The 109844-nt window shown below is 39.9% G+C and overlaps 2 protein-coding genes across 2 annotated transcripts; both read right to left on the minus strand.

Moving 5' to 3' along the window:
- Window positions 1-9986: 9986 nt before the first annotated feature.
- Iqub (IQ motif and ubiquitin domain containing) lies at window positions 9987-73162 on the minus strand. The gene is made up of 12 exons (XM_052172446.1): window positions 72781-73162; window positions 70959-71093; window positions 67940-68101; window positions 67678-67850; window positions 66850-67005; window positions 61839-62049; window positions 38112-38287; window positions 22700-22870; window positions 19247-19423; window positions 14900-15148; window positions 14010-14195; window positions 9987-10235 (listed from the first exon to the last, which is right to left on the minus strand). The coding sequence occupies exons 1-12, from the start codon at window positions 73160-73162 to the stop codon at window positions 10050-10052; spliced, it is 2364 nt and encodes a 787-aa protein (XP_052028406.1). The 3' UTR covers window positions 9987-10049.
- A 13036-nt stretch (window positions 73163-86198) lies between these two features.
- Window positions 86199-95383, minus strand: Ndufa5 (NADH:ubiquinone oxidoreductase subunit A5). Its single transcript, XM_052173308.1, has 5 exons — window positions 95297-95383; window positions 94984-95028; window positions 90339-90455; window positions 86754-86819; window positions 86199-86402 (listed from the first exon to the last, which is right to left on the minus strand). The coding sequence occupies exons 1-5, from the start codon at window positions 95315-95317 to the stop codon at window positions 86301-86303; spliced, it is 351 nt and encodes a 116-aa protein (XP_052029268.1). The 5' UTR covers window positions 95318-95383; the 3' UTR covers window positions 86199-86300.
- Window positions 95384-109844: the final 14461 nt, after the last annotated feature.

The raw sequence follows: 109844 nt of genomic DNA on the forward strand, positions 1-109844 counted from the left end.
ACAGGCCTATATCCCCTAAAAAAAAAATAGAAGTCATTAAAAAAACCCCAACCAAAAAAATTCCAGGAACAGTTGGGTTTAGTGCAGAATTCTACCAGACCTTCAAAGAAGACATAATACCAATATTCCTCAAACTATTCCATGAAATAGAAACAGAAGGAACACTACCCTAATTCATTCTGTGAAGCCACAATTACTCTGATACCTAAACCACACAAGGGCCCAACCAAAAAAGAGAATTTCAGACCAATCTCACTTAGGAATATCAATGCAAAAATATCCAATAAAATTCTTGCAACCTGAATTCAAGAACACATAGAAACCATCATTCACCACAGTCAAGTAGGCTTCATCCCAGAGATGCAAGGTTGGTTCAATATATATATTAAAATCTATTAACATAATCCACTATATAAACAAACTCAAAGGAAAAAATCACATGATTATCTGCTTAGATACAGAAAAAGCATTTGACAAAGTACAATACCCCTTCATGTTAAAATATTAGAGAGATCAGGAATTCAAGGCCCATACCTAAACATAATAAAAGCAATATACCACAAACCAACAGACAATATAAAATTAAATGGAGAGATACTTGAAGCAATCCCACTAAAATCAGGGACAAGGATGCCCACTCTCCCAATATCTATTAAATATAGTACTCAAAGTGCTAGCTAGAACAATAAGACAACAAAAAGAGATCAAGGCGATACAAATTGGCAAAGAAGAAATAAAGGTATCACTATTAGTATGTGATATGATAGTATACATAAGCAACTCCAAAAATTCTACCAGAGAACTTCTCAACCTGATAAATAACTTCAGCAAAATGGCCAGATATAAAATTTACTTAGAGGTGAGGAGGACACAACATCTGTCCCAACACTGGGAGTAACTGGAAGCAGCTGAACTCAGGCACTCAGGAACTCTGCCAGACCAGTGGTTCACGTTCCTTCCTGTCTGTCTTGGCTGGTGCCCTGAGCTGACCTTGGGTACAAACTCCACAGCCAGTCCCACATCTCTCAGAGGAAGCTCCACTCCCAGGCACTTTTATGCACCCACTATCCCAGGATCCCAGGAGCTCAGACACACCCAGGATCTCAGGATCACAGGATCACAGAATCACAGGATCACAGAGACAGCTTGACTCTGAAAATTTCTGACAGAACCAGTATTAACAGTAAGGAAAGGTTCCAGTCAGATATATAGAAGGTAGGCAGCACTAGCGATAACCAGGTGGCAGGAGGCAAGCATAAGAACCTAAGTAACAGAAACCAAGGTCACATGGCGTCATCAGAACCCAATTCTTCCACCATAGCAAGTCCTGGATACACCATTACACCAGAAAAGCAAGATTCAGTTCTAAAATCACTTCTCATGAAGATAATAGAGGACTTTAAGAAAGACATAAACACCTCTCTTAAAGAAATACAAGAGAACACAGGTAAACATCTAGAAGCCCTTAAAGAGGAAACACAAATCCTCTAAAGAATTACAGGAAAACACAATCAAACAGGCAAAGGAAATGAACAAAAACATTCAGAATCTAAAATTGGAACTAGAAACAAAGAAATCACAAAGAGAGACAACCCTGGAGCTAGAAAACCTAGGAAAGAGATTAGGAATCATAGATGCAAGCATCACCAACAGAATAAAAGAGATAGAAGAGAGAATCTCAGGTGCAAAAGATACCATAGAAAACATTGACACAACAGTCAAGGAAAACACAAAAAGCAAAAAGCCCATAACCCAAAACATCCAAGAAATCCAGGCCACAAAGAGAAGGTCAAACCTAAAGATTATAGGTATAGAAGAGAGTGAAGGTTCCCAACTTAAATGGCCAGTAGTATCTTCAACAAAATTATAGAAGAAAACTTTCCTAACCTAAAGAAAGAGATGCCCATGAACATACAAGAAGCCTTCAGAACTCCAAACAGACTGGACCAGACCAGAAAGTTCTCCCAGTACATAATAATCAAAACACCAAATGCACTAAACAAAGAAAGAATATTAAAAGCAGTAAGGGGAAAAGGTCAAGTAACATATAAAGGCAGACCTATCAGAATTACACCACATTTCTCACCAGAAACTATGAAAGCTAGAAGATCCTGGGCAGATGTCATACAGACCCTAAAAGAACATAAATGCCAGTCCAGGCTACTATATCCAGCAAAACTCTCTATTACCATAGATGGAGAAACCAAGATATTCCATGATAAAACCAAATTTATACAATATCTTTCCACAAATCCAGCCCTACAAAGGATAATGATGGCAAACACCAACCCAAGGAGAGAAACTACACCCTAGAAAAAGCAAGAAAGTAATCTTTCAACAAGTCCTCACAAACATATTTCCACTTCTACCAACAAAAATAATAGGAATTAGCAATCACTTTTCCTTAACATCTCTTAATATAAAAATTAATATTACCAATAAATCCTAATTAATTGAAATTCAAAAATATGAGGAATTAGAAATTTGTTGACTGTCATTCAGTGGTCTCTCTAATTTGGTAATTGGAGAGATATGTCCAATATTGGACAATCCATATACACTGTTTGTTTCTATGAAGAGAGTGAAGATTCCCAACTTAAATGGCCAGTAGTATCTTCAACAAAATTATAGAAGAAATGTGTACCACAGTGTCTTACTGTGTACCACATAATGATCTTGAAATCATGCCTCTCCTATCTCGGCCTCTCTATAAGTAGGATTGTTTATTTGATGTTTTTACACTATATCATGATTTTCAGAACAGCTTACATATTTCAATTATTTATAGAGCCAAAAGAAATGTAGACAATTAACTTAGGAGGTGTCTTATAAGAGAACAACAAAGAGTGAGACTGGATGTTTTGCTTGATATTTATAATTATTGTATCAACTTTGAAGATGACTTTATAAGTTACTCTTTTCTCAGATGAATGCTTTTCAAAATCATCACAGCCAATGAACCAGAATCTTACCCTCACCTATTGCCTGTAGTACCCTCTAAGCAGAGCCCTTGTTCATTTAAATAGTTGATGAATGACTTCATGGATAGACCATCTTAATGCACACACCATTTCTTAAATAAATGTCTCCTGTTCCCTGTGGGCTGAGAATGATGACAGTCACTCAAGTCAAATAGCTTTGACCATAGCAGGAAATCTGTATCCAAATAATGGTGCGTACAATTCATTCTTCGGCACAGCAGAATTCTCAACTCTTAGCTTAGCTACTATGGAGGTAAAATCCTTCGTGATGTGAGGAAGCCTTATTACAATGAACTCCAATGTCTAAAACTTGTTCTTATTTTGGAACACAGTAAGAGCCAAGATTTTAAGCTCTACTAAAAACAAAACAAACAAACAAAAAATAGACTTTATCTTTTCATGTTCATTTAATAATATGTCCATTATTTTTATGATTTATATAAATATATATTGTTGAATATAATAAAAAATTAAAAAATTAAATTAAATTAACTCAAATAAATCAGTGGCCTTCTTTTATACAAATGATAAGCAGTCTGAGAAAGAAATTAGGGAAACATCTCCCTTCACAATAGCTGCAAATATTATAAAATATATTGGGGTAACTCTAACCAAACAAATAAAAGACTTGTATTACAATAACTTCGAGTCTCTCAAGAAAGAAATTGAAGAAGATCTCAGAAAATGGCAAGATCTCCCATACTCATATATTGGCAGAATTAACATAGTAAAAATGGCTATCCTACCAAAGGCAATCTACAGATTCAATGCAATCCCCATCACAATCCCAACACAATTCTTCAAAGACATGGAAAGAGCAATCCTCAAATTCATCTGGAAAGGCAACAAAAGCATAATAGCAAAAACAATACTTAACAATAAATGAATGGCTGGGGGAATTGCCATCCCTGACCTCAAGCTTTACCACAGAGCAACAGTGATAAAAACTGCATGGTATTGGTACAGAGATAGACACGTTGCTCAATAGAATAGAATTGAAGATCCAGAAATAAAAGCACAGTATGGATTCCAGAAGAGGCCAGAGGTTGAGTGTAGCAGTGGAGAGCTTGCCTAGATCCACAAATCCCGAAACTTGATTTCTAGTTTCTCAAAAGTAATACAAGATTCAAGAGAGCTTGCAATTCTGTAGACATCCCTAAAACTTCTGAACTCTGAAAAGGAAAGAAAATATGTTTCTGTTCTTTCAATCTACCAAATTGATGGCAGTTAGCCATGATAACCCTGAGAAACCAATATAGCTACTCAGTTTAATCCTTAGGGTTCTGATTACCAGTGTTCAAATAACCAATCATTGTTATAATTTTCAACAGAGCCAAATCATTCTGTCTCTAGGACCTCTTTTTTCATTTTGTTTTTGGTACAATTAGATCTCAACCCAACTTTAGTTATATAATATTGTATTAATACTTATAAGGACACTGTGATATAGCTGATATACTCGTGGATTCTGATATAAAGAATCATTATTTCCATTAAACCAGATTATCAGTTTCTCTTCCTATTACCTCAAGAAAATGGGAACCAAAAATCCCATTTTCAATTATACTGAAAAATCTATTAACCAAGTCTATCCTCCTTCTCTTCCTTTCTTCTTCCCTTCTTCCTTTCATGAAAGGGATCCACAATGAAGCCTACCATGCCTTAGAATTTGCTATATCATTCACACTGAAATTGAGCTTACCAGCTGCTAGCCTCTGTACCTCAGTGCTCAGATAACATTTTTCTTAAGAATCCATTTGGAGGAGTATCTAAAGTTCACAAATATAGGTTCACTCTAACCCACCCATCTTTGGTAGAGGCCATATTTAATATAGGATTCAGTTAAATATATCTCGTCATATTCCCAGCCTCACTATACTACATTAAATCCTGAATCCTAGGCAAGAACGTAAGTTTAGCTTGTATATTAGGGTTTTACTGCTGTGAACAGACATCACGATCAAGGCAAGTCTTATAAAGGACAACATTCAATTGGGGCTGATTTACAGGTTCAGAGGTTCAGTCCATTATCATCAAGAGATGAGAGCATGGCAGAGCCCAGACAGGCATGGTACAGGAGGAGCTGAGAGTTCTACATCTTGTTCTGAAGGCAAACAGAAGACTGACTTCCAAGCAGCTAGGACAAGAATCTTAAAGACCACCCCAACAGTGATACACTTCCTCCAACAAGGCCACACCTAAACAAGGCCAAACCTCCAAATAGTGCCACTCCTTGGGTCAAACATATTCAAATCACCACAGCTTGATTCATCTTTAACTTCATATTTTACTGTATACATCATTATAAAACATACTATTATGTATACTCTTCTCATACCTAAATTTTTAAAATGTTACATTTCTGCAATTCCTCCTGTGTACTTGCTAATTCCCAAGAGACCACACCTTGATTTTCCTTCCCAAGATCCTGACCTTACCCTCAAATCTACCATGCATTTACATTTAATTGGCATGGTTCCCTGTAAACTTTACAATAACACCCCAGGTTTAATCTTTAGTCACATATTCCCTGCATAGACAAAAGGTAAGGTATCTCTTTACTGTTGCCTTCTCAGTTTTTGACAGGGTCACTTTGAATTATTTTTCTATGAATACTCTCTAACTTGTGAGATACATTATGCCATTCTTTGTCATCAAGTGGCTACTATGGTTTAAATTGAAATGCCTTTGTAACTAGTTGATGGAGTAGTTTGGGTAGTGACTGGTCTAACATAATTAGACAAGTGATAGGGTAGTGAGTGGTCTAACATAATTAGTGCAGTAATACATTGGTGAATTCACAATATGAAGGCATTATTAGAAGGAATCTAGGAAGTGGGATTTGGCTGAAAAAGTAGTGCCTTGAAATTCTCTTAATAGGCTTATATTTTTTTAAAACCTACTGTAATAAAGGTTCTTAAATGCTTTAATGTCCCTTCTAGCCCACTACCCACCAGAGGTAGTTGAAGGGAAATGTTAGTAGGGCAAAGGAGAATGTGGACCTGTTTAGAAAATAGTTCTTTGGGGCAATTTTAATCTTCGTTATCAGGAGACCAGCAGTTCAATCAGCAGTGGTTGCTTGTGATTGATCTAGAAGAAACCATAAGTCTCTGCCAATCAGCCAGAGTCTGCACAGAAGTGGCAAGAAGCCACTCTCATGAGAAGTTCTTTGGTGTGTTTCTCTCTGTGAAGTCAGCAAAGAAGGCAAGGTGAACCAATGCCACAGTATCGTCAGCAAAGACCAACATCAGCAAAGCCCAACAAAGACCAGCAAGAGCAGCAAGACGAACCAATACCCACAGCATTATCTACTGTCTATTGGATTCTATTTATACCCTTTCCAAAAACATGGAAATACATGTTCTCTCGAGTATCCACTCTACCAAAATATCACACATCCCTTTTCCAGGTCGCTTCCAGAAAACCACCACATGTCTATTCTCAGCAAAGCATCCTTTCATAAGATGGTTTCCAGAAAAACATCACATGATACAACTGAGTCTCCCATAAGAACCAGAAATTTCTACTTCAACTCTGTCGCTCTCTGTGTCTCTGTCTCTGTCTCTGTCTCTGTATCTCTCTCTCTCTCTATCTCTCTCTCTCTCTCTCTCTGTCTCTCTCTTTCTCTCTCTGTCTGTCTCTCTCTCTCACATACACACACACACTCACAGAGAGAGAGAGACAGACAGACAGACAGACAGACAGACAGACAGAGACAGAGAGAAACACATACTGGAATTAGGTAAGCAGCAGCACACATATCGCATTTCCTCTTCCATGATGTTCTGTCTCCCTGCAATCCTATAGTAACAGTGCCAAGCAAGCACTTCCTCACACTTGTGAAAACATGAGCTCAAAGAAACCTTTCCTGATCAGATTTTGTTTTTCCAAAGTACTTTGTAACAATGATGGGAAAGAATGGAGCTGAACCCTGTGTTCAAGGAGATAAACAGATTAATGATATTAAATGGAATGAAGGGAGTGGAATCAAAGGGAACTGGGGTAAGATTCCACCTAGCTAAGTTTCTGTCTTGTAAAGAGGATACTCCTCAAAGGACATTGACACCCATCCTAAATTTACAATTCATTTGCAGTTGTACAGTGATAGTTATATGTTAGGTGGTATTATGACCTGGTTATTGTTTTCATGTGGATATATGGAGATAAGGTTTTGTGTTAAGGTGACAAGGGGTGGATTGTGATGGTTATTTTCAATTGTCATCTTACCTATATTTGGAATGAACTACAATTTAGAAATGAAGGGAACACCTGATTTGGATCTTGAGGCAGAAAGAAAATATGCCTTTGATTGGTATCTTGAGGCTAGAAGACACAGGATTTTGATCTAGAGCTTGAGGTGAGATGATGAATACTTTTGATTTGGATCAACATGGTATTAATCCAGATTTGAGGCATAGTTGTCATGGTTATAAAGATCTATAATGAAAAACAAATCAAAGAAAATCTTGGGTCTAAGTATGATACGTTACAGGCCTTTAAACCCAGCATTTAGTAGACAGAGGCTTGCAGATCTCTGAGTTCAAGTCCAGCCTCTCCTGCAGAGCAAGTTCTATGACAGCCAAACTTAGGTAACCACTGAAAACATCAAGCTGGTGAAGATGTGACTGAACAAGGGGGCCGTGTTTCAGCCCAAGCAAGCAGCAGGACTTGGCAGCTTCAGCCATGTAGTTCTGGTTTTGGAGTCAAGAATCTGCCTCTAAGTCTAAGGAAAGTTGCTGAGGCCAAGTGTGTGTCAGAGGAATCCCTGCCTGGAGGACCAGAAAGTCCATTGTGTGAAAGTGGTTATGGAATCTCCCCCCACCCAAAGACTAAAGGAAGCTGCTGAGGACAGGCATGGGGCAGGGGTGTCCCTGCATGGAGGTCCAGAGAAGCCATTGTGTGAAGTTGTGAAGGGCAAGCCTGAATTGCCATAGATATCCCAAGAAATGCTAGAGCCATGGGATAACTGTCACGGAAAACTGCTAATAGGGAGTAAAACTAGACCATCATAAAAAGTATATCACAGTTAAGAAAGCTGAAAGGAATTGAGATCTAAAGAGCATTTTGGCCTCAGATGTGCAGATTCAGAGTGGAGTTTATCTAGATAGTTTTGGCCTTGCTTTGATCCAGTATTTCCTCACTGTGCTCCCTTCCCTGTGTTTTGGAACAGTGATGTGTATCTTGTGCCATGATGTGTTAGATGTACAGAATCTTTTTTATTTTGATTTATAGGGGATTACAGCAAAGAGATTGCATGGCTCTCAGAAGAGAATTTGAACTTTAGACTTTTAAACATTGTTCAGACTGTGATAGAGTATGGGGACTTTAAAGTTGTATTTTGCATTATGTTATAGCTCATGGAGTAGAATGTGATTGTCCAAATAGGTATGGTACCATAGACTCATGTATTTGAATGCTTGGCCACAGGGAGAGGCATTATTAGGAGGCGTGGCCTAGTTGGAGAAGGTGTAGCCTGGTTGGAGGAGGCGTGGCCTGGTTGGAGGAGGCGTGGCCTAGTTGGAGGAGGTGTGGCCTAGTTGGAGGAGGTGTGGCCTTTTAGACCAAGCATATCACTGTGTAGGTGGAGCTTTGTGGTCTTAAATGTTTAAGCTATACCCAGTGTGAAATAAACCCAGTCTCCTCCTTGCTGCCTTCAGATCAAGATGAAAAACTCTTGGCTCCCCCAGCACCAGATCTGCCTGTGCACTGCCATGATTCCTGCCTTGAGGATAATGGACTGAATCTCGGAAACTGTAGCCCCAATTAAATGTTGTCCTTTACAAGAGTTGCCTTGATCATGGTGTCTGTTCACAGCAATGAGACCCAAATTAAGACAGCTATATAAGGAAATTTTGTAGATATGCTAATTATGTGTTGCTAAAATATCAAATATTTATATGGAACAAATATTTATAATGAATTTATTAATCACTAGACTTGAAAGAACAACATCATTTACATAGAATTAGAATAAAATGTGTTTTCTATAGTTCTATAACATGAGATTTTACTAATTTGAATTATATCCTCACTTTCAGTTGTTTTGCTTTCCCAATGCTTTCTGTTTAGCCCTCCATATCTGTTCAAACATTAACTCCCCTTCTCTTCCCTCTAAAACCATGTAAACTTTGATGCTTTTCCTCTGTTTCCAAACAGAGAAGGCAATTGGAGCAAAACAGGGGTCATCATAGGTTGGTCGTTCTTTTGCAGGCTGGTTACCAGTCCTCTCAGTGATTTACTCATCCTTCCCATTCTCTCTGGGTTCCCTGGCTTCTCCATCAGATTTTGCATATCTAAAACATGACCCTGGGTTCCTTCTGTCTCCCTGTATCTTGTACATCTTCGAGCAGGGCCCTTTTTTAAATAAGGTTTTCTTGAATTGTGCTATTTTGGGTGTGCCACCTTTGGATACATCATCATCATCACACATTTCAGACAGGTATGGAGTCAGGGACATTGCTTAGTTTATTGAGAAGCAGTGGACAGTTGATTTGATCAAGTTTATGCTTCTTACAGATTCTCAATACAACCCCGTAGGGAGCATTTAACATAACATTCCCACTGTTTGCCCTGTGTCATGGCATGCAACGCAGATTTTTCTTTGTTTACTATAGTTTCTTTTCTTGTATTATGCAGTTAGAAGGTAAAAATAGACAATAAAAGTAAAATATTCAAATACTTATATCAAAATACAGGCTTATGTGTAGAAAATGATTATACTCATAAATTATATGTTAAATAAATAAATTACTTTCACTGAAGGTTAAGCCAAGGATTTGTTTCACTGATGTATTTTGACTATAAAGCATCTTTTCTTAAATTAGCATGAAAATAGATAAAAAATAAAATGTTCTCTTTAACTATTAATGTTAGTATCAAATTTATATATTACTAACCACCTAACAAGGGTTGGTGCATACAGATATTTTTCTATTCATATAGCAAAATACTAAGTAAAGCAAATAATACAAATAGAAATATATAGGTGATTTTCCATGTCACATGACCTCTGTATTACTTTCTTCGTAGAGAACAAAACCGCTCATCATCAAATTGATATTCTTGGATCTACTGAGGTTCAATCCCACGGGGTATTATGATTTTAGGTGGACTATCTGTGGAGTATTTACTCCTGATAGCTTCTACTTCATCATCCTTAAGAATAAGTGAAGCCAAGGTTGGGATCTGTGAAAAATAGTTTTTAGCCAGGATATGTTTGTGCTTGATCTTGTGAATAAAAAGGCGTCCATACCCCTGCAAATAAAGGAAAATAAAGTTTTATAGAAATCTATACATATATATTTTGCCAGATAATACGTGACCACGTCTCAGTATCTTTGCTTAACTGTTTATTCAACCTAGGATTCTTTTCTTCTCACTTTGTCTCTTATCTTTCAGAGCTTAGTACCTATGATGCTTTAGTTTCACGTTTACCAGGGCTCTGTGTTTCTCTGTGTGTCTTCTCTGTCTCTGTCTGACTGTCTCTGTCTCTCTCTGTCTCTCTCTGTCTCTGTTTCTGTCTCTCTCTGTCTCTCTGTTTCTGTCTCTCTCTGTCTCTCTCTCTGTCTCTCTGTCTCTCTCTGTGTCTCTCTCTGTCTCTGTCTCTCTGGCTCTCTGGCTCTCTCTCTCTCTCTCTCTCTCTCTCTCTCAGTCCAAACTACTGTTGTTATTAGCTTTCTTTATTCTTTGTCTCCTCCATGTGTATTTATAGTAATTACCTGGTATGGGGTAGGATGTACCCAGGTTTCTGTTTTATTCCGGTGGCATGTAACAAGCAACAATTTTATACATGCCTATACATACATACATACATACATACATACATTCATACATTGGACAGAAAGCATTTTAAGACGAGTTCTCAAAAAGATTCCTGCTCCAAGGAGGGTCTGAGAGACCCATGGAGGCTCTGAAGGGCGATGAGTCAGTCAGCAGAGATGCGCAACAGCTCCGGAACAACTAAGGGTGGGGGTTGGGGGTGGGAAGGTAAGTTTTATGGGAAGATGCTTTTAAAAGTGGGCTCACTTGCAAAATTGCAAGGGAAGATGGGAGAACAGAGCTGCATGCAGTAGACAATGACCAGTCTGTATCTTTCTCCGCTGCATTTCTGCAAGCAGCTGCAAACACAAAGTCCCCACGAGCCTTGGAGCTATCTGCACTGACAGGGAGATGTGTAATGGATGTGAGAGATGTGGCCTTGAATTCCAGTGGGAAAGTGCAGGGCAGCATTACTGTCCTCAGCCGACGAGCACGAAAGTCCAGCCCAGCCAGCCTTGGGACATCAGACATCCAGGGCGGGAAGGTGTACAGCCGCCTGTACAGCCGCCGGGCGCTCGCACGAGCCCTGCCCCTGGACACCCTGAGCATCAGCAGTATCGCCCTGACTCTGAGCAACAGCGAGATAGCTGAGATGAGTCTTGGCAATGGTTCAGCGTTTATGATATTTCTAAAGAAGGAGAGCAGTGGTGTATACTCAGTGGAGAGAGGTGGAATGAGAGATGTGACGGCTGCGACAGGTGTGAGAGAAGGCTGTGGTGGGCAGGAAAACAGCTCATTGCTGAGAAGGGCCGACAGGGTGGTGTGTAGCAGCCTGGAGCTTGCACACACAACCACCGCCACTGCCCCACCCCAGACACACTGTCCGTCTGTACAACTGCCCTGGTTCTGAGAAATGACGGGACATTAGAGAGGAGGAACAGTTCGTTTGCTAGATTAGACCCCGTTGGAAGGTTTTGCCCATTCCACATCTTTAACCAGTCTTCTAAAATTCTGTACTGTAAAGTAAGTATGTCCCACAGGTTGATAGTGATAGACAGGAAAGAAACTGGGATGTGGTAGATGATTTTTTAGGGAATCACTGGCCCAACTTTAGCCGGTTTGCGTGGACAAGAGGTTAATCGGCAGCACTCCTGTCCTCTGAGAACAGAACTCTCTCCTCTGCCAATGGATCCAGGTCGTTCTAAATTCTCTTGTTGTGTTTGTTTCTTTGCTCTGTTGTTGCTTCTGGAGGGTGGGGGGAAATGATGTCTCTGTGTTTCAAGAGAATTACGGAAATGCTTTGATTTGCTGCGCAAATTTGAACTACTCAGAACAGAATGGACAGCAACGCTTGCAGGACGGCAGGCACAAACTGGAGACCCTAGAGAGCTGCAAAGGCTTGGAGTCGGGACAAGGCTTGCAAGTCTGCTCTGCTAGTGGAAATTGAGAGTGACTGGCGTCCTGAGACGGGAGATGCACGTGGATGGAACATTTAATCTGAGAGTGCAGTGATTTGATTAGGTACACAAAGGAGTTGTGTGGATTAATTGAAGAAGAACTGGAATATCAGCCTTGGGAATGAACTTCAATTTCATTGTGGGTCCTAGATGAAATGATATTGCTAGTATTGGCTGTGCTTCCAGTGATTAAATATTTATGTGGCGGCTTAGTTTACTAAATATAACATTTAACACAGCTTCAATTTCTTTCTGCGAGTTTCTTTCCGTCCCTAGAGTGAGTTATTTCATAGCCTGGGTTCTTAGAACTCAAAAATTATTGGAATAGGCTAAAACTGTAACTAGTTTCTTCCCTTTATATCATTCCCTCGCCTTCCTTAATAAACAAATAAGCAAGCAGCAGCAGCAGCATCTTGGGACAGCGCTGTTCAAAATGGCTGTGGCTGGTCCGCAGCTTTAGTCTCCTTTAAGGGTATCTTGCATGGAGTTAAAGATACCACAATAATAAATTGAGAGAGAAGCAGGGCAGGCTCTTGGGACCTGCACTCTCTGAGTGTGCATGGAGCCCTTCCGGAATATCTCATGGGGCCCTCAGTTTTACTCATCGGAATGCTTTACAGGTTGCATCTTAAGAGTTCCTGAATTGAAGAAGTAGTCGTGCTTTGTGCTGCTGTCATGTCCCCGAGTTAGATGGACGCAAATGGAAGAATGGGATCCCATACACGTGACTCCCAGCATTGGAAGAATTTGACAACTGAGTACTTTTGTAGGCAGACTCCGGCCATTAAATCAAAGGACAAAGTCTGGGCTCCCTAATATTTATATATTAATAATAAGCATTATTTAGTATACAGATACTTATTTTGGACTTTATGTTTTTCAATTAATATGCAAAAGAATAAGTCTCATCATGGCACCTTCACAAGCACGTCCTGCCCTTCGTTAACGTTCACCCATCTCTTCTCTGCTTCCCTTACCACTGCCGACTCCTCCCCTCCCCGCAAAGACTTCCTCGGTTCCTTTTACATGGCTTTTTTTTTTTTTTTAATTTTTAGATTTCATATGTAGGAGGAAAACGCGTGCTATTCAAGTCTGACTTATTTTAACATTATGTTCTGAATAAAACTGTATTACACACAAGCAATACCAAGGCTTGTATATTCACCCATCAGTCAATCAGACCTAAGTTAATTCTATACCTTCTCTCTCTCTCTCTCTCTCTCTCTCTCTCTCTCTCTCTTTCTCTCTCTCTCTCACACACACACACACACACATACACTCACACTGTTTACAGGTCTCTCTAGGGTATTCAGACTTAGATCAGATATAAACAGCCACAGTTGCACCATAGGATAGTTCTATTACTTGCATTTAGGAACCTCTGTACTGATTTCCATAGTGGATACCCCAGTTGACACTCCACCAGATGTGCCCACACACACACATATCTTTGTCAAAATTTATTCAACCAATACTTAAGCAAACTCCTGGTCTTAAGAGGCCTTACTCTAGGTACGAAAGGGATAGAAATACATGAGTGAAACAAAGTCCTTCCCAGAACTTGCTGAAAAGGGTGAGATGATGCTAGATGATTATATATTCAAACCTTTCATCTTTACTCAATATGCCTTAGCTTCCTGTTAATCTTCACAACTTCAATATACACCATCTACATAGTTTCCTCTTATCACTCCATGTAGCCCCATATAACTGTCTGTTGATTCAGTAGAAACACTTCAGTCATTGGTATGTTAAAGGACACTCAAAAACGCCCTGCTGTAACCAACTGGCTTACTTAAAATCTCCATCTTACCTTTTCAATGCTCTCCAGCTTGAGGTGCGCTATGCCTTCGTCCTTGGTGAGAAGAATGCAGTTCCAGGGAGACCACTCCACATGTTTGTCCCACCTGACCATGACCAGGTCGTTGAGGTCATCCCAGGCACTGAGGGCCGACTGGGACGCCCAGATGTTCTCTGTCAAGTATTTAATATCCTGGAGCTACATGCCAAGAGAAGTTCAAACAATAACGTTGTTTGCTTCTAAGTCAATGCTTTAAGTATCATCATGTTAATTGGGGAAATAATTAAATCATGATGAGTAAGTTTTTTGAAGGGGAACAGCATTCATAAGACTTTAGGAGTGTGTGTGTGTGTGTGTGTGTGTGCCACAGCCCAAACTTTGTCATCTTTCAACATCGCCCACATGAAATCTGCTGTCAGACATCTCAGACATCTCATTCCCTGACTGTGAATGCTGGTCTCTTAAAGATGAGATGCTTTATCATATTTGCTGTCACTCTTGTTAAACGTCTGCCTTCTTTTCTAAGGTGTGCGTGCTATCTGGTTTACCGGTAAATTTTCAGAGTGTAGTATGGCATTTAAAGACCAAGAACACATCTCTGCCTGAATCTCAGAAATTCAACAGCTGTCTGCTTTAGGAAACCCTAATATGGTTCCCACAGCCCTTAGAGCCTCTCTGACAGATTTCAGGTGTGTGGCTGTTTTGTCTGCATGCATGGTCTTTGCAGTGACTACAGAGGCCAGAAGAGGGCATCAGATTCCTCTCAGACTTGTCAACTGCCAAGTGGGTGGTGGGAAGGGAACCCAGGTCCTTTGGAAAAGCAGCCAGCGCTCCTGACCACCGAGCCTGTCTCGAGGGTCCCCCGGCTCTATTTTGTAATTAACACCTTTGAAAGCTCATACCTGCATCAGAAAAGCAATCTGGGAGTCATCGGCATAATTAGCCTCTGAGTAGTAGAGCCGCTGAAGTAAACACTTGTACTTCAAAAACGATTCCCGCCTCTGAGTCTCATTCTCTAGGTTTGTGCAGTGCCGGCAGCGGTACACACGATGCGAGGTGGGCGAGACAGAAAACTCTACAGAAGGCAAGTACATTTGGCAACTGTGGCAAAAGTAAATCGTATCATAAAACTTGAGTGGGTCTTGAGGGACCTAAAGAGAAAGAAAAAAGAAGACGAAAAGCATGAGGACTGCTTAAATTTAATTCTAAAATCGCTCACTCTAAAAAGTCTTCTTTTTCTTACAATTATCTATTGTGTGTGAGACTTAAATTCCAAACGAGCTTTATTTTCCTGGCCAAAATATTAAAAGTCTATGCTACACACCAACCGCTAGACAGACGTTGGTAGCGTCTTTAGAAAATCAATCACCAGCTCTTTGCACATTTTTTAAAATGTATTTTTCTCATCTACTACTGAGAACAAGCGATGGCTATCTGCCCTCAGTGATCCCATTCAGTATTATATTGAAAGGTGTTTCCTGTGTGATAAGGAAGGAAAATAAATCAATTCAAGCGGAAGAGGCAGAGGGTGACGTTTATCTCGCGGTGGTTGACCTGAGAGCTTTTGCGGAGGCTGACTGGCTGTCTTTTCCCCGGGATGTTTCCAGAGAGAACTCTGCTTCCATCCTTATTTTTCATCCTTATTTTGTCCCGCTGTACACAAGCTGCTCTTTCTCCCTGGCCAGAGCTTTCGCTTGGTGTCTTTTGCTTCTTGTACGTCATGCTCTGCTGACTTCTCCTGAGCCTGTGGTTTAGTTTGTTCGATGATTCAGAAGAATGATGGCCATTATTTTAACAAAATGTTTCCTTTATCCTGCACGCTCTCATTTGAGCCTCTGACGTACACTAAGGTAACTGAACTTTTCCCAAAGTTGGTGGTGCTCACGTTGCTTTACATTCTGTCTCCCCGTGTGCTGCTGGGAACAGTTTCTACGGTGGTCTTCTAGTTCAGTGATTTCTGGTTTCTTCATCAATGTCACCAAGTCTCCACTTAATTTAATTAAGTGTGGTTTTCTGGCTCAAGTAAGACAGTTTTCTTCTTCGGAAGTTTTACGGCGTATCTTGGATGTCTTCACTTAATTTACAAACCTCTAAAATCTTATGAACTGACCAAATGTCTTCTTCAGCTAATTCCAACATTTGTCATTTGAATGATGATTTAGCTACTTGTTTTACTTATCGCATTTTGTTTATGTATCTCATCTGTTTTTGGATGCTAGACATTATGAACTTTACCTTAATTGGGGATATTTTTATTACCATCAATAGCTTTATGCATTTTTTCCCTGAAGAATAGTTAAATTACTAATAACAGTTTGATTGGTTAATGTCTTGGTTTTAAGTTTGTGGTGTTTTTTTTGTTGTTCTTGTTGGGGTTTGGGGGGTTTGGGGGGGTTTTTTCCCCCTGTTGGTAGTGTTCTTGTACTTGCCTTTCACCATCTGGTTATCTCTGGTGCTAGTTGGTATTGTTGTCTCTGGCTGGAGTTTGTTCCTCCTGTGGGCCTGAAAGCCTGTGTCCTTACTCCTCTGAGCTCAAAAGTGAAAGCACTGCTGGGAGATCTCTCTCCTGGCAGGCTATGCACAGAAGACTGTGGAGTCTCTAGCTGTGGAGTCTCTAGGCTCCCTGGTGCCAATGGCGGCAGGAAGACTCCATCCCAGCTGCTCCACTGATCTTAAGCCCTGGGTGCTCCTAGCAGGTCCCCTCCAGAGAGGAGGTGGAGATCTCACTTCTGTGCTCAGAAGCTAAAGCGCTGCTGGGAGATCACTCTCTCCTGGAAGGCTGTGCACAGAAGGCTGCAGAGTCTCCTGGCTCCCTGGCGCCAATGGCAGCCGGGAAGACTTCTGTCCCAGCTGCTCCACTGATCTTATGCCCTGTGTCTTTTTTTTTTTAAATCAGGAGTAAAGCAGTTCTCCATTTTGGGGCTAATCACTTCCCACTACCGAGTCAGTCCCCTTTGTATGCCTGCCTATTACTCCACAAACTGGAGTGTTCCAGTCTGCCTTGGGAACAGAGAAGAGGTAACTAGCTTTGTGTTAAGTGTTGCATGCGGTTACCATTTATCCTTTAAGGGGTGTCTCTCGTCACATGTTATCCCCACTTTTGGTTCTGAGGAGAACTCAGCTGAATTTGTAAGAGGGACACCATTGCCCTGTGAACTTCCATCCTATGCAATCCACTCGTGGCCCTGTGGCCCTCAAGCTTCTGTCACGTGGGTGTGAGGGACAAAGGGAGCCTCTTTCTCTCAAGCCAACTTAAGGAGCCCAGAGCCCCTTCTTTACCCTCCTGCTGGAGCACAGCACGGCTCTCCTTCACGGCCAAGTGGGATCATCAGCACAAGCTCATTTCGTTTATTTAGCTTCTTCTAGGAATCACAATCTTCCACTGCCTTCTGTCTAATGTCTTGAAAAAGTTTGTTTAACTTACATTACATCAAGGAGGTTAGGCAACTCCCATAGTGGCCAGAAACTTTTAAAAAGTGATGTTATATATGACAAAGGAGTTATGACAATTCAGTGAAGATTGACCCTTTTAAAAAAAAAATTCTGAAAACTTGACAAAGCTAAACCTTTGTAGCATAAGAAAAAACAAAACAAACAAAAAAGCAAAACTCAAAATAAGTCAAAGCCCCAGTTGCAAATCAGAGTGGCAAAAAAGAAAAGAAAAAAAAAAACCCTAGAATACAACAGAAGATGAGTGTTGTTCCCTGAAGTGAAAAGATAAAAATCAAACTCCTGAATCTTGGGATTGGATCTTGGGCTTCTGAACCATAACAAGAAACCATTGGCGCATCAAATCACAGGCAAATCTCAAATGAAATGAGTGGAAGGAAGCCTGTCTCAAAAGACTGCATGTGGTTCTGTGATAGAATTATTCCATTTATGAGACATTCTGGAATAAATAAAGTCACCAAAATAAAACATGAGTCGGCTGAGAGCTGACAGCAGGGCCGTCTGTGAGGACTAAGTTTTGTATGAACACTTAGTCTGTGTTGCTAGTTACATGACTTTCTGTGTTACTAAAACTTACTTGGAAGAGTGAAATTTTATCAAAGAAATTTCAAAACAGTAATATAACATAATAATGTAGAGGTCAAATTCTCTCATTATATTGCTGCAAATCTATATAAACAAACCAATTTAGACACTCAAAAAACTATGAGGTTATACAATGGGAAACTTTTCTCCCAGTCTTTTCAACAGCATAATCATTTTTAATTCATTAAAAAAAAAAAGAATATAAACAACAAGCACTTTTTATTTTTCTAGATTTTGTCTACATTATGAGGGCTTTGTTTTGCTAAAAATTCTAAAGATAGCCAGCTTCCTAGATTATAACTCTACAACTATAACCTTTAGTAAAACTTCCCAACTTACTAAAAGTGTGTTAAATAGCTTTGTAAGAAAACAAAGAGGTAACCAGGCGGTGGTGGCTCATGCCTGTAATCCCAGCACTTGGGAGGCAGAGGCAGGTGGATTTTGGATTTCTGAGTTCGAGGCCAGCCTGGTCTACAGAGTGAGCTCCAGGACAGCCAGGGCTACACAGAGAAAGCCTGTCTCAAAAAAAAAAAAAAAAGAAAGAAAGAAAGAAAAAAAAGAAAGAAAGAAAGAAAGAAAGAAAGAAAGAAAGAAAGAAAGAAAGAAAGAAAGAAAGAAAGAAAGAAAGAAAGAAAGAAAGAAAGAAAGAAAGAAAACAAAGAGTTCTGCACACCCCCAGACAGGAACCTAATCGTACTTGTGGGAGAGGGCAGAATGTAACTCAAACACAAACTCAGGTAGTAGTTCTTTAGGCTGGCTTCCTGGATCCAGTCACTGATACAGTTCCGTAAGTGCTAAAGACAGACAAGGCACACGGGGAGAACTGGAGAAAAGGCAAACTTCTCTGAGGCCTCACGAAAGAGAGGGATGGAGAGTTGGATTTTTGATGAGTAAGAGTTGGTAAGATCAAAAAAAGCCTAGGACTGCAGGTGGGAGCAACGCTCGCTCGCTACAGAAGCTGGGGCATGGAGAGCACAGTGCCACAACTGCGCAGTCAGTTCAGCTCTTAGAAAAGAATGTGATGCTGAAAACTCAAATGCCACAGAGGTTGCAGGGAGAGCTTAGCTTGTCAACAGAATGGTGGTCCTGGAGAGCTCAGCAGAGGGGCAGTCTTACTTAAATTTGGGATAACGCACAGAAGCAAACTTCGGCAGTCTTTCAACTAATGATATAACACCTTAGGATCTGGAAAATCAATGGAGTATGTAAAGTACCTTAAGGTATCTTGCAACTTCAGGATTAAACAGAGGCGTTTTGATGTAGTGAATAAAGAGTGTCGTGATTCTCTTTCTGAGTCCTTCGAGATTCTGAGGTTTGACTCCCCTCATCATAAGGTCAACTTCTCGGTCAACCAATTCTAGGATTTCTTGGGTCAGTTTACACTCATGTTCCTATAAACAAAACACAAAGTACTCAATATAATTATTTTAAATCACTATTTTTAAAGCTACCACCCAAACAAACTGGAATCCACATTCCAAGACATTTTAAAGGGTGACAGAAGTAAAATTCAGCACAATTAACAATTTATATTAAATAGCTAGTTTGATAATATGCAATATATAGCCCAGAAACTCTTTACATAGGTACTTCAGAGAAAAGTAGCTATAGAGACAATGTTCAATAGTAGCCAAAACTTAGAAACAACTAAAAAATTGTTAGCAAATAGTATATATGTAAATTATGGCTTATCAATATAATGGACTTTATGGAAATGAGTAAACTATATGATAACTGTAAATCTTTTTTTTCTTTTTTGTGTAAATATTTTTTTATTTATTTATATTTTTTTATTTACATTGCAAATGATTTCCCCTTTTCTGGGTCCCCACTCCCCGCAAGTCCCATAAGCCCTCTTCTGTCCCCCTATTCTTCCATCTACCCCTTCCCACTTCCCTGTTCTGGAATTCCCCTATACTCTTGCACTGAGTCTTTCCAGAACCAGGGCCCACTCCTCCATTCTTTTTGGACATCATTTAATGATAACTGTAAATCTTAATACTTACATCTTATAAAGTAAATAATCAAAATGAAGAAGGCATAAATTGGTGAATGCCGTACAATTTCACAATAGGTAAAAACTAAAAACGCTGAACCAAATTATTTATAGGCTTGTACAGAGGAATGAAAATCATTAAGAGAAACCAAGGAAAATGACTGCTCATTGGTGATTGCTTCAAGGAGACCAAAGGAAGTCTAAAATGAGGATGAAAAAGGTGGAAAATGCACAGAGTTGACGATGATGAGTTGTCCTGTCCAACACCATGAAACTTCATATTTTGCTCACATCTATCATACCATCCAATGCTTTTTAGTAAAGTACTCAACCTGGATAGTTTGAACAAGCAAACTATGTGAGAGTTAGGGGCTTAGGACAGTATTTATGAACAGTGAAATAGATCTATGTTCATCCCACTATCTGGGTTCCCCCAAGACAGATAGGGAACTGGATGGGACAGTTTGCATGGAGGAGAGTCACCCTAAGGCAATACTCTTTCATACTTTTTCATACTTGGTAATATTAATAAGTTGAAGAGTTGAAATGGACGGGGCCTCTCCCTGGAAGCATTTTAGGAGGGCCTTGGAGAAAACAGATTTTCATTAATCCTGCTTTCATGCCTAAATATCTAATGTAGCTCTCTGAAATGGTGTCTTACTTATATATTCACTTACTCATGATCTCTCTCTCCTCCCTCTCTCTCTCTCTCTCTCTCTCTCTCTCTCTCTCTCTCTCTCTCTCTCCCCTCTCTGAAACTCTAGGTGATCCTAGTGTGTACTCAAGTTTAAAATTCATTGGTCTAATTAGTATATATTTGAGTATATATTTAGTATATATATTTGAGTAGACAAATACACATATACATAAGTAGTTTATATAAGATTGTAGCAAGTCAACAGAGTCAGAATTTTAATTACATTTATACCTTTATCTTTCTTCAAAATATTGCTAAATAAATTCACATACAGATAGTTTAGGTAAACAAATTCAAACACATGCATTGTCTTTGGAGTCCATCCCTCGCCTCTTTAGTTGATCTCTCTTTCTCTCTCTCCTCTCCTCCTCTCTCTCTCTCCTCTCTCTCCTCCTCTCTCTCTCTCTCTCTCTCTCTCTCTCTCTCTCTCTCTCTCTCTCCCTCCCTCCCTCTCTCCCTCCCCCTCCCCCTGCCAATATGATGACCCTTATTTCTTGCCTCTGCACTTTTGCTCCTCTTTTGCTGTCTAAGAAGGTTTCCATCAAGGCTGTTTACACCACCACCTCGATATTTGCAAAGGCAGTCCACAGAAAAGATAGCACGTGAAACACAGATCTGTGAACCAATTACCTAATCTAACGTGTCTTAAAACCTTTGTCTATTCTTCTCAATCCAGGGTGAGGAAACATGAAAATTAGTAAAAGAAGAAGCACGGGGCCATCTTCTGTGGCCTTGGTGCCGATAAGTCCTTTGCTCATTAAGCTCACTACTATAATTTTATTCCCGGGGGTCGGGGGTGGGGGAGGCATCTGTCCAGATTATAGGAATTTATTGCAAAGCAGTAGATCAGAACAGCCATAACCAGGGTTCTGTGGCCCACCCGGAAGCTCTCACTCGCCCCCTCATGGTGAGTCATGGTAAGACAACTCTCAGCTCCACTTTGGAACACTGTTTCTGAAGACTGCCAGAGCAAACTCACACCCTCAATTCAGTGAAACAAGGCAACAGTCCTACCCCTTGCTCTGACACCCGGCAAATCCTCAAGGCACGCTATACTTCAAGATTCTGGTGAAACTAACGCAACTTTTACGGTTCTAAGAGTCCGAAATTGACCCTGGAGTTTTTTTTCTCTTCCTAGCGAAGACGGTTTTCCTATCTGCTTGCTGTACTTGAGCATGTCCCCCGGAAACTTCTGAACTCAAACTAATGTGGAAGTCAATTTCTGAAGAAAACCGGACTACATGGCATCCACTATCTTAATTTTCATTTAAAAGTAGAAAATTAATAGTATGTGAGGGGGAAAATAAACATAGTTACATCGATATGGCTTTACAACCTCTAAAAAGCAGGAGATCGGGATGACTCAGTGGGTAAGAACACTTGCAATGAAAGCATGAGATCTCACGTCCATCTACCCAACTCAGACCTGTATGTGTGCACCGTAAAGCACATATATCGACAAGTGCGCGCACGTGCACACACACACACACACACACATATACACATACACACACACATACAAGAACAATAACAATAGATAAAAATGTTAATGACTAAGAATAGCTTTTCATTGAAAACTATTCAAAATATAGATAATAATTCAATAATTGCTGTTTTTTCAAATTCTTAAACCATGTTGTGGTACATGGCTATATAAAGATGAATTTGTATTTAAACATACTATGTTTACATTTTATTATATTATCATAAAGCATTTACAAAATTATTTGCAGATTGGACCCACAACTTTACATATAACTGTCATCAACATAGCACATATTTTGAGAGCTTTTAGGTAAGTATTCATTCATCATACATATATATATATATCTCAAAACTTACCAAAATAAGTAAGCTCTTTATACAATTTAATGTATGGAAGCATTTATCAATAGTTATACAATCACTTAATGAAAGGAGACTGGTTGATTCTAGAATCCAGCGATCTTTATACTGATGGTGAACATGACATACCTTTACAGTGTGTTTAAGCGTCAGGAGTATATCCAGCCTCTCATCTTGAGACAGGTCTTTCAGCAGGATGCACTTGTAGATGCTTTGCAGCTCTCTGGCCCTTATTGTGAACTGTGTATCCATTTCAATGGTTTTGCCATCAGGTCTTCTCCAGACATTTGGAGCTGAACACTAGAAAATAGTATTATTGTTGCAATTAAGATTAATTAAAGTCTGAAAATAACTATTTTGTCCCATTCACTAGAAATCAATTTTTCAGTCATAACTAAAAAGATCACTAAGCTTTTAAAAAGATAATAAAAAGTAAAGCAGTGCTAATAGGAAAACTATAGTACTAAGTGCCTTCATAAAGAAATTGTAAAGATCCTACACTGGCAACTTAACAGCACACCCGAGAGCTCTAGAACAAAAAGAAGCAAACATGCCTAAGAGGAGTAAACTGCAGGAAATAATCACACTCAGGGCTCAAATCAACCAATTGGAAACAAAGAGAATACAAAAAAAAAAAAATATCAACAAAACCAAGAGCTGCTTCTTTGAAAAATCAACAAGATAGATAAACTAACCAAACTAACTAAAGGGCCCAGAGGTAGTATCCAAATTAACAAACTCATAAGTGAAAAAAGAGACATGACAACAGAAATGGAGGAAATTCAAAAAATCATCAGATCCTACTATAAAGGCCTATACTCAACAAAAGAAAAATCTAGATGAAATGGATGGTTTTCTAGATAGATACCACATACCAAAGTTAAATCAAGATCGGGTAAACTATCTAAATAGTCCCCAAACCCCTAAGGAGATAGAAGCAGTCAGTAAAAATCTCCCAACCAACCAACCAACCAACCAAATAAATAAATAAATAAATAGCCCAGAACCAGATGGCTTTAGTGCAGAATTCTACCAGATCTTCAAAGAAGAAATAATACCAATACTCCTCAAACTATTCCACAAAATAAAAACAGAAAGAACACTACCAAATTCATTCTATGAAACCACATTTACTCTGATACATGCTACACAAAGAAACTACAAAGAAAGAGAACTTCAGACCAATTTCGCTTATGAATATCAATGCAAAAATACTTAATAAGATTCTTGCAAACCAAATCCAAGAACACCTTAAAATGATCATTCATCACATTCAAGTAGGCTCATCCCAAGGATGCAGGGATGGTTCAATATATGGAAATACATCAACATAATCTACTATATAAACAAACTCAAAGGGAAAAAAAATCACAAGATCATTTCCTTAGATGCTGAAAAAGCCTTTGACAAAATACAACACTCCTTCATGTTAAAAATCTTAGAAAGATAAGGAATTTAAGGCCCATACTTAAACATAATAAAAGTAATATACAGCAAACAAGTAGCCAACATCAAATTAAATTGTGAGAAACTTAAAGCAATCCCACTAAAATCAAGGACTAGACAAGGCTGCCCACTCTCTCCGTATCTACTCAATATAGAATTTGAAGTTCTAGCTAGAGAAGTTAGACAACAAAAAAGGGGTCAAATGGATACAAACTGGAAAGAAAGAAGTCAAGGAAGGTATCAATATTTGTGGATGATATGATACTATACATAAGTGACCCAAAAAAATGTACCAGAGAATTCCTACAACTGATAAACAGCTTCAGCAAAGTGGCTGGATATAAAATTAACTCAAGCAAATCAGTAGCCTTCCTTTATACAAAAGATAAATGTGGTGAGAAAGAAAATAGGGAAACAACATCCTACACAATAGTCACAAATAATATAAAACATCTTGGTGTTACTCTAACCAAGCAAGTGAAAGATCTATATGACAAGAACTTCAAGTCCCTGAAGAAAGAAATCAAAAAATATCTCAGAAGATGTAAAGATTTCCCATGCTCATGAATCAGTAGGATTAACGTATTTTAAAAAATGGCCATCTTATCAAAAGAAATCTACAGATTCAATGCAATTCCCATCAATATTCCAACTCAATTCTTCACGTACATGAGAAGAGCAATTCTCGACTTCATATGGAAAAACAAAAAACATAGGATATTGAAAACAATTCTCAACCGTAAAAGATGTTCTGGGAGGATCACCATCCCTGACCTCAAGCTGTACTACAGAGCAATAGTAATACCCATAAAACAAAACAAAAACAAAAACAAAAAAATATTCACAAACCACATGGTATTGGTACAGAGACAGACAGATTGATCAATGGAATAGAATTGAAGACCCAGAAATAAACCTCACACACAACTATGGATGCTTGATCTTTGACAAAGAAGCCAAAACAATACAGTGGGGGGAAAAACCATCTTCACCAAATGGTACTGTTCTAACTAGTGGTCTGCATGTAGAAAAATGAAAATTCTTCCACACTTATCACCTTGTACAGTGCTCAAGTTTAAGTGGATTAAAGACCTCCACATAAAGTCAGATACACTGAATCTAATAGAAGAAAAAGTGAGGAAGAGACTCGAATGTATCGACAGGGGAAATTTTTCTGAACAAAACACCAATGGCTCAGGATCTAAGATCAACAATTGACAAATGGGACCTCATGAAACTGAAAAACTTCTGTAAGGCAAAGGACACCATCGATAAGACAAAATGGCAACCTACAGGTTGAGAAATGATCTTTACTAACCCTACATCTGATAGAGTGCTAATATCCAAAATATACAAAGAAATCAAGAAGTTAGACTCCAGAGAACCAAATAGCCCAATTTTAAAAACAGGGTACAGAGCTAAACAGAGAATTCTCAGCTGAGGAATCTCAAATGGCAGAGAAGCATCTAAAGAAATGTTTAAAGCCCTTTCTCATCAGGAAAATGCAAATCAAAACAAGCCTGAGATTTCATGTCACACCAATCAGAATGGCTAAGATCAAAAACTCAGGAGACAGCAGATGCTGGCAAGGATGTGGAGAAAGAGAAACACGCCCTCCATTGCCAGTGGGATTGCAAACTGGTACAACCACTGTGGAAATCAATCTGGTGGTTCTTTAGAAAATTGAAAATAGTTCTATCTGAAGACCCAGCTATACCACTCCTGGGCATATACCCAAAAGGTGCTTCACCATATTACAAGGACACATGCTCCACTATGTTCATAGCAGCATTATTTGTAATAGCCAGAAGCTGAAAACAACTTAGATGTCTCTCAACAGGAGAATGGATACAAATGTACAAATGTGGTTCATTTACACAATGGGATAACTACTCAGCTATTAAAACTTAATGAATTTTACAGGCAAATGTATGGAATGAAAAAAATATCATCCTGACTGAGGTAACCTAGACCAAGAGGACACACATGATATGTACACACTGATAAGTAGATATTAGCCAAAAAGTCCAAAATACCCGTGGTACAAGTCACAGACCACATGAAGCTTGACAAGAAGGGAGGCCCAAGTGTGGATACTTCAATTCCCACTTCAAAGGGGGAACTAAATAATCTTGGGAGGTGGAGGGAAGGAAGGACTTGGGTGGGAATGGGGAGCAGGAGGGAAAATGGGAGCAGAATCAGGTATGGGGGAGACAGGAGAGAATTCCAGAGTGCCAGAAGTATAAATAGAAATATGCAGCAATATGCCGTGGGGCCCAGAGGAATCTCTAGGAAAGTCTCAGACAGCAAGGATGTGAGAGGCTTCCAGCACCGATGGGGATGACCTTAACTTAAATACCAGACAGTGGGGAGATGGAATCTAAAGAGACCACCTTCAATAGATAGATATGACCCCCTTTTGAGGCATGGGGCCACCCACCCATCTGCAAAATTTTTGATCCAGAATTGTTCCTTTCTAAAGGAAATGCCGGGACAAAACTGGAGCAGAGATAGAAGGAAAGACCAGTCAGAGACTGGCCCAACTCGGGAGCCATCCCATGCTCAGGCACCAAACCCCAACATTATAACTGATGCCATGTTGTGCTTGCAGACAGGAGCCTAGCACTGCTCTCCTCTGAGAGGCTCTACCAGTAGCTGACTAAGATATGCAGACACTTACAGCCATCCATTGGACTGAGCCCAGGGACCCCTACAGAAGAGTTACTGAGGGAGCTAAAGGGGATGGCAACCCCATAGAGCTCAGACTCTAAGATCAGCAATTGATAAATGTGACGTCTTGAAACTCAAATGCTTTTGTAAGGCAAAGCACACCACCAATAGGACAAAATGGCAGATACAGCATAGAAAATATCTTCACCAACCCTACATCCAACAAAGGGCTAAAATCTAAAATATATAAAGAACTAGAGGAGTTAGACATCAACGCACCAAATAACGCAATTAAAAAGCATGGTACAGAGCTAATCAGAGAATTTTCTACAGAGAAATCTTGAAAGGCCATGAAACACTTAAAGAAATGTTCAACAGTCTTCATCATCTGGGAAATGCAAATCAAAACATCTCTGAGATTCTATCTTATACCAATCAGAATGGCTAAAATAAAAAAAAAAAAAAACTCAAGCACATGCTGGCTAGGATTTAGACACGACATCCCAGCTTGGGGAAAGGGATTCAAATGAGGCAGTGGAGTCACAGGCAGGCCCTGCTCCACTTGCCGTGGGCCCCACATGAAGACCTAGCTGCATATATGCCACATATTTTCAGAGAGCCTAGATCTATCCTGTGCGTGCTCCTTGGTTGGAGGCTCAGTCTCTGTGAGCCCCTCCAGGCCCCAGTTAGTTGATTCTGTAGGTTTTCTTATGGTGTCCTTGACCTCTCGGTCTCCCTAATACTTCCCTCTCCTCTTCCACAAGACTGCCTGAGCTCTACCCAGCACTTATCTGTGGGTCTCTACATCTGCCTGCATCAGCTGTTGGGTGAAGCCTCCCAGAGGATAGTTATGCTAAAGGTCCTGTCTACAAGCATAGCAGAATATCTTTAATAGTGTCCGGGGTTGGTTTGCTGTTGATTGCTGTCAGTCTCGGTTTGTTAAGTAGTTGTACACAAAGAAGAAACAACTAGAAGAATTAGAGATCCAGACCATGAAGATCAAACTTGCCCCGAAGGAACGTGATGCCCCTAATCAGCAAGACTGTAGTCTAAAGATGTCACCCTTTCCCCTCGATCCTTTCTTCTCTCCTTTCTAGTGTTAGGGGATTGAAAGGGTGGAAAAAAGGTAGAGAAGTCGGGGGTGGGAGGGGAAAGAACCCACAAAGTGCTAGCCCAAGTCCAGCTACAGTGTCCGCCTGAGCATGATGTCACATGTTGATAATCCCAACATTTGGGAGGTGGACACAGGAGTAACAAGAGTTCATGGCTGGTTTCTACATAGTGAACTGGAGACCAGCCTATGCTACATGAAGATTCTCTCAAAACCACAAGAACCGTATCTGGGCGCAGCATACATAGACCATTTTGGGGTTTGTCACTACTCAGTAAACAAGTCAGTACAACAAAAAATTATTTGCACAGTATTTATAATGGATTTTGTGTTAGAGCTGAGGATATAGCTCAGTGGTAGAGCGCTTACCTAGAAAGCATATAGCCTTAACTTCAGTCCCCAATTATTTACAAAGAAAAAGGGAATCCGGAGATAACAAACTGCACAGGGATGTAAATACATTGGAAGCAAATATAGTATCCTTTCATACAGGACTGGAGCAACACTGGAAATGGTATCCACAGGCTCTGGGCACCAATCTGCTGCACGTAGGAAAGACAACAGTCTTAGCAGCACTGTGATCACTACTACACAAGTGTCGCCAGAAATCCTCACTTTCTATTAACAAATATGGCATACTGAACCCCAACATCCAACCCTACATCCTGAATCGAGGGGTGGGAGATGAGGCACATTCACTCAGACTCAGCTAAGAATTCCCAGGATAACAGGTCAGAAACACAGTACAGGGTCTGAGCTGTGTGATGAATGTAGAGTCAGGGTGGCTTTATTTTTTGTTTGTTTCCAATACATCCTGACCACAGCCTCCCCTCCTTCCACTTCTCCCAGTCCTCCCACCCCCACTTTCCTTCTTCCCTCTTCCTCCTCACCCTCCTCACCCTTGTCCTCATCCTCATCCTCCATTTCCCTTTAGAAAGATCAGACTTCCCGGGGATATCCACTGAACACAGCATAACAAGATACAATAAGACACGGCAGGCACAGATTGTCAAATCAAGGCTGGGCTAGGTGACCCAGTGGCCACAGACAACAACTAAGTAGGGGCTCACAAACACTGAAGCGCACGGGTCAGAGCTAGGTCCTCTGCATATGTGCTATGGTTGTTAGCTTGATATTTCTCTGGGACACTTAATGATGTGACTGTGGGCATCTCTGCTTCTTTCATCAGCTCTTGGGAGCCTTTTCTTCCAGAACGGCTTTTAAGGATGACCCGCTGTGCTTAGCACTAATCTGTCTCCTCCTATCAAGACTTTAAGAGCAGAGGATTCAGCTAGATATCCCTCAGGGATAACTGTTTTGTTTTCTTTTACTGTAGAGTAAAAAGAAGCTCCTCTATTTCTTTGCCTGATTACAGTCCATCGGAAACAAGCCTGTGTTGATCACAATTACTGGTTTTTCAGATATTGGATGGTTTTTGTGGGCTAATTAGTCATTGCTTTGGGGTCCTTGTATTCTGATTTATGTCATAATTGCAACCATTTAAATCTTAGATGTGGTTTAATTTTCAATTTAAGTGGAATTCTTTATGCATTTGAGCAAATTATTAGAAATTCGTAATGATACTACACTGCCTTTGGAGTGACAGTTTACAAAGAAGATGCTAGTTATGGCATCGACTTACCTCTGCTGTTTACATGTTAGACTGAGAAATGCAAAGTCACCCCTTACAATTTTGTCTGATACTTTCTCAAAACAACAGTATTTTAAAAGTCTTAGACAAAACAAAAGTTGCTTAGAGCTAGCAACCACCAGTACAAGTTTTAGAATCTTAAGTTTAAGTTTTTGATCTGGCAAATGCCACAGGACCAAGACTGGTTTATAATGTCAGATCAGAAACAGAACAGTAGGTAGCATTAGTTACAGAGCTGATAGGCAAGAGTTGAGCTGACTGAAGAGGATAAAAATAAAACGAGTTAGGAACTGAGTTGGGATTTTGATGGGTATTGCATTGAATCTGTAGATTACTTTTGGCAAAATGGCCATTTTAACTATATTGATTCTACAGATCCATGAGCATGGGAGGTTTTCCCATTTTTTGAGGTCTTCTTCCATTTCCTTCTTCAGAGTCTTGAAGTTCTTGTCATACAGATCTTTCACATGTTTGGTAAGAGTCACCCCAAGATACTTTATACTGTTTGTGGCTATTGTGAAGGGGGTCATTTCCCTAATTTCTTTCTCAGCTTGCTTATCCTTTGAGTATATGAAGGCCACTGATTTGCTTGAATTGATTTTATAACCTGCCACTTTGCTGAAGTTGTTTATCAGCTGTAGGAGTTCTCTAGTGGAGTTTTTTGGGTCACTTAGGTAGACTATCATGTCATCTGCAAATAATGATAGTTTGACTTCTTCCTTTCCAATTTGTATCCCTTTGACCTCCTTATGTTGTCGAATTGCCCGAGCTAGTACCTCAAGTACAATATTGAAAAGATAAGGAGAAAGGGGGCAGCCCTGTCTAGTCCCTGATTTTAGTGGGATTGCTTCAAGTTTCTCTCCATTTAGTTTGATGCTGGCTACCAGTTTGCTGTATATTGCTTTTACTATGTTTAGGTATGGGCCTTGAATTCCAACTCAATTCTTCACAGAATTAGAAAGAGCAATTATCAAATTCATCTGGAATAACAAAAAACCCAGGATAGCTAAAGCTGTTCTCAGCAACAAAAGAAAGTATGGGGGAATCAGTATCCCTGACCTCAAGCAATACTACAGAGCAATAGTGTTAAAAACTGCATGGTATTGGTACAGTGACAGGCAGGAGGATCAATGGAACAGGATTGAAGATCCAGAAATGAACCCACACACCTATGGCCACTTGATCCTCGGCAAAGGGGCTGGAAACATCCAATGGAAAAAAGATAGCCTTTTCAACAAATGGTGCTGGTTCAACTGGAGGTCAGCATGCAGAAGAATGCGAACTGATCCATCCTTGTCTCCTTGTACTAAGCTCAAATCCAAATGGATCAAGGACCTCCACATAAAGCCAGACACTCTGAAGCTAATAGAAAAGAAACTGGGGAAGACCCTTGAGGGCATCGGTACAGGGAGAGAGTTTCTGAACAGAACACCAATAGCATGTGCTCTAAGAGCAAGAATTGACAAATGGGACCTTATAAAATTACAACGTTTCTGTAAGGCAAAGGACACCATCAAGAGGACAAATCGGCAACCAACAAATTGGGAAAAGATCTTCACCAATCCTACATCAGATAGAGGGCTAATATCCAATATATACAAAGAACTCAAGAAGTTAGACCCCAGAAAACCAAATAACCCTATTAAAAATGGGGTACAGAGCTAAACAAAGAATTTTCCCCTGAAGAACTTCGGATGTCTGAGAAGCATCTTAAAAAATGCTCAACTTCATTAGTCATTAGGGAAATGCAAATCAAAACAACCCTGAGATTTCACCTTACACCAGTCAGAATGGCTAAGATTAAAAATTCAGGAGACAGCAGGTGTTGGAGAGGGTGTGGAGAAAGAGGAACACTCCTCCACTGCTGGTGGGGTTGCAAATTGGTACAACCACTCTGGAAATCAGTCTGGTGGTTCCTCCGAAAACTGGGCACCTCACTTCCAGAAGATCCTGCTATACCACTCCTGGGCATATACCCAGAGGATTCCCCACCATGTAATAAGGATACATGCTCTACTATGTTCATAGCAGCCCTATTTATAATTGCCAGATGCTGGAAAGAACCCAGGTATCCCTCAACAGAAGAGTGGATGCAAAAAATGTGGTACATCTACACAATGGAGTACTATTCAGCCATTAGAAACAATGAATTCATGAAATTCTTAGGCAAATGGATGGAGGTAGAGAACATCATACTAAGTGAGGTAACCCAGACTCAAAAGGTGAATCATGGTATACACTCACTAATAAGTGGATATTAACCTAGAAACCTGGAATACCCAAAACATAATCTACACATCAAATGAGGTACAAGAAGAAAGGAAGAGTGGTCCCTTGTTCTGGAAAGACTCAGTGAAGCAGTATTCAGCAAAACCAGAACGGGGAAGTGGGAAGGGGTGGGTGGGAGGACAGGGGGAGAGAAGGGGGCTTATGGGACTTTCTGGGAGTGAGGAGGCTAGAAAAGGGGAAATCATTTGAAATGTAAATAAAAAATATATCGAAGAAAAAAAAAGAAAAAATAAAACGGGTTAGTAATAAGATACATTAATTGTTATCACTTAGAAGTAATGCAGTTTTACAACTGAAAGAGCCTTGCATTGAGTATTTTGCTCAACTACAATGCTTGCTTCAATGCTCATTTTTAAAGATTTAAGGAATAATTGGGATAAATTTCATACAGCAATATCCTCAAGTCTAACTAATAGCTTCATCTCCATATGCTAATTTCCACAGCAGGGTTCTATAAAATACAATTTCTTTTCTACCATTTGTAAGGACAGTATCTTTAACTCTGCAGGCTGGTAACATTTCATTTGTAATAATCTTTCTAACAACACATTTCTGAAATGTCTACTTTATCTAATTTATCGGATGATGGCAATTGGTGCACTGTGTAATTCCACTTCCAAATGAGTGCTTATCACAATCGCTGGTCTTTATGGCTCTATTGAATACAAGATATGGTAGTAATGTTTTAGGCTCTTTCAAATGCGCATCCAAATCCTGCTAACATTTTAACTCTGAAGTCAACCTTTCCATTTTCCAGGAAATATTCTCTAGTACTATAGCTGGAACCCATAGCATTGCTCCCATTTGGGATCCTTTTACAGTTATAAACTCCCAAACCTGCACACAAGTGGGCACATGTGCACATGCGTCTTGTATCTGTATTTCAGTAACCTGAGGCAAAGCCAAGTTGGATCTCAATAATTTTAGGCTTTCAATTTTTATTTTCCTAAAAAGGTCATAAAGGGTACATTTCGCATGTAATTCTGTATATTCCACAGGGTCTACAGTGCTTATCCGTTCATCTAGCAAATATTTATTGTGTCTACTATACATTAGACATACTACTATACAGTGAGCCCTGCGTAAACGAAAGGCCGTCGTGATGTCAAAAGCGCTCAAGCCTCAGGGGATATGAAGGTAAGAAAATAACTAATTAAAATAGAGGCTGAGCATGCTTGATGCTTCAGACGGACAGGTAAAGATGGGCTGCCTATCAAGCACTTAACTCCTAAAAAGGAAGTTATGCCTACGATGAAACTAAGAGAATAAACAGGAGTTCGCCAGATTAAAGAGAACTGAACGATATAATCACATAATCCTACATAGGAAGTTCCAGTTTCCAAGAGCTGGCACAAAGAAGATATATATAAATCTGTTCAGCAAAGCTGTTTTTATCTTTGGCTGTCCTTCTGCCAACACTGATAACTTCATCTTCAAGTACAGGCTTCTTTGATTTCAGGCCTTAAGGGTTTTTCTTTTTTCTTTTTTCTTTCTTTTTTTTTTTCCTCCTCTGATGAGGGAAAATGTCAACTTTGCTTATTTCCCTTCCCCAGTTCCTTTTTCTTTGAATGCTTTGGCTATAATAAGAGATGTACAACAATCATGGTCTTAAATGGCTTCAGAAATAGAAGCATAATAAATTCCACTTAGCTGCCAACAAATGAGACAGCAGAGGCTGTGGAACAGAGCAACTGAAGAACAGCAGGATGGACTGGAAGGTGGGGAGATGACAAAGGCTTCCAGAGCAGCCGGCCTCCCCAGGAGGAGAGAAAATGGCTGCGCTGAGAGAATAGCTCCTTTCTTCTTCCTGAATTAATTCTCAGGTCCCCACGGGTACAAATTAAGCATAAAGTTAAGCGCCCCCCCCCCCCCCCCCCCCGCCAAAGCCACTGGGTAGTGATCAACTTTTCTTTTATATAGCAAAAGGGTTTTATTCATCCACAGTGACCCCGTTACAGGCATGGCTCAGAGAGAGAGAGGCAGATGCATTTTCTGTCCCATTAGCTGTTGGCCACCTGAGCATGGAGAAAAAGCATCTCCGTGGCACAGCTCACATAAATCGCAGGTTTCTTTAGCTTGTGACTGAGAAATGATGTATGAATAAAAGGGCGGGGAAGAACAGCCTCAACTCTAGGGATGATCTCTTGCAGAATGCAAACAATGTCTTCATATAGCTTGTTAAAATGCACCCAAAAACATTAAAACCAGAAGGCAACTGGTGACCTTTCATTTAGATGTCATGACCTGAATTCCCTTAAGTAAGTGTACCTGTCAGTACTAAATGTCTGCTAACCTGAAGGAGTCAATGTTTGAACTTGTGGCGAACTACAAGTTAATTAATGTTTTTAAAAATCCTGAGTGGACTTTCTTATATGAAGAATTAGAACTGTAGGGACCATGTGTTCAATTTCTAGATTTCACCAACAAAAGCATGTCTGTCACTATTCAAAGAAATCATATGCTCAGTATAAGATTTTTAAAGAATATTGTTTCAATAGATCCCACAGTTGTCGGAATAAATGAGTTTAAACTGAAACTAAATATAGATGTTTATTCTCCTAAGTTATTTCTAAATAATAACGAAAGTAAAATATTGCTTTAAGTATCTGTCTACAGTGCTGCTGTCTGTTTGTTTGTTACCTATAACACCTAAAATAATGTGACTGTGACCTTGGCTGTGACCTTGAGTGTGACCTCGACTGACCTCTGGCATTAACTGGAGCTTTTTCCTTTTTTTTTTTTTTCCTTATTTTTTTATTGGATATTTTCTTTATTTCCATTTCAAATGTTATCCCCTTTCCTGGTTCTCTGCCCCCTCCCAAAACCCTCCTCCCGTCCCCCTCCCCCTGCTTCTATGAGGGTGCTCCCAACTCACCCACCCGCTCCTGCCTCTCCACCCTGGCATTTCCCTACAGTGGGGAATCAAGCCTTCTCAGAACCAAGGGCCTGTCCTCCCACTGATGCCCGGCAAGGCCATCCTCTGCTACATATGCCGCTGGAGCCATGGGTCCCTCCATGTGTACTCCTTGGTTGGTGATTTAGTCCCTGGGATCTTTTGGGGGGTCTGGTTGGTTCATATTGTTGCTCCTCCTATGAGATTGCAAAGCCCCTTGAATGTGACCTTGACTGACTTAAGACGTTAACTATAAGCTGTTTTATCAGCAGTCTAAAGAGTCCTGTACAACAGTGTGTGGTTTCAACATTTAGGGAATGAATTCCAACTCCTTGAGGTTAGTGACAATGGCAGGCAAGAGGATGGACAGGATGAATAGACATGGAGAACATATCTAGCATAAGTATTTCCGACGAAAGCCTGCATAATCCACCTATTTATCTAGCTATTTAGCACAGCTTCATATACAAAAACATACTTTAGATGACCCTGTGTTAGAGTGGTGTCAAGGTTGTCAACTTGACTGGTTCAGAACACAAGAACACAAAGCCAGTTGTTGCTCTGTTTTTCTCTGACCTTACAACCTTACGTACACACACACACACACACACAGAGAGAGAGAGAGAGAGAGAGAGAGAGAGAGAGAGAGAGAGAGAGAAAGAGAAGCAAATTTGTATTTAATGTTTTATTTTTCTTATAGTAAAGTCACACGAATGCCCTCCCTGCCCTCCAGCTGTCTCCTCAGTCTACTTTCCAGGACAACATTCGAAATCTACCTCCTCTTCCTCAGCCTTCCCACTACACCCCTGTTACAGGGCAGATCTCCATACATTCTGAGTGATTAAAGGCCTTGGATTCTACTCCTTATAAAGTATTAAGAATTCAAAACAAGATCTTCTTCATAGGAACACTTTTTAACACTATTTCTCTATCTTACCTTTATTTTGGATGAGATTCATATAAGGATTTTCTTAGCATGCCATACTTCATGAGAAAGGATGATGACATCGGTTGACTCTAGAGTCAGTTTCCCCTTTGGGCTTTGACTCACTGATGGACTCTGCACATACATAACTTCAAAAACTGCTTAGAGACTTGTGAAATCACAGCTCCTAGTCAAAAAGCTGGTACAAGGTAAGCACCTTGTTGAAACTGTAAATGTAGTCCAAAATATAATTGTGAAAAATATTGCCCTAGTCATTGCTCTATTACTGTGAAGAGATACTGCGGCCAAGGTCGCTCTTATAAAAGGAAGCATTTAATTGTGGGTTTGCTTACAGTGCCAAAGGGGTTTAGTCCGTCATCATCATTGTGGGCAGTGTGGCAGTGGGCATGGAAGGCATGATGCTGGAAAAGTATCTGAGAGCTATATCCTGATCTTCAAGCAGAGAGGCAGAGGCTGGGCCTAGCATGGGCCTTATGAAACTCAAAGCCCACCCTCCTTCCCCATGACACACTTTCTCCAACAAGGTCACAACTCCTAATCCTTCTAATCCTATCAAAGAGTTCCACTTCCTGATGTCTAAACATTCAAATAGATGAGCTTATAGGGATATCTTTCATCTTAAAAATATTATGATTAGCCAGATGTGTGTGTTCCACAAGCAGAGGCAATGGGATGTCTGAGCATTTGAGGTCAGCCTGGTCTACATAATGAAGTGCAAGGCCATCCCAAGGCTACATAGTAAGACCCTGTCTTAAAAGACAAATCTTGAAACCTATTTATTAAGTAAATAAAACATTAAATACAAAACGTGTGTGTGTGTGTGTGTGTGTGTGTGTGTGTGTGTGTGTAAGATTGTAAGAGCATATTATGATACATTACATACATTAAAATTAGGCTATTAAGCAGGTTGGTAGGCAGGTGCAGAAGTCAATAATAATATGCATGTTTCTTTCTAGAGCATTGGTTCTCAACTTTCCTAAATCTGCAACACTTTAATACAGTTCCTCATGTTGTAGTGACCCCCCCCAATCCTACATGTTTTCACTGCTATTTCATAACTATAATTTTGCTATTGTTATGAATTGTAATGTAAATATCTGTGCCTTACAATGGTCTTAGGCAAGCCCTGTGAAAGGGTTGTTCAACCTTCAAAGGGGTCATGAGCACAGGTTGTGAACTGCTGATGTAGAACAAGTGAGTAGATGCGGCACTCACACAGAGAGGTTACATGAGCTCTACAGAAGAGGGCTCATCCGGGGTCCCCAATGGAGGAGTTAGGACAAGGACTGAATAAAGGGCTTTGCAACCGCATAGGAAGAGCAATAATATCAACTGACCAGACCCCAGAGCTCCCAAGGACTAAACCTCCAACCAAAGAGTACACATGGAGGGACCCCTGGCTCCAGCCACACATGTAGCATCAATAGGAGGTGAGGCCCTTGGTCCTGTGAAGGTTTGATGCCCCAGTGTAGGGGAATACTAGGACAGTGAGGTGGGAGTGGGTGTGTGGGGGAGCACCCTCATAGAAGCAAGGAGGAGAGGGAATAGGGGGTTTTCGGAGGTGAAACCAGAAATGGGTTACACTTGAAATGTAAATAAATAAAATATCCGATAATTATTTTTTAAAAAAGAACAGGGCTCATATAGAGGCTCAGGTTACCACATCACCCTGAGGGGTATGCCTGAGATCTCCAAGGGGCAGAAGACAATAGAATTAATTGGATGCATGGTTTAGAAGTTCCTAAGGATCCAGTCTGAAACTAGAATTAAAATGAAAGCCAATTATAATCTGAAGTCATGTAGAAGAGTGCCCAAATGAGATGACAGAAGGGCATTTAAAGGACTAAACCACATAGTTTTTTAAAAGGTTCTAAGATAACAAGAATCACAGAAGAGCAATTGTGACCAACAAGTGTCATGGGAAAGGGTATCCCTTTCTTCTTCTGGGTAGATGGTTGGATTAGCTTTTAGTTGTCTAGAAATATCAGGTTTATAAAAGGAAATCTGTTACTGTGGAAATGGGCTTTCAATATCAACAGGCAATTTGACCACAAAAGGGCAGTTAGTTTATTTTCCCCTTAATTTCACGTTTTCTTGCCTTTCAATAATCATATAGCCATTGGTCAGAAATGCCGAGTCAACTAGGACTGTGGTGAGCTGAAGTGTAAACACAGGTCTCCATCGAACTACCAAGGTGGTGACCACTGGGTGCCCCAGGCCCAGACATTCAGTGACTTTACTACTTTGTACACCATCGAGTGTAAAACTCTCCAAATTCAAATAATCACTCCACTTTTCCTCCCATAACCAAATCCCCTTAGTCAGGAACATGGGAATCTCATGTTCACTGTCAGTCTTTTTTTGAGGGTACAGTTCAAGTAGGCAGCTGTATTAAAAGAGCAAATATATAGGATTTAGAGAAGTATCCAAATGTTAAAGTTTTATGGAAGTTCTTATGGTATAGGTCTCTCCTTTAATTTTTTATTCCTCATGGCTAAACTCAAAATACATTCATGTTAAAATAACTTCACTAACCTTATCCAGAAAAGCTTGTATAGCTGCATCCTGCTTCTCCATACGAGCCACATATCTATGCCTCCCAATGGAAGCAATTATCTGTGTCTCTTTTTCCAGAAGTTCACACAAAGCAGCCTTCCTTTCAGCTTCGCTTGAATATTGGTCCACTTGTGTAACTTCTTCTTGCCGCCAAACTAGAGGAATAACATGAAAGGTTCTTGAGTTGTCAAAATGTGAAGCTTTTTTTTCCCAAGAGATTCATTTTTTTTTTTTAAATTATGGCTGTGTGGGGATGTGCACATGAGTATAGATGCCCTTGGAGGCTAGATGTGTCCGATCTGGAGCTGAAGTCACCAGTGACTATAAGCCACCTTATGTGATTCCTGAAAGTCAAATGCAGGTCCTTGCTCTCCAACACTTAAACTAAAATAATTTTATAAAAATTATAAATCAAGATCATTAACTATTCCTAACAGTTTTGCATCTGCCACAACCAACATTCTACCATTTACTTTTTCAGCTTCTACAAGTCTGAAGACTTCCTTTGACCTCCTCTATTCTTTCTGCCCTTTCTCTATTACCTCTTATTTCATCTTAGTATATGCCTCTCTAAGGACCCAAAATAGGAGCTTTACACAGAATAGTTTACATTACTTACCACATGTATTGTATCATGTTCTATTTCTTACAAAACCCCAAATCACGTCACTGAATTTCATAGAGTAACTACATTTACTTTGTAGTCAAACAATACCTTAAACTACGATACTCTTTAAAGTATTTTAAAGCACTGGTCACTATAAATAACGATGATGTTACGTGACTACATCATAAGACTATATCATAAAATTACCAAAGAAAACAATTAAGTAAATTCATTCTCTCTAAATACTGACCTATATCATCACATAGGAATTCTACATCATGCCTCGAACTTAAATCACAATTTCTGGTCAAATCCTTATGTAAACTAAATGTGGGGAAGAAAATTCTTTTTCATTTCACATTTCAAAAATGTCAGGCTTACACTGACAGAAGCATGGGATAGGAAAATACCTTAGAAATTAAATTGCTCAATCCTACATTTGATCATGCATCGTCCTCCCGGTGACTTTGACAGGAATAATTTGCCTGCCACAGAACCAATTTCATGAGCTACATGCCATCCCTTTGGGCTACCAAAGGTTGTGTCATGTCTCTCTTACATTTTCCCTTCTTGAGGCACAAACACTTTCATTTTTAAATTGCACATTATGTGACATAATTTCTTCTCACATCTTGGTCAACCTTTCCCTGTTTCCTATCACACCACTCAAAATATACCGTCAAATTTCTGTCAAGATAGAGGCTTCTGCACATTCTCCTGACTGAAGTAACAAGAAATATGAAGGAGGGAGAAGGATAGAGATGTAAAGCAGGAATAGAAATAAGAAAAGAAATTGATATGTCAATGGGATGCAGAATTCTCAGAAGACATAATGAATATTTATTTGAGTCAATAAATTGAAAGTAAACTGCCTTCCAGTCTCAGCCTATGTCCTGAGCAGACATTGGGCACAAACTCCACAGCCAGTCACACAACACCCAGCGGAAGCTTCACTCCCAGGAATTCAACCAGGATCATAGGATCAGAGATGAGAAGGACACATCTGTCCTAACACCAGGAATTACTGGTACCAGCAGGACCCAGGCACGCAGGAACTCCGCCCGACCAGTGACACAGGTTCCTTCCTATCTGGGCCTGTGCCCTGAGCAGATCTTGTGCCCAAACTCTTCAGCCAGTCCCAAAACACCCAGAGGAAGTGTCACTCCTAGGTGCTTTAACATGCCCAGGATCACAGGATCACAGGATCACAGGATCACAGGATCACAGGATCACAGGGGCTTGGTCACACCAGGATCTCATGTTCCCAGAGGCAGCTTAACTCCCAGGAGCTCAGACACACCAAGAATCTCAAGATTACAGGATCCCAGAATCACAGGATCACAGAGATAGCTCGACTATGAGTAGTTCTGACACAATCAGGATCTCAGGAAGGAAAAGCTCCAGTAAAATATAGAGAAGGTGGGCAGTACTAGAGACAACCAGGTGACAGGAGAAAAGCATAAGAACATGAGCAACAGAAAGCAAGGTTGCATGGCATCATCAGAACCCAAATCTTCCACCATAGCAAGTCCTGGATACCCCATCACACTGGAAAAGCAAGATTCAGATCTAAAATCACTTCTCATGATGATGATAGAGGACTTTAAGAAGGACATAAATAACTCCCTTAAAGAAATACAGGAGAACATAGGTAAACAGGTAGAAGTACTTAAAGAGGAAACCCAAAAATCCCTTAAAGAATTACAGGAAAACACAAACAGGTGAAGGAAATGAATAAAAACCACCCAAGATCTAAAAATGGGAATAGAAACAATAAAGAAATCACAAAGGGAGATAATCCTGGAGTTAGAAAACCTAGGAAAGAGATCAGGAGTCACGGATGGAAGCATCGCCAACAGAATACAAGAGATAGAAGAGAGAATCTCACGTGCAGAAGATACCATAGAAAACATTGACACAACAGTTGAAGAAAATGCAAAAAGCAAAATGCCCCTAACCCAAAACATCCAGGAAACCCAGGACACAATGAGAAGACCAAACCTAAGGATAATAGGTATAGAAGAAAGTGAAGATTCCCAACTTAAAGGGCCAGTAGATATTTTCAACAAAATTACAGAAGAAAACTTCCCTAACCTAAAGAAAGAGATGCCCATGGACATACAAGAAGCCTGAAGAACTCCAAATAAACCAGAACAGAAATTCCTCCTGTCACATAAAAATCAAAGCACCAAATGCACTAAACAAAGAAATAATATTAAAAGATTAAGTAATATATAAAGACAGGTCTATCAGAATTCTACACCAAATTTCTCAACAGAGACTAGAAAAGCTAGAAGATCCTGGGCAGATGTCATACAGACCCTAAGAGAACACAATTACCAGCCCAGGCTACTATACCCAGAGAAACTCTCAATTACCATAGAGAAACCAAGGTATTCCACAACAAAAACAAATTTATACAATATCTTTGCACAAATCTGGCCCTTCACGGATAATGAGTGGAAAACAAGGAAGGACACTTTATACTCCTCAAAGGAAAAATCTACAAAGAAGAACTCTCAATTCTGAATATCTATGCTCCAAATGCAAGGGCATCCACATTCATAAAAGAAACTTTACTAGAGCTCAGGGTGCACATTGCATCTCACACAATAATAATGGGAGACTTCAACACCCCACTCTCATCAATGGACAGATCATGGAAACAGAAACTAAACAGAGACACAGTGAAATTAACAGAAATTATGAACCAAATAGATTTAACAGAAATTTATAGAACATTTTATACTAAAACAAAAGAATATATCTTCTTCTCAGCACCTCATGGTACCATCTCAAAAACTGATCATATTATCAGTCACAAAACAGGCCTCAATAGATAGAAGAAGACTGAAATAATTCCATGCATCCTATCAGATCTCCACAGACTAAGGCTGGTTTTCAATGACAACAAAAACAATAGAATTCCCACAGACATAGAAGATGACCAACACTCTACTCAATGATAACTTGGTAAAGAAGAAATGAAGAAAGAAATTAAAGACTTTTTAGAATTTAATGAAAATGAAGCCACAATATACCAAAACTTATGGGACACAATGAAAGCAGTGCTAGGAGGAAAATATAGCTCTGAGTGCCTCCAAAAAGAAACTGGAGAGGGCATACACTAGCAGCATGACAGTACACCTGAAAGTTCAAGAACAAAAAGAAGCAAATACACCCAACAGGAGTAGATGGCAGGAAATAATCAAACTCAGGGCTGAAATCAACCAAGTAGAAACAAAAAGAATTATACAAAGATTCAACCAAATCAGGAGCTGGTTCTTTGAGAAAATCAACAAGATAGATAAACCCTTAGCCAGACTAACCAGAGGGCACAGAAACAGTATCGAAATCAACAAAATCAGAAATGAAAGGGGGGAAATAACAGAAACCAAGAAAATCCAATAAATCATCAGATCCTACTACAAAAGCCAATACTCAAAAGCCAAAATTGGAAAATCTGGATGAAATGGACAAATTTCTAGACAGATACTAGGTACCAAAGTTAAATCAGGGTCACATAAATGACTAAACAGTCCCATAACCCCTAAAGAAATAGAAGCAGTCACTAATAGTCTCCCAACCAAAAAAAGCCCAGGACCAGATGGTTTTAGTGCAGAGCTCTATCAGACTTTCAAAGAAGATCTAATACTAATACTCGTCAAACTATTCCACAAAATAGAAGCAGAAGGAACACTACACAATTTTTTTTCTATGAAGCCACAATTACTCTGATACCTAAACCACACGAAGACCCAACAAAGAACCAGAACTTCAGACCAATTTCCTTTATGAATATCGATGCAAAAATACTCAATAAAATTCTTTCAAACTGAATCCAAGAACACATAAAAAAAATGATCCATCATGATCACCCCAGGAATGCAGGTATGGTTCAATATATGAGAAATGCATCAATGTAATCCACTATATAAACAAACTCAAAGAGAAAAACCACATGATCATTTCATTAGATGCTGAGAAAGCATTTGACAAATTCAACACCCCTTCATGATAAATGTCTTGGAAAGATAAAGAATTCAAGGCCAATACCTAAACATAGTAAAAGCAATATACAGCAAACCAATAGTAGCCAAAATCAAACTAAATGGAGAGAAACGTGAAGCAATCCCACTAAAACTGGGGACCAGACAAGACTGCTAACTCCCTTTCTCCCTATTCAATATAGTACTCAAAAGTCCTAGTCAGAGCAATTAGACAACAAAAGGAGGTCAAAGGTATACAAATTGGAAAGGAAGAAGTCAAAATATCACTATTTGCAGATGATATGATAGTGTTCTTAAGTGACCCCAAAAATTCAACCGGTGAACTCCTAAACATGATAACTTCAGCAACGTGGCTGGCTATAAAGTTAACTAATTCAAAAAACAAAAACAACTACAACCACTACCACTACCACCACAACAACAACAAAACCAGTGACTTTCCTCTACTCAAAGGATAAACAGACTGAAAAAGAATTAGGGAAACAACTCCCTTCACAATAGTCACAAATAATATAAAATACTTTGGTGTGACTCTAAGTGAAAGATCTGTATGGCAAGAACTTCAGTCTGGTGGTTCCTCAGAAAACTGGGCATGACCCTACTGGAGAACCCTGTTATACCACTCCTGGGCATATACCCATGGGATTCCCCAGCATGTAATAAGGACACATGTTCCACTATGTTCATAGCAAGCCTATTTATAATAGTCAGAAGCTGGAAAGAACCCAGATGTCCCTCAACAGAGGAATGGATACAGAAAATGTGGTATATTTACACTATGGAATACTACTCATCTATTAAAAACAATAAATTCATGAAATTCTTAGACAAATGAGTGGAACTGTAAAATATCATCCTGAGTGAGGTAACCCAATCACAAAAGAACACACATGATATTCACTCACTGATAAGTCGATATTAGCCCAGAAGCTTGGAATACCCAAGACACAATTCACATATCAAATGATGCCCAAGAAGAAGGAAGAACAAAGTATAGATACTCTGGTCCTTCTTAGAAGGAGGGACAAAATACCCACAGAAGGAGATGCAGAAAGTGTAGAGCAGAGACTGAGGGAAAGACCTTCTAGAAGACTGCCCCACCTAGTGACCCATTCCATATACTGCTACAAAACCCAGACACTATTATTGATGCCCACAAGTCCTTGCTGACTGGAGCTGGATATAGCTGTCATCTGGGAGGCTCTGCTGTACATAACAAATACAGAGTGGGACAATTTCAGCCAGCCACTGAACTGAGCACAGGGTCCCCAATGGGGGAGCTAAAGGACCCAAGGAGCTGAAGGGGTTTGCGGCGCCATAGGAGGAACAACAGTACAAGCCACCCAGTACTACCAGAGCTCCCAGGGACAAAAACATCAGCCAGATAGTACACATGGTGTACCCATGGCTCCAGATGCATAGGCAGCAAAGGATCAAAGGGAGGAGAGGCCCCTGGTCTTGGAAAGGCTTGATGCAGCAGTGTAGAGGGAAGCGGGAAGGGGTTGATTGGGGAACAGGGGGAGGGAAGAGGGCTTATGGGACTTTGGAGGGAGGGGGGAGCCAGGAAAGGGGAAATCATTTGAAATGTAAATAAAAATATATCTAATAAAAAATAGTTTATATATTAAAAAAAAAGAACTTCCAATTCTCTGAAGAAACAAATCGAAGAAGGATCTCAGAAGGTGAAAGAGCTCTTATGCTCATGGATTGGCAGGATTAATATAGTAAAAATGGCCATCTTGCCAAAAGCAATCTACATATTCAATGCAATCCCCATCAAAATTCCAACTCAATGCTTCATAAAGTTACAAAAAGCAATTTGCAAGTTCATCTGGAATAACAACAACAACAACAAAAAAAAAAAAAAAAAAAAAAAAAAAAAAACAGGAAAGCTAAAACTCTTCTCAACAATAACAGAACTTCTGGCGGAATCACCATCCCTGACCTCAAGCCCTACTACATAGCAATAGTGATTAAAACTGCATGGTAATGGTACAGTGACAGGCAGGTAAATCAATGGAATAGAATTGAAGACCCAGAAATGAACCCACACACCCATCGTCACTTGATCTTTGACAAAGGAGCTAAAACCATCCAGTAGAAAAAATGACAGCATTTTCAACAAGTGGTTCAAGTGGTGGTTACCATGTAGAAGGATGCAAATTGATCCATTCTTATCTCCTTGTACAAAGCTCAAGTCCAAGTGGGTCAAGGACCTCCACATAAAACTAGATACACTGAAACTAATAGAAAAGAAAGTGGGGAAGAGGGGGCTGGAGAGATGGTGCAGTGGTTAAGAGCACTGACTGCTCTTCCGAAGGTCCTGAGTTCAATTTCCAGCAACCACATGGTGCCTCACAATCATTGGTAATGAGACCTGACGTCCTCTTCTGGTGTGTCTGAAGACAGCTATAGTGTACTTGTGTATACAATAAATTGTAACAATAAATAAATCTTTAAAAAAAAAAAAAAGAAAAGAAAGTGGTGAAGACTCTCAAACACATGGGCACAGGGGAAAATTTCCTGAACAGATCACCAATGGCCTATGCTCTAAGAACAAGAATCAACACACGGGACCTCATAAAATTGAAAAACTTCTATAAGGCAAAGGACACTGTCAATAGGACAAAATAGCAACTAACAGATTGGGAAAAGATCTTTACCAACCCTATGTCCAATAAGGGCTAATATTCAATATATACAAAGAAATCAAGAAGTTAGTCTCCAGAGAGCAAAATAACCCTATTAAAAACCTGGGTACAGAGCTAAACAAAAAATTTTCAACTGAGGAATATCAAATGCCCGAGAAGCATCTAAAGCAATGTTCAACATCCTTAGTCATCAAGGAAATACAAACCAAAACAACCCTGAGATTCCACCTCACACCAGTCAGAATGGCTAAGATCAAAATCTTAGGTGATAGCAGATGCTGGAAAGGATGTGGAAAAAGAGGAACACTTCTCCTTTGCTGATGGGATTGCAAGCTGGTAAGACCACTCTGGAAATCAGTTTGGTGGTTCCTCAGAAAACTGGACATAGTACTACCTGAGGAGACTGCTATACCACTCCTGGGCATATACCTAGAAGATTCTCCAACATGTAATAAGAACACATTCTCCAGATGTCCCTCAACAGAGGAATGGATACAGAAAATGTTCATTTACACAATGGAGTATGACTCAACTATTAATAACAATGAATTCATGAAATTCTTAGGCAAATGGATGGAGCTAGAAAATATCATCGTGGGTGAGGTAACCCAATCACAAAAGAACACTCATGGTATGCACTCACTGATAAGTGGATATTAGCCCAGAAGCTCAGAATACCCAAGAAACAATTCACAGACCACATGAAGCTCGAGAAGAAGCAAGACCAAAGGGTGGGTACCTCAGTCCTTCTTAGAAGTGGGAACAAAATACCCATAGGAGGAGATAAAGAGGCAAAGTGAGGAGCAGAGACTGAAGGAAAGGCCATCCAGAGACTGCCCCACCTGGGGATTCATTCCATATATAATTACCAAATCCAGACGCTATTGTGGACACCAGCAAGTGTTTGCTGACAGGAGCCTGAGAGGCTCTGCCAGCGCCTGACAAATACAGGGGTGGATCCTATCAGCCAATCATTGGACTGAGCCCAGATCTCCAATGCAGAAGCTAGAGAAAAGATCCAAGGAGCTGAAGAGATTTGTAGCCCCATAGGAGGAACAACAATATGAACCAACCAGTACCCTCAGAGCTCCAGGGACTAAACCAACAACCAAAGAGTACACAGGGACCCATGGCTCCAGCCGTATATGTAGCAGAGAATGGCCTGGGTCCTGTGTAGGCTCAATGCCCTAGTATAGGGGAATGCCAGGATAGGGAGGTGTGAGTGGGTGGTCTGGTGAGCAGGAGTAGGGGGGAATGGGATAGGGAGTTTTCGGAAGGGAAATGAAAGGGGATAACATTTGAAAGTTAAATAAAGAAAACATCCAACTCTGTGCTTCGTCATTATGAAATAGAGTCTACAACTCCAAATTAATCAAGGACCTCCACATAAAGCCAGACACTCTGAAGATAATAGAAAAGAAACTGGGGAAGACCCTTGAGGACATCGGTACAGAGGAAAAGTTCCTGAACAGAACACCAATAGCGTATGCTCTAAGATCAAGAATTGACAAATGGGACCTCATAAAATTACAAAGTTTCTGTAAGGTAAAGGACACCATCAAAAGGACAAATCGGCAACCAACAAATTGGGAAAAGATCTTCACCAACCCTACATCAGATAGAGGGCTAATATCCAATATATACAAAGAACTCAAGAAGTTAGACCCCAGAAAACCAAATAACCCTATTAAAAAATGGGGTACAGAGCTAAACAAAGAATTTTCCCCTGAAGAACTTCGGATGTCTGAGAAGCATCTTAAAAAATACTCAACTTCATTAGTCATTAGGGAAATGCAAATCAAAACAACCCTGAGATTTCACCTTACACCAGTCAGAATGGCTAAGATTAAAAACTCAGGTGACAGCAGGTGTTGGCGAGGATGTGGAGAAAGAGGAGCACTCCTCCACTGCTGGTGGGGTTGCAAATTGGTACAACCACTCTGGAAATCAGTCTGGCGTTTCCTCAGAAAACTGGCACATCACTTCTGGAAGATCCTGCTATACCACTCCTGGGCATATACCCAGAGGATTCCCCAGCATGTAATTAGGATACGCGCTCCACTATGTTCATAGCAGCCCTATTTATAATAGCCAGAAGCTGGAAAGAACCCAGGTATCCCTCAACAGAAGAATGGATGCAAAAAAATGTGGTATATATACACAATGGAGTACTATTCAGCCATTACAAACAATGAATTCATGAAATTCTTAGACAAATGAATGGAGCTGGAGAACATCATACTAAGTGAGGTAACCCAGTCTCAAAAGATCAATCATGGTATGCACTCACTAATAAGTGGATATTAACCTAGAAAATTGGAATACCCAAAACATAATCCACACATCAAATGAGGTACAAGAAGAACGGAGGAGTGGCCCCTGGTTCTGGAAAGACTCAGTGTAGCAGTATAGGGCAAAATCAGAACAGGGATGTGGGAAGGGGTGGATGGGAGAACAGGAAGAGGGAAGGGGGCTTATGTGACTTTCGGGGAGTGGGGGGCCAGAAAAGGGGAAATCATTTGAAATATAAATAAAAAAAATATATCGAGTAAAAAAAGTTTTTAAAAAAGAAAACATCTCATTGAAAAGTAATACTGAAAAAACAATCAAAAAGAAAAGAAAAAAGAAAGCAAACTGTATCCCAGAATCTGCAAGCATTGTTCCTAGTACTAGGACAGTATCATCTCACAAAGTGGGTCTTGTAGAAAGAGGTGGAAAATCTCAACTTACATGAGTGAAAGCTAGAAAAAAGGTTGGACTTTGCAAGTGTTTGATAGTGATTATACCTTAAAACCTAAAGAGAATGTCAGATGTTGTCAATTACAATTGAAAACAATGGTAACTGTGATGGTTTGTACAGGAATATGAAAGGAGAGAGAGAGGGGGGGGGAAGAAAGAAAGAAAGAAAGAAAGAAAGAAAGAAAGAAAGAAAGAAAGAAAGAAAGAAAGAAAGAAAGAAAGAAAGAAAGAAAGAAAGAAAGAAAGAAAGAAAGAAAAAAAGAAAGAATGAAAGAAAGAAAGAAAAAGAAAGGAGGGAGGGAGGGAGGAAAATAGGAAATAGTAATGAGTTATGTTTAAATATGAGATGGTTATATTTACATATTTCTGTTGCAGATTAAACAGAATAATCCTGGAGATTTCTTCTTGTTATTTTTTTTATTTATAGCCACGTTTGTCTGCCTGTCTTGTGTGTGTGCCACATGTGTCCAGAGAGACCAGAAGAGTGAGACGAATCCCCTAGAGCTGGATCTGCAGGTGGTTGAGGACCAGCCAACAGAGGTGCTGCAAACCAAACTCAAGTCCTATAGGAAAGCAGCAGGCACCCCACTGAGCCACCTTTCCAACACCCAAAATAGAAGAATCTGGTTACATGATACTCTCAGGAGGCAAACTTGAAACAATAATGACACCAAAATTGAAACATGGAAACTTGGCCAGCATAAACAATATGAAATCAGCACATGTAACATTCACCCAGTGCCTGACATAAAAGGTCATTTCATGCACTGACTATTGTGAATGTTTATATCAAAAGTCATGTGGTCCCATTCCATCCATCCCCATGGAAGGAAACTGCCAGTTACGAACACAGCTGTAGTAGGTAAGACAGAATACAATTGGTTTATTTACAAGCTCTTCACACATAGAAGAATCTTGTTGAATCTCCTGACAAGCCAATGGAGCATGTGCTATCATCTCTTCTCTTGGTGAAAGGGAAACTGAGGTAAAGAGTGTTGTGTAACCTGTCCAAGGACACACAGCTAGAAAGTAGGCCAGGACCCAAACTCAGGCAGTCTAGCAGTGTGGGATACACACTTCCATCAAAACCCACAATATCTTTTCTTTTGAACATGCAACTTAGCAGTTGACTGACATCAAAGAGCTCACTTCAGTGGTCAGCTAAGTCTTTCCCTCTTCGTGGAAATAGCATGTAAGTACAGTATCTGGATATTTCTAAGGAAGCTCCCAAAATCCATTAGGCTAACACAATCAAACCTATTCTTTCTCTGAAATTTAAAGAGGCTTTTCTTTTATATGGTTATTGTACCTACCAATATCCTGTCATTTCTTTGTTGATAAAAAATACTTAAATATGTCTTTAGTATGTAGTTATATAGATGTAACTGTAAGATTCTATGGTACATAAAGGTCTTACTTTGTTCTTCAAGGAATTAACATATTTCCTGCTCTCTCGCTCTCTCTCTCTCTCATTGGATGGGTGGTTAAAAAAATCCAAAAAACAAAGTTTCTGCTTCTCTTTCTGTTTATCATCATTTAATGCCCAGCATTTTCCACCATTGGATTTTAGAGTTTGTTTAAATAGATACTTGACAGAAAGGCCTATTTCTTGTTCTATAGACATAATCCAAGCTTAAGTATTCCCCTACTGTTGTGTTACAGGTGTGATTACTCTCTCGTAAAAGGCTGCAGGAATATTTCAAAATGCATTTCATTTATATGAACTCACATAGTTAGAAAGCATTTGTTTTTTATTAAAGATTCAGATTTACTTTAATACTCAGCAGGAATTATAAGATAAGCATCTGAAACTTGAGTGCGGGTTTTGGCCTTCCAAGTATGGTATCATCCTGTGCTTTTCAATTTTATCAGGATATTTCTTTGTCCTCTCATAGTTCAAGTTGAAACCACCCAAATCAGGTCAAGGATTGCTAGTCCAGGTCTTTGAAGGAACCCACTCTATCATTTATCAGGGATACATTATTCAAACACTGTACAGATTAAATCTGTCCAGCAAGAGGATTTTGAAATGTAAAAGCTAAATTATCTTCAGCAAAAGGATTGTAAATTTGAGAGCTAAATTATATTATGAAAGACCAGGAAATCTATGATTGATGATTTTGTTGTTTAAAGGTAGCTTTACCAACTAGAATAACTTTAAGAAATATGACAAACCCCATATACCAAAAGTCAGTTGATGAATAAAAGGAAATTGTTTCCTTGTAGAAATAATAACTGAGAGTATTTATCGCACAGAATTATTAAGTTGCTCCCAGAAATCAAATAAAAGCTGACTGGTATGAGGAAGCCTATTTTATTTCCCAGCTTTACATTAAAACATCCAGAGCCTAATTAAGTCTAGGTCATGCAGTTATTATCCAAACTCGCCTGGAAATGTGAAAAAGGGATATATTATTTTTCTATATAAGACATGGTGAAATCTGAAAATATGCATGTATATCCAAACACACTTCTACATAGTATCAACTTTCACATTTTTGTTAGCTTATTGCTATGGCATTTGAAATCAAAGTTGCCTATTGAGCTAATTAGAAATGGAAATAATGAGCCGGGCGGTGGTGGTGCAAGCCTGTAATCCCAGCACTCTGGGAGGCAGAGGTAGGCGGATTTCTGAGTTTGAGGCCAGCCTGGTCTACAGAGTGAGTTCCAGGACTTCCAGGGCTACACCCCCAAATCCGAAAAACAAAAAAACAAAACAAAAAGAAAAGAAATGAAATGAAAATAATGAATAAGAACAGAGACTGAAGGAAAGGCCATGCAGAGACTGCCCCATCTAGGGATTCATCCCATCTGCAGACACCAAACCCCCCACACTATTTGCTGATGTGAAGAAGCGCTTGCTGACAGGAGCCTGGTATGTCAGGCTCCCTGAGAGGTTCTACCAGCACCCGATCAATACAGGTGCAGATGCTCTCAGCCAACCATCAGACCCCCCCCTCCAATGGAAGAGTTAGGGAAGGACTGAAGGAGCTGAAGGGGATTGCAACCCCGTAGGAAGAACAATATCATCTGACTGGACCACCCAGAGCTCCCAGGGACTAAATCACCAACTAAAGAGTATATACATGGAGGGACCCATGGATCCAGATACAAATGTGGCAGAGGATTGATTGCCTTATCTAATATCAGATAAGGAGGGGAGACACTTGGTCCTGTGTAGGCTTGATGTCCCAGCATAGGTGGATGCTAGGGTGGTGAGGCAGGAGTGGGTGGAGGAGCACCCTCATATAGGCAAAGGGGAAAGGAAAAAGGGGGAATGGGATGGGGGTGTGGTGGAAGCGTAACTAGTAAGGGGGAATATCATTCAAAATGTAAACAAATAAAATGATTAATAAAAAATAATTTTAATTAAAAGAAAAAGCTCTCCATTAGATAGTAAAACACATTGGTACAATGTGCCAGCCACCAAAGAATAGTAGAAAGTCACAGGGCAGAGCCCTCTGAACTGTACTAAGTTGGGAAGTGTGGAAGTCAGGAGGGAGTCTTCCCCTTTCATATGACATACGCTCCCTGAAGATGATAATGAAGACAGTCAGGAACACTGAAACGCTGTGCTAGTTTCCTGGGGCTGACACCACAAGGCACACACAGGGCCTCCTGTGTTAAGCAACAGAGTTCCATTTCTCCGACAGTTCTGGAGACCATGAGCCTAAGGTTAAAATGCGGGCAACCTTCTTTGCTCCTGAAGCCTCTCTTCTGGTGGCCATTTCTCCTAATAATGCCCTGTGCTACATTCTGCTGATGAACTAATCCAATATTTTTATAGGTAGGCCAGTCCTTAATGTATCAAGGCATGCTTATATATCAATTTTTTTCTTTATCTGGTGCTTTTTTTTTTTAAGACACCAAATAAAACCACACTTGAGGTACAAAGAATTCAGATGTCAACATCAGAATTTTGGGGGAAACACAATTTTAACTGATAAGAAAGACAGTAACTACAAATAATTTTGAGGAAAAAGCATATCAAAGGAACTGGTTAATTGGCCTTGGTTGGTTGGTTAATTGGAAATAATAAAGTTGATTTGTGTCTTAAGTTTATATTCTTATACAAGTTAAAATGACTATATTCACTCTGAAACATCTTATTTGAACTTGTAATCTCTAAGAAAGAAATTTCAGGAGCTAAAATCGTTTATCTTCCATGACAGTTTACATATATCCGTATTTTAAATTTCTTAGTGTAAACTGGAAGGCCAAATGGCCTGAAAGGGGACAATATACACCTAACAAGACTGTCAAATGAGGAACTAGAAAGGGAAAGGGATAAAAGTAGTAGATAAAGGTGGGTAAATTTAAGCACAGCAGTAAACAGGTGAACATCTAAATTAAATGGACCTTTAAAATAAGGATAAATACAGAAGAAATAGTAAGAAACCATATATATAATATATATATGATTGTCTCAATAGCACATTAAATGTAAATTATTATCCAAACATTCCAATGAAAAGGCACAGGTCATCTGACTAGGTTTTAAAGATTATATCAAATGAAGACACAAAGATCAAAAAGTCACAGAATACAGAACGGTTTATCGTGCTCCAGAGCTGGGCATAGAGAAGTTCACTTGGAATCTTGACATGGGCAGGAGGATCACAAGTTCTAATCTAGCTTACATTACAAAGGGTGAGGATCTGAACAGAAGAAAGCAGAGGAGGGTTGGGGAGGGATAAAGAGAAAGGAGAAAGGGAAGCAGGGAGAGAGGAGTGAAGGGGACGGAGAAAAGGAGGGAAGGAAAAGAGGAATATATTGATATCAGTCCAGGTTTAACACAATAAAGAATGTTAGGAGAAAGAAATGAAATTCATAATGATAAATTTTCAATTCTGTCATTAGCATATGCATTAGTACATTCTAAGTATTTCCGCATCTAACAAGAGATTCAAATTTCGTCAAGCAATATCTGATTTAACTGTAAAGGAAATTTAAAGAAAGCAAAAAAGAAGCTTAGGATTGAAATACTTCTCTCCTGATACCTGATAAATATGTAAGTGGGAAATTAGTGAGTACACTGATTTGCACAACACTCTAAACCAAATTGTTGCGACTGATATTTACCAACCATCTCTTCAAGCTATAACAACAGAACACACATTCTTCTCAGGTACAACAGAACATTTTCCAAAATTACATCTATTTTACACTAAAACAAACCTCAATAAATTTAGGACTGAAGTGATAGAGAAGTGTAGTCCATAAAAAAAATTTGAAATCAGCAACAACAATCTAGGAAAAAAATCTGTAAACAGCCTGCTTCTAAATAATCAGTGGGTCAGAAGCAAATTACAAAAGCAATTGCAAAGTATTTTGAACCTGGACATATCGTAGGCTTGTCATGTAGACAACGCAACAGTCACGAAGGGCATCTACACCATCAAACTCCTCTGTCAGAAATGAATCCAGGTCTCAGAACACTGACTGCCACGTTCACCATATGATGAGGAAACAAGAGGTAAATTAAGCCAAAAGAAAGCAGAATGGAGGAAATAATAATAAAAGATTATTGTTAATTACAATAATAAAAACAAAGGAAATGTAAGAGAGAAGTCAAATAAAAAGTAATAAAATTGGTAAATTCACAGTCCAGTTGTTAAGGAAACAAAGAATAAAGATGGAGTTACTGGTATTAGGAGTTTGGAGCATTATTACAGATCCTACAAAATAGCAAAAATATCTTTATGTTAATATATTTATAAATATATGTGAAATAAACTTACTTAAATTTTGCAAGCTAACAAAGATCAATTCATAACAAACATATACCATGAATAGGATTGTATGTATCGGAGACATTACATTTAGAATCTCAAGCTTTCCCACAAAGAAAACTCAAGGCCTCAGTACCCTCACTGGTAACTTAGAAACATTTTTTAAAAACAAGATGCTAATCTTATACGAAGTTGAAAAAGTGGAGAGACAAGAATGCAGCATTATCCAGACAATGAAATAATAGCATAACAATAAAAAGGGGAAATAAAATCTACAGACCAGTATCTTGTAGAAACCAACATAAAAGTCCTAACCAAATTTCGACAATATAAGAAAGGCGATACATTGTAAATGAATGGTTTACCACAAGAATGTGAGGACCATGAAAAGGCTGTGTAATTGCTAGAACGCTGAAAAGGCCAATAACAAAAAGGCGGCGTTCATCTCTCCCCCGGGGAAAAAACTTCTCAGACATTACAGTAAGGAATATCTTCAGTCAAATAAAGGACCATGCTGAACACTGCACCATGGTAAAGTAACGCTCATTGTAAAAAACTGCATTTATTCTGCCTAGCATTACACTGATGCAAATGGCTCCCATTTCAAACTCCTAGAAGATTTTTTTTTAAAAAGAAAAAAAATACAAACTCATTCTAAACATTATGTAGAAAAGCAAAATATTTAGTGTAGTCAAGCCTACTTTGGAAAACACTCAAGAGGAATACTAGCCAGTTTCAAGAATCACAAAACTATAGTAACCAAGACGGTGTGATATTGGTGTAAAGATTATCGAATGGTTCAGTGAAACACGATCGGGTCCTAGATGCTTCCAGACAGAGCCATAAGCAGGCAGGCAAGTAACTGATTTCTGATAAACGAGAAAAAGTCAAATCAGTGTCAATGGAGAAAAGGTTCTTCAGGGGAAAAAAATAAAGCTGAAAGCAAGTTGCATTCAAACAAATTGATTTCCACACATGCAAATAATGGGGTGAACCAGTACTCTAGGACTAGAAAATAGGCTTTCTTCTCATTGTTATTCACATTGCAGTCCTAACTAGTTCAGACAGTAAAACTTTTAAACTTCCTAAAGGAAACAACCGCCTTTATCCACAGTTAGCACAGTTCCTAATTGTCTATATAGAAAGTAAAAAAGTATCCAAAACTAATTAGTAAGTGGGTTTAACGAAGTCTGAGAATATAAGGTTAATGTATGGGGATCAGTGTGCTCCTCTATGGCAGAAACAAATCCCTGCAGCTTTAAATTAAATTTACTTTTTCCAGTGCTGGAAATTTACTTTTTCTAGTGCTGGAAATTTAACCTAGGCAAGCACTTTGCCACTAAACTACACCCTTTCTACTGGAATTTGTGGCTCGCTGTCTATATGCAGGTGAGGGCAGGTACAAGATAAAGTGAGGGCCGGTGATTGGGCTGTGGAAACGGAAGGTGGGCTGAGAATTTCAGAACCGAGGACTGAGACAGAGAGGGAGAAGGAGGGAAGGAGAGGAAGAACTAAGCAGGAACCTACAGGAGAGGATGAGGGGCCAGAACCGCTCCTCCGGTCCTGGGAGCCGTAAGTATTGGGGATTTCTTAGATGATTAAATAACAGTAGGGTGTGTTTGCCCCATGTAGGGGTATTGCTTGTGTTTGTATCAATTGAGTTTTGAGTTCATTGTGCGGGCGTTTTGTGGGTTGAGAATTTACTAATATAAATCTGAATGATAAATCACAAGCCTCTAGAATTTTGATTTTATCGGGGCTGGGTATGTGAGCAGAATCTGCAGCAGGAGAACCGCGAGATGGGCGGCCGCTGCATGGGGCTAGCCATGGGGCTACCTGTGGAGGCCACGAGATCTCTGGGGCAGAGAGTGGCCAGCAGTAACGTGAGATGGAGCTTTTTAAATATTTCGCGCTATGGGAATTTGTTTAAATAATACCAAAACGATTAAGCATCAGGAAAGAGTTAATAAAATGTGTGAAGGATTTGTATGTTGAAAGGCGAAACACTGATAAAAGAAAAAGATGGAAACAAATGGAAAGACACACAAGATGCACAGGCTCAGTACTGTAAGATGGGGGGGTTACTCCACTTTATCTATACATTACATGTAAGTCCACTCCCAGCCACGGTTTTTGTTTTAACATAACAAAGCTGATTGTAAAGCCTGAGTGTAAATATGGGAACCAGAATGGACAGAGGAACTATGGGAAGACTTTTATTACTCAGTTTCAAGACCAACTATGCTCAGAATCACAACACTGTTGTGTCAGTGAAAGAGACAGAGATGGAATAATCAGCCAAGAAATCGATCTATACACATACAATCAAGTAACTGGTTATGGCTGTGGTTGGTGTGTGTGTGTGTGTGTGTGTGTGTGTGTGTGCTCAAAAACTCCCAAGTGAAGTTTCTCTCCTCAAGGCATTGGTCTTAGTTTGGGTTTCCAGGAAATGACTAGGTAAAGTAACTCTCACTAATTAGATGAAGCCTTTGTGAATCAGGCCTAAACAAGCAATGGCTCCTTCACCGTGTATTGTTCATAAGGTACACAACCTATATACTTGCTTTTAGGAGCCGACAAAGAGTAAGGCATTAACAAAGATATGAGGACAAGACTGTATCTTCAACAAATATAGAGAGAACTCAGATGCTCAAGACCAAAGCATTTAAAAATTAACTTCAACTTACATATATTTTTTTCATATTGAATTATATATCCAAACATAAAACACAAAGCTATAAAATTTCAAAGAAAGCACAGTAGAAAAGCTATGTGGCCCCAAGTTTAGAGAAATTTTAGATATGGCACTAAGTACACTAACTATATACAAACAAATTGAATTTTCTCCTGGGTGAAGACATTCGATCTAGCAAAGACACCACTAGAAGAATGAAAGGCAAGCTGTTAGGAAATCCCTATACATTCTGGGTACAAAGACAATGACAGACCAAAGAAATTAGTATCTCCAAGTACAATCTGGGGGATCAGTTAGTTATCACAGTTACCTATGGTCTGAGTGACCTGAGCAGCCAGCTGCATCACCAACAAGTCCTGCCACCCTGAGGGATCACTCGCAGAAACTGGATGTCCCTTGCAGGATGGGAAGTTGGATACACTAGAGGAGCCTCATCCTCTGCCCCAGCAACTGTTCATGATTATAACACCCTGCTTATATGGCCTCGGGGAGGAGCTGCAGGAATGTAGGTTTCTGGTGAGTTTCGTGAACCTCCTGAACCTTCCTGCTACAGTAGCAGGACTGTTTCGGTCCAGAGGAAACAGGTCAAAGGTGTGAGGGACAGAGCCCACAGAGGAGGTTTGGGGAAAGGATAGATGCCTCTGTAGCTCTGCTCTCCTAACCTCTCGACTCCAGGCTGTTTCTCTTCGCCCAGTGTTTAGGAGAAGGGTGAAAATGTGCATTGTTTGCTTAGCCTCTCCAGCCTGACCTGATGATTCTTAGCCTGGAGCACTTTAGCGAAACATCCACACTCTCCAAGTCTACTGGCCCAGAAAGAGATGCCTAAACTCCAGGTAAACTACTTCTAAGGGTGCTGCCAGTTAGAGTTGAGCCTCTTCCCAACAAAATCCCATGATTACTCCAGTTGACCCATTGTACAAGACAGGGGAGGACGCGCTCCTGTATGGTTTCACAGGCAACTGTGGGCTTCTGCTCAAAATACCCTGGGAGTCGTATCCAGGCAATCTTCTCTTCCAAATCCCTAGCATCCTGCGTCGCATGCAGTCAGACACCAACCTTCCAGGACAAGGGTTACCACCACATCCTCTGTGTTCTTCAAACCAAAAGAGCTTATTTCAAAGACCCCCAAGAAGGCTCCCTTGGAAAACCTCTCACAATCCTCTTGGAAACTACTTCAAAGTAATGATGCACTTTTAAGAAATAAAAAATAAAAAACACTTTTACTAGCCTCCTCTTATCTTTCCTTCCTTTTCATTTCTTTGATCTTATTGAGTGGTCCATGGGCCAAGGATTAGTTCTCAATTTATTTCTTCTCTAAATTCCTTAGGAGGGGAGAGAGAGACTGTCTTACACTGACTCTGATATCCTGATATCCAAGCTCTTGGGCTCTCTCAGTCAAGAATAAGTCAGGGCGACAGTGCTGTGTATCCTTCAGAAGAAGCACAATGAGGAAGAAAACAGAAATGCCTGAGATTGCAAAGGCTAGTGGTGTAATTAAAGTTTATATGTTCTTTGAAAGTACAAACTGGCAGGATCTTTGGAAGGCTGTCTATCAGCCCTCTAAGGCTGAAAAATGCATGTCTTGTGAACTAGACTCTCCACTCTGAGGTTTTATGCCCAAGAGAAATGCACACTTGGTTTCTTCAACCAAGGTCACTACTTATAGAACAGAGTCTGGGTACAAATCCACAGTGAAACTGATAAAATGATGGTGGCCCTTCAGGAAGCCCCTGCTGAGCTCCATCCTCAACAGCCCCAAAATTCCTTGGATGAATCATCTTCCACGTAATTCAATTCCTCAAGTTGAAAAGGCACTAAATACCTAGCCAGTGAGCCAGCCAGTTCAGGATGTTATTTCCTTTCCTGTACAAACAACACCCCTTGGGAGAGAACTGAGGTGACTGCCCTGACACCACGGGTCCAAGAGAAGAAACAGGCTGTAAGTCTCTGTTGCTGAAAGCACAGTGAGAGAACTCTGGCTCAAATAATTCACTGTTAGAGTTTTGGTTGATATTTTGCTTTTTTGTTGATTTGTTACTTGTTATGTTATTGGATATTATATATTATTGTTATTGCTTTAAAAAATAAATGACTGTGGCCCTTTTCAGCAGTGGCACACTCTAAAGAAATGAGGATGAAATCCTGAATCACATGTGATAACACATACAGATCTCAAACGATAATATTGAAGTTTAAAAGACAGACATGAAAATCATTCTGAATAATTCTACTTTTTTGTAATCAAAGCACATTATATAAAATTCCAAAATAATCAATAAAAGTATTATGTTTAAAAAAAAGAATGCGGGTACTCAAACCAATGTTCTTTAGCTGTTGGCATCCATGGAAATTCAAGTTTGTAAAAATCAGCCCTGCCACACTGCTATAAAAAGAACACAAATGTCAAGAATCAGCTGGAGACAATCTTGTCTGATGTACATTAACTGATAATGTTTATTATTTTAAATAACTATTATTTTACTTTTATTTCTGAGGGAAGGCGTCTTTTAAAAAGAACATTTTTTTGAAAAAACATAATATAATAACATTAATGTAAATTCAAAATTTTATTTTTAGGTGTGCCAATATCACCTCAAAGATTACAGCCAGAACAAGAACTAGAATTGTGGAATGAGGTAAGTTATTCTTGCAAAAATTAGGGAAATTTCCATCTTCTTTAAAGTTAGTATGATAAAGTGAAATATTGTGAGTGAACTTTGGGTAAAACTGATTTTTACCAACATTTTGGCATCATAATAATTAAGAGTGTTTTTTTTATTCGATATATTTTTGTTTACATTTCAAATGATTTTCCCTTTTCTGGACCCCCACTCCCCGAAAGTCACATAAGCCCCCTTCCCTCCCCCTGTTCTCCCACCCACCCCTTCCCACTTCCCTGTTCTGGTTTTGCCTTATACTACTACACTGAGTCTTTCCAGAACCAGGGACCACTCCTCCATTTTTCTTGTACCTCATTTGATGTGTGGATTATGTTTTGGGTATTCCAGTTTTCCAGGCTAATATCCCCTTTTTAGTGAGTGCATACCATGACTGATCTTTTGAGACTGGGTTACCTCACTTAGTATGATGAAGAACATTTTTTTTTTAATTTATGAATTGCAGTTCGAGGCATGCAATTGTTGCAATGAGCCACCAGAGGGCAGCAGTTACAAGGCACAGTTAGGGAAATGGAATGAAAAATTTGTATTAAATTGAATTGTGGCAAGAAACGCTTATCATGTAAGCAGATATTGAGAAACAATTCCTGGAACCTGTTTAATTATTCTAAATCTTTTCATTCATAATTCTAAAGTGTAAAAACTGACATAAATTTCCTATGTAAAAATTTTCTATTTATTTTCATTTTCTCTATACAATTCTTGTATAGTCATACATAAAACGCAGGTTAGGTTAAGATTAGTCACTACAGAAGAGGAACTCACACATGTATTTCCATAAATGTTATATTCTGTGTTTTTCACTTTATTGAATGATATTTAGTGTATTCTATTCAGAATTAGAGAAACTGAAGTTTTCAAGATGTGAGCAATTTGTACTATATAACATTATTAACAAGGCAGGATGTGGTATTTCCTGATATTTTTCACAAATGTCCATCAACATGACAAAATAGTGGTAACATCTTTAGCTAACTCATGTAATTTGAAACATTATTCTCATATATTCCTGCTATAATAGAACATTAGTCTTATGATTATAGGATTTAAAACAAAACATGACCACCAATCTTCTCTACTGAATCATCAATTTAAGGATTGACCCTTGGGCTGGAGAGATGGCTCAGCGGATAAGAGCACTGACTTTTCCAGAGGTCATGAGTTCAATTCCCAGCAACCACCTGGTGGCTCAGAACCATCTGTAATGGATCCAAGGCCTTCTTCTGATGTGTCTGAAGACAGCTACAGTGTGCTTATATGCACAAAATAAATAAACCTTTTTAAAAAATTGATCCTCATACAGCAGGTAGTAACCACAAAAGCAGATAAGAACAGCTACTGTGTCCATCCAAGACGCCCCTCTTAAAGGAAGTGGAGACCACCGCAGAAAACCACAACCAGACATGATGCAGACATCAAGGATCATGGGGGGTCCAGTTCCAGTAGACACATCTACATCACAGGGAGCCTCATGGAAGAAGGGACAGAAAGACTGTAGTAACCAGCACATCGGGAGGTCTGCACGGACACACTGGGTGCCGCGGGGGACCACCAGATGCCAACAGCAGTGCGGCAGAGCTGATTTCACTACGAATCCCCATGAATGCTGACAGCTGAGGAATGTTGGCCTGAGTACCCGGACTCTAAGGAGGGCGGGGAGTAATGGGGCTTGTCTTGCTTGTGTTCAACCTATGAGCTTACTTAAGAAGGCCATGAGCTCTTCACTCAGGGCAGTAGATACCACACCCCTCTCCTTGATGCCCTTTCCTTATGCCCTGTCTTTGATCATGTTGTCTGGCGCAAAAGCCTGTGAGTAGGTGATGCTGGTCCTAACACTGGAAGTAAGGAAACCTTTGCCTTTGTCTATAACTAACACACACTCGATAGCGGAAATAAGGTAAAATTGTTGTTGTTGTTGCTGCTGCTGCTGCTGCTGCTGCTGCTGCTGCTGCTGCTGCTGCTGCTGTTGAGGGTTAAGGGGTTATTGCTAAAGGACACAATCAGACAGAATGTGGGATTGAAGGATTAAACAGCTCGGCTCTGAATTCACAAGCTGCTCAAAGTGTCAGAAGATTAGAGGTGCGAGCATTTTACCTTACATGGCTGAAGCATGGGAAGCATCGGTATTCTAAGACTCCACGGTTCTCACAGCCACACACACACTGCTGTTATTTAAGGCACTTCCAATTCTATTTCATTCTTAATCCCCACCTCAAATATAACACATTTGCTGGGTGAGATGGAGCGTGTTTTTAATCATAGTACAGAGGCAGACAGATCTCAGAGGCCAGTCTAGTCTACATAGTGTATCCCAGAGCAGCCATATATGTATGTATGTATGTGTATGTGGTGTGTATGTGTGTGTATATATATACATACATATGTGTGTATTACATATTATTTGTGTGTTATGTATTTAAATATATACTTACATATGTATATAAATATACATATATACTTCTATATGTAATTTTATAGATATTTCTAACTGAGTTGTCCCTAAGACAACTTCTTACAACAATCACTACAACAACGGTGTCTTTCTTTTGTTCCCATCAAGCCTGTCCACGCTTCAAAACTCCTGTGGCACTTACGTTCTAGAGCATTGTAGAGGAGCTCAAAGTCTTCGGTTGTTTTAGGGTTGTGCCTCCGGTAGTAGTCCATACGTATCCATTCTTCCTTCTCTTGAATCTTCAGGAGTTCTTGCTCCTCTTCCCACTCCAACCTCAATTTCTTTTGTTCCCTTAAGCTGTCTACATAGCGCTTAGCATGCCATCGCCTGTAGGCCGTCTGTATCACTATCACCTGTGTGTAAGGCAAAAGGAAACAGAAGCTGTCACTGACTTGTTGACCAAAACATAAAGCAAGGTAGAAAGGACTGTTTCAGTCCAAATTCTACAACAGAATAACACTAGCAGTCTGGCTTTATTTCTTTCAGAGACATTATTATGTACAATAATATAAAACTATAAATAATGAGACACTATTTTTGGCTTTGAAATCTAGCCATACATTACTATTAGATTATTTGTATGTGTGTAAGAGCACAGACTCTAAAGGGAAGCTCGGTGTAAATTTTCCTTCTGCTTTTCCTCCCTGTCTGGCTTTGGGTAAGTAACTACCTATTGTCTCTACAATAGGCATAGAAAGTGTTTAGCCCAAGGGTTGTTCAGTAAACATTACAGCAGTCAGAAATCTTAAATGTCTCTAGCTTATGGAGTGGCTATGAGTTTAAACACAGATTTACAATAGAATTGTATTTTCTAAACACATAGCAAGGAGGTACACCTTTGTATGTGTATGATACCTGTGTATCACCAAAAACAGGTAAGAGGCTCTAACTGTAGATCATTATTTTATTTGGAAGCAGGACGTAAAATTTTCCACTGTGTAGACCTTGCCCTGTGTAGACTTGCACTAGATATAGTCTACCCAGTGAAGTCTCCATGGTCTCCATGAATATGAAATATGATTTTTCCCTACAGTTACATGACATTGTGAGAGATGCAATGTCATCAGAAAAATTAACCTTTCAGCACAAGTGGAAAAATAGTCTCTGCTTTAATCTATTAACCACATCAGAATTTCCTTTGAGTATACACCAAAGAATAATTGATCATTTTGAAAGAGCCAAAAAAAGAGAGAAGGCCCCTAGTGGAACAGCAAGAACAGTGTACCTTTGTGGAGAGAATTACTTGTAAAAGCAGATAGCAGAATAGAGCCTAGACTAACAACATCAGTGGTTATCTGGAAACTTCCACCAGTGTGAATTCCCAGGTGCCACCCCAGAGGTGCTAAGGAGCCAGCGCCCAACACAGCAACAAGCTCTCCACTAGATTCTAAAGCTAAAGCTTCTGAACTACTTTACTAATGTGAAACACTATAAAAATAAGACCAAACTAGACATAGTTAACGTCTTTAGAGTAAAGGGAAAGATGTCAGTGTAAAACAGCCAATATTAAAAGAACAAATACATTTCAAAAATAAAAAATAAATAAATATGTAGGATATGTATTAGCATGGGGTGATTTTGAATTTGCTAAAGGAATGAAGACTGTAAAAAATGCGTTTTAAATAGTACAACAGCTTTTCTGTTCTCACATAAGAAACCAGGACGGTGTCAACAGGCTGCATGTTTTGAGAGCCTATTGGACAGCCTTGGTCAACAACTCAAAAGAAGGCTTCTCATATCTGGTATTGGAGGGGAATGGTTGTTCAGTGGTCTGTGGCTCTTGGAGGGAGCATTATCAGTGCAGAGTAGAAAAATTCATTAAAATTATAAATGCATATTTACTCATAGAATTGCATGCATTATAGCTTTTTGGTAAATGGCCAATGAAGTGGTTAGTTGTGACTTTTTCAGGCATTCATATTATCCCTTCACCTGTGTCCCTTCTCCCTCCACCCTCCCTAGGGAGCCTCCTCTTTGTCCCCCTTCCCCTTTGCATCACTTTTAGCCTTTTCCTCCTCCTTACCCTCATTCTTCTCTGCTTAGCTCTTCTCTCTCCCTCCAAAAGACTTCCCACTTTGTCATTTCCCTGAGCAGATCAACTGTGCCCTGATAGTCCCCATTCTGTTGCTCCCCATCCACATGATCTTGGCAATGGTCCCATTTCATTCCCCTGGTTTCCACAGTTACTATAGGCTATGAACTTCCACTTAGTGACTTGGAGCTAGGAGTCTCCAATGAAAGAGAGCATGCAACATTCGTCTTTCTGGGTCTGAGTTACCTCAGTCAATATGATCCTTTCTAGTTGCTATTGCCGTTGGTTATGATCAGGAGGTAGGCAGTAGATCTCTGTTGCTGAAGAGACTATACACTTCATAAAGAGGACCCAAAGATCCCTGAGTTGGAACTCACCTGAAGGCTGTCTCTCTGGGGACTAGCTTTCATGGTGTCAGAAGGCACCATACAAGCTTCTAAAGGAGGGACGTTAACCAAATGTCCTACCCAGATATGACATATGAATCACATCAATGACAGGCATAGTATGGTAACATTAGGAGTGCAGTAATGGCACACACACACACACACACACACACACACACACACAGTGGTAACCAGCAGCTCTATAATTGGACTTAAGACATTGTCAACATGAACAGGCCTGATACTGGAAACCTAGCTAACTAGCCAGTGCTACTGAAGTCACAGTCACTGAAGAAGAATCTACAACCAATCAATGACAAAACCTCCTCCCTTTCCTAAATGTCTAAAGTCCGTGGGCTTCCCTCCCTCATTGGCAGCTGCCCATTCCTCTAACCCCACTATCTCTGCTGTGCACTCACACTTGGGCCTCTCATTGTCTTCATATCTCACTCTTCTTTCTGCCTCTCTGCTCTGTTCTTGCTTCTCTCTTGGCCAGGTCTTGTCCGCTGACTATGTTCAGTCTACTACCTTCTCTCTCCCTTCTCTGGACTCTTCCAGATGCCTGTGTTGCTTCCTCCCGCATATCCATGATAAAATCTTGCCCTTAATCACACCACTAGTGGTCATGTAGTCAATTTATACAGATGGGGAAAAGTCCAAAAGGCCTCAACCCTACATAAAGAACTATAGGCAATTGAGGAAAGCTGGGAACAAGAGAAGTGGCCTTCCCCAGGGGAAAAAGAAGGCACACAAATTGGTTGTCAAGTGATAAATGGTCAGCACTAAAATTAAAACATACTTAACAAGCAGTATTATATGATCCGGACAACACACACAGACATTAGTACATGCACGTACGTACGTACGTGTGTGTGTGTGTGTGTGTGTGTGTGTGTGTGTGTACATACATATATAACAATCAGTGAGAAAAGAGGCCATGAATTTGAAGAAGAGCAGGAAGAGGTATATAGGAAGGTTTGGAGAGAAGAAAGGGAAGGGAGAAACATACTGATACTGTAATCTCAAAAGTAAAATACAATTTAAAAAGAAAAAAAAACAAGGGCTAGCAACCTAATGGCACTAATGAAGCCAGCTACAGACTAAAAGCAGAGTCTTTCTTCTGAGGACTCTCTGTACTGTCAAGATGTTATGTTGCAACCACTCTCTTTGAATGACTACTGCTCCCTTCCTCACTGAGAAACTTTGTTCTCTCTCTAAAATCATAAACTGTCAAGAGCTTTGCTGTTTGAAAGGAGATGAATGAGAATGAAACATCAGACTGCTGCCTGGAGGATCTAACGCTCTAACAAAGAAACACAGTCTTGCTTTATAACCGAGGTGCTAATCTTCAGAGAATGGGCGCATTTCACAACTCTTCTCGCTTTGTTCAGGAGGAAGCTGGACCCTTGTCTGGTCCGCAGTTGATGCTGGCCCATTCCCAAACAGCTTTTTTGTGTGCTGACAATGCCAAGAGAACATCACTTCAGTTTCTCAACAATCTGTGCAACTCTAACTTTTCCCTAGTTTAGTCTAAAAAGTCAAAAAACTCATAAGGTTGACATAGCTGGCACTGATACAGTCAGGTAGTCAGCTAGCCCAGAAGTGGCCCTGATAGGGTTTCCATAGGGGCAAAGAGTAGGTTTTTGTATTCCATGTTCATTGCTGAATATCTTAATCTGATTCAGCTAGAAAAAAACCTGGCTTCAGAACACGTGCACATGTGTGTGTGTGTGTGTGTGTGTGTATTATGATATATGAAATGTGATATGTGATATGTGATGTATGATGTATATGTGATATATGATATATGTGATATGTGATATATGTGATATGTGATATATGTGATATGTGATATGATTGATATCAATATATATGATATATATGATTGATATATCTGTGATATCTGTGATATCTGTGATATATATGTGATATACGACATATATGTGATATATATGAGATAAATGAGATATGAGATATGAGATATATGATATACAATGATACATAATACATAATACATGACACATGATACATGATACATAATATATAATACATAATACATAATATAATATATAACATGTAAAATGTAATATGTAATGTATAGCATATAGCATACAATATATGATATGTGATATATGATATGTGATATACGATATGTGATATGTGATGATATATGATATGTGATATGTGATATATGATATATAATATATATATTACTGCTTTCAGGTCACTTTTACTCACATCCAAATGATGGTAGATGATAGATATATACTATTGTAATTTATCTGTAAGAGATCAATTAGGTTGGAAATGGTGAAAAAAATCATCCAAACAATAAAAAAATTAAAAATAATAAAAAAAATTGAAGAAATTGCATGTTTATAAGAGAATACAAACTGCCTTGTCCTCTTTACTTCAGCAAGTTGGGGAAGTCCCCATATGACTAGACTGGCCTAAAGGTAAGGGATTGAAGTATTGAGAAGTCTCATAATGGCCAGAGGCTACTCAAAAACATCTGAGGAGATTTGTTAGGGAACAGAAAGAATTAGTATGGTTTTTAGTTCTGGTGATTTCTTTAGAAGGATATTCAGCATGATTGATTGCCTTTGGTAGCAATAGAGTGCAACTCACACATATGCTGCTCTTCCTCAGGCTGCCACAGCTTAGGGAAAATTCCAGAGAACAATTGACATATGCATCTAATTTTCAGTGTTCGACCCCAGTGAAGACTTTCTTACCGCATTCAACCTTCGGGCGTGGTACTCTGCTGCTGAAAAGTAATTTCCTGGCTTGAGCAGTTTATCAGTCATGTTTGATACGTACACACCAATTTTAGTCATCTGGGTGGAGGTTGTATTTGTAGTTTGTTGTAGCTTTTTTCTCTGAAAAACTGTCTGAAATGAAAACATTAAGAATAAGCACCTACTACGTAATTTCTATAGTAAAGAAAATCTTACAAGCATCAGCAAGTGGAGAGGTTTTTTTTTTTACATATTTGCATTATTACTTCATTATCTTAGTTGCCGAGGTATTATTTACATGGGGAGTGGATGTCCTCCTGAGTGAATGTATAGCATAGCCCAGTCGTGGCTGGGGCGTGGACCCCAGTGCCTCCCTCCCATCATGGGAATGGTCAGGCTCCCCCAGGTCAGCCTCGGAGCAACAGCAAAGCCTCCCATTGGTCAAAGTAAGGAAGCTGACAATGTGTGGAGAAAACATCGCTCCCAGCTTCCTCCTCTCAGATGGCTGCAGCCTCAAACTGTTCCCCTAGATGTCCCCCCTAGGAGATGAGTCGCCTCCTTATTCAGTTGTATATAATAAGTAAACCTCTGCCTTCCACATCCAGTGGTGTATAACAAGTGTACCGAGTATTGGGACCACTGGGACGTCTCCATCAGAGCACAAGACTCAACAGATCTCAGCTTGTCCACCATCTCTTCATTACCTGTCACCCAAGTAAGGCCAATCCCAAAGCTGTGCAGATTGGGGCATAGTTAAGATGAAATTCGAGGGGATCAGCCAGTACACTACTGCCACACACATAAACAGGAAAATACAAATATTACCTGGGTGTCCCTACAGAACAGATTGTCTTTTTCGGGAATCTTTTTAGGTACGGTTTGTGTTCCAGCGTTGTGATACTCTAGCCCTGTTATTTTATGTCTAAATCCACCAAGAAATGGCTTGTGGAAGTCAGATTTGATTATCTCAACCGCTACCTCCTCATAGCGGTCGATGCCTAAGGAGAGAGAGGAAAGCCAAGACTGAAGAGACGCTCAGCCCAGGGCCACACTAAGACACTTGGTCTAGCAGATGGTAAGGACTCACTGGTCTGTATGGTGACCGTTATGATCTGGGAGCCCTCGCTCAGGCCCTCGATTCGTTTGACTGGATATTGGTCGGGATGTGTGGAAAACACCTCCACTTGAACAATTTCTTGCGGTTTAATTCCGTATTGTATTAGAGACTCGTTGTTCCCAACAATGATTCCTAAGAAAATGAAAACGTTAGGCTGTTTTAGGGCAAAGAAATGGAAAATTCTGTTTATTCTTTGTTTTAAATTGAGAGAGTTCTGTATGTTTAAATGTATAAAAAAAATGATGTTTCAATCAACATATGTCCATGTCGTGAAATGGTTAAATAAAGCTAACAAAGTCTTTCTAATGCACTTACCTTCTTTGATGAGAATACTTCGATTTTACTGTATTAGTAATTTTCAAGCATATAATGCCTGCTGTTGTTAGCTAGAGCCACCATTATATGCAGTGATCAACCAGATGTTCCTATTTTAAGGAAATGGGAAATAACAATGCTACCTGTTTCTACATGTCGGTGGATTACTAAATGTAATATTAATGGTTTCTACGTCATACTGTACCTTGGTAATACAGACAAGTCCACAAGATAGTAACTATAGCTAAAAACAATTTAAAATAGTTTACATATAACTGGAAAATAGATTGAAATTTCTATTACCTTGCTTTCATCAATTCATTATTATAACTTGTTGAAGCATCATGCTATCATAAATACCCATGTGGTTACAAATTAATTAAAGAAAACAATAAACACAGAGGGATTTTAATCCAGCAACATGACTGCTCTGGCAAGGGCTCCCAATCCAAAGACCTTCTCGGTCGGGTGTAGTCCAGTCGGGAGGACACACTAGACACGCATTTCATGAGCCTGCCTCATCTCTGTGTTCTTCTCCAGAGCGGACACAGACTATTGAGCTTGGGCTACAGCTGGACTAAAGCAAGCACCTGTCTTGAAGGATCTCGGTTGGCATAGAAGCTCACATTTCTCGGCTCGGTGCTGACACTCACTTGGTACCCAGTGGTTACTACAGTAGTAACTATAAAGAAGAATGGCTGGAGATAAAACGCTGAGAATAGAGCCTCTGTTCTTCAGAGTCTCCATCCTCTACTGGATCTCTACGCGCTTTACAGCCTCCAATTTTAACCCTCATTTTTTAATAAATGCGCCATATTTCAACTTCCTCTTTGATGTCATAAGGTTCAAACTCTGCCACTTACTAGCACAGACATTAGAAAGGTTCCCTGAGTTTACTTTCCAGTGAGTTGGCAATAGTATCTCCCTCAAAAGGGTTGTTGAAATCAGCAGAATATATTAGAGATGTACTCACAGGCTTACAGACACAATGTGACAACTGTTTCAATCACTGTTACCATTTTTTTAAAGATGTATTTATTTATTATATGTAAGTACTCTGTAGCTATCTTCAGACACTGCGGAAGAGGGCATCAGATCTCATGGTTGTGAGCCACCATGTGGTTGCTAGGATTTGAACTCAGGATCTTCGGAAGAGCAGTCAGCACTCTTAACCACTGAGCCATCTCTCCAGCCCACTGTTAGCATTTTTGTTGATAGTCACTGTATAGCTCAGCCTGGGTTGCTCCACCAACCTTTAACTGGCAATACAATACATCTTAAAGTTTGGAGTTCATTCACTCTTATAAGGTGTACTGGCTGGTTTCGTGTGTCAACTTGACACAGGCTGGAGTTATCACAGAGAAAGAAGCTTTAGTTGGGGAAGTGCCTCCATGAGATCCAGCTGTGGGGCATTTTCTCAATTAGTGATCAAGTGGGGAGGGCCCCTTGTGGGTGGTACCACCTTTGGGCTGGTGCTCTTGGGTTTTATAAGAAAGCAGGCTGAGCAAGCCAGGGGAAGCAAGCCAGTGAGAAACATCCCTCCCTGGCCTCTGCATCAGCTCCTGCTTCCTGACCTACTTGAGTTCCAGTCCTGACTTCCTTTAGTGATGAACTGCAACGTGGAAGTATAAGCTCAATAAACCCTTTCCTCCCCAACTTGCTTCTTGGTCGTGATGTTTGTGCAGGAATAGAAACCCTGACTAAGACATAGGGTTTAAAGCTTTTTATTGCATTTTATTCACTTATTTAGTGTGTTTGTGTGTGTGTGTGCATGTGCGTGTGTGCAAGTCATGGCACAGGAGCGATAGTCAGTCAACAGCTTGAAGGAGTCAGTCCTTCCACCGTGTGATCCGGGGATAGAACTCAAGTTGTGAAATTTAAAATATCTTGACCTGCTGTGCCATCATTCCACCCCTCAGATTCTTAGAATTTCATTTAGAACTACCCTGTTCTTTGGAATCTATGTATAACATCTTCATAAGCCAAGTCACAAAAACAATTTTAATTAAAACATTAGGATTGGTTCATATGTGTCCTACATAAATGTATCAGCTATGCTAACCTGGTAGACTACCGTTATCTAATTACAGCATAAGGCTGAGTGACGTAAACAGAGGTTCTCAGCAACATTTGCAAAATGTAAGTAAGTGGGAGAATTGCCTTACTGTATAGAACACTCAGAAACAGTCTTTGTTTATGCCCTATGGGTTTGTCTTCCTCACCCATTGTGGTTCAATCTCATTTCCCCTCCACACATGCAAAACTTCTTGCTACTTTCCTATAGTACCAAATTCCCCCATCCCTTTGGGATTTATTCCAATACCACTTTTATTGACTGAAACATTTTGTAGCCACCCAGGTTCCTTCCTCGGTAAACTTCAAGTTTAGGTGGCTATTGCCAGGAAAGCATCTCCATGATACATTGGTACCCCATGCACTTCTTCCATGCTAGTCTGTAAATGACTTGAGGACACAATTCTGAGAATGTTCACTGATATCCAAAGGATACAGAATAAGACATATAGTCATGAAAATGTGTTAAACGAACTGATGTGCTACCACAATATTGCGCTGAAACAGTAAATATTAGGATAGTTTTAAAATCAAGGATCTTTGGTGATTTACAAGTTAAAGCCAGGACAGTCTTGATGAACTCATTAGCCTTTAAACTTACCTGCATGTGTTATTTGCAATACATAATGTGGGATACGTAATAGGTGTGCAAAATGTTCCTTGAGGAATCTAAATGGAGCATCGACTCTAAAAGGCATTATAATTTCCTGGCCTGCAGGAATGAGTACAATTTTTACTGTAAACAAAAAGAGAAAAAATCATCATCAAATACAGTAAGAGTCAGCAACTTATATCTAGAAAGGGAATAGCAATGCATAGAATTATTATTATTATTATTATTATTATTATTATTATCATCATCATTATCAAATCACTATGTGTTTGTTACAAATTACAAAATCAAGAATTACTGATTCTCAAAATGGCACCACAAACTCACATGGAGGAAATAAATAAGGAGCTACTGAGCTCTGTCTGGTGAGACTGCCTCCCTTCACCTCTTGCCCTGCACCTTGTGCCGACACAGCATGCAGGGATTATCTGAGCTGCCTTCTCTATATTCCAGAGCTACATCTTATAAAAATAAACGGCTGTTGTTGAGGTGGAATAGAAAGATAGGGGAAACCATAGGGAAGTGGGAAGGAAAAGGACCCCTCGCCCGTCCGATTGCCACCACTCTCTGGGGAGAAGCAAGGATTCTGGCACAGTCACAACCTTTCTCCCAGCTTGGCTCTCTGCCTGAAGTCCTCTAGGAATCTCACCAGAAATCCCATATACAAAGAACAGACATATACTGAGTCCCGTTATATAATCCTACCAGCTCCTGATTCTACTTTATCAGACTATATCATTCCATTCAAGGCATCTCTGGAGCCTTTCTATAATCTAACTGATCAAAAGAGAGAGAGAGAAGGAAATACATGTTCCTTTGCAACCTTTTTAGATGTTGCTTGAAAACCACAAAAAATAGTATATATGGGCAAATGGTAAGACAATTAATTATGACTTTATTCCCAGAGCCCACGCCTGCACACTCAGGTGTAGCTTGGTTTCGCCCTGAGTTTCTCTCTTTCTTTTAACCTTCATGTTTAAAGTCGGGAGTATAATATTTTTAGTAAAGTCTCCAGCTCTGCACCATCTTGACTTGTTCTGAAACTGCTTTGTGTGTTGAAGTTACAAATCCTAGTTTGGCTTAAGTTGAGTCCTTATAACAGATTAAGGGGACCCATCTGTGCTCAGGATGACACTGTGGAGGTCCCTCTGTCCCCTTCCTGCTGATACTGCTACTGCTGTCACATCAGATCCCAAGTTCTTTTTGTCATAGGTATTCACTGGCAAAGAAGAAAAGGAGCAGTGAGCAGCTGCCCCACCCCCAACACGTTCTCAAGCCGCGACAATGGGGTCCACATTGCTCTCTGTATGTCATCAAAGCTGACCTACAGTGAAAACCAAAATGTGCTTTCCTGAGCTGTATATACAGTCTGTACCAGGCAGACAAACACAAAACAAAGCAAAACAAACAAACAAAAAACAAAACAAGAAAAAGAAAACCCAACCATGTAAAAACAGCATGTTATTTAAGAGAATACCAAACACAAAGGAGGAGCTGAGCTCCAGCTCCACACTAAACACACTATATCTTGCTAGCTATGCACAATAATTAACTCCAAATCCACAAGCTAGAAAATTCAGTTGTATTCAAAACTTGCTCCTACTTACTCTATTTGAAATACACACACACACACACACACACACACACACATACACACACACAGGGAGGGAGAGAGAGAGAGAGACAGACAGACAGACAGACAGACAGAGACAGACAGAGACAGAGAATTAAATTGAATTTGTAAACTTTTCCATTGAAGTTCAAATGAAACAAAAACTACTCTTTGAAACAAAGAAATAAAAACAGATACCTGTTGCTAAAGACTCTCTCACTGATGTCTGCAAAGTCTCCTTTATAGCTTTTATTTTATGCAGAAATGACAACTCATCATCTTCTGGTCTCTGGTATTCTTGAAGTTTGTCATCTTGGTCCTGAGATTCTGTGGCACTTCCAAGGGATATGACCTCTTCCCTGGGTTTGGAGTCATAGGATTTTGGGGTGGAACCACTGAGTTCGCTTTGCCTCTCAATTGTCTCCTCGCTCTCGGTGGTCAATTCCTCCATTTCATATTCCTGCTCTGGTGTTATATCTGACCCTTCTGCTTCATCTGAAGGACGAGGAATATTGATGACTTCACCAGCCACTTCACTGTCGGCTGTGGTGTCAGCGACATTCTCCTCTGTATCAGACATTTTTCTAAATTAAGACAAATAATTAAAGTTACTACATATTTAAGTGCTTCTTCACTGGGACTGGACAGGTAAGCTCTGTGGTTGAGACCACTTGCTGACCAGGCAGAGGAGACCTAGGTTTGGTTTCCAGCACACCACAGGTGTGGCTTGGAAAGGCCTGAAGCTGCAGTTCTAGGGCATCTGATGATCTCTTCTGCCATCCAAGAACACCAGCCACACTTGTGGTACCCATGAACATGTGCAGATGAAGCTCTCAGATTCTACAAGGTAGTGACAGGCCTTTAAATGATAGAACCCAGTGGGAAGTCACCAGGGTACTCCCTCCCGGAGGGAGGGAGTAGTTATCCTAAGATCCTGAGATTGCTGTTTTAAAAAGAAAGGTAGCTTCAGGACCCAAAGTCCTGAAGGCTGAAAGTCCAATCAACATGTTGCCAATCTGACAAGGGGCCCTCTGGCTACATCGCCTCATTTCAGATGGCGCTGTGATGACGGGAATGCTCTTGGGACTGCCAATTTCATCCATAGGAACAAACTAATATTTGTTTGCCCCACTGTGCGCTACAGGTGGTCACCTCCAGAAGCTAACCAGTAATTTCACAATTAGAGACTGTCCTGTATTTGGTAGTCTGAAACATGGGAATGATTTAAAATGGAGTAGAGGGTATAGAGCAGGTTTTTATCTTCACTAAGCTGCTAATTAACATCTATCCCTGACACTCCCCATATGTCTGTTAGCACACTCTGCTTGCATACATAAATATGTATAAACACCTCAGCACGGTTTACATGTAAATGATCAAGCATACATATCACAGGATGATCTGGAAATGTTGGAATGCTCGTAGTATAGATAGTTATCAGCAGCATCCCAGCTACCATTTGAAAAGATGTCTTTAATTCATTTTCAACTTTATAAACTTTATTATAGTTTTTTTTTTACAACAAAAGCATGAAGGAGAATATGAAGATACTTATCTTGTAATTCAAATTTTGTCATGATCTATTTTGGGTTTGGTGGTGAATAAGTACATAAAATATATTTGATCTGGGAAGTGTTAAATTGAATGAGAGGGTCCACAACTTCCATTCCAAATGCCTGTTCCAATGGTACAGAAGTTCACTCAGTTTTATAGACTCTGGGTCTGCTTAATTTTGATTTGTGATATTTTTATTCACTTACAGGTTTTTCAATTAATGTTAAAAGATTATTGATAATTAAGTTAATATAGTTTTAAGAGTGTAGAATATGATTAAAAGGAAAAAATTAAGCTAATAGAACAGGGAGAAAATAAACAGTAAAATAAACTTCTATTGTTAATACTCTAGTTTTATCTCTTAGTGACAAGCAATATAATTCTACAAATTGTTCATTGATGAATTTATAATTGGAACCCTATATCTTTAGATATATAAACTTTTCTGTGTTTTTAAACAGTGACGTAGGTTTGTTTTTTATTTTTTGTTTTCTTGCTGGTTCTATACTTGACATTTTAAAACAGTTGTTTCTACTTCTTTTTTCTCAACAATTGTAACTTCATTACAGAGCTAAGTGAACCACATCGTATCCTACTGTTGCTCTATGGAACATTTAAACTGTCTTCTAATTTATACAAGTAAAAAAGTAGGGCCACAACAAATATACATCACCTTATTTACAAATATAAACACACTTGGAAAGAAGTTTCTGTCGTTAGGTGAAAAGTCAAAAGACATGCAGATCTCCATTAAATTTCATAAATAAAATTCTTTTCTTAAAATTTGCTACCATATTCCAGCCCTTTGATATTTCTTTGGGTGGAGGGCAGGTTTGACATGGTTTAAGATGTTTACTATTCAGTTTTTCATTGGTTAACATGCAGTGGTTCGAATAAGAATGGCCCCTGTAGGCTCATATAGTTGAATCCTTAGTCACCAGGGAGTGGAACTCTTTGATAAGATTAGAAGGATTTGGAGGGATGACCTTGGAGGAAGTATGTCACTGGGGTGGGCTTTGAGGTTTCAAAAGCCCATGCCTCTCTGTTCCAACCCCCATCTCTTTCTCCCTGTGGACCAGGATGCAGTGCTCTCAGCTACTGCTCTAGTACCATGCCTGTATGCTTGCCCACCATGGCAAGAATGGACTAACCTCCAAAAGTGTAAGCAAGCCCCCAATTAAATGCTTTCTTTTCTAAGAGTTGCCTTGGTCATGGTGTCTCCCCACAGCAATAGAACAATGATTAAGACAGAGTGTCACACTATTTGATGGAGGTGTGGACCTCTTGCCATAGCATCTCATTATGCATCCCAGACTGGCCCTAAACTTGCCACCCTCCTGCCTCATCTCCCCAGTGCTAAAGGCATGCATCGCCAAGGATGATGAATTTCCCTCATTTTTATATATTATTAATTCAAATATGTTTCAGTCTTTATTTCAGTTTAAAAATAAAACTCAGTAGCTATTAAGATTGTATTTAAGCCTTTCTGCTGGGGCAGACTCTTGGCTTGTCTGCTCCAATAAAGATACCATATCCTGATCCATCCTACAGATCCCACTGTACTCAAGGCAGTTGGTAAGAAGCCCCCTACCTCCTGGAGTCCTGAGGGCCTGGAAGACTCAGGACTCATCAGCCACCAAACCTCTGCCCTCCCAAATACCACTCCCCTTCCACCCCTTCCTTTCTGCTAGGGAAGATTATGGCTGGTCTGTTCCAGTGAAGACACCATATCTGGATCCATCCTAAAGAATCTGCTTCACTCAGAGCACTTGACCCAACAGTCTGACAGCCTCCCAGGAGATCTGCAGCCAGGGCAACAGATCAGCAGTCTCTCAGCCCCTGTGAAGAGTCACCCCCAACCTTCCCTCCTCTTGTCAGAAGGCCTCACAGGTGGTCTACTACATCCAGGGCTGCAGGCCTACCAGGAGACCTGAAGCCACCCAGGGTGGAAAGAGGTAGACTCTAGACAATCACCCAGACCAACAAACACCAGTAATATCCAGATGGGGAAAGGTTAGCGCAAGACCATAAGCAACAGAAGCCAATATATGTTGGCATCATCAGAACCCAGTTCTCCCACCACAGCAAGCCTTGAATACAACAACACACCTGAAAATAAGGATGTTGACCTAAAATCCTATTTCATGAAAATAATAGAGTCCTTTAAGGAGGACATCAATAACTCACTGAAAGAAATACAGGAAAACAAAGAAACAGGTGATGAAATTGAATAAAGTGATCCAAGACCTAAAAGTGGAAGTAGAAACAAAGAAAGCACAAATGGAGGCAAACCTGGAAATGGAAAACCTAGGAAAGAGGTCAGGAATTACAGATGTAAGTATCAACAACACAATACAAGAGATAGAAGAGAGAATTTTAGGTGTAGAAGATACTGTAGAAGACATGGACACAATAGTCAAAGAAAATGAAAATGCAAAAAGCTCCTTCCACCAAAGACCCAAAACATCCAGGAAATCCAGGACACAATGAAAAGACCAACCCTAAGGATTATAAGTATAGAAGAGAAAGAAGATTCCCAATTTAAAGAGCTAGTAAATATCTTCAACAAAATTATAGTAGAAACTTTCCTAACTTAAAGAAAGAGATGCCCATGAATATACAAGAAGCCTACAGAACTACAAACATACTGGACCAGAACAAAAATTCATCCCATCATATAATAATGAAAACACCAACTGCACTAAACAAAGAAAGAATAATAAAAACAGTAAGGCAAAAAGGTCAAGTAACTTATAAAGGCAGACCTATCAGAATTACACCAGAGTTCTCACCAGAAACTATGAAAGCTAGAAGATCCTGGGCAGATGTTATGTCGACCCAAAAAGAACATAAATGCCAGCCCAGGATACTATATCCAGAAAAACTCTCAATTACCATAGATGGAGAAAACAAGATATTCCATGACAAAACCAAATTTACACAATATCTTTACACAAACCCATCTCTACAAAAGATAATGGGTGGAAAAATACTAAAACAAGTAGGGAAACTACACCCTAGAAAATGCATGAAGGTAATGTTTCAACAAACCCAAAAGAAGATAGCCATACAAACATAATTTCGCCTCTAACAACAAAAGTAACAGGAAGTAACAGTCACGTTTCCTTAATATCTCTTAACATCAATGGATTCAATTCCCCAATAAAAAGACATAGACTAACAGACTGGATACATAAACAGGACCCAACATTTTGCTGCATACAAGAAACCCACCTCAGTGACAAAGCCAGTCACTATCTCAGAGTAAAATGTTGGAAAACAATTTTCCAAGCAAATGGTCCCAAGAAACAAGCTGGAGTAGCCATTCTTATATCAGATAAAATCAACTTTCAACCAAAAGCTGTCAAAAAAGATAAGCAAGGAGACACTTCATACTGGTCAAAGGAAAAATTTACCAAGATGAACTATCAATTCTGAACATCTATGCTCCAAATGTAAGGGCACCCACATTCATAATAGAAACTTTACTAAAGCTCAAAGCACACATGGCACCCCACACAATAATAGTGGGAGACTTCAATACCCCACTCTCATCAACAGACAGATCATAGAAACAGAAACTAAACAGAGACATGGTGAAATTAACAAAAGTAATGAATTAAATGAATCTAACAGATATTTATAGAACATTTCATCCTAAAACAAAAAAAAATATATACCTTCTTCTCAGCACTCCATGGTACCTTCTCCAAAATTGACTATATAATTGGTCACAAAACAGGCCTCAACAGATACAGGAATATTGAAATAATTCTATGCACCCTATCAGATCACTACGGTCTAACGCTGGTCTTAAGTTCCAGTAAAAAGTACAGAAAACATACACACACACACACACACACACACACACACACACACGGAAGTTGAACAATGCTCTACTCAATGGTCAAGGAAGTAATAAAGAAAGAAATCAAAGACTTTTTAGAATTTAGTGAGAACACATAATACCAAAACTTATGGGACACAATGAAAGCAATGCTAAGAGGAAAATTCACAGCTCTAAGTGCCTCCAAAAAGAAAATGGAGAGAGCTTACACTAGCAGCTTGAAAGAAAGAAAGCTCTACAACAAAAAGAAGCAAATACACCCAAGAGGAGTAGATGTCAGGAAATAATCAAACTCAAGGCTGAAATCCACCAAATAGAAACAAAAAGAATCATAATAAGGAATCAATAAAACCAGGAGCAGGTTCTTTGAAAAAAATCAACAAGATAGATAAACCCTTAGCCAGACCAACTGGAGGGCACAGAGACAGTATCCAAATTAACAAAATCAGAAATGAAAAAGGAGACCAAACAACAGAAACTGTGGAAATTCAAAAAAAATCATCAAATCCTACTACAAAAGCTTATATTCAACAAAAATTGGAAATTTTGGACGAAATGGACAATTTTCTAGACACATACCAGTGCCAAAGTTAAAACAGTATCAGATAAACAATCTAAATAGTCCCATAACCCCTGAGGAAATAGAAGCAGTCATTAACAGTCTCCCAACCCAAAAACAAAACCAAAAAAGGCCCAGAATCAGATGGGTTTAGTGGAGAATTCTATCAGATCTTCAAAGAAGACCTAATACCAATATTATTCAAACTATTCTACAAAATAGGAACACAAGGAACACTACCCAATTCATTTTATGAAACCACAATTACCCTGATTCCTAAACCAAACAAAGACCAAGCAAGGAAAGAGAACTTCAGACGAATTTCCCTTATGAACACTGATGTAAAAATACTCAATAAAATTCTTGCCAACCAAATCCAAGAATACATCAAAACAATCAATTGCCACAATCAAGTAGGCTTCATCCCAGGGATGCAGGGATGGTTCAATATACAGAAATCCATCAATGTAATCTACTACATAAACAAACTCAAAGAAAAAAACCCACATGACCATTTCATTAGATGGTAAAAAAGCATTTGACAATATTCAGCATCCCTTCATGTTAAAAGTATTGGAAACATTAGGAATTCAAGGCCCATACCTAAACATAGTAAAGCAACATACAGCAAACCAGTAGCCAACATCAAACTAAATGGAGAGATTCTTGAAGCAATACCACTAAAATCAGAGACCGGACAAGGCTGCCCACTATCTATTCAATATAGTTCTTGAAGTTCTAGATAGGGCAATTAGACAACAAAAGGAGGTCAACGGCATACAGATTGGAAAGGAAGAAGTCAAAATATCACTATTTGCAGATGATATGAGAGTGTACTTAAGTGACCCCAAAAATTCCACCAGAGAACTCCTACAGCTGATAAACAACTTCAGCAAAGTGGTTGGATATAAAATTAACTCAAACAAATCAGTAGCCTTCCTCTACTTTAAGGATAAACAGTCTGAGAAAGAAATTAGGGAAAAGATGCCCTTCACAATAGTCACAAATAATATTACATATCTTGGTGTGACTTGAACCAATCAAGTGAAAGATCTGTATGACAAGAACTTTAAGCTTCTGAAGGAAATCAAAGAAGGAAATCTCAGAAGATGGAAAGATCTTCCAGGCTCATGGATTGGCAGGATTAATATAGTAAAAATGGCCATCTTGCCAAAACCAATATATAGATGCAATGCAATCCCCATCAAAATTCCAACTCAGGCTGGAGAGATGGCTCAGCAGTTGGGAGCACTGACTGCTCTTCCAAAGGTCCTCCTGAGTTCAATTCCCGGTGACCACATGGTGGCTTACAGCCATCCGTAATGAAATCTGACGCCCTCTTCTGGGGTGTCTGAGGATGGCTACAGTGTACTTAACATATAACAATGAATAAATCTTTGGGCATGAGCAAGCAGAGGTCCTGAGTTCAATTCCCAGCAACCACATGATGGCTCACAACCATCTGTACAGCTACAGTGTACTCATATACATAAAATAAATAAATAAATCTTTAAAAAAATTCCAACTCAATTCTTCATAGAGTTAGAAAGAACAATCTGCAAATTTATCTGGAATAACAAAACACCCAGGATAGAAAAACCTATTCTCAACAATAAAAGAACTTCTGGGAGAATCACCATCCCTGACCTCAAGCTCTACTACAGAGCAATAGTGATAAAAACTCTGTGGTATTGGTACAGAGACAGTCAGGAAGATCAATGGAATAGAATTGAAGACCCAGAAATGAACCTACACACCTATGGTCACTTGATATTTGACAAAAGAGCTAAAAACATCCAGTGGAAAAAAACACAGCATTTTTAACAAATGGTGCTGGATCAACTGGCAGTCACCTTGTAGAAAAATGCAAATCGACACATTTTTATCTCCTTGTACAAAGCTCAAGTCCAAGTGGATCAATGAACTCCACATAAAACCAGATACACTGAAGCTTATAGAGGAGAAAGTGGGGGAAAGCCTTGAACACATGGACACAGGGGAAATTTTCCTGAACAGAACACAAATGGCTTATGCTCTAAGATCAAGAATTGACAAATGGGACCTCATAAAATTGCAAAGTTTCTATAAGGTAAAGGACACTGTCAATAGGACAAAACAGCAACCAACAGATTGGGAAAAGATCTTTACCAATCCTACATCTGATAGAAGGCTAATATCCAATATATACAAGGAACTCAAGAAATCAGACTCCAAAGAATCAAATAACCCTATTAAAAATGGGGTACAGAGCCAAACAAATAATTCTCAACTGAGGAATATCGAATGGCTGAGAAGCACCTTAAGAAATGTTCAACATCCTTAGTTATCAGGGAAATGCAAACCTAAAAACCCTGAGATTTCACCTCATACCAGTCAGAATGGCTAAGATCAAAAACTCAGGTGATAGCCAATGCTGGCCAGGATGTGGAGAAAGAGGAGCACTTCTCTTCTTTCTGGAACACTGGTGGGATGCAAGCTGGTACAACCACTCTGGAAATCAGTTTGGCAGTTTCTCAGAAAATTAGATATAGTTAGATATCAGGTAGATTAGATATACTATCTGAGGACCCAGCTATTCCACTCCTGGGCATATAACCAGAAGATGCTCCAATATGTAATAAGGACACATGCTCCACTATGTTCATAACAACCTTATTTATAATAGATAGAAGCTGGAAACAACCCAGATGTCCTTCAACAGAGGAATTGATTAGAAAATGTGGTATATTTACACAATGGAGTATACTCAACTTGAAAAAAACAATGACTTCATGAAGTTCTTAGGCAAGTGGAAGGAACTAGAAAATATCATCTTCTATATGTGAGTGAGGTAACCCAGTCACAAAAGAACACTCGTGGTACATACTCACTGATAAGTGGCTATTAGCCCAAAAGCTTAGAATAAACAAGATACAATTCACAGACCACAGGAAACTCAAGAAGAAGAAAGACCAAAGTGTGAGTGCTTCGGTCCTTTTGAGAAAGGGAACACAATACTCACAGGAGCAACAATGGACATAAAGTGGAGAGCAGAGACTGAAGGAAAGGCCATCCAGAGACTGTCCCACCTGGGGATCCATCCTATAAAGTCTCAAAACCCGACACTATTGTGGATGCCAAGAAATGCTTACCGAAAGGAGCCTGATATGGCTGTCTCCTGAGGGGCCCTGCCAGAGTCGTACAGATACAAAGACAGATGCTAGCAGCCAACCATTGGACTGAGCACAGGTCCCCAAAGGAGGAGTTAGGGAAAGGACTAAAGGAGCTGAAGGGGTTTGCAGCCTCGTGGGAAGAACGATTATGTTGGCCAACCAAACCTGCCCACTCCTCCCTAGAGCTCCCATAGACTGAGTCATCAACCAAGGGGTACACATGGCTCCAGCTGCATTTGTAGCAGAGGATGTCCTTGTCAGGTATCAATGGGAGGAGAGGTCCTTGGCCCTATGAAGGCTCATAGATGCCCCAGCGTAGGGGAATCAAGGAACGGTAGGTGGGAGTGGGTTGGGTGGAGGAACATCCTCATAGAAGCAGGGGAGGACGGATGGGTTATGGGATTTCTGGGAGGGGGGGAAACCGAGAAAGGGAATAATGTTTGAAAAGTAAATAAATAATATATTTAAGAGAAGGAAAAAGAAAAAAAAGGATTGTATTTAAAAAGTCTGCCACTTTACCTCTAATGCATGATTTCATTTCTTCCCATTAAAGCCTGCTACAGAGATTCTGTCTTGTCTTCTATGGGATAGGCCTACTGAAGTTTTTGTTAGTGGGTAAGACAATGAGTGGAGGAAAGCAACAAGCCTGGTAAGGAAAGTCTAAAGTCTGAATTCCCTGCAGAACGGAAATGGTCTCCATAGATGGCCAGATCCGGGCACTCTCCTCTCCTCTAGCGTTACCATGACCAGCATCCACGAGGCAGGGTGATGTAAACCTCCCATAATGATCCTGTTGATTCAGGATACCATATTAGTGGGGAGGGAGTAACTAGCGAAGGGTCAAAAGAGGTGTGATGCTTTCTACCTTTTCTGTTGTTAAGTAACTTTAAGGAGCATTGTCCCCTGACCAGAGAGCCCTGTGTCCAAGAGAGATCGGCGCCCCTGCAAGGTCTAGCATGTCAGGGTCGCCCCCAATTAGAACCAGCAGCTGTCTAGGAAAGGCCTGCCAAACGTGTCCTCCCTCTTACCTGTTCAAGAAACAGCTATTACAGACCAAGAGGTTTCTCCAGTCCTGGGAAGCAGCTCCTTTCTGCTGAGATGTTCTGTTGCTGTCGTATCCTAGCAACTGGCAGCTTCATCCGCCAGGGCACCGCCCCCGCGCAGTTGCAAAGGAACCAGCCAGCAAGAGCAAAAGCTGAGGAGCCCGGAGTAGAGTATTAGCTGCCAGAAACCGAGATTTTAAGATTATTCGAAGTTAACCTCTCTCCGGGAGTTCTCTCACACTTCTGAAAAGGCAGTCCTGTAAACAGTCTCAGCTCACAGGTTATCTTCCTTAAAAAAATGCAATTATGAACACTGAGAGACAGGGATTATAAAAGAACACAAGTTTACAACCGTGTGTCTAATCTACCTTCTTTTGTCCAATTAAGATCTTTCTTTTAGCTTCCTGAGGTCCAGAAAGAACAGGAAGAATTATTAAATACTCTGCCTTATAAGTCAAGAGAAGCAAAGCTTTTATTTTTCTATCATCAAATTTTTTAGTCTTAAAATGAGTTTTGGAGAAAGGATCAAATATGTTCCCTGCACAAATTTCATGTGGTTATCTCACAATAACAGCAAATGTTTAGTAAGTATTATCATTAAGCACAGCACATCATTTGTATTTCATATAGTCATTGCACTGATTCTACTTAAGGACTACTGAAAAATAAAAAATAAAACACAAGATTTAATGAGAGCCAGTATTAAAGCCCGGTCTGAATCGAGAGCCCAGATTTTAAACCCTTATTGTGTGCGATCTTTAACATCCTTCGATATTTAAAGAGCTTAATGAAATTAAAAACGTGTTATAAAGTTCATTTCCCTCATTATAAGAGTCATTGCCTTCTTTACACCTTGCTACTACCAATCCACTCTCATCTCTTCCCTAACATCACTTTCCCCACCTTCACCTGCAAAGGTTTATTATTAATTATCCTCCTGCTAGGGCAGTATGAAAACACCAGGGTTAGGAACAGAGGCAGCAGGAAAAGTCACGTTCTTTCCACTGTTAGGTGTAGCTTGATATTCACCACCTGTCATAATAACTTACTGATAATGCTCTATGGACTTAGCTTTACATGCTCAACTTTAGGACAGCCTCACCTAGAATGTACTTTTCTTAGATGGTCTATCTACATAGGTTACTAACTGAATGTCCCCTGAATGAAAACAGCGATAAAAAAAAAATGTATAAATCAGATAATAAAAACAAAGCCATACTAAAACTTCCAATTTTACTTTTTATCCTAAATCTTTGCCCTTGCTTAGGTCTTGTTCAAAATGACTTATCTATCTTGTCATCTTGCATTTACAAGGCTATTTCCTTTCACGTGCTTCTACTTTTTACAAAGACGCCACCTAGTGGCTGTATGAAATCAAGCCTTTTAATGTCACTCCACATAGAAACGTATCTTGATAAAAACAGGAAAGTAGGAAAACTATTAGAATAATTATTTACAATACTAAAGCCCTGAGCAGGTAAATAGGAAAACTACTAGAACGATTATTTATAATAATAAAGACCTGAGAATTGTCTGGAAATTACCCGATTAAATGTGCATCATTTGTGATGCATCCTCACGCTCCTGAAATTTTTGAGGTATGTCAGATGCTTGATAGCCAAGATTTCACTGAATTTTGAAAGGTAATGTGGATACAGTTTGTATTAATACATCTTCAACCCTCAATCAAATACATTGACAGTTCAGTTGTTCATATTAAAGTAGGACATAGGCCACAAAACAGCCTTGTATTAATTTAGGTTGGGCTTATTTACAAATGAGCTACGGAAAACTTTTTATTCCAGAAATTTGCAGGCCTGTTTTACCATGGAGAAAAGTAATTCATGCTCAGAAAGAGTAAAATGTGATATTCTTTAACAAGATACTATGTTTCTAAGAAAGCTACAAGGTCCAAAAAAAACAAAAACAAAAAACCCTGAGAATCATTCCTGAAACATATCTTTCAATTTACAATCACTTCAGAAATTACTGTATCATTTGACTACACTTAGATTTGCAGTATTTGAAGACTACTTTGAAAATTAACAGTGTAGGGCACATTCAAATTATGAGTCCTAGGGCACATTCAAAACAGTCTTTATTCATGTGATTTGCTATGTTCCCATTCCACACAGCCATGTTCACAGTAGAATATTCTGGTGGTAGCAGCTCAGTCTGTCTCCCTGGCCAACCTCTTAGCTCGTCCTCAACTCTTCTTGCACACGTGCTATGAAAAGCCAAGGAATTCACACCAGGAACCTGGAGAGAAGCAGTCTGTAGAATGCTTGCTTTGCAAGAACCTAAGTTTGACTTTTAGAAGGCACGTTTACAAAACAAAACAGGGTTGTGGTAATTCCAATGCAGAACCTTCCTAAGTCGATGAGATAATTCTATAAATAAATAAATAAATAAATAAATACATAAAGTTAAAATAAAAAATGTGAATGTTGCTTGGGGAATATCATACTTCAAGTTGTCCTATGGCTCTGGTTCTGCACACATAGTGTGAAGGCCTAGGTTCAATTTCAAGCAATATTAAACACACACACACACACAACTTCTGACTCAGGGATAGACAGTACTGCCACTTTTTTACACTACATTTCACTAACTAGTTTTAGTTAACTACCTCTAAAGAGACTTTCATATACATTTCTGTGGTCTCCATCATCTAACTTCATCTGAATGTACAATTTAGGATCTCACTATCCAGGTTTTTATTGAAAACTTTAATGTGACAGAAATGTGTGATGCTTAGCATGTTCACTAATGCCCAGCACATGTGCAGACAGGGGGCATAACTTGTATACCTCTAAGAAGCTAATCGGCTTTACATAAGCCTTGCACCACACATGTTAATTTTCATCCTTTTGAAGCAACACCCAGACTTAGCAGCACTCTTCTTTAGCAAAGGGAGAAAAATCAAGACAAGCCTTTTCTTCTATCCTGCACATCTGAAAGGCGAGGGAGCGTGAGACTAGGTGCACAATGGAAACTGCCTCTTGCTGGCGACACATGCAATGGATGTGGCCTCCAGTGAGGGGCAGCCTGACCTTTCTCTAGTAGGGTACTACACGCTGGTAGTTCAGGGCAGTCCTAGCGTATACCTGTCGTCTTTATGAAACCACTGTACAGCCATTCACAACCATCGCCAGCTGGATATATCTACGGTTATCTGAGGCAAGCGCCATTTTAAGGAGGACTGTCCAATAACTGGAATATTCAGCCCTAAGTCCAGATGTACAAAGCAAGGACAGGAGACACCAAAGCTGAAAATCAGTTTCTTCTCTGCCGAGCTACATCTGCAGAGATGCCCAGAACTAACAGGAGAAATTCAATGAGGAAAGACAGGCACAGCAAGCTCACTGTGTGACTCGAGAAGTGAAGACGGGCAAGCCAGTGTGAAAGGGTTCAGAGGACCCTGTTGTCTTAACCAATGTGTCCCCTAAACGTCTCCAAAGTATAATACAGACAGGCTATTTCTTTTAATTAAAAATTCAATAACATAGACACATTTTAGCATCACAGAACATTTAATTCACACCCATCATCAGACACTGTGATCATATTGGCCACTTCCACTGGTCAGCAGGCGGCTCTTCCACCAATGGCTCCCATGGCTTCCACTGCAACATTTTTCTTGCCAGACTAAGCTCTTTTTCAGCCTGTTAATTTAAAAAAAAAAAATTGAAAATAAGATCATCTGATTAATTATTTCAGCAATGCCTGGAAATTAACTGCTAGAACACAGACCTTCAGTCAGGATTCCAAAGACATGATGTAGTTCACCATCAAATACTGAGTATTACACAAAGTTTCATTCACAGTCACTACTAAGAAAGGTAGTGAGCTCTGAGATTGAAATCTGCAGGAATTAGTGTTCACAAGCGCTTAAATACTTAAAAGCTTGTCTTCACATCAGTGGCTTTCAAATTCCACCCAAGGTCTCACTTAACCACAGGCTGCAAGTCGAGACCAGTACTAGATGCCCAAGTACAATGTTCAATGCACTTTACCTGAAGAATCACCTCTTCCACTTCACCGCCCTGAAGCAAGTCTTCTAATTTTTTAACATCTGGTTCCTACAATTTTAAAGAAAAAAGAAAAAAAGGTTAAACACAGGAGCATATCTGAATATTTTAATATCCTTCATGCTAAAAATCCACTTACAAAAGCCCTTACAAGGCCAGGCGGTGGTGGCGCATGCCTTTAATCCCAGCACTTGGGAAGCAGAGGCAGGCAGATTTCTGAGTTCCAGGACAGCCAGGGCTATACGGAGAAACCCTGTCTCAAAAAGACAAAACAAAAATAACAAAACAAAAAAATAAAAGCCCTTACAAGTAATTGTTCTCTCACTATGGTCTTAAAAATGTTCTATCAAAATTTGATAGAAATCTATTTCACTTCTGTATTTCATTACTTTTATCTTAATATTAAATATTTTATCTAAATATTAAAAATTATTAAATACTGGCATTCTTAGCAAAGGTAAGACATATGAGGCACAACTTAGTCTTTCTAAATAGATTTTCAAATATTTTATCTTTGTAAATATTTTCTACACTTACTGTAAAAAAATTAACAATAAATGCTATCATATGATCAAAAAACCTCTTCTGGGTATATACCAAATAATGAAGAATAAATAACAACATTATGGCAGCGACAAATTACAACCCCAAACCAGAAATAACTTAAATTACCACCAATAGAACTGATCTGTTAATTATGGCACTGAGATATAATAGAATATAATATGGCAATGATAAGGGGCATAATCCAACTATATGAAACAGCACAGATGATTACTCCAAATATACTATTAACTAAGAAAAAACAGACATGAATAGGTATATGAAAATCATTCCATTCCTAAAAAGTTTAGAAATAGGAAAAAAATCAAAACAGTAGTATCATTAGGAAGGTAGTAACTTTGGAAGAAGTATTTTGGTGATGTGCAAATGTCCCTTTTTTGGTCTGGTATTAATTAGAATATATTAATTCTGAAACTCCATCAAGCCCTACACTTATGATTTCTACATATTTTAAATGTACATTATTCTATACCTCAAGAAAATTGTTAATAAGGAAGTTTTTTTCTAACAGGCTGAACTTTTTTTTAAATCTAAACACTGTCATTTATACATATATAAGTAAATAAGACAGTCATTATCAATCAGGGTGTTTTTGTTCCAAAATGAAATGAAAAGAGCATTAACGCTAACACCCTTTCACTTCCGAAGGTATAGGAAAGCGGAACAGGCCCTTGCACCCATGAGATAATAATGTTCAAGTGCTGAACTACGCCCTCAGGATTTTGGAGCGTGCACACTCAAGCAGGTCAGACAAGGTAAGGGTCAGTCAAGAAAGAAAATAAAGAAACCACAAAAATCAAGCTGCATGGAATCCACAGAACTGTCATCAGCTTCAAACTGCTGAAGTGTAAGGCCTAACAAGATGATGGTAGATTAAGAAAATAAACACAAACGAGATCTTAGCAGACCTTACAGACCAAGTCACAAGTAACCTGTGAGAGCGTACGTAGTTCCCACCACAACTCTACTCTCCAACTCCATCAGCTGAAGCTGGATTTCAGAAACCCAACTCAGAAAGAAACATGGCACAGAAACCCACAAGATCATTCCTCAACAGGAACAAGACATAAGATTTACATTCTATCACTGGCCATGAGACACTGCAAATAACTAATTTAAAAGCAGCTGAAGTGACAGCAAAGGTCTTAGATTCCTATGTGAAGAGGTGACACAGAGACCTGTGACACTGGCTGTGGACGAATCCAAAGACTTAATAAGTGAAAGGAAACTCTGAGGTAAGTGGGAACCAAACTAAACATCCCAGACTACAGAAACTGCAATAAAAGGGAAGGGGGAAAGAGAACACACCGGATAAATAAGGGTGATGGAGAGGGAATCTAAGGTAGTGGGAAGGGCTCACAGATGACAGCAGAGACACTCTTATTCTGTGAGGGAACAAAACATCAGCTCGTTTTCTTTTAGCAAACCAAGCTAACATTAACCTCCAAAGTTTCTTCCAAACTTGGCAAGCTAAAACTCAGGTAAGTTAAACCTCAAACTGCTATTTAACTATCAGGAAGAGGACTTATTGACTGGCCTTTTGGTAACCTAGTAATAATTCATGTTCTGTTATCACCTGTGCTTGGGTGAACAGTTTATTAATTCCCCAGAGTCTGAAATAACTATGGGGATGAAAATTCAGCCACAGTTCGACAGAGTTCTGTGCAGCATGTCATTTCTCTCATGTAGTTGGCCGCCATAACAAAACACAGACTGGATTAAACATTAGAAATTCCAGCTGAGCCAGGTGACACAGATGTGTGATCTCACCTATTCTGGCTACTGAGGCAGGAGGATTGCAAGCATTAGGCATGCCTGAACCACACAGAATAAGCTCACGTTCATCCTCAGCACTTTAGTGAAAGTTTGGTTTTGTGTCAAAACAGAAAGTAAAAGGAGGGGTTGGGATACAGATGGTGTGCTTGCCTTACTTGTGAGGGCCTAGGTTCAATCTCAAGCACCATTACACACACACACACACACACACACACACACACACACACACACACACACACACACACACACTTTTCTAATAGTCAGAGAGAGTAGAAGTCCAAAGTCACTGTGACGACACAGTTGGGCCTATGAGGATTTTCCCACGTCCCAGACAGCTATGTGCTATGTGCTCTTACAAGTGTGTTCACTTGCTGGGCACTGGAGCGCAAGGGACAAACACTGGCTGTCTAGTGTCTATTTTATATTTTATACATGAGCTAATCCTTACAGGTTCAGGGCCCTCCCCTATGAATTTAACTTTAATTATTTCCACTGATGATTTACTTCTAAATAAAGCAAGACTATACACTAAAGCTTTGACATACACACTTGTGAGGACAGAGTATTCAGTGTCAGTGACAACACTGCTCACTGTAGCTCTGGGTAGGTTTGAAAACCAAATGTAGCCCTCTTCCTATACAACAGAGTGCTTGTGTTTACAGTACTAGCTGAACCCAGGGCTCATCCCACCCCTAGCCACACCTCTAGCCTTTTATTTTCAAACAGAGCCTCACAAAATTACCCAGTCTGGCTTTGCACTTCCTCTGTAGCCCAAGGTGGACTGAACTTGTGATCCACCTGCCTCAGCCTCCCTAGAAGCTGGGAATTATAGGCCTGTACCATCAGGCCCAGGATAAAGTACTTTTTAAAATAATAATCCTGATAGCTTTCTGTAACATCACTACCACCTCTTGTGCTTTGTGCTTCTCTTGTGATTAGAGATCAGGTGGATGACTCAATAGTAAGAGGTAACTGATCACTGACAACCAGACAAGAAAAGTGGTACAAAGCACACTGCAATGGTCCAGTCTACTGCCTGCCCTCTAACAGTGCTTTATATACTAGTCAGTCAAAATACACATTTGCTGAACGCAAAGGAGAAAAAGCAGAACTGCACTAAGGAAGAATAGTACAAACTGAGAGCTAAAACAAGCAACCGAAATACTCCTTACAAGCCATACTGGATGTACAAACAAACCCAACAAAACCAAAATGACTTTTGCTACTTACCGCTTTAACCATATCCAGCTTCTCATTGGTGATCTGTTCTGTGTATTTTCTATAGGCTGCATGTTGAGGAAAGTGCTTCAGAAGATCAAGAATCTTTGTGTACAATATTGTTAGCCTCTGCAAAAACAAACCACATGCATTTCAGCAAGCTGAAATACCGCCAAAGTTAGAACACATTTAAGTATCTTACAGGAAAAACTGAAAGAAGAGTCACAATTTTAAACCGAGCTTTCTTAGTCAGTGCACAAACATGACCAAGTTGGGGAGGAAAGGGTTTATTCAGCTTACACTTCCACACAGCTGTTCATCACCAAAGGAAGTCAGGACTGGAACTCAAGCAGGTCAGGAAGCAGGAGCTGATGCAAAGGCCATGGAGGGATGTTTCTTACTGGCTTGCTTCCCCAGGCTTGCTCAGCCTGCTCTCTTATAGAACCCAAGATTACCAGCCCAGGGGTGGCACCACACACAAGGGGCCCTCCCGCCTTGATCACTAAGTGAGAAAATGCCTTACAGTTGGATCTCATGGAGGCATTTCCTCAAGGGAAGCTCCTTTCTTTCTCTGTGATAACTCCAGCGTGTGTCAAGTTGACACACAAAACCAGCCAGTACAAGGGCTTTACTAAAGTTCATTTTTATATTCAATCTTACTCTTTACAACCTAAGGAAAAGTGGTATACAAATATGGGAATTCCTGCTATATGTAATAACATATAAAAATTATGTGTGCATATATCAAAAGTATAATAAAAAGTGAAACTAAATTAACTTATAGCTAATGTCCTTTTTTGGAAATCAAATAATTTATTAAAAGCAGAATTTCTAATCTTTAGGTAATAGGTACTACAAATTATATATCAGAGATGCCAGGACTCTAGGCAGCGCATCAAGGACAGCAGCAGATGTAGAAAGGAGAAGCCTGAGCCTACCAGAGAAGCTGTTTGTACTGTGGATTGCAGAGCCTAAGGAATAGTCTACTCAAGCCCTCAGGAGCCCAGAAGATCTCGAGTACATCCTAGATGTCAGACACTCAGCTATTTACACTGTTGGGCTTTAGTGTTCCACTGATCTGGTTCTAATTGTGCCCTGTTCTTCCCTCTTGGAATAAGGGAGTGAGTATGTAACTTGATTAATTTTGGTACTGTTTTAATTCTTACCCTCTCAAATTTATGAACATAATGCATATGTTCATCTTTAATATAGTATTTTATTAAGTTTTAATCTGATTCAAATTTTGAAGTTTTGAACAAGATGGGGAGGGGGTGGTGACTGGAGAGACTGCTCAGTGGTTAAAAGCATTGGCTGTCCTTCTAGAGGATTTGGGTTCTATTCCCAGCATCTACACGGCAGCTACAACATCTGGAACCCCAGTCCTAGGGGATGTGACACCTTCTTTATTGGCACTAGGCACATAAGCAGTGCATATACACACATACACACAAATAAATTGAAAACAATTTTTTCATTTTTTGGGATAAGAATGCATCTAGTCTTAGAGAAATTCAGAGGGGAATCAGAATGATCAGCATAGGACAATGAAAAGAATAAAAAACTAACTGGGACACTTCTCACAGTAAAAAGAGACTACTCATTACAGCACAGAAGTAAGCCAGAGCTGTCCTCTCATCAGTAATCACAAACAATCACCACTTCTAAAGAACATGTTTCTTTTTTCAATAAGAATGAAATTTTCAGTGTTCCTATGTAGAACGCACCATGTGTTGTTTGGATATAAAGACAGACTGGACATGGATCCCACTAATGTGTTTGTGTGTGTGTGTGTTTATGTGTGTGTACATAAGAGACTGTATGGTACAAAACAGAAGAGGAAAAGATGATTAACATCATAAAACACAAAATCAACTTATGACAGTCCAGGGTAAGATACAGAGCAGGGAGGGGGCCACTAAACAGAAGAGCCACCAACGTGCACTCACACGCCCCGCCCCTCTGCCTGGCTGCCTAGACAAGCCTTCTGTCCATACGCCCTCGTTCTTCATCCATAAAATGTGCAGAGCTTTATAGGATGCTGGATCAGAGCAGTACATATTGTCTCAATCTCAGTATTGGCATCCGATAAGGGAAGAATCACTCCAGCAGAAAACAGAATGATTCATTTAAAAAAAAAAAAAAAAAAAAAAAAAAAGGACACATCTGAGAAAGAGCTTGGGGGATAGCGAGTTGGAAACTTGAAGATATTTGAAGAAATCATTTACATAAGAAATAAACGGCAAAAACCACCAAGAACACGAAGGAAGTAGCACAGAACTCTACGGCTGTGCTGTGCAGTAAGCAGCTACTGGGCAAATACAGCTGTAGAGCACATGAGATGAAATGAACTCAGACTAAAATATGATGGAAGGAAAACATACTGTAAAAAAGGCTACAGACTAGCATCAGTTTTCATACTGATTATATAGTGAAATGGTAGCTATGTTAATGTTAGGTTACATTGCAAAAAATAATTTAAAAAGCAAAAACAAAACCCCAAACCTTTCTTTACCCTTTGAAGCAGGATCTTACTGCTGCGTAGCCTGGACTGCCCTCACGAACCACTTTTAGTTTTTTATATTAAAAAAAGGAAGTACTTTCTAGAAAAATCTTAGCTTACATACTTGGTACTCAGATCTACTAGAAACCACTCTACAATGCAAGCAGGAAATTAGGAAATAAGGCAGGAGAAAAGTTAGATTACATAGTGTTTTATATCCCAAGTCAAAACACTTGGGTCTTTTTGTGGGGGAGACTAAAAGACTTAAGGACAAGGTCTGTGTTTAAGAAACAGGAACCTGGTGGTCGTAAGCCAGGGAGCAACAGACCCAGGACAGGAAGGCTGGGAACCACGCTGCTGCAATAATGGACACGGGCTTAGGCTGCAGCAGCAGCACTCAGCGCAATTCACTGTTTGAATAAATATGAAAGGAGAAGGTTTTGATGTTAATAACAACATCCAAAGTCAGAGCTGGGGGCAGAAAGATTCATCAAGAGAAATTCAACCCATAGAGGAAGAATATCTAGAAACAGAGAACTGTGAGTTCTGCTCTCCACAAGTCTAAAGATCATAAGGAATGGAAGAAAGCCATTCATTACTCTCTGGATACTATGTACTAGTCAGAGTTCTAGCAGTGAACATGAAATAAAGTCTTTGTGAAACCTGGAACAGGCAAGATACGCCAGTGGCCTGTAGTCTGTAAGAGTCATCTGGACAACCCCTAAAATAAAAAGCCACGGGAGGCTTTTAAAGAAAGATTCCCATACCCAACACGTTTTAGCATTTGCAAATCAGCTGAAAGCAAGCAAGGAAAAGCAGTTCCTAAAGAAAAGTGATTCTCACAGGGGTGAGGCCTGTGAGAGCAAATGGTACTAGCCAAGGCGCAGGTGAGATGTGTTCAGAGTCCGGGTAATGTAGGGGCGGAACCCAGAGGACTTCCTTAAGTGGCAAGTCAGATGTGAGGTGCGGCAAGCAATCCAGGACCGTTCCAAATGAGACATCTCACTGGCTATGCTAAACCTGGCCACCTGCCTGACACAGAAGAGAAGATGTTCACTAAGAAGAGCATGTGTGTAATATATTACATACATACATACATACACACACATGACTAAAAAAGGTTTGTACTTGATATGGAAATATAAAAGTTAACTGTTGTCTGTACTCCATGAGAGCAAACCTAAACTTAATTGTCTAACAGCTGGGTCTTCAATACTACAACAAAGTATAAACATGGAGAACTGAAGGGACAACTGGAAAAGGCCAAGGATCAGGGGGGAAGACAATAAACAGCAAAACAAACAAACAAAAAACCCAAAAAAAGAAACTGAGAGGCTCTAACCTCCAGTAAACAAAGTACTTAAAGCAGATTATCAAGGGAATCAAAAATGCTGCTCTTGGGTCAGCGAGAGGGCACAGAGGGTAAAGGTGCTTGCCGACAGCCCAAAGACCTGAATTTGATCACCAGAGTCTACATGGTGAGAGAAGAAAACCAACTTCAGGAAGTTGTTTCTGACGGACAAATAAATAAACATAATAAGAATATTTCCAATACCACTCTTGGTACAATTAAGAGAAATGTGAGCTGACTAGAAGATTTAACATCCCTGGTAACACCGAAAAAGAACAGTTCTGGCGAGGTCTGGCTGAAGTGTATTCAAGGCCTAAGAAGCTGGAAACAGTGGGCACTGATGAGCTTTCGAGTTATATGTGTAGAAGGGAAGGAAAGAAATGGTGTAACTGCTGAAAGAGGGTTACATTACAGGGGTTTTGTTTACTTTTGTTTGGTCTTGGTTGTTTGTTTTTCCCCATTGAATCCCGAAGGAGGCAACTGTTAGGATGACAGGGTCAGCCAGTGTGTGAAATCCAAAGCAGAAGTGTTTTCCGCAGGGAAAGGATGGGAAATGAAAATGCGAATTTGAAAGGAGCCGAGCCTAGTCCACACAGCCGAAGCTAAGAGAACGCCATGAACAAAGTGTCTTAATAAAGAGGTCATGGCCAAGGCAACCTGGAAGAAAGGACGACACGGGATCGGCGAAGCTCAACGCTGCCCTTGCGGCAAGAGCTCGCGGGGGTTGTTGGCCCCTTGTCCCGTTAACCTTGCAAGAGCAAGGTCGCTCGATCCCAGCCTTCGTTGAGAAGGAAAGCCATACTTACCTCGTGTGGAGTGTCGCACACAGCCAAGCCCACCAGGCCGGTCGTCTGTTCAGAAACAAAAACAGGACCATGCTGTTTACCGTAATCCCACGCGTAATGGCGCGCAGGAAAACCAGTCCGCCCAGCCCGGGGCCGCCCGGCTAGAGCCCGCAGATTAGCCGACCCTCCCGACACAACTACGAACCCTGTCGCCCCTGCCGGGACAGCGGAACACTCCCCCAACCCGTCCTCTTAACGTCTCCACGCACGGATGAGGGAGACGCGGCTGCCTACCGCCCCATTCACAGCACCACGGTGACCTCCACAAGCTCACCTTCTTCAGCAAGCCCGCCATGACAGTGCCCAGAGCCTCCGGCGCACAGCCCTCTGGGAACCTCTCCCAGGCCCGCTCAATCGAGCATAGATGCTGCTCTGCGTCACCTAAGAAACCACTTGGCTCCAACGGCTCGGGCGGGGCAAGGGTAACTCACGCCCACCTAGGAGGGAAAGATTTGCGCCTGCGCAACTCATACTCGCGGCTCTTCATAGGGCTTTGGCTTAACCGAGACTGACGCCTCTGTTAGGGCTAAAGGTTAAAAAAAACGCTGCGACATGAAAAACTTCCAATGTAGTCACTGTAGGGACTTTGATTTTGCTAAGCCTTTGATTGGTGTTTTATCCGCACTTCCTCAGCTTATTGAAATGAGGGTGAAAGCAGCCCCTGAGCACCATGAAAAAATGCTCTCCCTCCACATGTGTGATTACATACTCATAAGTGGAAAGTATAAAGTGGAACCAACCATCGGATGCATCCGTTTTCTCCTGAGGAGACTGATGAATGAAAGGTTATGAAGTCATAGTCTTTGTTCCAATGGGTATTTATGAGGTCATAGTCTCTGTTCTCTGTCCCTCCTGATGCTAAGAACATCTGTCATTGTTGAGTGCGTTCTAGAATGTGGAATCACGGCTTTATAAAAGATGCATGTGTTCTTTGTAACTTTGGATTTCAGTGTCTGCAGGGCAGTATTTGCTAAAGACATCGAGAGTACACTTTGCTGATCCAGGCTATGAGGTACTACAAGACCAATTGCTTTTCGTGTGGTACAAAAATCAATAGGTTTCTGAGCCAAACCTTTGTAGAGGGGCACACTGTGAATAAAAGCTTGCTAGTGGTATTCTAAGCGAGAGACAGTAGAATTCACTATAAAGGGACACATCCCATGGCATCTGTGATATCAGAAGGGGATCTAGGAATGTTTTAACAAACATCGTAAGAATAGAATGTTCTGGGTTCTCAGGGTGTAGAAGTCGGTATGACCAACCCAGAAGAGTAAATGTCCCAATTCTGGGAATGACAAATGTTAGGAAAGTTTGTAAATGCCAGAGAGAAATTTGAGGCAGGGGAACTAGAGCCAAACTCTTGACCCTACTACGTATTACAGAATTTACTCTTCAGGCCCTCTAACCTCCAACCAGAGTTGGAGCCTATGGTTCTGCTTTTCGGTGATTGCGGGCTTTTTTGTGAGAGGTTCTGTCTTAGTTAGGGCTTCTATTCCTGCACAAACATCATGACCAAGAAGCAAGTTGGGGGGTAAAGGGTTTATTCAGCTTACACTTCCACCACTGCTGTTCATCACTAAAGGAAGTCAGGACTGGAACTCAAGCAGGTCAGGAAGCAGGAGCTGATGCAGAGGCCATGGAGGGATGTTTCTTACTGGCTTGCTTAGCCAACTCTCTTAGAACCCAAGACTACCAGCCCAGAGATGGTACCACCCACAAGGGGCCCAACCCCCCTTGATCACTAATTGAGAAAATGCCCCACAGCTGGATCTCATGGAGGCACTTCCCCAACTGAAGCTCCTTTCTCTGAGATAACTCCAGCCTGTGTCAAGTTGACACACAAAACCAGCCAGTACAGTACATCTTAACAAAATTAGGTAGTTAATGAAATCAGGGTTCTGACTCGACGGAGGAAAAAAAAATAAAACTAGGAAAAACACCTGAGAGAGAGAGAGAGAGAGAGAGAGAGAGAGAGAGAGAGAGAGAGAGAGAGAACCTTGGTGCCCAGGTAATGAGGAGGTCATTTGGCTGAGAGGACAGTTCCTTCCTTTGACGTAACTCTCTTCTCATTCATGGCATGTACCAAAAGTGAGAACCATGCCAAACCAGACAGTTTACACCCCTCTCCAAAACCTAACCAGCCCTGTTTGAGTCATTAAAGTAGAATAAGTTAACCAAACCCCAGACACTTGGAGATTTTTCTTTCATGCTATCTACTCAGAAACAGGCTCAACAAAATTAGTGAGCAAAATTGTCCAGTGTGACCATTTTCAAAAGGAATGAGCAGTGCCCAGCCTGTCTCTGACTGAGAAGGTGATATTTATGTGCAGAAATGAGACTGAGTACAGAATCGTTGTTACACAGTACCAGCCAAAGGACGCTGCAGCCAGAGGGAACTGTCAGTGTTAGGGTCTTTGATTTACCGAAGAATGATACTCCAGACTCAAATAATATGTAAGCGCAAGGTGTTTTATTCTGTGTAAGTCCAGCACTCTGGGGTCTCCCTTTACGAGATAGACAACCAAGTGTGCTCACAGGCCCGATTAAGCACATTAGGGCATTCTGGAGTAGATGACCCCTATCTTACTCCATCCCTAGGGTCATTACTGGGACATTGCGGTGGAAACTGCTGCTGAGGAGGCAACTAAGGAAGTCTAGAAACTGCTGCTGACCCATTGTCCTTGCCTTGGGCCAGGTGGCTGGGCAGCTTCTGAGGCCTGGACTTGCTTGGACTTGCCCACTTCTTGGAAACAGAGATTTAGGCCTAGTCTCCTTAACTGCAAGTTTGAAGCCTGTCATGGAGTCAGCCTGGCCTTCTCATAAGAACTGAGGACTGAAAGTCCTGTTCCCTGGACAGTTTAAAGCCCAAAAGTTTTTGACCAAAGCACCTTCTAGATAAATGCAAAACCTTCAATTGTTAGATCGCTCTGACTAAAGTGGACTCTCCCACCTTTCACTTTAGCCAAGCCTGAAATTTCCAAGCTGTTTTCCACTAGGAAAAAAGAAAGAAAGAAAGAAAGAAAGAAAGAAATAAAGAAAGAAAGAAAGAAAGAAAGAAAGAAAGAAAGAAAGAAAGAAAGGAAGGAAGGAAGGAAGGAAGGAAGGAAGGAAGGAAGGAAGAAAGAAAGGAAGGAAGACAAAAATGTCATGTTTACTAATAGCACTGGTCAAGACTTTTAAAGAGCTGTACAATGGATAACAAAACAGTGAATTTAAATTGTGGCGCCTGCTTTCAGAGCTGGCAGGAAAATGGAGAACACCTGGGTTAACCACTGGAGCAAATAAAACATCAGACCCTCCCTAATTCTTCCTAAAATTATAGAAAGCTTTTACAATGGTAAAGGGGTGCTCACTTCAGCAGCACCTAAACTAAAATTGGAATGATACCATTGTACAGGGTGAAATTTTCATACTAATCCACATGTTTTGAAAGCCTGGGTAAAGAATGTCATCATATGCTCCCCCACCACCTCAAAATTTCGTAGTGAACATAGCTTTGGGGTCTAAGAGTTTCCTTGTTTGTCATATAAAATATTAAATAAAACAGAATGTATAACTTATAGTAAAGAAAAAAATAATCTTTGGAGTCTTTATAGTTAAACAACTCACCCTTTCTCTGCTACAGTATAATCCTGTAATGAAAATGTAGTTGAAACATCCCAAAGCTGCCTCTTCCCTTCTCAGTTAATTCATGAGCCATACAGCTTTTTGACCAGCAGGTGGCGACAGAAGACAATGACAATCTTAAATCACTTAGATAATGGAGAATTTTGCTGGTTGTTTTTTGTTTTTGGTGTGTGTGTGTGTGTGTGTGTGTGTGTGTGTGTGTGTGTTCTTTTGCATGTTCTGGCAGAGTCATTTGTGATGAAATATAATCATTACAGCATAAAAGAGTCCTGCCCAGAATATCTCAGCATCATGTAGATGGTTGGGGAAGAAACTCTGTTTCAAATTAACAGGAACTGTATCAAAGTAGCAGGAACTCAGAGTTCACCTGGCATCATAGTGAATAGCAGTAAATAACTAAAGAAGCCACAATCGTGTGGCCTTGTATTATATTTAAGTACATTCCATCACATGCATTTTTAATACAGACCGTGAGACTGACTTACGGAACTGGAAAATATGGTAATAAAGGAGTCAGTGCATTGTCAGAGCCTGGAATGAGAAAGGGCAGGAGAAAGATGCATATTATTATAGTGTAACCCTGCTGAGCAAGGGGCATGACAGTGTCTTCATCAGGGTTTCTATCCCTGCACAAACATCATGACCAAGAAGCAAGTTGTGGAGGAAAGGGTTTATTGAGCTTACACTTCTGCATTGCTATTCATCACTAAAGGAAGTCAGGACTGAAAAGCAGGTCAGGAAGCCGGAGCTGATGCAGAGGCCATGGAGGGATGTTTCTTACTGGCTTGCTTCCCCTGGCTTGTTCTTTTATAGAACCCAAGACTGCCATCCCAGGGGATGCCACCACCCACAAGGGGCCCTCCCACCCTTGATCACTAATTAAGGAAATGCCCCACAGCTGGATCTCAAGGAGGCACTTCCTCACCTGAAGCTCCTTTGTCTGTGTTAACTCCAGCCTGTGTCAAATTGACACCCAAACGAGCCAGTACAGGAACATTCACAGCAGCTCAACACCAAACGAGGGGGGAGACAATTAGGTGGAATTTGCATCATCTCTTAGGAGCACAGCTGTTGGTGTTGGCTGTGGGGGAGCTGGCAAAGAGACTCTTAGGGAAAATAGGGAGGAAAGCAAGCCAAACAAAGCCATTTTCTTGTAACTTGGAATTTACAAGGCCAAGGATGCAGAAGGGAGCACAGCTTGGAATGACTTAAATGAGTGATTTAGACAACCAGAAAGATGAAGCAAATGATGTTTCTGTGAAGGGAAATGCGTTATATGGGGCATGCTGAAATCTTGGCCAGCCAGCTCTTAGGTGCTTGCCTCCTCCTGATGGTTTCCACTCCCTCCCTTCACAGAAGGCTGTTGGGGCTACAGTCATTCTTGGCCCTAAATGAGCCCTCCTGGTTTGTTTTGTTGAGTAGTCTTGTCCCCTCTTAGGGGCTGTTTAAAAGATGATCAGGTAAAGCGGAATATAATGGGAAACTGCCTTCGAATCGCCTCGTTTACTCTAGCAGATGTGTTTTGTGCTTACACACCTCTCCCTGTCCCTTTACGTTTGAGATTAGTTTTAGCATGGTTACATCTTACTGATTTAACCCAACAGCAAAAAGCTGTCATTGCTTTGTTTAGGGGTGGGGAGGGGGTAAAAGGGAAGGAAATTACAAACTAACTCATGTTATTTTGACTGGATTTTATTCAATAATCATTTTTATAAGTCTTTGATGATATTACAAAAAGTTATATTTTGAAGATGCATGAAAAATAAAGCAAATCTGTTTCCAATGATTCTTAGTTCAGTGCTCAATCTCTTTACTCATTCATATTCTTTCCCCAAAATGTCCCTTGTTTCTTTTGTGGAAAACTGGCCACCAAACCTTATTGGGTACTTCTCTCTACTCGTTTGAGTTCCTCAACACTTTAAAACTGCTTCTTAGTAACTCACTAACCCAGATGCCTTCCAAAAACACCAACTCTCCAACCTTGGAGGGAACTAGAGTCCTCTGAAGGTTTATTCAAACAGAGAATGCTGGACCTCAGCCAATACCTGTCCCAAACTGCTCCCTATCCCCACATCCTAGTTTCTGATGCTTGTCAGGGTTTTGAAGTCTAGGGTAAGACCTAACTGTGAATCTCTAACAACTTCCCAGATGGTAATGTTAGGGAAGGGGTGGGACCCATACTCCGGAAACACTGTTTCACTCGGGGTTTACATAATATATTGCCTGCATCCCAGTATTGCCCTATTTAATATACACTGCAGTCCCATAGCCAGTAGCATCACGCCTGCACAGTGTCTCATCCTACCTACTCATTTCAGTGGCTGCCTCTCCCAGAATCTAACAGTCCTGCCTTTCTTCTCCTCAATCCCCTCTACTTTGCATAAAAGATTTCATGTCAGCCAACAAGGTTTTGAGAAATAAATTCACTTCTTCCCCAGCATCAAGCAAGTCACAAAATGTGGAAGTGGTCCCTGTCTCATTTTACCTTCATGTATTCTTATTTCCTTATCTCCTTTTTCTCTTTCAGCCTTTGATTCTTCATTGGGTTTTTATTGATCCTGTCAGTTCCCGAGTCCTTTGGATTCTAGGACACAAAAGGGAGAAAATAAGGAGAGAGGTAAAAAAAATATAATGTGCATATGTTAATCTCTTAGTCAATGAAGTTCATTTACAATGTGGGTATGAAAGATGTAGCTATACTCTGGTCATTTAAAAAATATTTTCCTACATATTAATTTTTATTTGTAGTTTAGTAAGTATTTAGGAGGGCTGTTTTTTTTGGTTTTTTGTTTTTGTTTGTTTTTTTTTTTTTGATTTTGTGGATAACTCTAATATACATAACTCCCTTGATTTTTTGGTTTTATTGTATAGTGCCTTTCCTGATGGGGGAAAATATGCTATCCTCCTCCTGCCTCCTCTGCATCTCTCCATCTACGGATGTCAGTAAAAGCTTGTGTTGCTCAGCGTTTGCTTTCATGTGAATATGCCTGAATTCCAGTGTTTGCTACATCATTCAGGGTGTCCCCTTTCACCTCTCTTACTCCAGCTGAGACATCCAATACCAATCGACTTCTCTCTTGTCTCCAAAGTATATTAATAGACTCGGCTCTGATTTCAGGGCCTAGAACAGCAGCATTCTACTTGGTAATCTAGACGCTGCATTTATACGGTCGTTAGTCCTACAGTGGAATGTTTCCAATGGCCTCCACTAATCCACTGCTTATTTCTGATTTTATAATTTGGTTCAAGTCTGCCTCTAACAACTTTCTAAAGACCTTATGGGGCTCTTCCTGTAATTCAGGGGCAAGTGTTGCAAGCTTGAGCATTTGGAAGACATAACTTTGGAGACCTGTTACATGAAGCTATGCTTCCTTTTAGAGATGATTAAATTAAAAAATAAACAACTGAAGCTGGGAGGTGGTGGCGCACGCCTGTAATCCCAGCACTCTGGGAGGCAGAGGCAGGCAGATTTCTGAATTTGAGGCCAGCCTGTTTTACAGAGTGAGTTCCAGGACAGCCAGCGCTACACAGAGAAACCCTGTCTCAAAAAACAAAAACAAAAACAAACAAAAAACCCACAAAAACAAACAAACAAACAAAAAACCCAACTGAACTTATTTTCTTGTTTCTTCAAAATTCACTGGTATAGCTAGTCCATGTCTCTGTACTAGTAGCTACGGTGACTCCCCCTGGCATCTGTAGCTTATCTTATGTTTACATTATAATCTTCTTATACTTCAGGATATTTCCTTGATGTAGGTCCCAATTCTGCTTATAATTTTCAATTTTCCTTCTTTATGGTCTCCAGGTATACCTCTTGGGGGCCTTTCTCAACTGTTTTATTTGTATATGATATAAGCTTATAGAAGAATACCATGCTATCTTTTAAGATGTTTTATTGACTTGAATTTTGTTTTCCCTTGACTCTTTGGGAATATCTTAAATATCTCTTTGTTATGATAGTTATTAAAGTAGCACCTATGAAATTACTGTATTGCTATGTACTCACTTGTAATAGTTATGTTTGTTTCCAAATTCTTTGCCATTAGCAATTTGCTCTTATGTAAAATAAATCCTGAATATTCTCAGAAATATGTATTTCTGAGAATATTTCTGCATTCTCCTAATTACTTAGTATCTGCCTGACTCTTGTTTGACAACTCATCAGATGCTTGTAGTCAAAAGGAAAGTTAAAAATTAACTAAGAGCGAACTTTAAATGTACCTGATACTATGGGATTCATAAGCCTATATAAAGTTCTTTATTTTCTGGGAACACAGTTAATTATGAAAAAAACACAAATTGAGTCAACTATTCACTAGGTTCTTATTTAAAAACAAGTTGACTTTGCTACGGCTTGAGACACCCAGCTCATCTTTTCCTGGACTGTAAAAGTCCTATTTGGATATTACCTGAATTAAAAAGTGTGAAGCACATGGTGAAGCTGGAGGTTCTTCTCGCTGTTTTTCAGCCCCTGGCCTTCAGTTAAATCCACATTTGTCAAATAACCACACTATAAAAAAGACCAGTGTCACTCTACCCATCTTCAAAGTGTTTATAATAAAATCTGATATAATATAGGGACATAAATAATTACTCTTAAGGACTAGTTAAACATGGTACAGGAATGAAGGGGAAAGATGGGAAGATGGCATGATTGGAAGTTCATGAATAAAAGGAAGAAACCTTAAGCTGAGTCAGTGTGGTTTGTATGAGAAAGACCCCTATAGGATCATATATTGGAACGGTTAGTCATGAGGAGTGGTCCTATTTGAGAAGGATTGGGAGGTGTGCCCTTGTTGGTGTAGGTATGGCTTGTCAGAGGACATGTGTCACTGGGAGTGGGGCTTTGAAGTTTCAAAGGTCACACCAGACCAATTGTGTCTCACTCTCTGCCAACAGATTAGAAGATAGCCTTCAGCCAATGCTCCAGCACCACGTGTACCACCATGCTCCTACCAAAATAAAAGCTTCAGACTAAACCTCTGAAACTGTAAGCAAGTCGCCACTCAAATGCTTTCTCTTATACTAGTTGCCTTGGCCATGTTTTCTCTTCACAGCAATAGAATAGTAACCAAGACAGTCCGAAAGAAACAAAAAGGCTGTACAGACAGAAATAGTAGAGTGACAAGAAGGGCCTGTGACCCAAGTGGCAGATGACCAAAAACCGAGACTGGATGTCAGGAGCAGCAAGAGGTGCAGTCTCAGGCTACAGTGTGAGAAGCACCTTTCTTCTGGACCTCAGTGAGCCAAGCGTCTTGAGTTGCTCTAAAGAATATAATTCTTTATTCTTAAGGTGTCTTAGTTACTTTTCTATCATCATGACCAAGGCAACTTATAGAAGAAATAGTTTATTTGAGGCTTTCAGTTTCAGAGCTGAGTCTATGACCATCATAGCAGAGAGCATAGCAGCAGTGGGCAGGTCTGACTCTTGAGTAGTAGCTAAGATTTTCCATCTAATCCGAAAACATTAGGCAGAAAGGGAGCTAACTGGAAACAACATGGGCTTTTGACCTCAAAACCCTCCCGGAATGAGGAGGCTTTTACCTCTTCCAAAAAGACCAATACCTCTTAATCCTTCCCAAACAGTTTCACCAACTGGGGACTAAATATTCAAATATATGAACTTTTGGGAGTTATGCTTAGTTGAAATGACTACACAGAGTGAGTCAATTCGACACAAAGTTTGTTCAAGAAAAAGAGCACATACTTTACATTTAAGTACTACCCACTGTTAAGAGGCAGACTTCTCAACATCTATAATCAAGATTAAACAGGTTTAAAAAATTAGGTAAAGCTTAAAGTTAGGTTAAGAATATAAGCTGGTTGGTTATTGCTCTTAAAAAGTTTTTTTTGTGCAGGCAGTGGTGGCACACACCTGTAATCCCAGCATTCTGGGAGGCAGAGGCAGGCAGATTTTTGAGTTCGAGGCCAGCCTGGTCTATAGAATGAGTTCCAGGACAGCCAGGGCTATACAGAGAAACCCTTTCTTGAAAAAACCAAATCCAAAAAACAAAAAAAAAAAAGTTTTTTTTTTCCTTGTAAATGAAACAGTATGGCGGCTTATAAGGAGTGGAGTTCAAGTACAGAGATGAAAGGGGACTGCTAACAGGGTGAAACTCACAGACTGAGTAGTTTGGGCTTTAAGCCTGATCATATGCCACTTTAACAGTCTTGTTTGAGATGTTTCTCAAATACCAGGTTGTTGTTTTCATATAGTCTACCTTCACAGCAGCTTGTGAGCTATGTAGAATTGTTGACTTTTACCCAGCAAGAACAGAAAACTGGATTGCTGAGGGTGAGGTCCCTTAATTTTACCCACCTTTCCTTCTTGTTCAGGAATCCTGTATACCCTCCTGATTAGTGAGGGAAATAGAGTTTAAATAAGGCCATAGATGACCGCTAAGGTGTGTTACATATTCAGGTTCTGTAACACAGAACTAATATATTCTTGGCTATGTTACTTGAGTGGCTCGAGTATCTGAGAGAAATAACCATCACAGCCAAACTTGCTGGTCACAGGGATAGCTCACGGTGTGCCTCTGCTTCCTGTCATTTAGGCAACCGCTCATCCTTATTGGAAGACAGAGCATCTCTGGCTCTACTAGGAGCAGAATGGCTGTGAGTGTGCCAAACAAGTGTCTGTTCCCCAACACATTCCCACCTCTGAGAACATCTCGCATGAAATGCTTAACTCTGTCTAGGTTAAAATCCCAGATGGTCTTCCCATTAGCTAAACAACTGTGCGGAATTTTAACTAACCCGTTGATTTATCCCTTCTCCCCGGAAAATGGTCCCAGTCTTAGGTCATGACACCTTCCTTTCAGGAAGGTTGTGGCAATTAAATGCAAACTATACATAGAGAACATAAAAATTGCTACGTGCAAGTCAAAAACTCTGAAACTGTTTTCTTGGTGGAGGTAACCCATCACCGAAGTACCACATAGGCACCTGGAAATGAAAGTAGATTTAATCTTTTTTATTCCTTCACCTAAGTGTTTTTGTACAGTATAAAGCTATATGCCTGCCCAGAAGCCCCAAGCAAAGAACTTGGTGTAATGCTTCATCATAACAAAAACTCACCAAATACTACCCAACATTATGATTACTAAGGGACAAGCCACTCCAAAGGCAACAGTGCTGAAGGATTGTAGGACACTGCCTGATTAACTATGCTTTGAAAAGAGACTAATAGTTAATATATATCTCCATCCTGAAAGAGTTCAAAAGGCTGAACAGAGATCTATGTTGTGTTCATCTCCTGTTAGATAGTTCTGGCAGCATTGTGTCACAGCATCAGCCGTAGTGAGCTATAGTAGACCTTGCTCCCCTTTAAAGTCATCTTCTACTTCTTACAACTCAGTAGCCATATGGAATCTGTCTCCCTAAAGCTCCTTCAGCTCTCTGCTGTGAGGGATATGTCATGTCTCTCCCAGAGAGCACGTGCTGTGCAATATTCTTAACCATAACTAGTGGGAGCCTATGGGTGTGTAAGCTGTTTGCAGAAACTCTCCAACTTCCCAACACTTAGAATTTAGAAACAGAATGCCATCAATGTATTAGGGTTCTTCAGAGTCACAGAACTTATGGAATGTCTCTATATATTAAGGGAATTTATTATGATTTACAGTCTGTAATCCAACTAACCCAACAGTGGGCAGCTGTGGATGGGAAGGCCAAGAATTTAGTAGTTGCTCAGTCCCAGGGAACTAGTTGTTTTTGTTGGTCTCCTTCTTTAGAAGTAGGTTAGGTACAAACAGTCGAAAAAGAGTGGATCTTCCTTCTTCCAGTGTCTCTATGTAGGCCTCCAGCAGAAAGTGTGGCCCGGATTAAAGATATGTACCACCACGCCTGGTCTGGGACTTGCTTTGTCCCAGGTAATCTTGAACTTAGAGGTATCCTTGCCTCAGTCTCCTGGGATTAAAGGCCTGTACTACCTTGCCTGGGCCTAAGCTTTTCATGGCTACCATGCCTCAAGATCTCCATGCCAAGATGCAGGTCAGAACTTGTGTCTTCCAGCCTCAAGATCTGGGTGGCAGGTGTGCCCTCCAATTCTGGATTATAGTTCATTCCAGATGTAGTCAAGCTGACAACCAGGTAGAGCCATTACAATCAATAACTCATTTATGAAATAATGCTTTCACTTTACTATCTGTGCTCATTGGTAATTGTTAGAGCTCTGGAGTGAAGGTGTGATGTAACCATTTAACGGTGAAACTACAAAAATTAAGATGACGTTCTATAAGCCTAGATTCTAGCTGTGGAAGGAGGATCCTTCCCAACAAAAGTCCTAAGAGTATATTTTTGTACCTTCATCTGACTCTTGATGATCTGGCTTCTAAAATGTTTACGAGCTTCACCACACAAGAGACAAATTTCTGATTTGCACCAGGGAGCCAGGTGAGTCTACAGCCTTCAGTGCACAGCCCGCCAGGAGAGAGTTGGTCTCCCAGGAGTACAGACACAGGTTTATAGGCCCACAGGAGGGACAAACTCCAGCCAGAGACAGCAAGACCAACTAACACCAGAGATAACCAGATGGCGAAAGGCAAGCACAAGAACCCTACCAACAGAAACCAAGGCTATTTAGCAACATCAGAACCCAGTTCTCCCACCACAGCAAGTCCCAGATACCCCAATACACTGGAAAAGCAAGATTTGGATTTAAAATCATATCTCATGATGCTGATAGAGGGCTTCAAGAAGGACTTAAATAACTCCCTTAAAGAAATACAGGAGAACATGGGTCAACAGATAAAGGCCCTTAAAGAGGAAACACAAAAATCCCTTAAAGAAATACCAAAGAACATGGGTTAACAGGCAGAAGCCCTTAAAGAGGAAACATAAAAATTCCTTCTCTGAGGCCCCAAGTTCAGCCCTGCAATACCTATTTTATGCTGACTTCATGAGCTTTTCAAAAGACATACTGATGCTTACATACTAATTACTTGTTCAAATTATTTTAGTAGAATCTATCTTTCCCCCATCCCCACCACAGTTAGTCATAGAGATATATCTCCAACCTTTCAGCATCCATAATGCTGAGACACTATACATACAGGGAAGTTAAGAAAAACAACCTGACATCATTAGACCAGATACAAGCTCTGAAAAGCATCTGAGTCAAAATCGGCATACAAAGGTTAGCTTTCAGTACACCAAAATCTATGATTGCAAAGATATTAGATAAAGATAGCTCTACTCACAATGTATTAAAAATTGAATACTAAATCTTGGAAACTTTATTAAATTAAAATAAAAATTTAAATAAATTGAGATTTGTCATTTTCCTGAGGAGAAAAGTCAATATTTTGCACATGCCAATTTTTCCAGAATGAGTCTATTCTTGGCATAGTTCAGTTGCAACTTCATTCTTATTACTGGAAATGATTCTGAAAATCGTGTGTAAGAAACAACATGTGACATAAAGGATTTTGAAATAAAAATAAAGGCCTGCTCTTCCAAATGTCATATCATTCTGTGCTGCTGCAATAATTAAAATACCGAGGTCCCAGTAAAAGGAATAGACAGGCAAATGCGTGTCTTAGTATTCCCTTAACAGTTCTTTAGATGTAGGATATAATTAACTGAACAAAGAAATCAAATAACCTTGCATTTGAATTATATATGTTCCTCCTCTTATAGAGTCTTTGTTGTAGAATAGTAGTTCTGAAAAATAAGCTGTTTAACCTTTTTAAGTGTTGATGAAACAAATTTATCCATACAAGAGAGAAAATTCCTTTCCCCTTTGCCCTAAAGAACAATTTAGGAATCGCTTGTATAGACAGGTAATAATTAATATATAATGCAGCTAGACTATCATTTGTATCATCTGGCCCGGGTTCCAATCGTATTATTGGTTTTATTTTTAAAAATTTTCGAGCTTAATGACCCCACTAAGCTTCCATGGATAGTCCTGATCCAGTCGCCACATGGATTAAATTAAGTATGTCCCAAAACTAAATCAAAAGTCATAAAATTAGAAAATGGATGAGTGTGGGTGTCAGGGAGTAGAGGGATCAATAGACCTGGGAGGGAGATGAAGGGGGGAATAGTGATCAGAAAACCTTGTATTCACATATGAAATTGTCAACAGCATGGAGGATAGGAAATTGGCAAAGTCCCACTCCTAACCGAGAAGCTATTTGTAATTGATACCTGAAGGGAGAGGGAAAGTCCATTTTCTTCAATGCGTTTATCAGCTACACTCTAAGGCAGACCTCATGCTCATGTGTAGATAACCAATACAGAATGGACTCCATAATATTTTGTAATAGTAGTAGTAGTAGTAGTAGTAGTAGTTGTTGTTGTTATTGTTGTGATGGTGATGGTGGTAGAGGGTGGTGGTAATGGTGATGGTAGAGGTGGTGGTGGTGGTCATGTGTGTATACATGTGTGTGAGTGTGTGTTTTGTTTCGACTTTTTTTTAGTAGAGGGAACGAATATGCAGTTGGGTAGGCAGGGAGGTGGGGATGATCTTAGAGGAGTTGGGAGAGGTGAAAGAGCATGGTCAAAATATATCATATTGAAATTTTTAAAAAGAAAGACTTTGGTTTTATTGAGTTTCCCTTGACAAATGAAGTCCATGTAAACGTATATAATGTGGTGATTTGATATGTGTAGATAAGTAAAATAATTGCCACAATCAAACTAAGTGATTTAGATATCACCTGGATAATTACCGTTGCATATGATGAGGTCTACTATTTTAACAAGCTATGAGTTTATAACATGCTACCATGCTGTGCCTCAGAACTCTCAAGCCTATTCATCCTATAACTGACATTATGCACTTTATTTTTGCCTACTCTTGTGAGCCTGGAAAACACTATTCTACTCTATTTCTGTGAGATCTGGTTTTTAGTTTCCATATATAATGTCACATGGTATTTGTCTGTCTGTATCTATCTGGATTATTTCACACAGGTCCTCCTAGGTTCATCTATTGAGTTACAATGCCAGTGTTTTTTTGTATGGTTGAATAACATTGCATTATAATATATACTGGGCATCAATTGCTGGATATTTAGCTTCGTTGTATTTCTTGACTACCGTGAATCATGTTACAATCAACATAGGCAGGAACACATGCCTTTGAGATGCTGGTTTCTATTTCCAGTGACCATATGCTCAGAAATAGAATGCTGGATCATATGGTAGTTTCAGTTTTTCTTTTTTCTTTCTTTCTTTCTTTC

The sequence above is a fragment of the Apodemus sylvaticus genome, chromosome 2 (genome assembly GCF_947179515.1).
Source record: "Apodemus sylvaticus chromosome 2, mApoSyl1.1, whole genome shotgun sequence".
Taxonomy (NCBI): Eukaryota; Metazoa; Chordata; class Mammalia; order Rodentia; family Muridae; genus Apodemus; species Apodemus sylvaticus.

What these genes read in the sequence shown, in the direction of transcription:
- Ndufa5 (XM_052173308.1), bottom strand. Translation starts at nt 95,317, where the DNA reads ATGGCGGGCTTGCTGAAGAAG. An exon ending in AGCTGGATATGGTTAAAGCG is followed by an intron (nt 86,820 to 90,338) that starts GTAAGTAGCAAA and finishes TTAAAATTGTAG; the next exon opens with GAACCAGATGTTAAAAAATT. An exon ending in TGGAAGAGGTGATTCTTCAG is followed by an intron (nt 86,403 to 86,753) that starts GTAAAGTGCATT and finishes TTAAATTAACAG; the next exon opens with GCTGAAAAAGAGCTTAGTCT.
- Iqub (XM_052172446.1), bottom strand. Translation starts at nt 73,162, where the DNA reads ATGTCTGATACAGAGGAGAATGTCGCTGACACCACAGCCGACAGTGAA. An exon ending in TACAAGCTTTTCTGGATAAG is followed by an intron (nt 22,871 to 38,111) that starts GTTAGTGAAGTT and finishes ACTATTTTCTAG; the next exon opens with TGTTCAGCTCCAAATGTCTG. An exon ending in CGCTTAAACACACTGTAAAG is followed by an intron (nt 19,424 to 22,699) that starts GTATGTCATGTT and finishes TTTTGTTTATAG; the next exon opens with GAACATGAGTGTAAACTGAC.